Source organism: Sus scrofa, chromosome 13 (assembly GCF_000003025.6).
Source record: "Sus scrofa isolate TJ Tabasco breed Duroc chromosome 13, Sscrofa11.1, whole genome shotgun sequence".
Classification (NCBI taxonomy): Eukaryota; Metazoa; Chordata; class Mammalia; order Artiodactyla; family Suidae; genus Sus; species Sus scrofa.
Window position 1 is genome coordinate 68,546,224 of NC_010455.5, and position 121,267 is coordinate 68,667,490.

At 42.1% G+C, this 121,267-nt stretch overlaps 2 protein-coding genes across 7 annotated transcripts; one reads left to right on the forward strand and one right to left on the reverse strand.

The window, feature by feature from the left end:
• MKRN2 (makorin ring finger protein 2) lies at positions 259-38,118 on the forward strand. Its single transcript, XM_021069355.1, has 8 exons — positions 259-536; positions 18,609-18,737; positions 20,338-20,516; positions 21,661-21,965; positions 22,727-22,941; positions 24,797-24,907; positions 33,266-33,410; positions 33,571-38,118. The coding sequence occupies exons 1-8, from the start codon at positions 292-294 to the stop codon at positions 33,706-33,708; spliced, it is 1,467 nt and encodes a 488-aa protein (XP_020925014.1). The 5' UTR covers positions 259-291; the 3' UTR covers positions 33,709-38,118.
• Positions 34,905-111,688, reverse strand: RAF1 (Raf-1 proto-oncogene, serine/threonine kinase). 6 transcript variants are annotated; one of them, XM_021069349.1, is made up of 19 exons: positions 111,289-111,670; positions 78,530-78,664; positions 65,147-65,379; positions 60,921-61,033; positions 58,223-58,325; positions 57,760-57,917; positions 55,737-55,835; positions 53,404-53,557; positions 52,757-52,816; positions 49,618-49,645; positions 49,380-49,507; positions 48,783-48,900; positions 41,005-41,089; positions 40,090-40,266; positions 38,879-38,925; positions 37,065-37,183; positions 36,548-36,679; positions 36,294-36,428; positions 34,912-35,954 (listed from the first exon to the last, which is right to left on the reverse strand). In XM_021069349.1, exons 3-19 carry the CDS (start codon positions 65,351-65,353, stop codon positions 35,811-35,813), a joined length of 2,007 nt encoding a protein of 668 aa, XP_020925008.1. In that variant the 5' UTR covers positions 65,354-65,379; positions 78,530-78,664; positions 111,289-111,670; the 3' UTR covers positions 34,912-35,810. The 6 variants fall into 6 exon arrangements, with proteins under 6 accessions (XP_020925009.1, XP_020925008.1, XP_020925007.1 ...); XM_021069348.1 differs by having other exon boundaries at positions 78,546-78,664; positions 111,289-111,571; XM_021069351.1 differs by lacking the exon at positions 52,757-52,816 and having other exon boundaries at positions 78,546-78,664; positions 111,289-111,688.

The window sequence follows — 121,267 nt, forward strand, 5'->3', positions numbered from 1 at the left end:
CCGTAAACGGGAGGCGAGGTTTGGCAGGAACAGTAGAGGCTGGTCTGGGAAAGGGGCCCGAGGGACTGCACATGAGGATGGGCAGGGGTATGCGGGATTAAGATGCTCAAAGAGGCGGGAGCTTGGCCTCGGGACTGGGGAGGTGATTCTTGGGAAGCGAGAAGTCGCTAAGGAACGCAGCTGGAGATAGGGTCAGACCCGTAGGAACTAACTGTCGGCACCCGGACAGACCCGCAGGACCAGGATTCTAGTGTGGCCCCGCCCACGAGGCTTGGAAACGCTGTCCTAGGAATGCAGAAGTTGCGGCCCCGCCTCACCTCTGGGGCGGAACCAATTGTGACGGCTGCGAGGTTTCTTGCCGGCGCTACAAAGGTGCGGCCCGAGAGCGGCGGAGTGCGCCGGCGTGACGCGGCCGCGCGGAGTGGGCGGGGCCAAGACGGCGGCGGCTTGCCAGATCGAGAGCTAGAGCGAGAGGCTGTTGTGAGACGACGGCTCCCCAAACCGACCGCCATGAGCACCAAGCAGGTCACCTGCAGGTCAGTGCGCGGCGCCGCAGGGTCCCAGAGCGCCGGGTCGCTTCGGGCCCTTCCAAGGGTGCGCCCCAGTCCTGCGCCAGGGAAGTAGGCTGGAGCCGGTTCGTGGAAAGTGGCTCCCGGTTCATCATCCGACTTCCCACGGAGTCGGTGCGGCCGGAGCCGGGGACCCGGCGGGGCGTGGCCGAGTCTCGTGGCGGAGACTCGGTCGAGGCCGGCGCGGGGGGCTGTCTACGGGTTCCAAGCGTGGTCCCTGCCCTGGAAGGAAGGGGTGCTGGCGGGGCCGTGCAGGGTGCTGGGCCCTGGAGGCGACCCCAGGACTGTGGGTGTAGCTGGAAGAGGTGACTTGGAGGAAAGAGGTTCCAGGAGGTCGTTTGCAAATGGAGATGCCACGCAGGGTTGGGCTGTTAATCGTCGGTTAGGGCCTCAAAGAACTGGAGCCCCGTAAGCGGCCTTCGTTTCCTAAGAGTTTGAAGAACTTCGGTGCAACCTAAACTTTATAGAGAGTTAGCAAGTTAAGAATTGTGTGGAAAGTAGCATTTACTGAAAGTTCGTTCTTTGTCCTGCATATTTCCAGGTCCCTTGCATTCGTTGTCACTAGCCCTCACCGTAACGTTTCTGGGCAGATGTTATTCCTATTTTACAGCGTGGGAATAAATGATGCCCTCATCTTACTGAGGGATCCATTTCCGTGGAGAAATACAACAGCAATGGGTGGATGGTTGTAAAAAATTCAAAATTGTATGACTTCACTGCTCCTGTTAAATAGAAATAGCTTGGTTTTGGTTAACACCTTCCTTCCTTGGTAAGCATGTGGTTTGACGGTATTGGGATCCTAGTCTTAATGAATTTGGGAAATAGTTTTTATTTTAATTGGTTTCAGTTAAATCTGTATGGGAAACATTGATTAGAGGAAAAAAAACAGCTCACAGTTGTAGTTTGGTTATGTAATGAACAGTGTATGTAAGTAGCATCTATGTTGTTACTTCTTTTCATTAGTATGAATAGTTGAGAAGTGACTGTGTAAAAAGTTTCAGCTAAACTGTTTAAACTGTTCAGCCAGTTTATCCAGCCCTCGATAACTTAACTTATATTAAGCAGTTGTCAGAAATTTACACTTAGTGTCTATACAAAAGACTTTTACCAGGTTATCTGTTCTAGAAGGTCTCTTGTGAAGACCTATTCGTGTGTTTATTTTTATTTGTATGACAAAGCAGTATTCTTAGTCATTGTGGACTGTACTTATGGCTGATGCTCCTAAGATATGTCAACAAAACTGCCTGTTTATATGATGCTTTATAACTGAATCTCAGCTCTTCGTGGTACCCAATTTTACAGGTGAGGAAACCTTAATGCTCAGACTTAGAGCTTGTCTCTAATTTACATCTAACTACAGGAACAAAAACTTAAGTCAAGATCATCTTGGGTTTTTTTTTGTTTTTTGTTTTTCCTTCTACACTGACCTGAAAACTTTAATTCTGTGTTTCCCAAACAGGGATGCCCTGCAGAAAGTTAGTGCTTAGAATCTAGAATGGGTTGGCATGTTGGGAAGGGATTAGTTCTGTTGAAGTACTAACTGATGTTCATTGTAGGGCTTGCAATGTGCTAGGTGCTCTTTGAGGTTCTTTACCAGCTGTAATTCGTGGCACAATCCAGCACTATGCACCAATGCATAGATTGATTGTGAAACAAAGCCTCAGCATTGAAGTGACTTGCCAGGGTTATCCAGCTTCCAGGTGGCTGCAGTATGGCTTCAGAGTTCATGCTCCTGTAGATTCTATGGCCCATCCAAATCCATAGGAAAGTCAAAAGAGATCACTTCAGTTCCTGTCGTGGCTCAGTGGTAATGAGTCTGACTAGTATCCACGAGGATATGGGTTTGATCCCTGGCTTCGCTTGGTGGGTTAAGGATCTGGCATTGCTGTGAGCTGTGGTGTAGGCTGGCAGCTATAGCTTCAATTTGACCCCTAGACTGGGAACTTCCATAGGTCGCAAGTGTGGCCCTAAAAAGACGAAAAAAGAAAAAAAAAAAAAAAAAGGTCGCTTATAAAGGGATGTGAAGGAGTCTGACCTCATAAGGACTACCTTGCCAAATAAAAACCAGAACATGTATTTATTTATTTATTTATATTTTTTTCTTTTTAGGGCTGCACCCATGGCATATGGAGGTTCCCAGGCTAGGGGTTGAATCGGAGCTATAGCTGCCAGCCTACACCACAGCCACAGCAACTGGAGATCCAAGCCGTGTCTGAGACCTACACCACAGCTCACGGCAACGCCAGATCCTTAACCCACTGAGCAAGGCAAGGGATCAAACCTGCAATCTCATGGTTTCTAGTCAGGTTCGTTTCTGCTGTGCCACCGTGGGAACTCCAAAAACCAGAACGTGTATTTAAATGGGAAAAACAGCGATATTACCAAGAGTACCAAGTTTACATTAATGTGCTTATGATGGCAAATGCTTTTCTCACTTCATCATCTTATTCACTCAAGTCTTATATCCAGATATTAGTAACTTACAGGAAATGTTCAAGGCATGATTTACTGGGGAGACTACACCTAAACAAGGTAATCGGCTGTTTTTGGTTTGCTTTCCTGACTGTGGGATGTGATATACATGCTTATTCTGAATGGCAGCAAGACAGAGTGTTAGTTTTGCTTCCGTTCTAATATAAATTATTTCTCTCCAAGAGATGAATGTGAAATGCTAGAATTCCCAAACTTAATGACAAAGACACTGCATATGTTTACTGCCTGGAATGTAAGAATGGCCACTCATACAGTTGTAGTGTCCATCTGCTCCCCACGTTCCTTGACATGCTATTCTGTCCAGAATCTCAGCCTGGAGATCACTTTTTGCTGATTCCTTTTACAAACCATCTACCTATGTCTTCCAATCTGTTTTTAAAGCCCTGGTGTTGAAAGTCACAAAATATGGGGGATCTTGTGGCCATTGTGGGGTAGGATGAACTTGAGATCTTAGATTCGGGCAGTTCTGGATTCTGATTATCTGTGTCACCTGTGTCACAGCCTCCTTATCTGTAAAGCGGGGATGGTAATACCTCACCAGCAGGATTGGTTAAGAGCCTAGATAATAATAACAAACCATTCTAACAGCATTTATGATGTGCTAGGCCAAGCATTTACATGCAGTCTCAGTTAAACCTCACAGTAGTGTCTTGCTGCAGTCTCTGAAGTACAATTATAATCATATTGTAAATGGGGAAACAGGCTTGAAGATTTAAATAATTTGCTCAGGATCACATAGGAAGCCAACTTCAGAGTCTTCCTTTAACCACTATACTTTATTCCATCCTCACTTCTAATCAGTTATTTCAAATTTACCACCATGCCTAGCATTAACTGCTTTCCCTCTTGATGGATCTGTTATCACAAGCAGTACAGCCATAAATTTAAGTCTGTGAAAATATGGGGGGGGGGGTAAAGGAAATTGACACAGAATGCAAATTACCCATATACTTGGAAATGATTTGCAAAAGCATTTTGCTAGAGACAGGCACCCTTGAAAGACCTGTAAGAAACCAGATTGATTCTGCTTGGTTCAGCCTCTAGCCACAGCTAGAGCTGCTGGTGGTTCTGTGACTAGTAGTGACCCTGCTCTTCTTTTCAATATATAATAGCCATGCTATCTGAAATGGTCTTAAGGTCACCCACAATAACAGACCTTTCTCTGGAGTGTCCCCTAAAAAATGCCCTACTCTGAGTCTCCAGCTCTGCACTCCCCCCATACTATCAGCGCCCCACGCCCTTCCCCAGTTCATGTCTCTGTCTTCTCTCCAGGAAGGTAAAAGAGATGGTTTGGCCATTGGGAAGGCCAAGCAGTTGGAAATTCATTACCTGGAGTAACATGAGAGAGGCCTGGATTGAGCTTAGTGTAACATAGATGTGAGGAACCACCATCAGCAGATGCCCCAAAGGACAGGCAGGATGCACTCAAAGTAGTTTTATGTTGTCAGTGGAAAGTGAAAATGGTGACGTAATGCTACAAAAATAGGATAGGCTGGCTTAGAACACTTGTTTCACACTCACCTTTCTTGAAGGCAGTGACAGTGGTCTAGAAGTATTTTTGAACTTGTTTAAATTTCAGCTCAGGAGTTCCCATTGTGGTGTAGCAGAAACGAATCCAACTAGGAACCACGAGGTTGTGGGTTCAATCTCTGGCCTTGCTCTGTGGGTTAAGGATCGGTGTTGCAGTGAGCTGTGGTGTAGGTCACAGATGAGGCTCGGACCTGGTGTTGCTGTGGCTGCGGTGTAGGCTGGCAGCTGTAGCTCCAATTTGACCCCTAACCTGGGAACCTCCATATCCTGTGGGTTTGGCCCTAAAAAAAATAAATAAATAAATTTCAGCTCATTCACAGAAGTGAAATGGTTTGCATGAAGTCACCAGCTTTTAAGTGATAAAATCAGATGCTTTAGGTGGTGGTTAATCTTGGTTTTTGGGTGGGAAAGGTAATTTGTGAATGCAGTTTGGAAGGAGTATTTTCTGAACAGGACTTATGGGGGGGAGGTGGTAAAAGACATTTGCAGGACCACTACTGAACATCTTTCCTTTTGTATGCCTGGTTAACAGGTAGTATCTGGTAGAGGACCTCTGGTAGTCTCCTGCGTTGATTCTTGTAGGAAATCTTGTTTAGTTTCTCCAAAAGAAACTATTAATGAAGTATTTGTTAGCTGTCACCTTCATGGAACCATATATAAGCCAGTTGCAATCTCCTTTCTTCCACTCTTTTTGAGTTTACTAATCCTGATTAATCAGGTGTGGCTTTTGGCACTGACTTTTTAGAACAATCTTTATACTTTCAAAGATCAAAGATCACCATATTTGAGAAAGATTGGAATAATGTCACACTCTTGAGTAGTGTCATTGGTTTTCCTTTTAGGGCCTCACCTGTGGCCTATGGCAGTTCCCAGGCTAGGGGTCAAATTGAAGCTGCAACAACGCCTGATCCTTAACCCATTGAGTGAGGCCGGGGATCAAACCCTCAATCTCATGGGTACTAGTTGGGTTCATTACCACTGAGCCACAATAGGAACTCCCTTGAGTGGTTTTCTTGAAGAACAATTATCACACCGTTTAGAAGTATAATATATTTTGTGTCCAGGATCCCTAGCCCAGCCCTACCACCAGCAATTGGCCAGAAGGACCCAGGAGACTCAAGGCCATGATTATCACTGAGGTGTTGTGGGAATCATGGCTGAATCATAAGGGAGAAAGACTCAGGCAGTATCTGGAGAAACCCATACAGGCTTTCCACCTTCACTCCCTCCCATAAAGCATCCCACAGCACAGTCTTCCTCCTGCAGCAGAAAGGCAGCAACATGTGCCCAGGAAAGTCTGTTAGAGGTTCAGTGCCCAGGCTGGTCCCCCTCTGCCCTGTACCCAGACCAGACTCCCAGAAGGAAAGCAGGTGTTCAGCATAAACCACATTGTTTATACACAGTATAGGCACAGTGAGCCCTGTTATGACTTAGGGACAGACAGTTTATATCAGCCTAGGGAACTGTTTTCCAGCCAAGTCCCAGGTGCTGTACACAGGTGGTTCACAATTGCTGTATTAACAATTCTGCACACTTTGCAAATCAGCATTGTGAATAACAAGATCCCTTTTGTATGGGCCCCTTTTTTTTAAGTCCCTTTAAAGTTTCTAACAAGAATAGCCTTACTTTGTCAGGTCCTGGGCCTTATTTCTTTTTAAGTAAACCTGTAGCAGCCTCATATCAAGTTATTGTACAGTCTCTGATCAAATGGAAGACCCCCAGGGGATGTTTTCTGGGAAAAGCCTGGCTGACCACCTAGAAAAGACCCTGTGGATGGCACCTCAGTATAGTCACTTATGTCACAGGTCCAGTCATCTTTGTAGGCTCAGAAATTTGATTTTGTTGTACTTAGAGGTGGCTCATGCTGGCCAAACTCAGTAGACACTGACATACAAAGTACATCCCTTTTAACATTTCCTGGGTGAAAAGAAACTGTCAGGTGGGCCTGGTCAGCACTCTGCTTTTGGGAATGGACAAGTGGAGAAAATGAGAGTATGCCTGGCAGCAAGGAAGGATGGAAGGGCTCCACATCTTGTGGTCTCCACCTGGGGCAGCCTCCAGGCCTCTTGTAGAGCATAGGTGCAGCATGAATTGACACCTGTGTTTTGTGGCACCCTTTCTCTGGAAAGGACAGTCTGGGCCTTCTGACCTTCCTTAGAGACCACTCCCTTCCTTCTATTGTCAAGCCTTTCTCCAGCTCCAGGCAGAGCTAATTGGTTAGGTTTAAGCTGTGTTCAGTCACACTTAGTGATGTTCCAGCTGTACCTTCTTCAAGTTATCCCCAGGCTTTTTAAATAATTATTGAAGTAGGAGTTCCTGTAGTGGCTCAGTGGTTAACGAACCCAACTAGTATCCATGAGGACTCAGGTTTGATTCCTGGCGTTGCTCAGAGATTGAGGATCAGTGCTGCTGTGAGCTGTGGTGTAGGTCGGCAGCTACACCTCCAATTCAACCCCTAGCCTAGGAACCTCCATATGCCTCGGGTATGGCCCTAAAAAGACAAAAAAAAAAAAAAAAAAATTATTGAAGTACAGTTGATATGCCAAATGGTATGTTGCAGGTGTACAGTATAGTGGTTCACAATTTTTTAAGGTTATACTCCATTTATAGATATTACAAAGTATTGGCTCTATTTCCCATTTTGTATAGTGTATCATTGTAGCTGATTTCATACCTAATAGTTTGTACCTCTTAATCCCCTACCCCTCCATTGCCCCTCTCCTCACTGGTAACCACTAATTTGTTCTCTGTGCCTCTGAATGTGTTTTGTTACGCTTACTAATTTTTTTTTTCCTTCATTTTTGGCCTCCCCAAGGCACATGGAGTTCCTGGGCCAGGGATCATATCCAAACTGCAATCATGACCTAAGTCACAGTTGTGGCAACGCTAGATCCCTAACCCTCTGTGCCCGGCAGGGATGGAACCTGCATCCCAGCTCCCAAGAGGCCACCGATCCCATTGTGCCCCAGCAGGAACTCCTGTTTTGTTACATTTACTAATTTTTAATGAGCTAGTGCGGATATTCCGTCAATTTCCATTGTCATTTATGCATTTGTTTGTTATACAGCAAATACTTATTGTGGCCCTTCTTTGTTCAAAGTGTGTATACCGGTGCTTGGCAGAAGTTACGTAAAGCGAATCAATAGGTCCTGAATGATTATATTTTGGGGCAGGGATGATAAAGCAGTCAGATTGATGATAAATTGTGTTTGTGTGTGTACACACTTTATATAGATATACCAACAGAATCTGTCACTTCTTACCTTAGGTAGAAAGTACCATAAAAAGAAAACATAACTTGCTATGTAAATTCAGGGGAGAGATAAGGAAAGGTTATCAGAAGATTCGTGGATCTTATTTTGCTCCATATTAGTCATTGAGTGAGGCCCAAGATGTGGAGCCTGTCACTTAGAATCACATCCCTCTGGCTTTAGCCCAAGAAAGCAGTGAAGATTAGATGCTCATTTTAGGGCTTTGTGAGTTTGGTTCTTTTTTTCTTTTTTAGGGCCACATTTGAAGCATATGGAAATTCCCAGGCTAGGGGTTGAATTGGTGCTCTAGCTACCAGCCTACACCACAGCCACAGCAATGCCAGATCTGAGCCGAATCTGGGATCTACACCACAGTTAATGGCAATGAGGATCCCCGACCAATTGAGCAAGGCCAAGGGTCAAACCCGGGTCCTCATGGATACTAGTTGGGTTTCTTACCATGGAGCTACAACAGGAACTCCAGGCTTTGTGAGTTTAGGGGGCTGCAGGATACTCAGTGGACATGTCAGGGATGCAACCTGAAACTGGGAACTGATCCAGAGTCATGCTGGAGGTGGCATTTGTGTGCTCTCCACCTTGAGGGGATTGTTGCACGAAGTGGTCACAATTGTTGAGATGGAGGAAAAGACAAACGAAGATAAAATTGGATAAGATCAGCATTGGGTGTTTGAGTGAGAAAGTGAGATCACAGAGGACTCGGGAAGAGGCAGGAGGGACCTCAGGAAAGCTTCATAGAGGATTTCATCAAGGAGGAGGGCTGGCCCTCTCTGCTTGCCCAGAGAGGTTAAGAAGAAAGAGTAGGAACTGAGAGTTCCTGTTGTAGCTTAACGGTAATGAACCCAATTAGTATCCATGAGGGTGTGGGTTTGATCCCTGGCCTCCCTCAGTGGGTTAAAGAATCAGGCATTGTGACAGGGATCCTGTGTGGCTGTGGCTGTGGCCGGCACCTGTAGCTCAGTTTGCCTGGGGATTTACATATGCTGCAAGTAAGGCCCTAGAAAGCCAAAAAGACAAGAAAAAGATCAGGCATTGCTGTGAGTTGTGGTGAAGGTTGCAGACTCGGCCTGGATCTCCAGTTGCTGTGGCTATGACATAGACCAGCAGCTGCGGCTCCCTTTCGACCCCTAGTCTGGGAACTTCCATATGCCTGGGTGTGGCCTTAAAAAGGAAAAAAATGAAGAAGAGTGAGAACTGGAGTTCCTGTCATGGCTCAGCAGAAACGAAGCTGACTAGGAGCCATGAGGATGCAGGTTTGATCCCTGGCCTCGTGACTCCAATCTGGTGTTGCTGTGCCTGTGGCGTAGGGCAGTGGCTACAGCTCCGATTCGACCCCTAGCCTGGGAACCTCCATATACCACTGGGTGCGGCCCTAAAAACAAACAAAAAAACAAACAAAAAAGAGAACTAAGGAATATGTTATCAGTGATTTATGAGGATAAATTTCTCATAAATGTATAAGAATCTCTACAAATAATAGTGGGAATTAGTAACACTATAGTAGTATTAATATTTTTTTGCAGTGAAATTCTTTGTAGTGTTGGAGTTTTATGGAGCCTTAGAAACCTGAAGGTTTATAGGTCCCAATTGAGGACATTTTGTGACTTGCAAGGTCTCTTTGGCTCAGGATTCCAAGCCATTTTTCAGTGTGAGTAGTAGTCATACCCAAGTATATATATTTTATATGTATTTTTCTAAATCCTATACAGAAACCAAAAAATTTAGTCACTCTTGACTCTGTTTTTTCTCATAAACTGTGTACCAGAAAATTCTTTTTTTTTTTTTTTTTTTTTTGTCTTTTTAGGGCCACGCTCGCAGCATATGGAGGTTCCCAGGCTAGGAGTCTAATTGGAGCTGTAGCTGCTGGCCTATGCCACAGCCACAGCAACGCCAGATCCTAGCTGCGTCCGCAACCCACATCACAGCTTATAGCAACACTGGATCCTTAACCCACTGAGCGAGGCCAGGAATTGAACCTGCAGCCTCATAGTTCCTAGTCATATTTGTTTCTACTGCGCCATGACGGGAACTCCTTGTACCAGCAAATTCTGTTGAATCTGCCTTCTAATACACGCCAGATCTGACCACTCTTCACTATTGCTACCACTGTAGTCCACACATTCGTATCCGTTTTTTTTTAATTGAAGTATACTTATATACAGTATTATATAAATTATAGGTGTACAGTATAGTGATTCACACTTCTCTGGGTTATACTCCACTTACAGTTTTTATAAAATGTTGGCCATATTTCCTGTATTGTACAATATATCTTGTACCTTATTTTATACAAAATAGTTTATACCTCTTAATCCCCTACCCCTGTGTTACCCCTCTCCCTTCTCTCTCCCTCTGGTAACCACTAGTTTGTTCTCTGTTATCAGTGAGTCTGCTGCCTTTTTGTTACATTCACTAGTTTGTTGTATTTTTTAAATTCCACATATTAGTAATATCATATAGTATTTGTCTTTCTCTGACTTATTTCACTTAGCATAATGCCCTCCATATCCATCCATATTGCTACAAAGACCAAGATTTCATTCTTTTCATGGCCAAGTGGTATTCCTTTGTGTGTATATACATATATATGCTTCTTCCATTCAACTGTTGATAGACACTTAGGTTGCTTCTGTATCTTGGCAATTATAAATAATGGTGCTAGGAACATTAGTGTGAGTGTGTATTTTCGAATTAATGTTTTTGCTTTTGATTCATACCCAGGAGTAGAATTGCTGGGGGCATATGGTAGTTCTAGTTTTAGTTTTTTGAGAAACCTCCATGCTATTTTCCACAGTGGTTGCACCAATTACATTCCCACCAACAGTGAATGAGGGTTCCCTTTTCTCCACATCCTCACTAGCATTTGTTATTTGCGTTCTTTTGGATGAGAGCCATTCTGAAACTTGTGAGGTGGTATCTCATTGTTTCCATTTGTATTTCCCTCATGATAAGGGATGTTAAGCACCTTTTCATGTGCCTCTTGGCCATCTGCATGTGTTTTCTTTGGAAAAATGTCTAAAATCTCGGCCCATTATTTGTTTGCATTGTTTGTTTGATGTTGAGTTGTATGGACTGTTTATATATTTTGTATATTAACCCCTAATTGGTCATATCATTTGCAAATATTTTCTCCCATTCAGTAGGTTGTCTTTTCATTTTATTTATGGTTTCCTTTGCTGTACAAAAGCTTTTAGTTTAATTAGGTCTCATTTGTTTATTTTTGCTTTTATTTCCTTTGCTTCAGGAGAGAGATCCAAAAAAATATTATTATAATTTATGGCAAAGAGTGTGCTGCCTGTGTTTTCTCCTTGGGGTTTTATGGTTTCTGGTCTTACATTTAGGTGTTTAATCCATTTTGAGTTTATTTTGTATATGGTGTTAACCAGATATTGCCAACCACATGTTCAAGAGCACTGGCTCTCTTGGGTCAGGGGTGCGGATGGGGAAGCACCACACCATGGAGCTGCCACCAGTAAGTCTGCAGGGTTGGGGAAAGGAAAGCACGTTGTAGGCTGAAACGGTGGGCAGGTTCCCTGGTCCATTCTGACTCATACAGGTCCATGAAGGAAGTGGGTTAGCACAATTTGTTGTGGGGAAAGATGGGTACAATGTTTTAGGCAAGGGCCATGGTCTGCACACAGGCAGAGGGACAGGGACTCTGCCTGTCAGTTTGCTGGGTGAGGATCAGAGCTATCAGGGAGATCAGAGTCAGGTCCCCTCCCCAGCAGTTAGGTATTTCTTTGTCTGCATCATGGGTATTATGCTAACACTGTGAGTAAGTGTCAGGATTCAGTGCAACAAAGAAGTGAAAGGAGTTACCATCGTGGCTCAGCAGAAAAAAATCTAAGATCCATGAGGATTCAGGTTTGATCCCTGGCCTCACTCAGTGGGTTAAGGATGGGCTGCTGTGAGCTGTGGTGTAGGTTGAAGACACAGCTTGGATCTGGCATTGCTGTGGCTGTGGTGTAGGCCAGTGGCTATAGCTCCGATTGGACCCCTAGCCTGGGAACCTCCATATGCCTTGGTGTAGCCCTTAAAAAAACAAACAACCAGAGAAGTGAAAGTGCTCCATAGAGTGTTGATCGTGCTGCTCATCAGATCTGCTGTATTTTTCCTCATTTCATATATTTCTCATTACGTACTTGTCAGAGAGAGGGAGGGCCCTCCTTGCCCTGAAGTCTTCATTATCCCTCTTTAAAAAAGATACCCTGTCAGAGCCATAGGAGGTGGGGAATTGGGTAAACCAGAGTGGTGGGAGTTGACAAGGTGAAAGCTAGTGTGAACAGTTTGGGAGCTTGTCCTCTACTCTGTCTGCTTTTGTAATGTGCTTGAAATTTTCCATAACATAGTTTTTAAAATAAGTAAATCATGGGTTCACAGAATAGCCTACTGCCAGGCCTCATCTGCACCTCCAGCCTCTCCAGCCCTTAGACAGCTTGGGGCTGGGGTGGGTGTGGGGGCAGGGGAGCCTTCTGGAAGAGGTCTGAAAGGGGTTAGTGTCTCTCCACCTTTCTGCTGCCCCAACATCAGGACCACAGTGCCCTTCTGGGGCCTCCTGGCCCCTCACCTTTCTGTCCCTTCCTGGCCCTTCCACCCTGAAGCCTGCTTGGCATGGCAGCCCAGCCCCCCTCGTGCAGGAGACATGTTGGCTCAGCCCTGCGCATGCATTGTGATGAGGGTCAGGTCACTTGTGACTCCGCTTTATGTCAGCATTCTTTACTAGGCTCTGATCAGAGTGGAATTATGGAGGTGCCTCCTGTGAGATTGGTACTGTACTGAGCATTTTCTGTATTTTTTTTAACCATTTCCTTACCAGTATTTGATAGTTTTTATAATTTTTTAAAAAACTAAAACAACTAGTTATTGTTACAAGAGCAGTATATGTTCATGGTAGAGATGTTAGAAAGTACAGGAACATACCAGTGGAGTTCCCGTTTAGCAGGTTAGGAACCCAACTAGCATCCATCAAGATGTTGGTTCGTTCAGTGGCCTAAGGATCTCGAGTTAGGGGAGTTCCTGTTGTGGCTCAGCGGCAACTAATCTGACTAGGATCCACGAGGACGAAGGTTCATTCCCTGGCCTCGCTCAGTGGATTAAGGATCCGGCTTTGCCCTGAGCTATGGTGTAGGTCACAGATTCGGCTTAGATCTGGCATTACTGTGGCTGTGCCGTAGGCTAGCAGCTACAGCTCCAATTTGACCCCTAGCCTGGGAACCTCCATATGCTCTGGGTGCGGCCCTAAAAAGACGAAAAGAATCTGGTGTTGCTGCAAGTTGTGGTATAGGTCGCAGATGCCACTCAGATCTGGTATTGCTGTGGATGTGGTGTAGGCCTACAGCTACAGCACCAATTCTCAGCCCCCAGCCTGGGAACTTCCATGTGCCTCAGGTACGGCTCTTAAAAAAAAAAAAAAAAAAAAAGACAAAAAAAAGAAATTATTTTTTTAAAAAAACCCTATGCCTTACTCTTAAGGATTGCCACTCTTAACACACTATTGTATTATCTTTCCACATTTCTTAAAATGAAGGTATGTGTATGTATAAATATGCATAATTAGCTTTTACCAAAATGACAGCATGATGTATGTGCTGTTTTAAAATTTTTTAATTATAAAATGTGCATAACATGAATTTACCATCTTAACCATTTTTAAGCGCACAGTTCAGTAGGATTAGTACATTCACACTATTGTGCAGCCATCACTACCATCCATCTCCAAAACGTTTTCATCTTCCAGAACTGAAACTGTCCCCTTTAAACACTAAATCCTCATTTTGCCTCCCCATAGCTCTTGGCAACCACCATTCTATTTCCTCTCTCTGTTAGTTGACTCTTCTAAGTACCTCATATAAGAGGAATCACACATTGCTGGTCTTTTTGTGACTGGCTTATTTCACTTAGCACAATGTCCTGAGGTTTGTCTGTGTCATAGCATGTTTCAAAATTTCCTCCCCTTTTAAGGCTGAGTAATATTTAATTGTATGTGTACCCACATTTTATCTCTTAATCCATTGATGGATGCTTGGATGGCTTCCACCTTTTAGCTACTGTGAATAATGCTTCTCTGAACAGGGGTGTTCAAATACTTGAGTTCTTGCTTTCGGTTTGTTTCTGTATATACCCATGAGTGGAACTGTAGAATCTTATGGTAATTCTACTTTTAATCTTTTGAGGAACTGTGGTACTGTTTTACATAGCAGCTGCACCGTTTTACTATATATTCTGTTTTATAATCTGCTTTTTTCAGTTAATAATATCCAGGAGTTCCCCAATGGCTCAGCTGTTATGGGTCTGGCATTGTCACTGCTGTAGCTGTGGTTTAGGTTTGACCCCTGGTCCGGAAACTTCCACATACCACAGGCGTGGCCACAAATAAAATAATGATCTTCAACTTTCTGTGTCAATAAGTTATCTAATATCTAGTCTATACTCAATTTCCCCATTTGTTCCAGAATGGTTTTTACAGCTAGTTTGTCCAAACTGTAAAATAATCTAGGACTAAATATTGCATGTGGTTATTATGTACCTTATATTTTGTCTACTAACCTAGTATGGTTTCCTCCTTTTTTATTTTCTTTTTTTAATTACTTTAGTAAAGTATAATTGACATACCATATATAGGGACTCTGTCTGTGTAGTCTGTGTAGACTATTTAATGGTCTATATAGGGATTAGTCTGTTCCTATAGATCTGCCCTTTGATATTACATGTAAATGGAGTCATACAACATGTGGCCTTTTGTGTCCAATTTATTTCACTTACTATAATGTGTTTGTAGCTCATTCTTGTTGCATTCCCCCTCCCCTTTTTTTTTAATCTTTTTATGGCTGCATGTGTGGCATATGGAACTTCCCAGGCTAGGCATGGAATTGGAGGAGCTGCCAGCCTGTGCCACAGCCATAGCAATGCCAGATCTGAGCCACGTCTGTGACCTACATCAGCCCGAGGCGACACTGATCCTTAATCTACTGAGCTGGGCCAGGGATCAAACCCATATCCTCATGGATACTAGTTGGGTTTGTTACTGCTGAGCCATAGAGGGAACTACTTTTTTTTTTTTCCTGTGGCATATGGACATTCCTGGGCTAGCAGCCGAATCGGAGCTGCAGCTGTGATCTATGCCACAGTCAAGGCAGTACCAGATCTGAGCTGCATCTGAGGCCTACACCATAGCTTGTGGCAATACCAGATCCTTAACCTACTGAGTAAGGCCAGTGATCAAATCCACACTCTCACAGATACTGTATTGGGTTCTTAATCCGTTAAGCCACAGCAGGAACTCGAGTTCCATTATTCATTCCTTTTTATTGCCAAAAAATATCCATTGTATGGCTATATTCCCTTTTGTTTATCCATTCACCAGTTGATAGAATTGTAGAAGTTTTCACTTTTTTTTTTTTTTTTTTTTTTTTTTGGTCTTTTTGCCATTTCTTGAGCCACTCCTGTGGCATATGGAGGTTCCCAGGCTAGGGGTCTAATCGGAGCTGAGCTGCCAACCTCTGCCAGAGCCACAGCAACTTGGGATCCGAGCTGCATCTGCGACCCACACAACAGCTCACGGCAATGCCGGATCGTTAACCCACTGAGCAAGGGCAGGGATCGAACCCGAAACCTCATGTTCCTAGTCGGATTCGTTAACCACTGCGCCACGACGGGAACTCCAAGTTTTCACTTTTTGACTGTTGTGAATAATGCTGCTATGATCATTGATGTACAGTTATGTACGTGAACATATGTTTTCACTTTTCTTTGGTAAATAGAGTGAAATTGTTGAGTCAAATGGTTAATTTATGTTTTTAAGAAGCCACCAAACTATTTTCCAAACCCAAGCCCCCCCCCCGCCCATTTTTCCATGATAGTTCCTTAGTAAAGAGACCAGGCCCATATACTGCCTCTTCTTTTTATCTGGTTGCTTCCTCATGAGGGCTTTTAACTTGTTCCGAATCCCCCGTATTTCCTATAAACTAGGAGTAGATCTGCAGTTTTGTTGGTAAAGTTAAATTTTTTTGGCTAGGATACATTGCAGACTGTGTTGTATACTTCATTCATATTTGGTAACATCAGCGGACACAATGTTTGAGTTTCATTTTTTTCCCCGTATAGATCCAGGATCATTTGTTCACTTACCTTGACATCTTTAATGAAAAGTCATTTATCATGCATGTGTGGTTCTATTTAGAATCTTAGCCCCCTTGAACTCCATCTCTCTCTTCACCTCAGCAAATAGCAGTGCTCTGTTTGGGGTTCCCCTCCCTGCTCCAAAGTCTAAATACTCCTCTATCCAGAAAGCCAGGCTCACCTTTCTTGTTTCCCTTCTTTCAAGTGCCAGTCTTGTGTTGCATTGTTTCCATGTCTGAAAGCAGTTGTTTCGTGTATTTTGTTCTATTTTCTAGGTTTTTTCTCATTAGGAGGGCAAATTCCATGCTTCTTCAGAGCTAGAAGCAAAAGTCTTTCTTCCTGTCATGCTTCAGTTTGGACAGTTTCTATTGCTTTGCCTTCAGGTTTTCCATTTTCTTATACAGTGTAATTACACTACTGCCATTACAATCTAATTTTCATTTCTGGAAGTTCTTTGTGGCTCCCCCCACATAGCTTACAGTTATTTGATGTGGAATCTCAGTTCTCAGACCAGGGATTGAACCCATGCTGCAGGGGTAAAGTGCCGAGTCCTAGCCACTAGACCACCAGGGAACTCCCTATTTGGTTCTCTTATATCTTCCATTTCTCCCATTATTTTTGTGTTTTCCTTAAATTCTTCAGCATATTGAACTTTTGATTTTATTTATTTATTTATTTATTTATTTATTTATTTATTTATTGTCTGTTTTGCCTTTTCTAGGGCCGCTCCCGCGGCATATGGAGGTTCCCAGGCTAGGGATTGAATCAGAGCTGTAGCCACTGGCCTACACCAGAGCCACAGCAACGTGGGATCCGAGCCGCATCTGTGACCTACACCACAGCTCATGGCAACACCGGATCCTTAACCCACTGAGCAAGGCAAGGGATTGAACCCGCAACCTCATGGTTCCTAGTCGGATTCGTTAACCACTGAGCCATGACGGAAACTCTAATATTGAACTTTTTAAATAGCCACACCTGAGGCATATGGAAATTACCACGCTGGGGGTCACATCAGAGCTGCAGCTGAGGCCTATGCCACAACCATAGCAATACCGGTTCCAGGCCACATCTATGACGTATGCTGCAGGTTGCGGCAATGCCAGATCCTTAACCCACTGAGCGAGTCCAAGGATTGAACCCACATTCTCACGGAGACTACGTTGGGTTCGTAATGAACCTGTTGAGTCACAATGGGAACTCCATGAAAATATTTGTAATAGCTGGGTGTTTTTTTTTTTTTTTTTTTTTTTGTCTTTTTGTCTTTTTGCCATTTCTAGGGCTGCTCCCATGGCATATGGAGGTTCCCAGGATAAGGGTCTAATTGGAGCTGTAGCCACTGGCCTACGCCAGAGCCACAGCAACGAGGGATCCAAGCCGTGTCTGCGACCTACACCACAGCTTATGGCAATGCCGGATCCTTAACCCACTGAGCAAGGCCAGGGATCGAACCTGCAACCTCATGGTTCTAGTCAGATTCGTTTATTACTGTGCTATGACAGGAACTCCTGTAATAGCTGTTTTTAAAGTACTTATTTACTGAGTCCGTCTTCTGTCATTCCTGTTATTGACTAATTTTTTTCTTGGTTTAGGGTCACATTTTTCTGCTCTTTGGTATGTTTAGTAATTTTTGATTAGATGCCAAACATTGTGAGTGGTTTTGAGCATTTGGATTTTAATTGTCTTCCTTCAGAGTGTTAAAAGTTTGTTTCAGCTGACAGTAAGTTGTTAGCTATCAGCTAGATCCTTTTGAAGCTTGTATTTAAAAAACAACGAAAAACTCTATTAGGGCAGACCTGAAGTCTTCTTATTTTGGGACTTACCCTTAATGCCAAAGGATGTCCTTCTGGACTCTCCCTCCAGTTTCCTCTGAATATTCAGCCAGGTCTCTCTGCTCTGGCCACACAAAACTACAATGCCTCCCATCTGTTTCTTCAGGGCCAGAATTGGACAACCTGTGGATCACTCCTATATGTAAATCTTTTGGTGCTACACTATCTTACTTGGTCCTCACCACAGCTCAGTAAAATCGGTAGTATAATTTTCATTTTATAGATGAAAGTAGCAAGTCCCACGGAAGTTTGTTTTGTGACTTGCTTATAGGTGGCAGGGCTGGATCTTGAGCTCAGGTCTCTCTGACTCCATTACAACCATACATTTTAGGCTCCGTGAGAACAGAGCAGTTTCTCAGTGTATTTTCACAATTACAAGGCTCACATTTTATGTACATAACATACCTCAAACCAAGAGCATTTATCTTAAGATAGAAATTTATAGGATAATTTTCCTTCCAAAAAAGTTGTCATTGAAATAGTTGTGGTGCATCTGAAATCACTCTGCCCTAGAGTCAAGAACATAAGTATGTCTCCAAATCCCGAGAGAGCCCTAAGATGTAACATATGTATAGTGTATGTTTGTGTGTTGGGTTCAAGAATGTAGTGAATTTTTTTTTTTTTTTTTTTTTTTTTTTTTTTTGGCTGTGTTTGAGCATCCAGAAGTTCCCGAGCCAGGGACTGAACCGACACCATAGCAGCGATCTGCTGCTCCACAAGATGACTGCCAAGAATATGGTGATTTTATAAAGCAAAGTGTGCTTCTAAAAGTTTTATGCCTCTGCTTGTCTCTGCAGGTATTTTATGCATGGTGTGTGTCGGGAAGGAAACCAGTGCCTGTTCTCTCATGACTTGGCAAACAGCAAGCCATCTACCATCTGCAAATACTACCAGAAAGGCTATTGTGCCTATGGAACTCGTTGCAGGCAAGAACTGATTCTGTCCCAGCTGTAATACTGACTTGACTACTTAGGGATTTAAATCCTTCATTTGGAGCACGGGCCTTGATGAGGGCAAAATTTTGCTTTAGAAGTAATGTGGGTGACAGGAGCTCCCGCCATGGCACAATGGGATCAGCAGTGTCTTGGGAGCCCTGGGACATACGTTCAGTCTCTGGCCTGGGAGCTCTATATGCTGTGGGCAGCCAAAAGAAAGAAAAAAGTAATATGACAATATTACAAAAGTAACTTTGAGGAGTTCCCATTGTGGCCCAGTAGTTAATGAATCTGACTAGCATTCATGAGGATGCAGGTTCAATCCCTGGCCTTGCCTAGTGGGTTAAGGATCCAGCGTTGCCGTGATCTGTGGTGTAGGTCACAGACTTGGCTGGGATCCTGCATTGCTGTGGTTGTGGTGTAGGCCAGCAGCTACAGCTCCGATTCGACCCCTGGCCTGGGAACCTCCATATGCCACAGGTGCGGCCATAAGAAAAAAAAGTAACTTTGAAACCTCAAATTCAGTACCCTAAAAATAATTTTAATTTTTCAAAAATCATTTTTCAGGCCTATTCTTAAGAGCCTGTAGTTGTAAAATTGCACTCATAGTGTACATAAGATTTTTTGTGGTGTGTCTTTTTAAGGCTGTGCCTGTAGCATATGGAGGTTCCCAGGCTAGGGGTCAAATCGGAGCTATAGCCACCTGCCTACACCACAGCCACAGCAACGCAAGATCCAAGCCGCGTCTGCGACCTACACCACAGCTCAGGGCAATGCCGGATCCTTAATCCACTGAGCGAGGCCAGGGATTGAATCTGCGTCCTCATGGACACTAGTCAGATTCATTTCCACTGAGCCACAATGGGAACTCCTACATAAGATTTTGTATGTTGCCTTTTTGTAACATGTCAAAAGCTCTTTCCAGTGCTGCTACTTTATCTTTTAACTGTGATTTTATAATGTTTCATCGTATTAACATACCATCATTTTATTACTATTCCTGTATTAGATACTTAAGTAGCTTTCAGTTTTTTGCCATCAGTACCCCTGCAGTGAACCTTCATAGGCATATACAGTCTTCCTCTTTTCCACTTAACTCTGTAGGCAAGTTTTGTAACTTCTAGACAGAAGAACATTCCAAAACCTGATCCTGTGCTTTTGTAGTGAAGAGTGATCTGCTTTCCTGGGCTGCAAAGCTCCCATCAGTCCTGACTCTGTGCTGCCTGGGACCCTGAAAGTTGGTCTACTCTCCCTTCCCCGCACTGGTGGGCACCCCCGAGGGACAGTCCGGGAGATGCCACTCAACATCTCCAGCGCTGTCGGGCACTGTGTGGTCGGGCAGTACACATTTGTCCCACTCAAGTGCAGCTGGGACACCTGAGCGTGGGTGATAGACAGCTGTGTACCACGCACTCTGAACTTCCAGGCAGCTCTGACTAACCGATAAGACTTTTGTCAGTTAAACTACGGGAAAAGATTGATTCTCCATGTTCACAAATTGAGCAGAAGGATGGCTGTTCTGGGCCTGGGGAGTGTGGGAGGCTGGTGGGTGTGGCATGTCTGTAATGCATCTGCTGTGTCTCTTGTGTAGATACGATCACACGAGGCCCTCTGCTGCATCTGGTGGTGCCGTGGGCACCGGGCCCCACGGTGTGCCATCCCCAGCTTTCCACAGTCCTCATCCTCCTGACCTTACTGCGTCAATCGTGAAAACCAACTTACACGAGCCTGGGAAACGTGAGAAGAGGACATTGGTACTTAGAGACCGAAGTGAGTGGGTAGAACCTTTTGCCTTTTTAAAAAGCAGTCTTGATTTTCTTCCTGCTCCTTTCTGGCCTTCTCTTGTCAAGGGAGCTCCTAACCTCATACCCAGAACCGTCCTGAGAACAGACTTCATCTGGCTGCCAGGTGCTCAGATGATGCTTTTGACTTTGTGCCCATGTTGGGACAGAGCCCCAGGTTTGCCTGGCAAAATATGAAGAGTGACCTTTTCGTCACCACAAACTGCCATCTACACAGGGTAGTTTCCCAGTTTTGAGAAGCACCAAGCTCTTTATTTCAAAGCTACATATTTTGATAAAGAGCCTGTTTCACTGTTGACCTTCTCGGTTATTAGTTCATAGTCTTAGTTCTTATGCTGAGCCAGCCACGTCTTTGGAAATAGAATAGCGTGTTGGGGTTTAGGCAGTAGTCTGTACAGTGGAGTCTGGTTTGTGTGGGTAGGAGGCTGCAAACTGAGAGTTGTTTGTATTGGCTGGTCCTCACCAGGTGAAGGTTTTCCACTTCTGGGACTTGTTCAGCATAAGATAGGTAGATTCCATCCAAAGCAAACAAGAAGTCCATCCCCCTGCAAAGGTTAGAAGTGGGTGATGAGGAGGCAGCAGCTCCTTGTGTGAGAAGCGAGTGGTAGTTTGACTCTGGCCTCAGGACCCAGAGACTTGCTCCAGATTTTCCTTCTCCACTTTAGAATGATTGGTAACTCTACTGGTAAGAAGGAAACCACTGTATAATCTCTTGATGTCATTCTGAACTCCCTTTAACTTATACTTTGTTTTCCTTTTTTTTTTTTTTTCCAATTGTAACTGGTCCAATGTTGACATTTCCATACTTGTCAATATTTAAGAGCAACTGGAGTGTTCTTTTGTATAAGTATACTGTGCATGGTCTGCTTTGCTCTTATGTTGCCAATTATGATTTCTGTATTTTTTTATTGTGATTGTAAGTAATGTCACTCAACATTTTTTCCTTTTTTTTTTTTTCCCCTTTTGGCCTGTTTTTTGTTTGTTTGTTTTTTCTATATATTCCTATGAGTGAAATTCCCAAAGCCAGGGTGAGTTTGTCACTTTTCGACTGATTGCTTACCAGAAAGATTGGACCAACCCTCATTGGTGTGTGTACATGTGTCTGTCTTCAGACCTCTCTGGCCTAGCTGAAGAAAAGACCTGCCCAAGTGTTTTGAGTAACCCAGGAGGCTGCAGTGACCTGCCGAATAGCCCAGAGATGAAGCCACATTCTTACCTGGATGCCATCAGGAGTGGTCTGGACGACTTAGAGGCCAGCAGCTCCTACAGCAGCGAGCAGCAGCTGTGCCCCTATGCGGCCGCTGGGGAGTGCCGCTTTGGGGATGCGTGTGTCTACCTGCATGGGGAAGTATGTGAGATCTGTAGGTTACGAGTCCTGCACCCCTTCAACCCAGAGCAAAGGAAGGCTCACGAGAAGGTACAGTTGCAAGCCTTTAGATGAACTTATTTTAAGAAATGTGAAGGGCACTAAGTGGCAAAATTGTTGGTATTTCTCTAAGCATCTTTCTGCCAGTAATACCTGTATTCTCCACCTGACCAGCCAGGCCGAGTTCCAGAGAATTCTAGGAGCTCAGGGGGTGACATCCTAGTGTTACATGTGGGTGTAGCCTGTGTCTGCCTCGCTGAGCGGGGGCCCAGGTCTGCGTGCGTATCCTTTGCATTGATTCCAGCACCTGATACCATGACACTGTGGGAGGTGCCACCTGCTTCCTAAATGAAGGGATTCATTCAGTAACTTGTTCTCTTGAGCAGAAGTGATGCTGTCACCTCTAACTGAGCTGCCAGTCTGATGTTGCACATTAAGGATTATTCAGCATTTCTGTCATGTGTGGTTCAGGGTGGGGAAATGTGGGGCCCAGAGGGGCCAGGAGAGCAGGGTCTCAGTCCTTGTGATGTCTGTGACCCCACAGTGGCTCCTAACCTTGGGCTTTTGGTCTTGGCTTAAAATTGGAGGTGACCATATCAGTGCTGGCAAGCAAAGAGCCGAGCCAGTGGTGGCTTGAAGTCCTTTTTGTGGTTCGAGAGCTTTGCGTCCCCACGTAGGGGCTGCTGGGCCTGCCGAAAGCAGCACAGTTCCTGTTCCTTCCCGATCCTGGTTGTGCCATGTGGCCGGCAGCTGCCCAGGCTCCCGTGGTGCCCAAACCCAGAAGCTCAGGTCTCCTCCTCCCTCTGCTTCAGACCTGCATGTCGACCTTCGAACACGAGATGGAGAAGGCCTTTGCCTTCCAGGCCAGTCAGGACAAAGTGTGCAGCATCTGCATGGAGGTGATCCTTGAGAAGGCGTCGGCCTCGGAGCGAAGGTTCGGGATCCTCTCCAACTGCAACCACACGTACTGCTTGTCCTGCATCAGGCAGTGGAGGTGTGCCAAGCAGTTTGAGAACCCCATCATCAAGTGAGTGCAGCTGGGGTGCTTAACTCTAGAAATCAGGGTGAGTTTGATTTGGGCCCTTCTTCCACCTGCTCTGAGGCCTTCCCTTGTCCTCCAGAAGTGGGTCCAAGCAAGGGTGAGCAGTGAGTCCTGACCCTTGGCTGAAGGAACCTGAGCAAGTCACAGACACTCCCTAAGCCCAAGAGCCTTTTCCTTTACTGTATGGGCAACAGTTCCTGCCGGGTGCTTAAGGTGCTAGGGGATCTGCAGCAGGGTGAGAAGGCCCATTTGACTCTGCCACTCAGTTACTGGTGGTCTGCCCTTAGGCCGATTGCCTATCTGCCTTTCTAGCTTCATTTTTTTTTCATCTGTAAAATAGGGTTAATTGAAGAAAATGGAATAGTACATGTAACACATTTCACGTAATGTCTGGTACATGGGACATACCCAGTTAGTCAGCACAGGGCTTGTCCCAGCTTTGAGAGTTTCTTGGCACATAACAACAGGATTTTTAAGTTCTGTAGTGGGCAGGAGGAGAGCCAGTGCTATAGGAGCTCGCCACATGCATGTACAGTCAGAACCATTGCACGCGCTAGGTCCTGGTTCTCTCAGAGACCCTGTTATCCGCATTCAGAGTTCACCCATGTTGTAGCATGAATGAGCACTTCATTCCTTTTTAATGACTGGATGATATCCGTTGTAGGCCTAGAGCACGTTTTGTTTATGTATTCATCAGTTGATGGACATTCAGATTGTTTCCATCTTTTGCTTATTATTTTGGCTAGTGCTCCTCTGAACATTTGTGTGTTTGAATCCCTATTTTCAGTACTTTGGGTGTGTATACACCTAGGAGTGAAGTTGCTGCGCACATGGAGACTGTGTAACATTTGAGAAGCCACCCAACTGCTTTCCAAAGTGATTGAACCATCTTACATCCCCTTCAGCAATGTGCGAGGATTCCAGTTTCTCTGTATCTTTGCCATCACTTGTTTTTTTCTTTTATTCCTTTTTTTTTTTTTTTTTGACTGCACTCACAGCATATGTAAGTTCCCAAGCCAGGGATCAAATCCAGGCTGCAGCTGAGACCTACACCAAAGCTGTGGCAATGCTGGATCCTTAACCCACTGCACCACAGTGGGAGCTCAGCTTTCAGTTGATATGGTCTTTATTTCTTTATTTTTTATTTTTATTTTTTTTTATTTTTTTTTTTATTTTTTAATAATTTTTTTTTATTTTCCCACTGTACAACAAGGGGGTCAGGTTATCCTTACATGTATACATTACAATTACATTTTTTCCCCCACCCTTTCTTCTGTTGCAACATGAGTATCACTTATAACTGGAATCTAATATCCAGCACAAATGAACATCTCCTCAGAAAAGAAAATCATGGACTTGGAGAAGAGACTTGTGGCTGCCTGATGGGAGGGGGAGGGAGTGGGAGGGATTGGGAGCTTGGGCTTATCAGACACAACTTAGAATAGATTTACAAGGAGATCCTGCTGAATAGCATTGAGAACTATGTCTAGATACTCATGTTGGTCTTTATTTCTGATATTAGCCATCTTAGTAAGTGAGGAGTGGTCCCTTGTTAGGGTTTTGATTGCATTTCCATGATATATTAATGGTACTAAACATCTTTTTCTGTGCTTATTGCCCATTCTAGAGAAATGCCTACTTAAATCCTTTCCTTATTTTAAAATTGGGTTGTCTTTTTATCGTTGAGAAGGACATGTTTTAATAGTCAGGTTTAGGGTGTGTGATTGTCCCTCTTGGAATTGGGGGATAGGGAACACCTGGACTGGTCCTGCTCTTGAGCACGAAGTTTAGTGGTAGAACATAACTCAACCTTTCCCTTACAACCTGATTTTTATTTCAGGTCTTGTCCAGAATGCCGCGTGATATCAGAATTTGTAATTCCAAGTGTGTATTGGGTAGAAGATCAGAATAAAAAGAATGAGCTGATTGAAGCTTTCAAACAGGGAATGGGGTAAGTGCTCTGCACTCAGGCCTGATCCTGGTGCTGGCCTGGTTCTCATTTCACTCTGCATAGTGCAGGGCCTCCCCCGCAGGGGCCAGAGGCCACTCTCAGTGCCTTTCTTCTCAGCATCATGCTGGGCTTGGGGATGCAGAGATGAACAAGGCCATGGTGAAGTGGACTTGCTTTTTGGTTCATAAGCTGAGCAATAAATATCCCTTGGAAATCCTGCTTCTAATGCAAAGGTTGACTTGTCATCTCATCTCTGATCATTTGCTCAACAAATAATGACCAAAGATCTATATGGTAGGCCTTTTCTAATTGCTGGGGATAGAGCATTAAACAAATCAGAGAAAAATCCCAGCCCTTAACACAGTTCACATTCAACTGAAGGAAAATGAACAAGAATAATAAACAAACAAGATAAATGGGAAAATGTATAATAAATAGATGGTGGGACTAAGGAGTGAAATAAAGCTGGGAACGGGGATGGGAAACGAAGGGGTTTCTAGAGATTGCCTCAGGAAGCCGACATGTGAACGGAGCCTCGGGGGAGGCAGGCAGCGAGCCATGTCATTGTGACTGAGAAGAACGTTCTAGATGGAAGACAGACTCAGGCTGTTCGAGAATGGCAAGGAGGACCTGGTTGAGAGGAGCGAGTGGGGAAGGATACTGGAGACGAGGGCAGGGGAGTGGGCGAATTGCATCGGGCTTTGCGGACCCTCGGGTAGACTTGGCCTCTTATTCTGGATAATATGGCAGCATCACAGGATTATGACCAGAGGAGCTTCATGATCTGATGTGGGTATTTTGAAAGGATCTCTGTGGCTGAACCATTGAGAATATATTGAAAGAGGAGGAAAAAGTGGAAATGAGGAGACCAGTTGGGCTATTAAAATAGTCCAGGTGAGTTGTGGCAGTGACTGGGATCAGTGGGGAGGCGTGGAGCGGATGGCAGGTGGTCGCATTCTGGATCTACTGAGGAGAGTGGGGATGCGTTGAAGGCGGTCGGGGGGTTGAGGACTCCAGTTTCAATCCAGTGTCAGCACTTTTCTCTGCTGCGCTTATGTCTTTCCTTTTTCAGTTATCAAATTTTCTAAGATGCCTTGTGGACTTATCACTGGGAAATGAGGAGGCAGCACAGCTACCCTGAGTAGCAGATACACAATGACCGTCACTGACTGAGGTGTACACTTTACTCACATGGTGGTTTGGACTGAAGAGCTGACTGTGTGCTTTACGCATCACTCAATTGTGTCATGGCCATGGAGATTGGAACTGCACTGTTGAGGGACAAGGGTTATTTAACCAAACCATGATGAAATATTTGTTTTTTAAGACAAAAATTTATTCTCTCACAGTTCTGGAGGCTGGAAATACAGAATCCAGGTGTGGGCAGGGCTGGCTCTCCCCGGAGGCTCTGAGGGAGAATCTGCTCCAGGCCCCTCTCCTGGCTTCTGAGGCAGCATCACTCCAGTCTCTCCCTCCTCTGTGTCTTTCTTTCCCTTCTGACTCTATAAGACCCTCCTGTTAATCCAGGATGATCTCATCTTGAGAGCCTGAACTACATCAGCAACATTCCCAGGTACCAGGGCATCGGATTAGGATCTGTCTTTAGGCGGCCACCATTTAACTCACCATACATGGTATCCCCATCTGTTCTGGCTGCCGTAACAAAATGCCACAGACTGGGTGGCTTATCAACAACACAGTTCTGGGGGCTGGGAGGTCCACAATCAAGGTGCCAGCACCTCTCACTGCTTCCTTGTGGTGGAAGGTGTGGGGGAGCTCTCTGGGGGTCTCTTCCAATTCATGATGGCTCCACCCTCATGACTTAATCACCTGCCTCCTAATTCTGTCTGTCATGTCAGACGTTAGGATTTCAGCATGTGAATTTTAGGGGGTGTGTCCAAACATTCAGTCAGTTAACACATGGTAACTGAAACTTACACATATCAGAACTGTGCAAAGCAAGGGCTGCCTGTTTAACATTTGATCTGCTCCCCCATTGATGGGTTTTTTTAGAATTCCATTCTAATTTAGAGCCTTTTAGCTTACCTCTCTTTTTTAAAAATATTTTCTTCTTGGGATTACAGTTTACTCCTAACTTTTCAGATTTAATACTCCTACTGTATTCTGTAACGTGCAGTTATTTCCTCATTACCATCTTTGTGCTACAGATACAATGCATAATACATTGCTTCTGTACATTAGAACCACACAAAGTAATATTTTTTTTAATTTCAGCTTTATTGAGGTATAATTGACAAGACAAAGTATCTTATAAAGTACTTGTACTTGAAGCGACTTAGAATACACTGTGGTGACTTGCTAGACCTTGTGAAGGGAATCCCCCATCTAGCTAATTAACACATTCGTCACCTCACATATTCTCTTTTTATGAGAATATTTAAGTCCTGCCATCTTAGCAAATTTCAGCTGTACAATACAGTGTTGTCAACCATAGTCACTATGTTTTCTGCTAGATCCTTACACCCTTTTACGAGTCTCCCCCTATTTTCCCTGCACCCTTGCCCCAGCAGCACTTTTCTACTCTGTGTCTATGAGTTTGACTTTCTTTTCTGAGGCTGTGTCCACAGCATACAGAAATTCCCGGGCCAGGGATCAAACCTGAGCCACAGCAGTGCCAACACAAGATCCTTAACTGGTAGGCCACCAGGGAACTCCTGACCTTTTTAAAAAAGATTCCACATATAAGTGATGCCATGTGTGTTTTATCTTTCTCTGACTTATTTCACTTGGTGTAATGCCCTGAAGGTTCATCCGTGTTGTCACAGTGGTAGGATTTTGCTAGGATTTTCTTCCTTCTCCCTGGCTGAATTAATATTCCATTAATCTTTATCTATTCCTCTGTTAAACAGCTTAGCTTGTTTCTTTATCTTGGCTGTTACAAATGCTGCAGTGAACATGCAGGGGTACAGATGTCTTTATTAACAGGTATGAGGTGGTATCTCATTGATTTGCACTTCCTGGATGTTTAGTGATATTGAACATCTTTTCATGTACCTGGTGGCCATTTGTGTGTCTTTGAAAAAAAAAAAAAAGTCTTTTAAATTCCTTTGCCCTTTTTTTAATTGTGGTTTTTTGCTATTGAGTTGCATGAGTTCTTTATGTATTTTGGATATTAACCCCTTGTCAGATATGTGATTTGCATGTATTTTCGCCCATTCAGTAGATTGTCTTTCCTTTTTGTGATGGCTTCTTTTGCTCTACAGATTTTCAGTTTCATGTGGCCCCTCTTGCTTATTTTCGCTTTTGTTGCCTTTGCTATTGGTGTCAAATCCAAAAAATCATATTCAAGACAGATGTCAGGAAGTTTGTTGCCAGTGCTTTCATGTATTGCATTCAAGGCTTTAAACCATTTTGAATGAATTTTGTGTGTGTGTGTGTGTGTGTGTCTTTTTTTAGGGCCGCACCCACAGCATGTGGAAGTTCCCAGGCTAGGGGTCGAAGCAGAGCTGTAGCTGCCAGCCTATGCCACAGCCACAGCAATGTTGGATCTGAGCTGCATCTGTGACTTACACCACAGCTCATGTCAATCCCTTAATCCAGTGAGCTAGGCCAGGGACTGAACTGGCGTCCCCATGGATATTAGTCCAGTTTGTTATTGCTGAGTCATGATGCAAACTCCCCATTTCAAGTCAATTTTTGTGTGTGGAACAGATAGTGATTCAGCTTCATTCTTCTGCATGTGGCTGTCCAGTTTTCCCAACACCATTTTTTAAAGAGATTGTCCTTTCTCCATTGCATGTTCTTGGCTCCTTTGTTGTAAATTGACCATGTATGTACGGGTTTGTTGATGGGCTTTCTGTTGTGTTCCATTGATCTGTATGTCTGTTTTTGTGTCAGTACCATCCTGTTTTGATCATTTTAGCTTTGTAATACAGTTTGAAATCAGGAAGTGTGGCGCTCCAGCTTCATTCGTCCTTCTTGGGATTGCTTTAGCTATTCCAAGTTTTTGTGGGTCTATACAGATTTTAGGATTGTTTTTTCTATTTCTATGAAAAATGCCATTGGAATTTTGATAGAGATTGCAGTGGTCTCTAGATTGCTTTGGGTAAAGAATTAACAATATTAATTCTTCTAACCCTTGAGCATGGAGTATCTTCCCATTTATGTCAACTTCAATTTCTTTCACCACTGTCTTACAGTTTTCAACATACAGATCTTTCACCTTTGTGGTATTCTGGGTACTATATTCTTTTTTATGCAATTTTAAATGAGATTTTCGTAATTCCTCTTTATGGTAATAATCCATTGTTAGTACATGGAAAACCAACTGATTTTTATACATTGATTTTGTATCCTGCACCTTTACTGGAATGTATAGCTGTAATATTTACATACATTAGAACCGTACAAGGTAATGTAATTTTCACCATAACTTGTGTATTTTTTAAAAGGAAAATAAGTTGTTTATATTTACCAACATATTTAATATTACCAGTGCTCTTTCCTCTGTTATGTAATTCCTTCCAGTTGATGTAATTTCTCTTCAGCCTCAAGAATGCCTTTAACATTTTGCTCATTTGCTAATGATGAATTCTTAGTTTTCTTTTTATCAGAAATCACTCCCCTCCCCCATTCTTGAGGGATATTTTTATTGACTAAATCGGTCTTTTGTTTTTGTTTCAATTTCTGGCTCCATTTTCAATGAACAGAATTCTGAAATGATTGGGGGTCTCCCCCCACTTTTCTTTCAGCACTTTGCGAATGTTCCACTGTTATCTGACTTCTCTGGTTTATGGTAAGAAGTCAGTGGTTGTTCAGACGGTAGTGTCATTTTTGAGTCTTTATCTTAGTTTTTAAGAAGTTTGATGTTTTGCCTTGGGAGTGATTTTTCCTATTTAACTGCGTGGTTTTCTTTGAGTTTGTAAGGGAAAATTCTTACCAAATGTAATACCAAAAGTAGGGAAATTCTGGCCATTGTTTCATCAAATATTTTTTCTACCCTGTTTTTTTCTTCTGGGACTCTTAATCACAGGTAATGGACTTTTTTATATTGTTCTGCAAAGTTTGGGGCTCTGTTTTGTGGTGTGTATGTAGTTTGTTTTGTTTTGTTTTCATTCTTTTTCCCCTCTCTTCATCTTCTTGAACACACATATAGTAGCTGCTTTGAAATCCTTGTCATTTGAAGTTGGTCTCTGTTGACTCTTTTTCCCTTTAGAATGGGTAACATTTTACTGATTCTTCATTATGATGAGTCATTTGAGGTTGTGTTCTAGACACTGTAAATGTTACCCAGTAGAAATTCTGGATTTTTTTAGGTACATCTATAAAGGAAGCATTGTTTTATTTTAATAGATAAATTGTTTAGATTCAAACTTGTGGGCAGCAGTTCAAATCTCAGTTTTTTATCCTTTGCAGAGTTGCCATGAGCCTGCTCCACTGATGTGTGTGTGGGTCAGGGGCTGGTTGGGGATTTGGATGAAGTTGATACACAGCATTTCGGTGGGTCCCTCTCAGGCCCTTTTTTTATGGGAGGCGGGGGGTGAGCAGGGGCTGCTTCCTCACTGGTTCATTTCCTCTGTTTCTTTGTTCTTAGAGCCAGAAAAACTTGGCTCTCTCTCCACGGGAGTTTTAGCTACCCTGCGTAGATATTTAACAGGCACCTGCTCTAGGCTAAACGTTTTTGGGTTTGTTTTGTTTTTCTTTTTGCTTTTTAGGGCCACACCCGCAGCATATGGAGGTTCCCAGGCTAGGGGTCTAATCGGAGCCACAGCCGCCGACCTATGCCACAGCCACAGCCACACCAGATCCAAGCCGCGTCTGTGATCTACACCACTGCTCACAGCAATGCCAGCAATGCCAGATCCTTAACCTACTGAGCGGGCCCAGGGATTGAACCCGAAACATCATGGTTCTTAGTCAGATTCATTTACACTGCACCAGGACGGGAACTCTTTTTTTTTTTTTTTTCCCCCTAAAAAAGTTAACCTCTTGCCAATTCCATCCTTCTAAATAATTTAAACCTGCTTCTCTTCATTCTCCAATGCCTGCCTGTCTGTATTTCTAGTTAATCTGTAGGAAGGGTACTAAAAGCATAATTGTATGTCATCTTTTTAAATGGTTTCCTTTAAGTTGCATATTGATTACTAAAGGCTTGATAATTTCTCGTTTCACCATTTTTTTCTCCTGTGGTGTTACTCTGTGTCCACCAGAGGGCAGAAGTGGCGAGGCAGAGGGGTCCAGCCTGGAGAAGGCAGCTCTGCTGTTCTTGTGTAATTGCTGTTTAGGTCTTCCTGGCCTTGGTTTCTGTTGAGGATGGTGTTTTTATGCATTCTGCACACTTTTACAGGGCAATAGGCCAGGCACTTTCAAGCTAAGCACCAGTGGGGAATATAGAGTAAAAATCATTAAGAAATTTCATGGGAAATTGCAAAAAGTAGTTATACAGGTTTTTTGGTGACATATTCCTCATGAGAGACCCATCTAGCGGTGGTAACAAAGAAGGCATTGGGATCCCCCTGGGGGTGTCAGAGAAAGCAGGAGGAGGAGGACCTGAGCCCTGAAACATGATAGCCTGTGTGTCCTGGGGATGGGGGGCCAGGGGAATGACAGATTTTGTTTGTGGAGCAATGGCAGTGGTCCCTGGGGCTGGCAAAGGTGTGTGGAAGGATGTGGGACCTACTGGGACACAGACATGAGTTAAGTCTGATGCGTCCTTGCGCTTCAGCCTAATCGTGGTCTTTAAGAACAGGGTGACATGGAGCTCCTGCTGTGGTGCAGTGGGATCAGCAATGTTTTGGGAGCGCTGGGACGCAGGTTTGATCCCCAGCCCAGCACAGTGGGTGAAGGATCCAGAGTTGCCACGTCTGTGGCTTAGGTCATGCAGGACCTTGGCAGGTGGGCAGCAGAGGATGGTCGATTGGGGAGGTGCTTTGTGACAGAAGTAACAACGGGATATGAAAGCTGAGAACAAAGAGGGAACCCCAGTGAACTGGAGGCTTTTGTCCTTGGTGACCAAATAAGGCTGGGAGGAAAATGATTTGGGGGTGGAGGCTAGAGAATAATGTTTGTATCCTGATGAGTTTGTTAAGTAAAGCCAGTGTCCTGCAGACTGTGGTAAGAACTCACCATTTTGGGTTTTTTTTGTTTTTTGTTTTTTTTTTTTGCCATTTCTTGAGCCGCTCCCATGACATGTGGAGGTTCCCAGGCTAGGGGTGAATTGGAACTGTAGCCGCCGGCCTATGCCGGAGCCACAGCAATGCCAGATCCAAGCTGCATCTGCAACCTGCACCACAGCTCATGGCAACGCCAGATCCTTAACCCACTGAGCCAGGCCAGAGATTGAACCCGCAACCTCATGGTTCCTAGTCGGATTCGTTAACCACTGAGCCATGACGAGAACTCCGAGAACTCACCATTTGAGTGGTCATTTGAAGATCTGCTCAGAACTTTGGGGACCAGGGACCCTGGAAGGTGTCTGGACCACAGACCTGGTGGGAGGGGACAGCTGTTGGGGAGCTTCTCTTTGTGCTGCTGAGGCCTGTCTCAGAGACTCTGCCCACCCTCTTTGCCATCCCCTGCTCTGAGAAAACGGAAAGCACTGGAGTCAAGGAAGCCCCTTCCTTGTCGTCTGCCACTGTGATGTACCCCAGCCCCCCTGGCAGCAGCTGGCCCTGTCTGCTGAGGTTTGGCTTCATTTCTGCACCTTCCCCTCCCAGACACTTTCCACCTTTGAACATCTCTTCCTCTTCGTCTTGGGATCATTTAGGATTGCATCGGTCCTAATTTCATTTTAGCAAGAAGGATGGGAATTCTCAGTTTGGTTCTGAGTTACTTCAGGAGCAGGGGTTCTTCCCATAGGGGTCTGTAGCTAGAATTAAGACAGGGGAAGAAGACCTGTGTGTCTTAAATAAAACACTTCTGAGGGAGGGTTTGTAGCATGTAGTTAAGCAGCTCTGCTCTGGAAGGTGGGGACCAAGGAAAATGAGATGAGGCCTGTGACTTGAAGGCAGCTGCTAAAATTCACTGCTTTCCCCTGAGACTCCTAACTCAAGGCTGTCACCTTGGTGTCACTGCTGAGCAGGAGGAAGGGAAACTTTTCTGGGTGGTGCTCCTTTTGGGACTTTGAGCTGAGGCAAGTAGCTCAGCTTCAGAACCTTGGAGCCCAGACAGCTGGCCCAGAGGAGTGGTCAGACCACTGCCGGTCAAAACACAAGTTAAACTGCCTGTGAGGGAATTAAATTTCCAGCTTGGAAATCAGCATCCAGCTGCTCCGAGCCTCTGTTTCCCTACCGCTAATGTGAGGCTGACCTGGCTCTGGCAGGGATGAGAAAAGCAGTGGTTCACCTAAACCCCAGATTCTCTTACCCATCCTCTTGATCTTTTCTTTCTGCTTTTCAGAAAAAAAGCTTGTAAATACTTTGAGCAAGGCAAAGGGACCTGCCCATTTGGAAGCAAATGCCTTTACCGCCATGCTTACCCTGATGGGCGGCTAGCAGAGCCTGAGAAACCCCGGAAACAGCTCAGTTCTGAAGGCACTGTGAGGGTGAGTTAAGGACCTGGCCATCCGAGTCAGGAACAGCTGCCTGTGGCCATGTCTGGGGACCTCTCCTGGCCCGTTCTCACAGCTTTGGCAGGAAGGTGTGGGGTTGGCAGGTGTGCTGCCTTTGGCAATAACCAGGCCTGTTTGCTTGCTATTTTTGCAGTTCTTTAATTCAGTTCGGCTCTGGGATTTCATCGAGAACCGAGAGAGCCGGCATGTCCCCAGCACTGAAGAGGTTGACATGACAGAGCTCGGGGACCTCTTCATGCACCTGTCTGGAGTGGAGCCGTCAGAACCCTGAAGAGTAGATGGCCGCCCACATCTTGGGCTCCACCGGCCAAGCCTTCCCAAGTCAGGGTTGCAGAGCTTCCTTCACGGTAGCCAGAGGTGGCGTGTCTCTTGGATTTGAATGGGGTTGTACTTAACCTTGGTCTCATTCACAGTTACAGCCATGGGAGGAGTGAAGGATATAAAATAACCTAACAAGTATGTGGAATCACTACTTTGATAGTTGCTAACTTAGTTGCACCTCAAGCTCCTCAGGGGTACCAGCTTAACCAGCCAGGGTTTTACTTGATTGCTTCAAACCAACCTGGCTCCTGTCCTTGAGCTTTAGCTCCCTAGACACAGTCAGCATGCAGCAGATTCAGTTTTCATACCAAAGGATTCTTTAGCCCTTAAAAGGATTCCTGTGTGGTGCATCCCCCTAGAGTATTGAAGTAGTGTGTGGTCAAAAACTTGACTTGTATATTACTTTTCAAGAAACAAAGTGGGTGCTTCACACCTTAGCACAAAACTCTATATTTAGGGCTCTTCAGTGTCCCAGATCAGAGCAGGAGGCTTGTTGCTCTGTTGAGTAAACAAAGTATAAACCTTCTTCCCCATAAGGAGGGCTTTTCCCCATAAGGAGGGCTCTTGAAGTAGCAAGAAGTGCAAGGGGGTCACAATCACAGGAGAACCTTGCACACGTGCCTCCAGGGAAACACGCCCCCCTGGCTCTCAACTGCTGGCTTGTGCCCTGAGGGTGTTCATACCTGAGGGCTCGGTGCCCACATGTGCTCTCCTCTGTAAAACCTAGCTTTGATTTAAAATTTTATAAGAATTCATTAGCACCCAAGAAAAGTTTCTAAGTCTTCACCCAGCAGTGATCCTGCAGAGAACTGTGTACAGATCTTCTGTCACCAGATGTAACTTTAATTGCAGGAGCATAACCTTGTGAGTTAAAACTCAATCCAAGCCTGAATCTATTTTTATAAACAGCTGTAGATAACCAAATATTTTATAAAATGCATTACTTTAAAGTGTGGGTAGAAGAAACTCTACCCACTGAGTTTAGAGTGCTTTTTGCATCATTTTTCTAGTTAACTCTTTAGTGAAGAGTGACAAAGGCTGGATTACATTCATTCCCAGCAGAGGCTCTGGGCCCATTTCCTACTTCTTGAACAAATGGAGTTCAAGCTGTGAACTCAGGATCACTTTAAAAAGAGGAAACAGCCATTAAACCTACATTTAATTTATTTTATTAAAATAACATAATTGAAGAATCATCAGATAACTGTATTTTGCAGGTGCAATAAAAACAAAATTAAAACCCAAATTATCAAGAAAACCTGTGTTCTGGCTTCCTTGCATACACATGATGTGATGTAGAGACAAGGCTGGCCCAGCGGCCCCGCCCCATAGGGGCAGCTCCTGGAAGACTAATTTAGCACAATGGAAGACTGCTCCCTGAGAGGGTGGAGACTGGGAGGGGCAGGCCAAGCGCCTCTTGTGGAAAACCATCCTAAAGCACTGGAGACCTTCAAGAAAGGTAAGTGTCCCCAAAGTCAAGTCCATAGTACCAAAGCAGGCTCCTCCAGGCGGCCACAGTCTCGACAGTCCTGGGCTGTTTGGTGCATTATGTGCAAAACTACCTGTTTGGCGCCACACCACTCATCTCATCTCTGAAGAGAAGTCTTTCTGTAATAAGTGTTGCTCATAGGAGCTGATTCCCGAAATCAACATGTCCCCCATGTCATGGCTGGTTTGCCTGCCAGTCACTTTTTTCCCCTCTGAGTGCTTTTTTTTCTTGCTCTCAAATTACTCATTTAGCCAATCAATAGCTGGGGCCCCAGATCCCATAATGCCATCAGCAGCCACTGGTGCATCTGGAGAAGGCTCAGCACAGGAGCATGGGACCTCGAGGGGGAGCAGGACAAACCAGCATCGCGAATGGCTTCCTTCTCCCAGGGCCAGAATTGGATAGAAAAGGCATCGTGAAGTTAAGGCCCTGTGAGTGGTCTAGAAGGTCCTTAGCAGCAGCTTCTCTGAAGATAAGCTCTGTCCCCACAGAAAGGGAGCAGAAAGGTGGTACCTGCTGACTTCACTTCTCCCACAGCGGCTTGAGCGCAGGTGCAGAGTCAGCTAGAAGACGGGCAATCTCGGGGATGTGGTCAGAGTGCAGGCATTGATGTCCTCCGTGTGGGCCGCCCGGTGCAGGGATGGCTCAGAAGCACTCCGGTTGATTTTCGGTAGAGAGTGTTGGAGCAGCTCGATGGAAGACAGGATCTGAAACAAGGCCACAAAATGGTCTCATCAGGTGGGGGTGGGGTTTCCACAGCAGTAGCCTTCCATCCAACCCAAAGACACAGGCTGTGCTCCCCACCCCACCTGCAACATCTTGTGGAGAACCATAAGTCCCTCCCTGTGGAAAGAAAAACTTCCTTGTTTATATCATTAAGAACACCTGCTTGGAGTTCCCTGGTGGCCTAGCAGTTAAGGAGCTGGTGTTGTCATTGCTGTGGCTCAGGCTCAATCCCTGGCCTGGGAACTTTCACATGCCACAGGCATAGCCAAAAATAAAAGAAAATTGCTTGAATCAGTTCTAGTGCCTGAGCTAAGACTTACCTGAGGAAAAAGAGGCCTTTCTTCCTTAACTTTCTTCACACAGTCGGCCACAAGCCTCTTCATTGCTTTTGGGCAGTTCTTGTAGAGCTTACTAAGATCTGGGGAGGCATAGCCTCGGCCCACCATGAAGATGATCTAACGGAAAGAAGCAGTTGAGAGAATGGTTGGATGAAGAGCCTACACAAGCAGCACCTTCTATTCCTCCTGCTTGGAGGGCAGTGGCCCAGGGGCTCGCTTGGGACCAGCACACGCACCTGATCACGGTTGTTGATGTGGGAGTAAGGGAGCTCCCCCGTCATGAGCTCGTACAGCACAATGCCGTAGGAGTAGACGTCGGACTGGAAGCTGAATGGGTTGTTATCCTGCATCCGGATCACCTCTGGGGCCTACAAGGGCAAAGTGCATTTGTCACTACCTGGGCCCCACAGACATCCAGGAGTCAGCCTAAGCCTAGCTGTCCCTTCCATTGAGGATGAAAGTTGTCCTCAGCCGCAGTAGAGCTCTACCCTGAAGGATTCTGGCTCAGGAATCCTAGTCTCTGGGACCCAGCACTTCTATCACCCAACTACTCCAAGCTATGCTTGTGCACGGTCCTCACCCTAGCTCCCTCCAGGAAATCCAGATTGGCCCCAGGCTGATGACACTAAAGGGGTCACTGAGGTGGTCTGACTTTGGGGAAATGTGGAGAAATGCTTTTATGTTTGCACACAGACCTCCAGGCACCCCTTCTTGCTCTATACCCTGCTAAGGGAGCCTCGCTGCCTCACTCACCATCCACAGGATGGAGCCAGTAGGTTGTTCAACCTGCTGAGAACCACTCCAGCGCGACTTGACTGTTGCCAAACCAAAATCTCCAATTTTCACCGTTAGGCCTTCATGGAGAAATATATCTCAATGCTTGTTAAGGACTCTGGTTTTAAAAGAATGGCCAAGTTAATTGTGAAAAACTTCCCAAAGTACTTATTAGCAACACATCTCTCTTCCTCGCATATGCCCCAGCCTTCTCTACACTGGACTTGCTAGGGTTTCTGAAGTCTTAAAAAGTGCTTTAAAATGCTCCTCCTCCCAGGAGGTGTACTCAGGCTGCCAGATTATTTGGCTCCAGCCACAAACAAGCCAGTTTTCTCTCTGCTGCTTCTTTATACATCTAAGGACCAGGTCTCTGGCTTTGTGACCTTCTCACATAATGTAGGTGCAGCTCAGCGTGGCCTGCTAACTGATCACATCTTTTCTGCCTTCACTCTGCCCCCAAATGACTAATAAGAACACCCTGAGTCCTGAATGCTATCCTAAGACATTTCTCATGAGAACAGGTACCACTTGATGACTTTAAAATCAGAACCAGGAGCTACCATTGTGGTGCAGCAGAAACGAATCTGACTAGTATCCATGAGGATGAGGGTTTGATCTCTAGCCTCGATCAGTGGGTCAGGGACCCGGCATTGCTGTAAGCTGTGGCTGAGGTGTAGGTTGCACAGACTCCACCTGCACTGCTGTGGCTGTGGCGTAGAATGGCAGCTACAGTTCCAATTTGACTCCTAGCCTGGGAATTTCCATATCCCACAGGTGCAGCCATAAAAAAAACCCAGAAAATATGGAGTTCCCGTCATGGTGCAGCAGTTAATGAAGCCAACTAGCGTCCATGAAGACTTGGGTTCAATCCCTGGCCTCACTCAATGGGTTAAGGATCTGGCATTGTCATGAGCTGTGGCGCAGGTCACAGACACAGCACGGATCCCGTGTTGCTGTGGTGTAGGCTGATTCAACTCCTAGCCTGGGAACCTCTATATGCCAAGGGTGCAGCCCTTAAAAAAAAAAAAAAAAAGCAAAAAGACAAACATCAATACATAAAGTCAGAACCAAACTCAGACCTCTTTTCCTAGCAAAGAAGTCAGGCAGTTTAAGGCCAACTAGTGTGATCTGCTGATGGCCAGTAATTCAAACCTTAAAATCTGCGGTGTCTGCTTTTATGGCATATGTGTTGGTCCCCAAAGCTCACCACTAAAAGATGTTCAAATGCCTCAGACATGTGCCCAAAACAGGCCATGTCCCATAATCCAACTCAACATAACTGTTGTGCCTCTCACTGAAGCAAAGTTCAGCTATAATGCCACACTCCTTTCAAAGAGGAGGGATGCAGATGTAAAGCTGGTCCATTTCATGCCCTGCAGCACAAAAAATACCTTTATTCATTCCCCTTCTGTAAAAGCATATTAAGTCTCAGAAGGGGTTGATTCCAACAGTAATCTCTGAAGAAACCACTTCTGTACATTCAAGAAAGACAGTCTTAAGTAGTAATTTTTAAAATCTTGCAACTTTTTTTGGCTTGCACCTACTTTCTGACCAAATTCACAGTCCACGAACTAGAAATAAAAGACAAAAAAAAGACCCATTCTCCCAAGTTAAATTTAGTAATAAACAGCATTTAAAAAAAAAAAAAAAAAAAAAACAGGCCTGTTTCAAACATAAATCCAAACAACTTATCTCCATTTTTTGTGGAATTCTTTCCAAAGTCACTTTGGTGGAGGTAAACTTAGAAAGTCTAAATTTAGAGTTTTAGTCAGATGAAACAACCCAAAGGATACTGTTGGATTTCATGTCTCTGTGGATGATGTTCTTTGCATGCAAGTAGCTGCGAAAGGAAAACAAATCTATTAAAACCAGTTTGAGAGACATTAGTGGAAAGCAGCTTCAAATTACATCTAGGAAACAAACCACTTGAAGGTCTGACTCCCAGTGAGGAGTTACTTTCAGGGATTTGCCCTGCACTGGTTCAGCCTGGTCCACATCATGCCTTATAACTGAAGGTGAGGCCACAGCACAAATAGGGTAGGTTTCCTTAAGCATCAGTTCTAAAAACTAATTCTGACAATCCAAATGTCCATCAACTGATGAACAAATAAACACAGTGTATCTATCCAATGGGATATTACCCAGCCATAGAAAGGAATGGAGTACTGATTGATCCATACAAGCTGCAACCAGGAGGAACCTTTCAAAAAAACATGCTAAGTGAAAGAAACCAAATACAGACTTCATCTGCTATCTTAAAAATGTTCTAAAATTAGAAATGGCTGTTCAATTCTGTGAATAAACTAAGAAACATTGTACACTTTTAAGAGGTGCATTTTATCTCTAAAAAGTAATTGACTATTTAATATGTATAGAATGCAAATCCCATATTAATTTTAAAGGTACAACATGAGATTTTATAAACCACTTGCAAGCACAGCTTTAGGTTAAGTTCCTAGACATCGGGGGGGTGTGAAGAGTTCCCCCTCCTCCACTTTAGGGGAACTTGCAAAGTCTGAGAAACACTACCTCAGGGCTAACCAAGAATGAGACACATGCACACCTTTCTTTCACAGAGAAAGGTGTCAAGCACAAAGACCCAAAAGAATAGAATTTCATGGAGAAGCCATGGATGACCTTTAAGCATTCCCTCAAAGGAAAACAAAAATTTCCAAAAAAGTGACATGTGATCAAACCCTTACCTGGAATAAGCACACCTGCTGATGGGCTATAGACATCCAATGCCCTCCAGAAGGTACCAACCCACACTGTGTTCTTGGGTGTCTGGCTGAATTTTGACAGCAGCAGTTAGAACCTGAATCTGAACCCTGAAGAGGCAGCCTCAGCTTGGGTGAGAAACCTGAATTTCTTGTTCTGTCAGCCCACCCCACAGGTTCATTACCAGCTGTGCAAAAATGCCACAGAAATCACTTAACAGACTTGGCTTTTCCTAATCTTGGCTCTGACTTAGGGACAAGTTGATGCTAGGGCCCCATCCACTCACTCCATTCCCTGAGCCGTCTGCCGGGCAATGTCAATCAACTGGAACATCTGGAACTTGGTCTCCTGGACATGCAGGTGTTTGTAGAGGCTGCTGCCCTCACACCACTGGGTCACAATCGCCAGGTTGTCCTTGGTCATGTACCCCATGAACAGCAGGATGTTCACATGCCGAGTTTTGCTGGAGAGGGGAGGTGAGAAGAGGCTCTGAACCATGCACTCCTGCAGAACAAGGAGATCTGCTCTTCCTCCCTGCTGTCTCCACCCCACCCCTGTGTGTTCTTGTCAATGTCCGTGCTTACAACCCAGGGGCTGGCAAAGCAGACACAGGAGGCTCTGAGCTGACAAAGGGGCCACCATTATTGCCCTCAACCCTAGAGAGGATATTCTCTTTCATCAGCATTTTACTCCCGAATTAATCTCTCACAGGGGTCACAAGGACCCCTCATCTGTGGAATCCATCATTGTTCAATTTATTCCTTGTGTGTCTAATGAGTGACTCAAAGATTTGAAAGCTGACAGTTTTGAAGTCCAGGATAAGGCAACTTGGCTTAAAGAGTTCTTGGCAATAAATATGAAAGTAGAACCTATTTCTCCCTATGTCAAACCAAAACCCAGAGACACACCCTGGCTGATGAGTGTAGTGAGCCCAGAGACTGAGGCAGTGGAAGGGAACGAGCTCATCAAAGGGGCTCTTCTAACAGCTTAACCACCACATAAGCTGAAAGAAACCTTCCACTCCCTTTCACTTCTAAGGGAGTTGTTTCAACCACAGGACTACACAGTGACACACTCACCACCAGTCCCAGCCATAGGCCCTGAGAGACAGGTCGCGCGCTTCCTCTGTAGTTCTTGTACCACCACCCACGCCCTGCTCCTGCCACACCAAGGGATTTGAATGGGCCAGCCTTCTACTCACCGAAGGACAGCCACTTCATTCCTAAAGGCCTGCAACTGCTCTGGTGTGGGGTCAACAACCTTTAGGATCTTTACTGCAACATCTCCTGCAAATTAGTTTATCATCAGTGCAGTCAAGTGATCTTACCACGTTATTTCTCAAATACACTAGTTTTGAGGAACATAATGAATCACTTGTTCAAGTATCATGTAACTAAGGTGGAACAAATTCTATGCAAATTTCTAAATTATTAAAATGGCTAAAAAAAATAGATTATATTACTATCCTTAAAATAACACCTCACAGGCCTTGAACTGGCTTAAACTATTCCTATCAAGCCTGGCATCCCCTGGGCCTGTAAGGATGACATAAGCAGGTACATATTAATTGCCCAGCAGATACTGAATGTTTGGAGCCAGAAGGCTGGTGCTCCAAAGCTGGCTAGTTAGCAAGGATCAGATGCTAATAAACTTAGCATCACATTTCAACGAGACATTTCAATACATATTGAAATCAGGTTCTTTTGCTTTCAATATCTTTAGAAAGTAATCCCAAAGATTAATACTGACTTCTTACTATACCCTGGGTACCATCTGTTCTTCCACAGGTATTATTACCTCCTTTAATCCTCATAGCTGCCCTATGACGTTAACACTATTATCCTCATTCTACAGGCAACAAACAAGTTTAGGCACTTGCCCAAGGTCACACAGCCAAAAAAAAAAAGAAGAAAAAAGTGCTGGAGCCAAGATTAGAACCCTAGTCTGACTCCAACAGCTATACTTGTAATTAAAAGACTGATAACTAATGTTCAGTCAAACCAGCCTCTTCATATAACTTTCGAAACATCCAAAGATCAATTCTACTTTATAGGTGTTACTGATTTAGAAGCCACTTTCAGAAGTGTTATGTCATAACAGCAATTGAATTACTTGAAGCCCTTATTAAAATCTCAGATTTTCAGAGTTCCCGCCGTGGCGCAGTGGTTAATGAATCCGACTAGGAACCATGAGGTTGCGGGTTTGATCCCTGCCCTTGCTCAGTGGGTTAACGATCCGGCGTTGCCGTGAGCTGTGGTGTAGGTCGCAGATGTGGCTCGGATCCCGCGTAGGCCGGCGGCTACAGCTCCAATTAGACCCCTAGCCTGGGAACATCCATATGCTGCAGGAGCGGCCCAAGAAATGGCAAAAAAAAAAAAAGACCAAAAAAAAAAAAAAATCTCAGATTTTCATGACAAACGAATTTACTAAAACCTAGCCTCTCAGTAGAAGTTAGGTTCAATGGCACCTTAAAGATGACTTGGTTCTTCCACACACTGAGCACATCCCCTTGGCAGCATCCCTCTGCAGCCTCTGTTGGAGCACTCGTTTTACTTTTGGACAGTACCAACTGGTAGAGATGGTTCTTATGACAGGTCCCTAATTGCTGCCCTGTGATCTCTGCTTATATCACCTAAAGCTAAAATTCCCAAGAAACAGCACCCACCAAAATGGTTCTCACCCAGTTCACTGGCACATGAATTTACTGAGAGTGCAGGGCTGCCTGAAAGGTGCTGCTGACTTTGGATGGCAGAGTTGCTTTATTCTAAAAAGATGGAGCTGGCAAACTATGCAGCCCCAACCTCAAGTTCCTCATGACTGAGAAGAGGGACAAGAGTCTTTTGCATAATTACCCATTCTGGAGCATTTTGAGCCAAGACAGGAGCAGGTAGAGATTGGGGAATGACAGAGGAGGGGAGTAAATATCTTTGCAGAAAGGATGTAGAAAAAGTTTTCTGAAGGAAATTGGAAGTAAGCCAAGGGAAGAGGCTATTCTAGACCAGGAACACCAGGAACAAAGGTGAGGCAAGGGGGATGAGATAAACCCAAGTTGTGTATGAGAAACTCTAGCATGTGATTTGACATCTGTAAGACAGGAGGGAGGCAAGGGAGGAGGCTGCTGCAAGACCCCAGGTGCAGTGCAGGCACAGTGGTGACAGGAGAGGTAGAAAGGAGGGGATGGAGGCAAGAAACCCTATGAAGACGAACTGACCCAATATTTCAGTCAACTTGAAGGGCAGAGCCACGAGACAGCCAGGCAGTGGACAGGCGTCCAAAGGAACAGGGTGGGGATAGACAGGGATGCAGGAAGAAGGGAAATGTTAGAGGGCTTGCTTCCTAGTTCATAAGTCGAACTTGGCAATCCCTTCCCTGTCTCACAGCTCTTCTCTGGACATGCTCCAGTCATCACCCTCGGTGTCACCTACCTGATCAGTAATGCAACCTCAGAGCTCAGAGAATCCATCAGCAGCCAAAGCCTGTTCTCAGTGACTTACTCTGACCTGGACTTGGCTGAACAGCCTCCAACTCTAGCCTCTACTTTCTGGAACAGTGAACAGGACTTATCCCTGTTAAAAGTTCATCTTTTCTTTGTTCCATCATCATAGCCCCTTCAATCTTCTTTCTAAATTCTATTCTCCAAATCTGCATTACACCACTGTGTAAATCATCCGCAATACCTGAATTATGCAGGTCTCTAATGGGAAGACTGAACAGAATCAAACCAAAACCAGAGCCCAACAGCACCACAGGGACCAAAAGGCCAGCCGGCTCACAGTTAGCACTTTCTTATTAATCCCAGAGACAAGACTCTACATTACAGCATCCCCTAATTTATATGTATTACCTCCAAGAACTGCCACAATAGGGATCCAGTCTGATAGGAACAATGGGAAAATATTATAGAAAAACTGATTTCAACTCATACACATAATGGTTTTCTACTGGCAGGAAGTGCCCAGGGCTAGAATGTGTTTTCAGGTAACTCGTTAGCTCCCCATTACTCTGGCTTTCAGGCCAAGGCTGGCCAAACCTCCTGAAGATACCATACAATCTGAGATCATTTCACCCTAAAGATATCCAGAGTCTTTGTGGGACCCTATAACGCAACCTCCAGACCTCACTCCTATCAGCTTCAATGCAGCCTCTCCCTCCCTCCCCCTAATGAAGCCATTCAGAGCTCCCTGAGTTCCTCGGGCAGGCCAAGTGAGTGGCCCACCCACACCTGCTGTTGCTGCTTCCCAAATGCCATTTCCTCAGCAGACTCCTCATCCATCCTACTAAAAACTGTGAACAAGATCTGCCACTCTATACCTGCTTTTCCTTCGTTTTTCTCATTAGCACTTAGAACACATTGCATATTTTGTTTTTCCTGGTTATTATCCCCACCAGAATATCAACTACATTAAGAGAAAGAATTTTTTTTTTTTTTGTCTTTTTTTAGGGCTGCACCCGCAGCATATGGAGGTTTCCCGGCTAGGGGTCCAATCAGAGCTGTAGCCGCTGTCTATGCCAGAGCCACAGCAACATGCGATCTGAGCCACGTCTGCGACCTACACCACAGCTCATGGCAACGCCGGATCCTTAACCCACTAAGCAAGACCAGGGATCGAACCTGCACCCTCACAGTTCCTAGTCGGATTCGCTAACCACTGAGCCACCACGGGAACTCCAGAGAAAGAATTTTTAATCTATTTTGTTCACAGCCTCATTCCTAGCCCCTAGAAGAATGCCTGGCATTAGAAGAATGCTCAGGAAACACTGGCTGAAGAAATGAGTGACGTCTAAGATGCATCCATCAGCAGGCATGAACTGAAAAGCTGTCTGAGGCTCCCGAGTGGGAAGTGGGCACAGCCTCTGGCAGGGAATAGCAGTGACTTAGTTGCTCACAGCACAGGTCAACAATTAAGTTTCTGACAGGGGAAGTCATGAGTTAAGGGTCCAGCCTGAGGCTCCCAGGCCTTGGTAGGCCCAACCTCTGTATAATTAGGTCTAAACCCAAAACAAAGGCTGCTCTCCAAACTGCCCTCAGCAGTCCTTGGGGCTGAGTGCGTCATGACCAAATCCACGCCCCCAGCACTCCATGCAACTGGCATTCAGTAATACAGCTTAATAACTAATCAGTTATTATTCATCAAACATAATTTCTTACTTTTCCTTCATAGTAAAGTCACAGGCAAATGTAGTACAAGCAAATTAAGACATACTGCTATTGCCTATCATATTCTTAATGAGAAATTAAGCTGGTATCATTCATCCACCATTGAAGAAGAAAGAGCTATCATCAGTTGGTGAACCTGGAATGTTTTGCATTTTTGATCAGCAATTAATTCCCCTGCTTTAACTGTTTGGGATTATCTAAAACTTATATGCACCCCTGTTTTCTAGAACGGAACAGAATGAACACTATTCCTCCTCCTATTGACTCAGTCAAAATGATAACCTTCAGCATTAGCCTGGGATGAGGACCCCCAGTCATGGTTATACCAGGCTGCTGACTTCACACCATGGCCCAAGAGTGCTCTCAGGTTTGAAGCTCTGCTCCTGAGTGGTTTCTGAGCCTTCTCATGCTGTCCATGACTGACCCTGCTGCTATTAGTCTGACAGCATCTCTTTTAATGTGCTGTTTGTAATTAGTAGAGACTGGCAAATCAGACCCCAAAATCATGCTCAACAGGAGACTCTGTACTTGGGCCCAAGGGTCTCTTCTGTACACAGAGTAAGTGAGCTTAGTTCACAGACCCGAAGCCTCCATCTTGGCTGCTTTGAGACCTTTCTGTTCATAGACACTGGGCACAATCAAAAATCTAAAAGTCACCAAAACAACTGTAATTTTTAAGAAATTGAGTAAAACATTATATATAGGAATCAGAAAAGCAAGGAAGTATAGTACAAAACAATCTACAAATTATGGGTTCCCTGACCCTCTTATTTCTCCTCTTTATTCACAGACCATAGCTTGCTTTCTGAGGGGCTGACATAAAAGCCCACTGTTGCTCACTCTGACTTTTTAGACTCTTAGCTTAGAAAAAGGAGTCTTAAAAGCATCAGATGTGGTGCTTCCGCTGTGGCACAACGGGATTGGTGGCATCTCCTGAGCACTGGGACACAGGTTCAAACCATAGCCTGGTACACTGGGTTAAGGATCCAGTCTTTGCCACAACGGCGACTCAGATCTGATCCCTGGCCCAGGAGTTCCATATGCCACTGGACAGCCAAAAAAGAAAAGGTGGAAAAAAAAGGGGGTACAATGGAAATGAATTCAACTAGGAACCATGAGGTAGTGGGTTCAATCCCTGGCCTGCCTCAGTGGGTTAACGATCTGGCATTGCCATGAGCTTTGGTGTAGGTTGCAGACGTGACTCCAATCTGGTGCTACTGTGGCTGTGGCGTAGGCCGGGGGCTAAGGCTCCGATTAGACCCCTAGCCTGGGAACCTCCATATGCCGAAGGTGTGGCCCTAAAAAGGAAAGAAGGAAGAAAAAAAGCATTAGATGTTATCTACACGCTAACAGTTGTCTTAATGGAAGTAACCCTGCAGCAAATAAATCTCACCATAGTCTAAAAGCTCAGGATTGAGAGAAAACATAAGCTCAAAGGCAGTACTGCCACAAATGTAACTAACGCTTTGAAAAATTATGAAACCCCCATATAAAAGTGCTCAATCAGAGGGAGCTTTAAATTGTGGCACAACTTCATCTACTGGCTTTTAGCTAAGGCTTTAAAATGTATAAAAATGATAAAATGCTCCTAATGGAAGCATTAAAAGCAGTATTTACTGTTCTACTTCCTGAAATTACTTCCAGCCTTGTTGTCTCAGATACAAGCACTCTATCTCTCAAAACTGTATTTTTCTTTCTAAGGGATCACCAAGACATTTATGACATCTATTTGGAAAATACTCTACCATAGTGTAATTTCTCAGTGACCCAGGAGGCAGGCCAGAAGTATATTTGATTCAATTTTGAAAAGAAAAGGAATCAACATCCTACATGTAACTTACAAATGTTCACTCCTCTGCCAGTTCCCTCAAAGAATCAGAAATTTGTCAGATGATTAGTTACAAGGGGAAAACCCATATGTTAATGAACTACTAAGCTACTCAGAATACTGGAGGGGTTTCTCAGTTTTTAACACCTTGAATTTTAATGTTCCATGCACTTTATGCTCCTAAATTCTCTCAAGCTTTGCCCATTAATGTATAAAGAAAAATGTGGCATCCAAAGCAGAAATACAGGCACTGAGACACTCCACGTTTTGTGTGTGATTTTTCTGGTTTATTAAAATCTAAATTTAGAAGAGATGTCTTTCGGGGAACATGCAGCATTTTAAAGAAAATATTCTGCTGATATCCTAAAGCCAAAGGCATTAAAAACTTGACAGATAAATGTTATTTATATTGCCTAAGTATACAAACTGGCTACAGACATTAAAATAGTAAATATCTCCCAAGTGACAAAGTGTTTCTATTAAAATAAGAACACTAACACTCCACACAGATTTAACAATTAAGTCTTTGGAGTTCCCACTGTGGCTCAGTGGTTAACGAACCTGACTAGTATCCATGAGGATGAGGGATTGATCCCTGGCCTTGCTCAGTGGGTTGAGGATCTGGCATTGCCATGAGCTGTGGTATAGGATGCAGATGCGGCTCAGATCCCACGTTGCAGTGGCTCTGGTGTAGGCCAGCGGCTACAGCTCCGATTCAACATTCAACCCCTAGCCTGGGAACCTCCATATGCCTTGGGTGTGGCCCTAAATAGACAAAAGACCAAAAAAAGATAATAATAATAAAGTCTTTGCTTTCCCTGTTGGATAGGGAGTCCCACAACCAATCCCAAGGCAGAGCAAAGAAAACCTGTTTTAGGAGGCTCCTGGCTTGCCTGAGCCCAACTGTATGGCCATGGGCACGTTAGTTCCCTTTCTATGGACCTTAGTTTTCTTGCATGTAAAATCTCTAAGCTCCTCTCCAACATTAAGTTTCCAGAATCCATGCCCGCCTCTAATAGCAGCAGAATCTTACTCATTTGGGGAACTTAAAAAGCATGTCCCTCCCACATGCACACTATTTAATTATTTTATAAGAGACTGAGGGGTCCCTTGTGGCCCACAGGCTCATGATCTGGCACTGCTGCAGCTGTGGTACAGGTCACAACTACGGCACAGGTTAGATCTCTGGCCTAGGAACTTCCACATGCTGCAAGGGTGGTCAAAAAAAAAAAAAAAAAAAAAAAAAAAGTGCAGAAGAGTCTGTGACATTTGACTGAACACTTGCTCACCACTTTCTAATTATCCTGAAAACTTTTCATACCAATTACAGCACTGTCTTAAAAAGTACAGTATGAGAATTCTGCTGTGGTACAATGAGATTGGCAGTGTCTTGAGAGTGCTGGGACACAGATTCAATCCCCAGCCTGGCACAGTGGGTTAAGCATCTGGCATTGCCATGAGCTGTGGCTTAGGTCGAAACTGTGGCTCGGATCTGATCCTTGGCCCAGGAACTCCATATGCTGTGGAACAGTGGAAAAAGAAAAAATAAAATAGTATGAAATTTCACTGAGATGCTATTAAGTTTAATCTCTCTCTCTCTCTCTTTTTTCTTTTTTTTTTGGTCTTTTTGCCTTTTCTAGGGCCACTCCCATGGCATATGGAAGTTCCCAGGCTAGGGATCGAATCGGAGCTGTAGCTGCCAGCCGGTGCCACAGTCACAACACACCAGATCCGAGCCACGTCTACGGCCTACATCACAGCTCAGGGCAACGCCGGATCCTTAACCCACTGAGCAAGGCCAGGGGTTGAACCCGCAACCTCGTCATTCCTAGTCGGATTCATTAACCACTGAGCCACGATGGGAACTCCAGTTAAGTTTAATCTTCAGATGCAATCCAATACCCCTGGAGAGTGCAACTGTGAGCCTGCCTGGCCCTCTCTGGACTGAGACTTGACTTCACCCTAGCAGTAAAAGGGAGGGCCCCAAACTTACCATGCCACTTGCCCTTATAAACAGTTCCAAAGGAGCCTGACCCAATCCGAGTGGAAAGCATCACTTCACTGGCTTCTATTTCCCAGTAATAGCTTGAATCTCTCTGTCCACGAGGCCTCTGAAACAAGCAGAGATCATAAATACATTTCATGGACTGGTAAAAGCCTATCTAATGAGGGTGTCAAAGAAAAGATCAACCCAATTCCATCCAATTCCCATATCTTGGGGGGGGGGAAAGGGGCTGCCTGCCACATGTGGAAGTTCCTGGGCCAGGGAACAAACCTGTGCCACAGCAGCAACCCAAGCTACTACAGTGATGTTGGATCCTTAACCCACTGTGCACAAGAGAATTCCCCCATTTCTTTTAAAGATAAACTATAATTCCAATTTATGTCCTGAGAGAAAGTATCATTTTAGTTGTGCCCTGTCTTGCAACAAATCATCAAGTTTTCCAATGCAAGCATGCCAAAAATGGCACTGACATTTTTAATATATTAATTTAGTCACCTCACCCCTAAAATTAAAGGCATGCTCATTTCTGACTCAGCTTTTCTTACTGCATCCTAACCCACAGGAGGTACTGTTAGCCATACTCACAATTTTGTTTTTCTCCTGGGTCCCGGATCCTGGCGCCCGCTCTCTCTGTGCTGGCACAGGGGTTTTCGGTTGTGACCAGCCCGTTGGGCTCAGATTGTTGGGGCTGCTGGACAAGGCTGAAGGTGAGGCTTAATAGACAAGACAAACAGAATCCACACATGGATAAGCCAACAGAAGATACACAGCATAAAGAGAAAAAGCCCATTATTATTTGCTAAATGATTTAATCAACAAGTACCTGATTCACTGTGACTTCGAATTGCATCCTGAAATAGAAAAGGAAGCTGGTCAGTTTCTGCTCTAGAAAAGATGTTCTCTGGGGGAGGGAAAGGGAGGAGGAGGATTTGCAGGAGCAAACTAGATTATAAAACCTCTAGAATATAAAAGGTATAATTATATATTCTAAATTTTCTTTAATTAAATTCATCAAATGTCTGTGGCCAATATCTCCAAGATCATCAAATATTAGGAGGACTGGTGTGAATTTCTCACATACGATGGAAATGGCAAGGCAACAGCAAATTGATACCCTTTAAAGGAAGGCTAGCAAAGTTACTATCCAGATGAGATCTTTCCAATGGTTGCTCCAGTGAACCTCAAAATAATCATTTTAAAAATTTTAATGGGGGGGAGTTCCCGTCGTGGCGCAGTGGTTAACGAATCCAACTAGGAACCATGAGGTTGCGGGTTCAATCCCTGGCCTTGCTCAGTGGGTTAACGATCCGGCGTTGCCATGAGCTGTGGTGTAGGTCGCAGACGCAGCTCGGATGCCACGTTGCTGTGGCTCTGGTGTAGGCTGGTGGCTACAGCTCCGATTCGACCCCTAGCTTGGGAACCTCCATATGCCATGGGAGTGGCCCAAGAAATGACAAAAAGACGACCAAAAAAAAAAAAAAATTTTTAATGAGGGATTCAGAGTTCCCGTCATGGCACAGCGGAAATGAATCCAACTAGGAACCACGAGGTTTCAGGTTTGATCCCTGGCCTCACTCAGTGGGTTAATGATCCTGCGTTGCTGTGAGCTGTGGTGTAGGTCACAGACATAGCTCGGATCTGGCGTTGCTGTGGCTGTGGCGTAGGCTGGTAGCCGTAGCTCCGATTAGACCCCTAGGCCTGGGAACCTCCAAATGCCGCAGGAGCAGCCCTAAAGACACACACACACACCAAAAAAAAAATCCCCTAGTCCAAAACCTACATTTACATATAAGAAAACACAAGTAAACGAGTAGAGACATGGCCAGGGTCACACAACCAATATGTGACAGAAACAGAACCAAAAATCACCACCCCATGGATCTGAGTCATTCTTCTCAGGTGAGAGGTCAAGGCTACCATTAGTATTTATTAGAAACTGGGTGGAACGTGTAAAAATTACAGGGCCCCTCCATGAGACCTAAATCCTCATTTTAGAAATTCTCACTTGGAGTATACAAATAATAATAATATAAAACCACTTGATCCCCATATCCTCCAAAAAGTATTTTTCTCAGAAGTCCCACTCTGTTTTCTCTGTGTAACCACAGTAAAGACATAATACTTTTTTCATCCAACTATTACCAGAATGCTTGAATTCTATGACATTTTTACAAGAGATAAGAAGGATCAGAGACCAAGCTGCCCCTCCTTCACTTTGGCAGCCCCACCCAAGCATCTTGAGATTTTAACAACAAGGTGTGGTTCTAGGGTTCCCAAACCTGGCTAATCTTCAGAATCACCTGGAGAAGTGTTTAAGAACAGATTCCCAAGCGTCCCCACCCCACTAGGACTAATTTACTATGCCTGGGAGGGAGGTGAGAAGTCAAAGAATCTTTTTTTTTTTTAAGAATCTCCATGTTTTTAAGTGCAACAGGATGACTGCTAGGTGGACAAAACTTTGTACAAAAATAACTTGAATTTCAATAGAATATCCAGCAGCTATAGCTTTATTATCCAACTAATCTATTCTTTGTTGTCAGTAAAAGTATGGCATGAGGTATTTTTATTGACCAGAATTACATTCCCATACACTAGGATTTTTTTGTAATGTCATAGTAATTTTCTTCCCTACATGCACTATATAACTTATATTTTATTCTGTGCTAATTTCTATAGTTGGACTCATTTATCCTGAGAGAAACTTTTCATCATCTTGAAATCTAAATATTAAAGAGAACTAAAATGGTTTAAATAAAGCAAGGATGTTTTACTTTTTAAATGATGAATCATACGTGAATTAAAAAAAAAAAAACAGGAATCAGAAATGCTCTGCTTCTAAAGTACAGAGAGGATTAAGCACAACAGATGTGCCAGTTACTCTATAATAAAAATTCAAAATTTTTCACTTTCAGTGTTCCCTCTAAGTATTAGAGTATATATATACACAGGAATAAATAATACACTAGAAGAAAAGTAAGTGGTATATATATCATTGTATATTATGAGGGCTTCTCACAATAAAATAGAAATAAAGTTCATAGCCTGCATACATATGACCTTCTCACAATAATCTTGTGATAACAAAAGTGCCCCCAAACGACCAGGTTAGGCCCCACATTCAAAAGCCAACTCTTATGTTCAGACCTTAGCCACCTCTCATGGCTAAGAAAAGTATACTGAAAATGATCTGAAGTCTGAGTGAGGTAAGCTGTGCCTGAGGTGGCAGGTGGCCCTGAAGTTTTTCATGAAACAATCCATGATGTAGAGAGAGCAAAGGTGTCTCTAATAAAAGTTTATCCAAGAATTTTCAGGGCATAGCAACCAAACTGACACATTTGGTTTCTAAACAAAATATAAATAGTGATGCTGTTGAGTACCAACTAAATAAATCTAGCATCAGTCTTTGATGGAAAATGATTTTTTTTTTTTTTAATTTTTTAATACCCCTGGCCTTGGGAGCTCCCATCATGGCACAGAAGAAACAAATCCAACTAGTATCAATGAGGATGTGGGTTCCATCCCTGGCCTTGCTCAGTGGGTCAATGATTCGGCACTGCCGTGAGCTGTGATATAGGTTGTAGACATGGCTCAGATCCCGCATTGCTGTTGCTGTGGTGTAGGCCAGCAGCTGTAGCTCCAATTGGACTCCTAGCCTGGATACTTTTATATGCTGTGGCCATGGCCCTAAAAAAGCAATACATACATACATACATACATACATACATACATACATACCCTTGGCCTCAAAATCTCAGAGAAAACTGACTTCACCTATCAGCAATATCACATACAATATTTGTTTACTCCTAAATTATGCTATTGCCAAGAAAGAAAACATGAAAACAAGTCTGACAAGAAACAGTAAGTTTAGTAATTGTTTCATTTTTGATAGTCTACTGTCTGACAGTCTTAGCAATCCTGTTAATTTAAAAGAAAGCAAAGGCATGAAGAAAAATACCTACTCTTCCCCTCAAACAAAATCGTCTGGACCACGCCCTGGGAGAAGCATTCAGGCTGTTATTCTAGTCCAAAGCAATGAGAAATAAAGAAGAATAAAGAACAAAGGAAGTATTTTATGTATTCAGTTGTTATTAAAGATGAACTAGAAAGCAAACCAAACAAATAGAACATACAAAAAAAGCCAAGAAAAGAAAAAGCAGTTTGAAAACACCAGGCTTTAGGCACCTTTATATTTCCCTAAATACCTAAAATCCTATAACTCTACCCTTTCATTTCTAAATAAAATCACTTAAAAGTCTTTCAGAGAGTTTGTACCTCTCTACCACTATTATTTTCTTTTCCAAACCAGAAAGAAACTACTCCTTATAGACCTTATTCACTAGTTCACTGAAATCCTACTCTAATCTGATATGGAAAGAATGAATTCAATTTGAAATTTTAGTTCTCCCCTCGACTGATACACTAACCAGATTATTAAACCAATTTCAAGATGTAATGAATAAGAAAAGAAATTTTAAAAGTCCAGGAATTTGAGAAAGTGCTACAACATTCCTTATCAGGTTTAAAACCCAGAACTCTCTGACACAACAGTAAACCCCAATCAAATAGCTGACTGATAATCTTTACCACCCGCAAGGGGCCCCATTACCTCAATCATCCTGCTGTCCACAGGCAGGGTGGTGCTGACCATGTGGACATTGGGTGTGGACGTCGACCTCTGCCGCTGGGAGAGGGAACCTTCAGAGGAAGGGCTGGAGGTGTTGAATGTGAAAGCATGGGGTGTGGAGTATCTGTGCTGGGAACTAGTAGAGAGAAGGAGAAAGAAAATTCCGTGACTGATACTGAGCTTTCTGTACAGGCAGTCTTTCGAGTATCTACTTCATTAAGATACTTGGGACAAACCCTACTTGAACTACAACCTTTGACAAAAAAATGTTCCTTTTTTTCAATATGCACCATTTATTTTAGAAAAGGAAATATACATGCTTGGAATTCATGTGAAAAGAAATGATACATTATTAGTTTTCTTCTATTTAATAAACCACCTCTACAGAATACTCTAAATTTTAGACAACCTCTGAGAGAGATTAACAGTTACCAACCATACTACCCTCTACTAAGCTAGCTGGGACTTATTCAGGTTAATTATGAGACCAAATTAGAAAACTTTAAAGAAGTTTTTTTTAAACAGATGGTCAGACCTACTAAGCATGTCTACAAACAGGCCAGAATTTTATCCACTGTGAATCCTCTCCCCCATAAACAGCTCACAAAGTCAATTAACGTGAGCTGAGTTTTTAGGTTTCAATACCTAACTGTGAAATGTATCACTGGCCTCTTTTACCCAAAACCACTCTCCCACCAACCAAACTGGGAACATGCATTAGGTATAAGATTTTCATTATTTGCTCAAAAGATTACTCTGAGTTCTATTCAGATTCAAGCAGCACCATGCATGAATTCAAGGGACAAAAAGATGGTTTTTCTAAAAGAAACTGCTTTACTTCCTTGAAAGACTGCCTTTCCAGGCAATTCAACACTAATGCTCTCAGAACCCCAGTTTCTTCCATCTAAATGTATCTAAATCTTCAAAAGCAAGCAGTTCCTTTCTTTTTTGGCCACACTATGCAGCGGCATGATAAGGAATCTCAGTTCCCAGACCAGGCAGCGAACCTGGGCCACAGTGGTGAAACCACCAGGTCCTGACCACTAACAAGACCACCAGGGAACTGACAATTACAGTTTTTCAGTCAGACTTGCTTTTCAAATTATCAAGAAAAATAGAAGTCATATACAAACACATCTAGATTATCAATTCAGATTCTTTGTTCTAAAATATGCTACCTTTAACAAATTTCATGATAGGTTTACAAAGGCCATTAAATGTTTTATGAATATGGAGTTCCTGTCATGGCTCAGCAGTTAGTTAACATGACTAGCATCCATGAGGATGTGGGTTCGAACCCTTGCCTCGCTCAGTGGGTTAAGGATCTGGTGTTGCCATAAGCTGTGGTATAGGTCTCAGACTCAGCTCAGATCCCATGTTGCTGTGGCGTAGGCTGGTGGCTTCAGCTCCAATTCAACCCCTAGCCTGGGAACTTCCATATGCCACGGGTGCAGCCCTAAAAAGACCCCCCCCCAAAAAAAAATTATGAATATATATAAAGTCAGATACTTTGAATAAAGACGTAGATTTGTTTTTGGTTCCAAATTCATGTGTAACACTGAGACATGTTAACTCAAAGCTTAAAACAGCTTTTAGGAGTTCCCTTTGTGGCTCAGTGGTTAATGAACCCAACTGGGATCCATGAGCATGAGGGTTTGATCCCTGGCCTCAATCAGTGAGTTAAGGATCTGGCATTGCCATGAGTTATGGTGTAGGTTGAAGGCGCGGCTTGGATATGGTGTTGCTGTGGCTGTGGTGTAGGCCAGTGGCTGCAGCTCCCATTGGACTCCTAACCTGGGAACCGCCATATGCCGCAGGTTAGCCCTAAAAAGACACATAAATAAATAAAAATAAAATAGATATTATACTAACATCTAATTAGATGCTTTTAAAGAGAGCAGTTTATTAGGTACCATGGTTTTAGCAATGTAAGCCTACAATAAGTAATTCAAAGTTGAGAGTTTTACTTTTATTGAATCACTATTTACTGTTTTGGGACCCTTTCCCTGAGGCTCACTGCACATGCATAATGAGGAAGGCAAAAATCTCAAGTTCTTTAAAACGTAATGAGAACAAAGGGACATGCTAGGATAACAGAATAAACTATAGTCACAGTCACTTTCCAGAATTCAAGAACTACAGGACCACAAAGAACTACGTTTTGCTCTAACACCAACACTGGGGTCCACAGAAGCAGCAAAGGGTTTACACAGGGCGGAAGGAACGCAAGGAAACTCCTGTCTTTTGCATCCATGCTTTCAATCCCACCCACACCAATAAAACCTTCCAAAAGAAAAGCAGTAGATAAAAAATACCTAACAGGCATCCGGGAAACAGATTCTCGCATCCGACGCATTGTCAAAGAAGGCAGTGCTGGGACCCCACTATCACCAACAGTGGAATTTGGGAACAATCTAAATGAAATCAGAGAAAGACTGGTTTATAGACTTGTGGTAATAATTTTACAGTCAGCCTGCCTGGCCTTGCAAACTCATAACTACTCAGGCCGAACTATTCCTAGTCACATTTTCTTGGACCATTTGGGCTACCAGAGTAAAGGGACTACCAAACCAAGTGACTGAGTATGAATGACTACGGAATGTGAAAAATCCTGACTTGCCAGTGAACACAGAGTCTCTAATGTGCATTTCTAGGAAATGCTGCTTCAATGTCCAGCTGTATCAAAATAATTTTTTCAAAAGCTATACACAGTAGGGCACTTTATAACTAACCTAAATCATGCAGAGCTTTTCTGGAAACATTATGTCTTGATCAAAAGACTGAGGGAGTTCCCGTTGTGGCACAGCAGAAACGAATCAACTAGTATCCATGGGGATGTGGGTTTGAATCCTGGCCTCGCTCAGTAGGTCAGGAATCTTGTGTTGCCATGAGCTGTGGTTGTAGGTCAGACGCGGCTCGGATCCTGCGTTGCTGTGGCTGTGACTTAGGCCAGCAGCTGAAGCTCCAACTGGACCCCTAGCCTGGGAACTTCCATATGCAGTGGGTGCAGCCCTAAAAAAGCAAAAAAAAAAAAAAAAAAAAAAGACAAATATGAATAATAAATCATCTTTATCACCAACAGTCATAAATAAGGAAAGAGATATTAATACTAATCAGGACATCCTCCCTTCATGAGATAAGCACTTAATGCCCAGCAAGTTCACATTACCTCACTTAATCCTCATAAAAACTTTGCAATGATAGTAACATTCCCTTTTTTCAGATGAGTGAACTGAGGCTCAGAGGTGACAACACTGAGGAGTTTGTTTGTTTGTTTTGGCTGCAGTGTGCAGCAGCTTGATGTAGAATCTCAGTTCCCAGACCAAGGATACCAGGGATTCAACCTAGATCACAGTAGTAAAAATGCCAAGTTCCACCAAGGAACTCCCAAAAACGTCTGCTGGACTCCAAAGTCTGTGCTATTTATGCTACCCAAACTCTCTTTGCAAAAACAACATGTGACTACCAGGAAAGCAAAAAAGATGTTCCCATCATGATTTAATAACACTTCCTTAATTTTTCTAGTACCCTCAAAAAGGAAAAAAAAGCTCAACTGTGACTTTTCATATCCCCGTTAACAGTTTTAAAAAGTACTTTTAATTTAAACCGTACTTAAAAAAAAATTAGTTTGTCTCTATGGAATGAATTATTTTAGTAACTGGTTTGTCTTCCGAGGGATACGTGTGTTTTTTAAGGTCTACTGTAAAACCTTTTTTTTTAAGCCACACTTTCAGCATATAGAAGTTCCTGGGCCAGGGATCAAATCTGAGCCAGAGCTGCCACCTCCGGCACAGCTGCCACAACGCCAGATCCTTAACCCACTTTGCTGGGCCAGGGATCAAACTGGCGCCTCCACAGAGACAGGCCAGATCATTAACCCACTGCGCCACAGAGGGAACTCCTGTAAAATCATTTTAGGTGTAATGTTTTCCCTGAGGTGAAAAAAACAGAATCAACCATACTGTGTGTTCCTTCTCAATGTCAAAGGTCTGTTCTGTGTATTTAAAAAAATATGGAATAGAGTTGACTGGCAACCTAGTAAAAAAAACTGGGGGGAGGGAGTTCATATCCCTTTGCTCTTTGCCTTACTGAATCACAGTATATCAATCTCTATTTGACAGGTAATAGTCCTACCAGCTCGTTTCAGAGAATTATACACATTAAAACTTGATAGTTTCAAAACTGTCATGTCTCTGAAGTAGAACATTTCCAGATCGTGATAATTCATTAAATAAGTCTAAAACCCAGGTATGTCAGTCAAATATACTGTAAGAACCCTCAAAAGAGTTCATACCTTCCTACCCTCTTACATTCTTTGAAAAAAGAGTGATGCCTTACAAGAGTTGTCTGATATTACTCCAGTCCACACACATAGTAGGTACTTTGGTGCTACAGTGTTCATGAAACTTGTAGCCACAAGTCTGACATCGAAATCCATTTAGCAGAAACTTCTGACAGATGTCACAAAAAGCAAGCTTCAGGAAGGTCTTCCGAGCCTGGAACAAGAACACAGGTATGAATTATGCTTAATAAATGATAACAAAAGATAAAATAATTTCCTTTTTGGCCCCAAGAGGTTTTATTAGAATCAAGAATGATACTTCCAACACTTGTGAAACTCATACACAGAAATTAAAGGACATCTGTGATCTAACGAAACCTAAACTGCCTTATTGTAAACAATGGCATAGATAGTTTTAAACAATCCAACATCATATATGCTTATTATCTCTGAGAAATTCCTATTATGCCAGCCAAAGCACCCAACATACTACAAAGACAGAAGAGATCTGTAACTCACAAAGTTGTGTGTTGTTAGGGGAACGTGATCCAGGAAATCTACTTGAAGTTCCTCTCCAATCAATGAGGCAGCATCAGTATTCCAATCTAAACGTGCCTTTTTACTAAAAATAATTTTAAAAAACAGAACACAAAAGAAAAATATTTAAACTAAGTAAGAGTTCGATAACAGCTACCATTTAGCTCATGCTACATAAGATTTAACTTATATCGCATACAACATTAACTTATTTATTCCCCCCCCCCAACTTTTCTTTGTCTTTTTAGGGCCACACCTGCGGCATATGGAGTTTCCCAGGCTAGGGGGTCAAATCGGAGCTAAAGCCACTGGACTATGCCACAGCCACAGCAACTTGGGATCCGAGCCAAGTCTGTGACCTACACCACAGCTCATGGCAATGCCAAATCCTTAACCCACTGAGCAAGGCCAGGGATCGACCCTCGTCCTCATGGATACTAGGCAGGTTTGTTAACCGCTGAGCCATGGAGAGAACTCCCATCCCCATTATTAAAATGAGAGAATTGGAGCTCTAAGAAGGTAACTTGCTCAAGGCCACACAGAGAGTGTAAAGGACTATTTGGAATCTAGGTCAGTCAGACTCCAAGGTTTATACTCTTAAAGTTTTCAGAGTTCCCGTCATGGCTCAGTGGTTAAGGAACCCGACTAGGAACCATGAGGTTGCAGGTTCGATCCCTGCACTTGCTCAGTGGGTTAACGATCTGGCGTTGCTATGAGCTGTGGTGTAGGCCAGCAACTACAGCTCCAATTAGACCCCTAGCCTGGTAACCTACATGTGCAAAAGGCAAAAGGACAAAAAAAAGAGAAAGTTTTCTTTAAACAATGAAATAAAACAAACTCACAATAAAGGAAATATGCAGTAAATTGGACTTCATGACAGTAAAATCCTATAAAAATCCTAAAATCCTACCAAATGGGTTATAAATACTGTTACAGTAGCAAAATTTAGGCTTCACTTGCCTACATCAATCTAGAATATACATAAATAGAAAGGAATCACAAGTGAAATCTACTTTTCTATTAATAACAGGCTCAAATCTATAGAATTGTTTGCAGGGTCTGTAAATACAAATTGATGAAAGACTTAACTGTCTTTAAATTTACTTTGAGACCATTCTTTCTCTGCCTAGAGTAAACAAGACTGAAAAAGATACATTTAAGTAAAAATAATGCCCAGTTCCCTTCCCTTCTCTGGAAGGAAGAATGTTCTCAGACAGGGAGAGAACACTACATCTATAGACCATTCAAACTTCTCCCTTTACCTACCAGAAGTGTATTAGAGGCATTTTCTGATTATCTAACAGTAAATAACCTATCCCTTAATATAATTCCCTATAAAAAGCCTGGGAAATCCCACATTACTCCAAAGTCCTGTTTTGCCCTAACAAAGACGGAGAGGGTCAGTCTTCAGGTGGTGTCCATCCCAGAGAGAATGCAGGGTAGCTCCAACAAATGCAGCCTTGGTTGAGAATGGTTCAAGCCTGTCACTGTCTCAGAGCCTCTCTAGACTTTAAGAGGCACTATACACTGCCTTGGGAACCAGCCTGGGACTGTACCCAGATAAAGCTGACATGTGCTCAAAGATTTGCACTTCAGCAAAATGCCTCCTAAGCTGAGAGGAATAATACCAATGAATTTATGCTCACTCTTTTGAGCAGACTCACTCCCTAGGCTAGTCTCTCAAACTGGGGAGCCCCCTGAAATATTAAAAAACGTAAGCTAAAGATCAATAACAGAACTAGCACTTTCCAAGAACAAAGTTAATATTATAACCCCAGATTGTTTTTTTTTTAAGGGGGGAGCATGACAATACCATAGTTGTAGATAGCTCTGCTGCTATGAGGTGTTACTCCTAGACTTTGTGGGGATGCTGCTATCTTGCCACCACCATTAGAAATAGGATAAGCTATGGATCTTCCTTGAAGCAGAATTCTCCTGCATCTTTTAGCCCAGTATCTGTCAAACTGCTGTGATTCAGTAAATACTGACTGAATAAAAATGAATGAGTGAATCATAAAAAATCAATCCCTAAAGACAGCCTTCTTTAACTATAAATAATAATGCAAATACATTCTGAGTAACCACTCTGTATAATGAATTACAGCAAAGACAAGAATCATTGTTCTCAAGATACCATCACATTACTATTTCCTTCTATGGAAACACTATCTAACACCTAACATGTATTTTATTTTTCAATGTAATATCCAAGCAAAAAATTCACATTCTTATTAGTGTTTTATTCTTCTGAATTGTCTCTTTGTAGACAAGGATATTCAAATACTCACTATTCTACAGGAAGCTAGTACAAATTCTTTTTTATTTTTTATTTACTTTTTTTTTTTTGTCTTTTTGTCTTTTCTAGGGCTGCTCCCACGGCATATGGAGGTTCCCAGGCTAGGGGTCTAATTGGAGCTGTAGCCGCCAGCCTATGCCACAGCAACACCAGGTCTGAGCCGCATCTGTGACTTACACCACAGCTCACAGCAACGCCAGCTCCTTAATCCACCAAGCAAGTCCAGGGATCGAACCCGCAACCCCATGGTTCCTAGTCAGATTTGTTAACCACTGAGCCAGGAGGGGAACTCCCAAATTCTTTTTTAAATGAAGTAGTTATTATTTGAAGCTAGGAGATCCTTACTAATATGAAGGTAGAACTGGCTGACTTTTGAGAACTTACCCCTTATGTTCATGGAGAAGTCTGAACACTGCACAGCACTCTGGTTGCAGGCCCCTCACCTTGAGAGCTTTCATAAGGCAATCATGCAAGCTCATTCCATTCCGCACATTGACCTACAAACAAAGGACAACCCTTTAGAACCAACACAGGGTGAACATACGCACCCCTTGGAAAGGTGAGCAAAGAAATAAATACACCAGTTTGCAAAGGTGTCATACAGAAGTTTATGATAGCATTGCTTGTATAGGTGAACCCTGAATAACATGGGTTTAAACTGCACAGGTGCACTTATACATGGATTTTTTTTAAAAAAACAGAAATACATGATTTGTGGTTGGTTGAATCTGAAGATATGGAACAGCAGATACAGAGCAACCACATATACTGAGGGCTGACTGTAAGTTATACTCAAGATTTTCAACTGAACACAAGCTTGGTGTCTATAACCCTTGAGTTGTTCAAGGGTCAACTATAATGTAAACACACACAGAGGGGAAACAACTGGAATGTCCAGCAACAGGTGAGTGCTGTTGAATAAAGTATGGAATGTCTGTAAGTATCACACTGTGCTCTACTATGTTACTTACAATGACCTGGCAGAAAAGTGTCCATCATATGTTAATGGGGGAAAATAGTCTTCAGAATAAAAGAGTAAAGTTATTTAAAGGGTTTATATATGTTGTATGAGTGAGAAAAGAAATATACTCAGATGTTAGCAAAATGGTTGGGAAAGAGAAAATGGTCAAACTTTCCCTCCGTACATCTCTCATTTGTCTGATGCAAGGGAATGTTCATGCAGCATAAATATCCACCAACAAGGAAAATAAGCCAATCCAATCTGTAAACAATTATGGGTCTTCCTGGTCAAAAATTTGTATTTCAACCTATTTTCAACAAAATGGTTGATCTTCCTAACAAAAATTGCATCTCACATGCACTTCACATGAGTGAGGGCAAGCAGGAAGCGGAGGAAACAGAGCCTCTGCCCTGCTGTAAGGACAAATATCACTGATAGTTTAAATAAACACACACACCCATTCCAGGCAGCCTTAGCAGTATACACCCCTGCCCCTCCACATGCACCTGTACTCAATCCTCAAAAGCTAGGAAGACACTCAGAAGGCCCAAGAGAAAGCATGGGAGCCCAGGGTGCTAATAATGGCAGCTATATAAAAATTTCAACTAAGTGGAGTTCCCTCTGTGGCACAAGTTTGGCAGGATCTCTACAGCACCAGGACACAGGTTCAATCCCTGGCCCAGTACAGTGGGATCCCAAGTTGCCACAGCCATGGTGTGGGTCACTGAGCCACAGCGTTAAGGATCTGGCACTGCCTTGAGCTCTGGTATAGGTGGCAGACATATGGCTGTGGCCTTTACCGTATGGTGTAGCCACAGTGTATGGTGGCTGTAGCTGTGGTATAGGCCCACAGCTCAGCTCCGATTCAACCTCTAGCCTAGGAACTTCCATATGCTGCATGTGCAGCCCTAAAAAGCAAAAAAAAAAAAAAAAAAAAAAAATTAAAAACCAAGCAAAATTAAAATCATTTAAAAAATTAAAAAAAAAACCAAGCAACTACTAATTATACTTCTAAAATTATTTAAACAGACATATTCTGTCACTCTCTTCTATACGACTCCCCATGGATACATGCTGTAATCAGTTAAATCTACTGGTTTCTGGGATCCCACTAAGTGATTATGATAGTCATTCTGGGCTCCAGCACAGACACAACTGGGGATGATTAGAAACAGCTAACTGATGCTGCTGGCCAGCAAGGGACTCCTTCCTCCTCCAACGCTCTCCTGAAGCTGAATGCCTGGTGAAAGAAGGTGGTTCTTTCAGAGACATACAGTCCATCTTCAGTCAAAGAAAAAGGAGAAACTAACTTTCTCTGATAAAATCTTCTCAAAAGCTGGCCAAGCTTCCAAACCACTCACTGGTCCCTAACCACTAGGAGTGCTCAAATGAAGGCTGTCGAGGATACAAAGATGTAGAAAACACTCAGAAATAATCACAATTACCATTTTACTTATGAACTAACCACCATAGTCAGCAAAAGCCTCCTTTCATGAAGGTCAGAAAATAGCTCAATGTATTACATAACTCATCTAGATGATACACCTTATAAAGGGCAATATGAGGATTAAATTTGGACCTGGTTGTCTTAAAGTTCCGTACACTTAATTATTATGCCACCCTAAGTTTCCCAGTCTCCCAGGCAAACCACAATAACACTCTGCAGCAGCACCACCAAATGGTCTTCAGCTTCCCATCACATGCACACTTTCCACCTGGGCTCCCACTTAAAGTTTGAAAGAAAATTAATAAGAAAATATATAAGTAAAAATCACTTTGCAAATGAAAGACTACTGTTGAAATACAAGGGGATTATTATTATCTATTCTGTCAGCCATTAAACTTTCATTTTTAGGAAAGGAACAAAAACAAATTTACTCAAGTTTTGCCTTCAGTTCAAAATGTACCTAAATGTACAACACTATGACTAGGAGGCTCTTCAGGTTCACAAAAGTAGTATAAAGGAAGTTTTGTTTTAAGAAAGTTTTAATAAACTGAGGAGAGTGCAATAGTTAGAAAACTGAGAAAACCCTGGACTGTACTTCCCAACCTTGGAATCTTGCCTTGCCTAGGTACACAGAATAAACACAATACACTGATTTTATACAAAGAATGGAGGGTGGGAAAGGAGGAGGTATAGATGTTTTGAACTAAGGTTTTCTCAAATCTCCCACCAAGCAAAATTAGCACAACTTCACTTTTCCGTTTCAACCTGGTGGTTTTTGTTTTTTGTTTTCCCTCCCAGGATAGTAGGAAACTTTCTGAGCAGCAATTTCTTAGAAAAGTTGGGGTTTAGGGCCAGAAATTATGCAGGAATAACTGGCTAGTGAGTGCCCCACAAAAGAGCTGTGATTTCTAAGCTACCGCCAGCTCTGCCCCAGGGCCTAGAAAATTTACCAAAATAATTTTTTCTAGATAATTTTATCTTCCTCTATATATACTACTGTAATATCATGAAAAATTTTAAACAGTGTGCTTTAATATTCAGAACAAAAAAGTTTTTAATTAGCTGGAAATGTCCAAGGGAGCTTTTCAACACATCTTTTGAATGTACTATTTGTTTAGATGATATGGCAGAAAAGAAGACATTCCAGGCAAGACTAATAACAGAAGGAAAGCCAAGAGGTGGGAAAAAGCAAGGAATGTGAAAGAAATATAAAGCAATAAAGTCTGCAACTGGAAAGCCAATTAATTAAGACCCTAATTGGAACCTCTTACACTGTTTGTGGGAATGTAAATTGGTGCATATACTATAGAAAACAGTATGGAGGTTCCTTAAAAAACTAAAACTAGAGTTATGATATGATCCAGTCATCCCACTTCTGGCCATATTTCCAGAAAAGATGAAAACTCTAATTCAAAAATATATGCACCCCAATGTTCACAGCAGCACTATTTATAATAGCCAGGACATGGAAACAACCCCAGTGCCCATCAACAGACAACTGGCTTAAGAAGATGTGGGGTGTGTGTGTGTATATATATCCCAGAGAATATCATTCTAAGTGAAGTTAAGCAAAGAAAGACAAATATTATATAATAGTATGAAAATGAGTCTATATACAAAACAAACACAGACTCACAGACATAAAGCACAAACTTATGGGTACCAAAGGGGAAAGGCAGGAGGATAGGAGTATGGGATTAATAGACACAAACTACTCTTCTTAAAATAGATAAGCAACAAGGATTTACTGTATAACACAGAGAATTATATTCAATGTCTTGCAACAACCTATCATGGAACATAATCTGAAATATATATATCTGAATCACTCTGCTGTATACCTAAAACTAAACCAATATTGTAAATCAACTATAACTATATTAAAAAACAAACAAAAAAGGAGTTCCTGCTGTGGTACAGTGGGTTAAGAACCCAACTACAGCCACTTGGGTCACTGCAGAGGTAGAGGTTTGATCCCTGGCCTGGCACAGGGAGTTAAGGGATCTGGCCTTGCTGCAGTTGTGGCATAGGTCAGAGCTGTGGCTAGGATTCAATCCCTGGCCTAGGACTTTCCACATGTCTCAGGCACAGCCATTTAAAAGAAATTCACAGATTGTGCCTGTCTATAAGATGATCAGCATGATCCATAATGTCTTCTATAGGCTAATGAATAGCTACATTTTGAGAGGAATGTTCACGTACCACTGTTCTTTGCTTGTTTGGCAAAAAAACACGGATAGTGTTGCTTGTCTTAGAAGAGTCCGTAAGTTTGCCATCATCTGATGCCCGACGCTGATAGCCAAACTGCTGAACTATTGTAGGGGAGATGCAGCTGGGGCCATCAAACACTGCGTCTTTGAATCCAAAACCATTGCTGATCGTCTTCCAGGCCCCCTGTATGTGCTCCATTGATGCAGCTTACAAAATACCTAAACCTGGTTTAAAAAAAAAAAAAAAAAAAAAAAAGACAATTATAATTTTTGAAAAGTAGTTAACAATGCAATAGAGTAATTTTGAAAACAGTTGTATGTGGGCTTTCTTATAGATAATATCTTCTGCTTAAATATATTATTCAGAAAATTTCTACTTTAGTATACTTTTTTATATTTAACTTTTTTTTTTTTTTGTCTTTTTAGGGCAACACTCACAGCATATGGAAGTTCCCAAGCTAGGGGTTTAATTGGAGCTGTAGCCGCCAGCCTACACCAAAGCCACAGCGATACCAGATCCGAGCTATGTCTGCGACCTACACCACAGCTCACAGCAATGCCAGATCCTTAACCCACTGATCGAGGCCAGGGATCAAACCCACAACCTCATGGTTCCTAGTTGGATTTGTTTCTGATTTGCCATGACAGGAACTCCTATATTTAACTTTTTTATTAAAGTACAGCTGATTTACAGTGTTGTGCCATTTCTGCTGTACAGCAAAGTGACTCAGTATACATATACATACACATTCTTTTTACTTTACTATAAAATATTTCATAGACAACTCAGAAATATGCAAAATGGGGACTAGAGATCAAAAGACTCACCAAAGCATATATATCAAGTTAAAAGACAACCTGGAACATAAGCCCAGGTCTCTTAATTTCTAGTCTAATACTTTTTCAATTCCATTTCCCTTCTTCTTTGATTACTGTGTATTAAGTATGAGCAACTACCCTTGAGTATTAGTAACACCTTATGAGAAGTACAAAAAAAAAAAGCGTAAGCCGTAATGTTCTGCCTTTGAGGAAGGAAAAGGAACTAATATTTCTAGGATGCATATTAAGACACTTTATACATAAATGATCTCATCTGGGGGTCCCTTGTGGCACAGCAGAGTAAGGATCCAGCATTGTCACTGAAGCAGCTTGGTTTGCTGCTACAGCACAGGTTTGATTCCTGGCCCAGGACCTTCCATGTGCCAGGGGTGCAGACAAAAAAAAAAAAAAAAATTATCTTATTTGTGTAACAACCCAAAAAGATCTTAAATCCTTTCTCCAACCACCCTTTATTTTACTTCTGTGCCTAAATAAGGCACAGAAAAACCATGCTATTTGCCAAAAAAAACATCCAGGTGATAGGTAAAAGAGCCAAATTCTGTTTATATTTAAAGTACATGAATCTTCCAACATAACATTCACAGTTTGGTTTTAGTGCAGAAACAAAGCTTATAAATAGAAGCAAGCAGAGATAGTCACCTAACAAGAAATAATCATGTTTTAATCAAGCTACAAGAAAACTGCAGTCAAAGTCCATAGATAGCCACACAATGACAGTAAGTCAGATACTCTGCAGTAAGGATGTGCAATGCCCTGACATTGACTGGGAATCAGGAACCATGCACAAGTGAGAGGTGTTTCCTCCTTTAGAAAACAGTGAAGTTGAAAGGGAATCCCATTCTTTTCAAACCTTCCTCCTTTAGGAACTTGTTTTATCTTATTGTTAACATTATCAGCAATAGTTACCATTTACTAGGTACCTACTATTATGAGGTAGTGTAAACTGCATATATCCTAGTCATATTATCTAACCTGACCCTTAGAGGATACTCTAGGCAGGAATTACATCCCCGTTTTACAGATGAGCTTTTACTGGCAGAGGTGGGATTTAGAATCTGGCAGCTGTGTCTGACTCCAGAGCCCTTACCTTCTTATATATAACTCTGACCCTTAAAATAAGCCATTTAGAGCCAAAATGGTATAAAGATCATTTAATTCAAATGTCTTATTAATCTTAACCAGAAGTTTCTGCCTGAATAGCTGCTATGTGCTAAGCTCTTTCTCATATCACATGCCTGAATCAAAAGTGGATGAAAGATACTATTCTTAGCTAACAGCTGAGGAAACCTGAGAAGTTAGAGACTTAAGATCACGACCTGGCATTACTCTCAGTCTTGGCACAAGGTTTTTGGAGGAGAATATGGTTTAAAAAAAAAAAAAAAAAAAAAAAAAAAAAAACCTGTTAAAAATTTGAACTCTTCTCTTTTGTTGGGGGGGGGGTTGGTTTAGGGCCGCAGGTGTGGCGTATGGAAGTTCCCAGGCCAGGGGTGAATCAGAGCTACAGCTGCCAGCCACAGCCACAGCCACATAGGATCCAAGCCACGGCTGTGACCTAGACCACAGCTCACAGCAATACTGAATCCCTAACCCACTGAGCAGGGCCAGGGATCAAAACCACATCCTCATGGATACTAGCAGGGTTCGTTTTCAGCTGAGCCACACAGAAACTCCCAAAAATTTGACCTCTTAAAGAATGATCTAATAATTCAATATCAGTAAGAATTTATCCTTCAGAAGTATAAGGAAAGTATATAAAGATATATGTACAAGCATCTTCACTATAGCATTGTTCATAACCTTGAAAAACTGGAGAAAAGACCAAAGACTTAATAGCAAAGTAAACAAACATGTTAATACTCATGTAAGAAATGAAGTAACTTGGAGTTCCTATTGTGGCTCAGGGGTTAACGAATCCAACTAGCATCCATGAGGACGCAGGTTTGATCCCTGGCTTTGCTCAGTGGGTTAAGGATCCGGCATTGCTGTGAGCTCTGGCGTAGGTTGCAGACGTGTCTTGGATCCCACGTTGCTGTGGCTGTGGTGTAGGCCAGCAGCTGCAGCTCTGATTCCATTCCTAGCCTAGGAACCTCCATATGCCATGAGTGTAGCCCTAAAAAGACAAAACAAAAGAAAGAAAAATGAAGTAGATCTGTATGTGCAGGCATGGAAAAGGCTGCCCAAGACAAAATGAAAAATGAAAAATGTAGTTTGAATCTTCTTTATAGTAATCTAGAAAGAGGGAGGAAATCTGGAGTGATAAATGAGTAAGGAAAAATCTAGAATAAACAAAATACTAACAGTGATTATTTCAGCAAGGTGGTGAGGAAATTTTTCCTTTTTATTTATCACCTATTTCTACTTTTTGCTTTGTACTTTACTATTACACTATAAACTTCTATAAGCCTATTTTATTTCTGGAAGGGGTAAGAGCAGGACAAATCCCAGAGCCTTCAGGACCATGATACACTGCCTCCCACTTTTAGCACCTATACCCAGACCCCAACATACTCCTAATTCTATTTCTTATTTACCATGAGGTCACTTATTAGGAGCATCTATAGCTTTTCTCTTCCCTAGATCTTTTTTCCCAGCTAAAAAGGAAGACTCACCTGAGCATCTCTCTAATCTGAAATGATGTAACTCATACAGTGTATAGACATAGCACAGCCAGGGCAATCTTAAAAATGCAACTCATCATTTCTCTGCTCTGTTTTAAGACTCAAAATAAGACTCAAAATAAAAGCTAAACACCTTTCTAAACAGTCAAACTTCACACCTCAGCACTTCTGAACTTCGAGTTGTTCCTTTCACCTGGAAGGCTAAAACCTCCAGAAACAAGCAAGTTGGCCTTTTCAAATCATTATAGTCTTCACCTAAAACACCTCTTTGGAGACATTTTCTCTCTCCACCCTCACCACAAGACCTCACTCCCCTACCCTCATCAAATGACTCTGTCTTATTTTCTTTCTTTTTTTTTTTTTGTCTTTTAGGGCTGCACCCGTGGCATATAAAGGTTTCCAGGCTAGGGGTCCAATAGGAGCTATATATGCAGGCATGGAAAAGGCTGCCCAAGACTTTTTGGGGGGGTAGGGTGGGGCAGTCTTCATTGATAAATAGGTTACAGTGAAATAAATACCATAATAGTTTTTAGGGGAATAAAAAAGTAGAATCTCAGTCTCTCGCCACCCCACCTCCAGTTCTTGGCCTCAGCCTTCTTACTGGCCACCTTGGAAGAGGAGGCTGTGGTGGGAATGCCAGGCTTTCTCGGGCCCTTGGGGGCCTATGCCTTCCTGGCCAGTGGTTCAGGCTCCATTTTGGACCTACACCCTTGACAGGGGAGGGGCCTTGGCGTTGGGGGCCTCCTAAGTCCCCTGGGTGACAGCCTCATAGGGACCTCGTTCCCCATCTTCATTTTGGCTGCACCATACTCCCAGCCTACACCAGAGCCACAGCAACACAGGATCTGAGCCGTGTCTGCGACCTATACCACAGCTCACAGCAACCCGATCCTTAACCCATTGACTGAGGTGAAGGATCAAACCTGCGTCCTCATGGATTCTAGTCAGATTTGTTAACCCGCTGAGTCATGACTGGAACTCCTGTCTTATTTTCTTCATGCCACTTACCACCATGTTAACTGTTTACAGATTTTGGTCAGTACCTCCCACACTCTTTCTGCCCCTGCCAATCTAGCCAGTATCTCTTGCCAATCTTACTCACTGTATTCTTTTTTTTTTTTTTTCCTCTTTTTAGCGCCATACCTGTGGTACATGGAGGTTCCCAGGCTAGGAGTCTAATTGGAGCTACAGCTGCCGGACTACACCACAGCCACAGCAACATCAGATCCGAGCCGCGTCTGCAACCTACACCACAGCTCACGGCAATGCCGGATCCTTAACGCACTGAGCAAGGCCAGGGATCGAACCCACAACCTCATGGTTCCTAGTCGGATTCACTTCTGCTGTGCCACGATAGGAACTCCCTCACTACTACATTCTTAGTCCTTAACGTAGTAACTAGAACATAAAGGAACTCAAATATTGATTAAATGAGTTAAGTTAGGTACCAGAATAATGCGGCAAAAAAAATCATTTTTAATATAAAAAAAAAAAACCTGTCAAGAACTAGTAAAATATGAATTAAATCTGTTTGGCAGTATACCTTTAAAAAATATCTACTATTCAGCAAAAAACAAACTGCAATAAATTGCATTCTGTAGTTAGTTGTGGGGGAAGACTGTATTATATTTTATTGGCTAAAGAGGCCACTTATAAGACTTAACTGTAGCCTAAGTCCAAGAACATAGTTATTCTATGATGAATTCTAAGTCTTGCAGGCACTTAGAAAATAACAGTGCTGGTGCTTAGTAGAGAACACACTACAGTAACTGTTAATAAAAGCTGACAAGAATGGGAGAAACCTTTGCAAACGAAGTGAGTGACAAGGCATTAATCTCCAAAACATACAAACATCTCATAAAACTTTAAATAAAGAAAAAAAACCCAATCAAAAAATGGCAGAAGATCTAAATAGACACTTCTGCAAAGAAGACACACAGACGGCCAAAAGACACTTGACAATACGCTCAACATCACTAATTATTAGAGCAATGCAAATCAAAACTACAATGAGATTTCACCTCCTATCAGTCAGAATGGCCATCATCAAAAAGTCAATAAATGCTGGAGAGGGTGTAGAGAAAAGGGACCCCTCCTACACTGCTGGTGAGAATGTAGGTTGGTGCAACCACTATGGAGAACAGTGTGGAGGTACTATAAAAAAAACTAAAAACGGAGCTGTGGTAAAACAGGATTGGCAGAGTCTTGGGAGCCCTGGAATGTGGGTTCAATCCCCAGCTCAGCACAGTGGATTAAGGATCTGGTGTTGCCACAGTTTCAGCCTAGGTCAAGATTGCGGCTTAGGGAGTTCCCATCGTGGTACTGTGGAAATGAATCCAACTAGGAACCATGAGGTTTCAGGTTTGATCCCTGTCCTTGCTCAGTGGGTTAAGGATCCCATGTTGCTGTGAGCTGTGGTGTAAGTCACAGATGTGACTTGGATCCTGCATTGCTGTCGCTGTGGTGCAGGCTGGCATCTGTAGCTCTGATTAGATACCTAGCCTGGGAACCTCAATATGCCATGGGTGCGGCTCTAAAAAGACAAAAGACCAAAAAAAAAAAAAAAAAAAAAAAATACTGTGGCTTGGATCTGAGCCATGGCCTGGGAACTCCATAGGCCAAGGCCAAAAATGAAAAGAAAAAAATATATATAGGAATTCCAGTTGTGGCTCAGCAGGTTAGGAACCCAACGTAGTGTCCATGAGCATTCGGGTTCAATCCCTGGCCTTACTCCGTGGGTTAAGCATCTGACTTACCACAAGCTGTAGGTCACGAATGTGGCTTGGACCTGGTATTGCCGTGGCTGTGGCATAGGTCGGCAGCTGCAGTTTTGATTCAACCACTGGCCTAGGGAACTTCCATGTGCCACAGGTGTGGCCTTAAAAAGAAAAAAAAAAAAAAAAAAAAAAAAAAATCCCAGAAATCCCACTCCTAGGCATATATCCGGAGCAAACTATAATTCGAAAAGATACATGACCCCAATGCTCACCAGGGCATTGTTTACAATATCCAAGAAATGGAAGCAACCTAAAGAGGACTGCATAAAGAAGATGTGCGGATACATACACACACACACACACACACACACACACTCTCCAAGTGAAGTCAGAGAAAGACAAATATGGTAAGAGATCATTAATATGTGGAATCTAATAAAAAATGATACAAAAGAACTTATTCACAAAACAGAGACAGACACAAAGATTTTAAAACTGAACTTATGGTTACCAAAGGGGAAACTGTGGGGAGAGACACACACCGGGCGGTTGGGATTGGCATGTACACACTATTATATATAAAACTGATCAGTAACAAGGACCTACTGTACAGCTTGGGGAAATCTAGTCAATACTCTGTGATAGCCTATATGGGGAGAGAATCTGAAAAAGAATGGATATATATGTATATGTGTGGCTGATTCACTTTGCTGTACACCTGAAAGTAGCACAACACTGTTTAAGTCACCTACATGCCAGTAAATTTTATAAAATAAATAAATAATAAACGCTGGCAAAATAAAAGCAAACCCACTTTAACTTTCAAGTTTTTCATTATTTATCATTCAAATTTTTATTTTCCCAGGTCTATATCAAGACCACTTATAGGCTGAGAAGCATGCTAAGATAGTGCCTCCCAATATTTTTCCATGTCACTCACAGAAAAATCCTATTTTAATTTAAAACATATCTACATGAACAAACTCAGTCCAAGGGCCCTATCAGATGCCCCAAGGCTGATGCCTATACCCCTAACCTGATCATGGGAAGCTCTATGCCAAGGTACTACATAATCAATTTGTGAGGAAGTGTACAAATCTAAAAACAAGACGAAAGCAACTTCTAAAATCCATACAGCAGAGTTCTCTGCTGCCCTAGTGGTCAAGGATCTGGCACTGTAACTGCTGTGGCATGATTTCAATCCCTGGCCTGGGAACTTCCACATGCTGCAGGCATAGCAAAAAAATAAAAATAAGGAGTTCTTGTCGTGGTGCAGTGGAAACGAATCCGATTAGGAACCATAAGATTGCAGGTTCGATCCCTGGCCTTGCTGAGTGGGTTAAGGATCTGGCGTTGCCGTGAGCTATGGTGTAGGTCGCAGATTCAGCTCAGATCCTGCACTGCTGTAGCTGTGGCAGAGGCCGGCAGCTGTAGCTCCAATTGGACCCCCAGCGTGGGAACCTCCATATGCTGCAGGTGCGGCCTTAAAAAGCAAAATAACAATAATAACAAATAAATAAAAATGAAATAAAAACCATACAGCAGCAATATACTTCAATCTTAAATGGAGAAATTCAGAAACCTCATTGATACTACTCTCACATGTAAATGTATACATAACAAAAATGTAAATCTAGCTTCTAATATTGTGATCTCTCCCTCTGATCTGTTGACCAAATGTGCTAATACACACACACACACACACAGGCACAATAAAATTAAACAATCCAAAGTAGAAATCTGCTTCTGACAGTAAAAGGTCTTTCACAGTACTCAAGAGAAATTTCAAAATACATGCATTATCAGTGGAGAAATTCATTATGTTAGAAGAAATCAATCATTTAAAACAAGACATATCTACTTCCCTATAATAGGACAGGGAAATAATAATAATGGGATTACTATTCTTAACATAAAAAGAACTCCTAAAAATTAATAAGAAAACTTTTAAGCTTTAAATAGGTAGTATTTCACACTTTAATATTTAAGCAGAAAAACTACTGGACTTTACTGCTAAAATTGTAAATTATTCCTCATAATGCAAGATGAGACCAATGCCACCATCATCATCTGTCACAAGAGATTTTAAAAATACTTTAAATGACGTGCTGTACAATACCAAAAGTAAACCAAACATTTAAAAAAAATGCATTAAGTATCTCTTGATATTTACCCAAACTTTTCAGTCCTTACATAAAAGTGTATTATTTAAAAGAGGATTGTTCAGAATGCCCTCTGAAGAAAACTTTGTGACAAAATGGTTATAGGAAATCTAAATTTAAAAGCTCATTTCTGCCCAATGATTTAAAAAAATATTTTTTAGATAACCCTCTTCACATATACAAAATAGGAGCTTTATTTTTATTTATTTATTTATTTTTATTTTTATTTTTTTTTTGTCTTTTTGCCTTTTCCAGGGCCGCTTCCAAGGCATATGGAGGTTCCCAGGATAGGGGTCGAGTTGGATTCGCTAACCACTGCACCACAACGGGAACTCCAACAGTAGCTTTATTATGACCAAAGTTCCCTGACCTTAAACATCTATCTAGTGAGACAGCCTGAGAATTTGTATTCAACAGACTAAACATTTACTTTTTTTTTTTTAACCAAAAAGGACATAGCATATTCAGAATTTCACTTACTGTGACAGCTAGATTCTATAAATTTAGGAAACCTACATTTATCTAATACAAATTCTAGCCTATGCTAGAATATTTTAGGTGCAGCTGCTCCAAGCTGCTTCCTTCTGCATTCTCCCCCACCCCTACTCATCCTCATTACAGAGCACCTAAGAACTCAAAAAGCCTAGATCCTCTCACTACTCTTCAGTTAAATATTTGCCACAATGGGCTCAATCCTAGATTCGGTCTCTGAAAGACATCAGCAGATGGATGTGGACAGAAAAAGGGGCAACTCATTAGCTGCTAGAAAGCTTAGCTTTCTATAGTCACCCACTTTATGTGTCAATCTTTTTTTTTTTTTTTTTTTTTTGTCTTCTTAGGTTCCCAGGCTAGGGGTCCAATTGGAGCTATAGCTGCTGGCCTACACCACAGCCACAGCAATGTGGGATCCTTATTAACACACTGAGGAAGACCAGGGATGGAGTCCGCATCCTCATGGATACAAGTCAGGTTCCTTAACCACTGAGCGAAGATGGGAACTACATGTATCAATCTCGAGTTGATCAAAATTTCTCTTTATTATTTCCAGCATAATATCTGAGCATGGCAGTTTCCATAGTTTCAGCAAGAAGTCTGCCTTTTATTGATTTTATGCTTCATTCTGTCATAGCAGAGTTTGAAGATACGTTCTCTTCAGTCATGTAATTCATGATTTTTTTTATGGCTGCACCCAAGGCATATGGAAGTTCCTGGGCCAGGGATGGAACTGCACCTCCACAGCCTAAGCCACTGCAGTCAGATTCTTTTTTTTTTTTTTTTTCTTTTTTTGGTCTTTTCTAGGGCCACACCCACAGCATACGGAGGTTCCCAGGCTAGGGGTTGACTGTTGAATCGGAGCTGTAGCCGCTGGCCTACGCCAGAGCCACAGCAACGCCAGATCTGAGCCGAGTCTGCAACCTACACCACAGCTCGTGACAACGCCAATCCTTAACCCACTAAGCAAGGCCAGGGATCGAACCTGCAACCTCATGGTTCCTAGTCAGATTCATTAACCACTGAGCCACAACAGGAACTCCTGCAGTCAGATTCTTAACCCACTGTGCCACAGCAGGAACTCCATGTAATTCATGATTTTATAGTCTAAACTCTTTTTAAAGCTCTACCTTTCTATATTAAAAAGTTCATTTTTACTATCATAGTTCACCTGTCATAATCACTCAAACTCATTTACTCTCTACATGAATATTTCTTTTTAGAAATTTAGAGAATGATACATTTTCTTTTCATGGTTTTGGAGTCCCCTAGTGGCTCAGGAGGTTAAGGACATGGCATTATCAATGCTGTGGCACAGGTTTAATCCCTGGGCCTGGAACTTCCACATGCCATGAGTGCAGCCAAAAAAAGGGGGGGGGGGTTTATAGATTCTACATAGTACTGACTTTGAGAGCAAACAAAATAACCACAGTAGAAAGATACATAGCTCTGAATTATGCAGCAAGGGGACTCAAGGTAAAGTCAAAGGGCAAACCCCTTAAAAATCTGATAGGCTCTATTTTGAGATCCACTTCAGTTGCCTTCTTTGGCCCTTTGATTGGTACAGTAAGTAGTCTTCCCCCTTAGAAAGTTTCACTTTCTACAGTTTTAGTCACCCATGGAGAGCCATGGTCCAAAAATATTAAATGGAAAATTCCAGAATTAACAATTCTTAAGTTTTAAATTGCACACCTTGGAGTTCCCATTGTGGCTCAGTAAGTTAAGAACCTGACTAGTTATCCATGAATATACAGGTTCAATCCCTGGCCTCGCTCAGTGGGTTAAGGACCTGGCTGTTGCTGCAAGCTGTGTTGTAGTCAAAGATGCAGCTCAGATCTTGCATTGCTATGGCTGTGTCATAGGCTGGCAGCTGCAATTCTGATGTCAGCCCTAGCCTGGAAACCTCCATTTGCTGCAGGAGTGGCCCTAAAAAAATAAAAAATAAAAATAAAAATAAATAAAGTGTACACCTTTCTAAGCTTTTTGATTTCTGAGCAGTGTGATGAAATCTCACACCAACTTGCTTCCTCCAGCCAGGGATGTGAATCATCCCTTTGTTCAGTACATCCACACTGTATTCTCTACCTGCCCCTTAGTCATTTAGCAGCCTTCTGGGTTATCAGGTCAGCTGTCTCAGTAAAACAGTACATGTGTTTGAGTAACCCTTATTTTACTTAATAACAATGGCCCCAAAGTGCAAGAATAGTGATGCTGGCAATCTGGATATTCTCTTACTGTGCCTAATTTATAAATAAACTTTTTTATACGTATGTATGTATAAGAAGTAGGGTTCAATACCATCTGCAGTTTCAGATATTCACTAGAGATCTTGGAAAGTATCCCCCACAGACAAGGGGAGACTACTGTATAACTAAAATAGCACCCAATATGGTTTTAAACAAGGACAGAACAGGTACCTTCTTCTTTTAATTATAGTTGAATTATAATGTTGTGCAAATTTCTGCTATACAACAAAATGATTCAGTGATACATGCATATACATTCTTTTTTTTTTTTAATATTCTTTTCCATCATGGTCTATCCCAGGAGACTGGATATAGTTCCCTGTGCTAAATACAGTAGGACCTTATTGTTTATGCAATCTAAATGTAATAGCTTAAATCTACTAACCCCAAACACCCAGTCCATCCCACCCACAACCCATTTTGGCAACCACAAGTCTGTTTTCTATGTCTATGAGTCTGTTTCTGTGTTGTAGCTAAGTTCATTTGCGCCATTTTTAATTCCACATACAAGTGACAGCATATGGTATTTGCCTTTCTCTTTCTGACTGACTTCACTTAGCACAAGCATCTCTAGCTGCATCCATGTTGCTGCAAAGGGCATTATTTCATTCTTTTTCAAGGCTGAGTAGGACTCCATTGTATATATGTCATCTGTCAATAGACATTTAGGCTGTTTCCATGTCTTGGCTATTGTAAACAGTGCTGCAATGAACACAGGGGTGTATGTATCGTTTTGAATTATAGTTTTGTTCAGATATATGTCCAGGAGTGGAACTGCTGGATCACATGGTAGCTCTACAGTTTTCTGAGGAAGCTCCATACTGTTTTCCATAGTGGCTGTACCACCAACAATGTAGGAGAGTTCCCTTTTCTTCACACCCTCTCCAGCATTTGTTATTTGTAGAGTTACTAATGATAACCATTCTGACCGGTGGTGTGAAGTTACCTTCTTTAACAGTCAAATTCTTTTAAGACTCAAAAACTCAAGTCTCTTTCTTTCCTAGACTGTAACTTTTTCAAACTGTGGAGTATGACCCATTAGTGTTCAGAAAACCATTTTGGTGACTCAAGATCAGTTTTCTTTAAAAAATTAGAATAGATATTCTAAAAGCAGAATATATCCACACAGCACAGGTAATAATTATTTTGAGAAATCTTTGATTCAGGTACACATACATTATAAAACATATTTCTTAGTGTGGATCACTACTAAGTTTGAAAGCTACTGGTGTAATTTAAAGCCCAGAATCCTTACCAGAGCTTCCAATGATTTCCCAAATGTATTTTTCCATACAAAATACATCTTCTTGCACTGAATGATCAACTTAAGGATCCATTTAGTCTTAAACTGTCTTTCTTAGTTCTACCAATGAACTTTCTCCATGGGTGCTAATTCCATCTTCCATTACATTTCAAAATAGTCATTTCTGCTACTTCATGTAATTCTTCCAGTTTTTACGTATTTCATTGCCAAGTAGACTCAAAAGAACTCAGTATACTAAGTTTTCATTCTTTTCTCAGGCACCATTAGTTATTTTGTGACCTTACTGATCATTCAAATTTACTGTGAAAATACCTACATTAAGGGATTCACTGATAGTAATCTGAGACTATTCTCCATGGCTGATTAGGTTACATGGCTCACTAACTTCTAAATAATATGACATTTTTAAGGCACAGAACTTATACGCCCATGGGTCTTACACTATGCAGTCTCATTTCCTCTATTATTTTACCCTATGTTGAAATTCTAATATTTCATTCTCTTTCAAAAAAGCCCTTCCTCTATACCTCCTCATTTATCACTTCTTATAATGATCTTTGTTGCTATGAGGTCTTCTGTTTCCTGTTCTTTTCTGCTTTTAAAGAAAATACCAAATAAGAGTGAGGTGTTAATTCTATTTCACTGAACTTAATGTAGATTCCACTTCCAATTTAAATCCTTCTCCAAAGCACACACAACAAACTATACTCATTCAGTCTGGTAACTTTAAAAAAAAAAAAATCTTCTCTTCTGGATAGTTTCAGAGATCTAACCTCTGAATAGCATAAAACCTTAAAATGTACAAAGAAGGTTTCTGAATGTCTTTCTTTGAGGGCAGCCCCTGCATAGAATTCTATATGTCTCTATGAGGCTTTGGTCCTCTGTGATGTTCTTCAGGTAAAATTCTTCCCATAAGGCCTCCCTTTTTTGCTCCCTATTCATAAAGAATTTACCGCTCCCTCCTGTTTTTCATATTTATATTATTCACATGTATATTAACAGCCCTTCCCACCCTGTATGGTAATTATTTACTTACATGTCTGCCTCCCTACCTGACCATAAGTTCCTGGAGGATAGAGTACACACATGCCGCTTGTTTTCCCAGAACTGATCACGCCATCTGACTCATAGGAGTTATTCAACCAAGACTTCAAAATCACTGTGATGATTGCTGCAGAATCCACAATATATTAAATATTTAAATTTATGTAAATTATTAAGGTAAACAGCTAATTTTAATACATAATATAAAATTATAACCACAAGCAAGTGTCCATGAAAAATACAAATACCTAACAAACTCTGGCTATCTGAACAATAACAACACTGGCTTGTCCTCTATTTTGACACTGCCAAAACTCACTGGGAAACAAAATATATTCACCAAAAAATGAATTTCTTAAAATTCTATACCAATTAAACAGCAATAATATTAGCTAACAACTACTGAGTTCTTTCTTTTCAGTGTGTACAATACTACTGAGTACATACTACAGTATAGTAATAATGAGTTTTTCACATTTTGTTATGTAAGTATCAGTTCTTTAAATGTAATAAAATATATAAGCCTCCTAGGAATTCTTTGAGAGATATTATCCTGATTTTGGAGATGAAGAAACTGAGGACCAAAAACGTTAACTAAAATTGTCCAAGATTACCAGATGCCGAGTTGCTGTGGCTCTGGTGTAGGCCAGCGGCTACAGCTCCGATTAGACCCCTAGCCTGGGAACCTCGGGAGCGACCCTAGAAAAGGCAAAAAGACAAAAAAAAAAAAAAAAAAAAAAAAAAAAAAAAATTGTCCAAGGTTACATAAGTAAGATAGACAGCCAAGATTACTGACAGAATATCTAAGGTCAAAAGAACCCATAACTTTTACCAGAGTTTTATCACATCATCAGTCTTTACTCTTAAGGTAGATAAGATCAGAGCATTTGTGGGACAGGCTGCTGCTAAGATGAGGTGCCAGATTTCAACCTTGTGGCTGCCTGCTCTAGCTTCCTGATACTGGCTCTTTCCTTCTACTCTGGTAGTTTGTTTTTACTATGTTTTTATTTTTAAATGATATAATTAAATTTATAAATGGGAGACAAATAAAGGAGAAAAGTTACACATAATCTTATTCATCCTAATAAAACATTTTTGGGATATTTTTGCTAACTTCCTCCACACCAACTTTCTCACTCTGTCTCTCATGCAATAAACATTACTGAGCAACTACTACTGTTCTACTAGATGCCTGGGTTAACTCAGTGAATTAGAGACAAAGACCCCCAATCTCAAGAGACGCCAACTTTCCAGTGGAGGGATACAGAATAAAGTAAATTCTGTAATATAATTGTGGATGATAAGTGCTGGGGGAAAGGAGAAAAACTGCAATGTATATAATGAGGTCAGAGTAGGCCTCAATGAGAGGTAACAGTTGAGCCAAGAAGTTAGGGAGTTTGACTTCAAGGCAGGAAGACCAGCCAGTGAAAACCCTAAATCAGGAGTGTCCTGTGTTCAAGGAATAGCAAAGAGATCACAGAATTCAGTGAAATGAGAGTACAAGTGGAAGAGGGGAATGCAATTAACATCGTGTTTTGTACCATATAAGGACTCTCCCTTTTACTGAGTGAAATGGGAAGCCAAAATAGGTTTTGAGCAGAGGAGACACAAAATCTGTAGTAAAAGGACTAGTCCAACTGTTGTACTGCAAATAAACTACACAGGTAGTAAATACACAATTACAGAGTTCATAAGATGTCTGGGCCCAAGAATTAACTGTAAAAAAGAATAATAACTCAATGGGTTGTCATGAAAACTGTTCAACAATGTTTGTAAAGCATTTAGCACTGTGCCTGACGCTGAGTGATACTGTTATAGCTTTTGCCTTAGACAAGGATACTCAGCATAGGAAATGAGAGAAGGTAGAAATTGAGCCTATGCCTCAGTAAGTCTGGTTATATAGACAGCATCAGCCTGAAAGAAGGGGATTCTCCCAAATCACATGAAGAGTACAGTTCTGCTAGCTGAGCTGTGGACCTTTTGCTATTTAGCAATGTTGCTCTTGGAGCTAACTGTGGCCTTAATACTTGTCCATATGCTGTACATATGCAAAATTGCATTCTCAGTCCAAATCCTACGTTATTCTCCTTCCAACTTTAAATAGTTGATAGTTAAATCAAACCCTCAACATGTTCGATATGTCGTCCTTAATCTATTTTTAAGTCACATATTTTTTTCAGATTGGAAAATCTCTGAAATCAGAAGATAGCTTAAAACAATGATGTGCCTTATTTGTCCTAACAGAGAACCTGAAATGAACACCATCAAATATACAGGTATTTTGCTTAACAGCTAAGGTGTGAGACCCCTGGGTCAAAAGTTAAGAATTATGTATGAATGCTGCTACTGTCATGTTTTTAATATTTAAAATTGGTCTTGGGTGAATTTTTATTTTTAAGATAAGCTTGTGGAGTTCCCGTAGTGGCTCAGTGGTTAACAATCCGACTAGGAACCATGAGGTGGCAGGTTCAATCCCTGGCCTTGTTTAATGGGTTAAGGATCCAGCGCTGCCGTGAGCTGCGGTGTAGGTTGCAGACGCGGCTCAGATCCTGCATTGCTATGGTTCTGGCGTAGGCCAGCGGCTACAGCTCTGATTAGACCCCTAGCCTGGGAACCTCCATATGCCGCAGGTGCAGCCCTAGAAAAGGCAAAAAGACAAAAAAAAAAAAAAAAAAAAAAAAAAGATAAGCTTGTTTTCTGAAGCAACTGGTTGCTATCTACTTTCTCTGATCTTTTTGGGTAGAAGAGGGGGAGAGTAGGCTTAACCCGGAAAAGGAGGGGTATGCTATTTCATTTTCTTAGAAGTGACAAAGACTTCTAAAAGTTTAGAGAGGGTAAAGATACAGACTGATAAAGGCAACACCAGTGAGTGTAACTTTCTTAAGAATTTAACATTAGGCAGCTTTCCATCATCAGGTTAAGTATTCAGTGAGATTACTGTGTGTTTTTTATAAACTCCTTCAAAGAAAAGTAGAACAGCCTAGTTTCCAAAGAGCTCTCTGAAACCCTTCTAATAAGGTGGCCCAGGTCTTTATTCCTGGAAAAGGTAAAATGGAGGGTCTCTAGACTGGAGGATTTCAAGTACAACTGAGAGCATGGATGCTGTTCTGAAAACTACGCTAACTAAATGCCTGAATGCAGAGACCAACGGCTTCTTCCATACCTGGGCTCTGATTCAACCCCTAGCCTGGGAACCTCCATATGCCACGGGAGTGGCCCTAGAAAAGGCAAACAAAACAAAACAAAAAAACATGAAAAAAGAAAAAGACCAAAATACACAGGAAAACACACACACAACCTGAATGACTTCAACTATCAGATTAACTGGAATTATCAGAACAGAACCAATCAAATGCCTATCACACTAAATTTTACAATAATGGGATAACAGAAGTGTCTATAAATGTCCAGAGGAAAAAAAACGAAACAAAGGATCAGGAACCACAATGGCTTCAAATTTCTCAACACTGGGAGCAAAAAGACATAATGGAGCAAAGTCTTCTAAATTCTGAAAGAAAATTATTCCCAACTTAGAATAATCAGCAAAACTAATGTAGAGGAGAGATATTTTCTGACATTCATTATCAAAAATATTTTACCCTTTATGATCCCTGTCTCAAGGGATTTGTTACGTGAATAAGGATAAATCAAGAAAGAGACAAAAAATCAACCATACTTTAATTTAAAAAGAGAGAGATGAGATACAAGAAAAAGGGCATCCAACACAGGAAAGAAACAAACAAAATCCCCAAGAGGCCAGAGGAGGGAAACCTCTGGATGACAACTGTGCATCAGGGACAAGAATCCTTAATTATGTGACCCTTTCTAGCAACCTCAAACTAGCACCAACACAATGGCTTTTTCTTTTCTTCAGAGATGGGAGGGAGGGGGCAGGGAAGGGGGGGGAGGGATGGAAGGAAACAGCTCAGTTTTAAAGTTTTACATGATCTTATAGCTCTTTAGGTATACTCTTCCTAACAGAAGAGTTAGTGAGACCTGTACTGAGTCTTAAAACATTCTAGGTGATCGATCAACATGAATAAAACAGTCTAGCAGCACTTTCCCAAAGCATGAGGCATATATTATTCAAGATTTACAAAATGATTTTAGAGAATTTGTGGGCATGACATAAAATAATACTGAATCAATCATACAAAGATTATGATATGGAAGAATTATAAGTTTAGCATTTTTAATGCCTCTAACACTTCTCAATCTCCCTTTTAAAAAAAAATTTTTTTTCAAACTCAAAGCCACTGACCATAATATCTAAAAATTAATACTGTTGTTTTTGTTTTATTAAAATAGCAGCAAAAGAATCTACTATATGTGATTCCTAGTCTCCTGGCAGCTTCTTCTGGGTTCATTTTGACTGGGTATTTTGGAAGTGCTTATAACATAGTTCCCTCCATTTTTTTTGTTTGTTGGTTTGGCTATGTCAGAGGCATGTTGAAAGTTCCCAGGTCAGGGACTGAACCCAGGCCACAGAAGTGACGACAACAGATCCTTAACCCACTGTGCCATAAGGAAACTCCTAGCTCCCTCCATTTTTTTTGCAAAAGAAAGCAACACAAGATAGTGAGTCACAGCCATCCACCTTTGATACATCACCACATTTCCAGTAAAGAAGTCTGCACCTGCAATTTAGGATGATGCTATCATTCAACTCTTATCTCTATAATTCAAAGTTTTCAAACTTCTTCACTTCTTTTAAAGTTCTATATTTACAGAGTTCCTGTCATGGTTCAGTGGTTAACACACCCGACTAGCATCCATGAGGATGTGGGTTTGATCCCTGGCCTTGCTCAGTGGGTTAAGGATTCAGCGCTGCCATGAGCTGTGGGGTAGGTCACAGATGCGGCTCAGATTCTGCATTGCTGTGGCTGTGGCATAGGAGGCCAGTGGCTACAGCTCCAATTGGACCCCTAGCCTGGGAACCTCCATATGCCATGGGAGTGGCCCCAAAAAGACCAAAAAAAAAAAATGTTCTATATGTACTAGGTATATATTTATTAAGAAATTAAAGTGTCTTGCAGTTCCCATCGTGGCACAGAGGTTAACGAATCCGACTGGGAACCATAAGGTTGCGGGTTCGATCCCTGGCCTTGCTCAGTGGGTTAAGGATCAGGCGTTGCCACGAGCTGTGGTGTAGGTCACAGACTCAGCTCGGATCCCAAGTTGCTGTGGCTCTGGCATAGGCTGGCGGCCTGGGAACCTCCATATGCCATGAGAGCGGCCCAAGAAATGGCAAAAAGACCAAAAAAAAAAAAGTGTCTTTTGGGGAGTTCCCTTGTTAAGAATCTGGCGCTGCCATTGCAGCAGCTTGGGTTGCTGCTACGGCTCAGGTTCAACCCTGGCCTGGGATTTCCACATTCCTCAGGCAGGGCCAAAAAATAAATAAATAAAAAGAATTTAGGAGTTGCTGTTGTGGCTCAGTGGATTAAAAACCCGACGAGTATCCATGAGGATGTGGGTTTGATCCCTGGACTCACTCAGTGGGTTAAGGTTCTGGTGTTGCCACAAGCTGCAGCATAGGTTGCATATGTAGCTCAGATCCAGTGTTGCTACGGCTGTGGCATATGCCTATAGCTGCAGCTCAGATTCAAAACCTAGCCCAGTAACTTCCATATGCCACAGGTGTGGCCATAAAAAGAAGAAAAAAAAAGGCTTCTTTGAAGAAATTGGCAAGCTGACCCTAAAATTCATAAAGCAATTCAAAGAACCCAGAATAGCCAAAACAATTTGAAAAAGAACAAAGTTAGAGAACTCATACTTCCCAACTTCAAAACTTATTACACAAAGCTACAATAATCAAGACAGTGTGGTACTGGCATAGAGAAAGACATATACAGATCAACAGAACAGAACTGAGAAGGGCCAAACAATTCAGTGGTCCCAGCACAGATGGTGCTGGGACAACTGGATATCCATATGCAAAAGAATGAAGTTGGACCTCTACTTCAGAATATGTAACAGAAATTAATCCAATGGATGAAGACCTAAATAATGTAAGAGCTAAAACTATAAAACACTTAAAAGAAAACAAAGGAGTAAATCTTGATGATCCTGGATTTGGCGGTGGTACTTATGATATATAACACTAAAAGCAAAAGCAACAAAGGAAAAAACAGACAAACTGGACTTCATCAAAATTAAAAACCTTTGTGCTTCAAAAGACACCAAAAAGAAAGTGAAAAGACAACCCAAAGGAGTTCCCGCTGTGGCACAATGGGATAAGCGTCTCTGGAGCACTGGGATATAGGTCGATCCCCAGCACATTGGGTTAAGGATCCAGCACTGCTGCACCTGCGGCATAGGTCAAAATCACGGTTCAGATCTAGTCCCTGGCCCAGGAACTCCATATTCCATGGGGTGGCCATAAAAAGGAAAAAAGAAGACAACTCGAAAGATGGAAAATATGCAAATCATGAATTTGATGAGTGACTTGCATCTAGAATAAATAATATCCTATATAATACAGAATAAAGAATTCTTACAACTCAGTAATAAAAAAGGCAAACCAATTTAAAAATAGGCAAAGGACCTGAAAAGACATTTTTCGGAAAAAGATACAGAAGGAGGGAGTTCCGTCGTGGCGCGGTTCATTCATTAACAATGAATCCGACTAAGAACCATGAGATTGCAGGTTCGATCCCTGGCCTTGCCCAGTGGGTTAAGGATCTGGCGTTGCCGTGAGCTGTGGTGTAGGTCGCAGACGCGGCTCAGATCCCGCATTGCTATGGCTCTGGCATAGACGGCGGCTACAGCTCCGATTAGACTCATAGCCTAGGAACTTCCATATGCCGCGGGAAGTGGCCCTAGAAAAGGTAAAAAGACAAAAAAAAAAAAAGGGTACAGAAAACAGCCAGGAAGAACATGAAAAGGGGCTCAACATCACTAATCATCAGAGAAATTAAAATCAAAACTGCTATCAAATGAGACAGCACTTTACATGGCTATTATCAAAAAGAAAAAAAGAAAGCAAATGAGAGAAAGAAAAGGAAAGAACAAGTAAATGTTGGTAAGGACATAGAGAGCCAGCAACTCTTGCACACTGGTGGTGGGAATGCAAAATGGTGTAGCCACTACAGGAAACAGTATGGCAGTTCCTCAAAAAAATTAAAATTAGAACCACTATATGATCCAGTAAGTTCATATCTGGATATAGACACAAAAGAATTGAAAGCAGGAACTCAAGACAGTTGCACACTCATATTCATAGCATTATTCACAACAGCCAAAAGGTGGAAGCAACCCAAGTGTCCACTGACCAATGAACTGATAACCAAACATGCTAAATATACATTCAAGAGAATCTCATTCAGCCTTAAAAAGCAAAGAGATTCTTTTTTTTTTTTTTTTTTGTCTTTTTGCTATTTCTTGGGCCGCTCCCGCGGCATATGGAGGTTCCCAGGCTAGGGGTTGAATCGGAGCTGTAGCCACCAGCCTACACCAGGGCCATAGCAACGTGGGATCCAAGCCGCGTCTGCAACCTACACCACAGCTCCCGGCAACGCCGGATCGTTAACCCATGAGCAAGGGCAGGGACCGAACCCGCAACCTCATGGTTCCTAGTCAGATTCGTTAACCACTGCGCCACGACGGGAACTTCCAGCAAAGAGATTCTGATACATGCTACAAAATGATGAACCTTGAGGATGTTACGCCAAGTGAATTAAGCCAATCATAAAGGGACAAAAACTGTATGATTCCACTTACATGACTAACCTAGAGTAGTCAAATCATAAAGAATGTAAATGGGAGTTGGCAGGGGCAGGAGTGGGCAGTGAGGTGGGGGGTTTAAAGGTATAGAGTTTCAATCCAGGATGATGAAAAAGTTTTGGAGATGGATGATGGTGATGGTGGTGGTGGTAGCTGCAACAGTGTCAATGTGCTTAATGCCATGGAACTATGTGGTAATTTACGCTATGTATATGGTACCACAAAAAATTTGTAAAAAGGATGTTTATAGTTGCCTAAACTTACCATTTAAAAAAAAAAAAATAGCATGTTCAACACCATAAGCCAAAACACCATTAAAGTCATTGATGGTAAATTTGGAGGCACGGGGAAAGCCCATGCACCTCCCTGGATTTCAGTGGCTTCACCTTAAAAATGAGTGCAAAGGACTAAATCAGACTTACTCCTATACTGGAGTCCTGAGGGACACCTGTGAACTACAAATATAATAATAATAATATCTTATGGTTACTTTTAATATTTCCAAAGAACAAATCATTCTTCTATCTTTCAAAAGCCTGACCAGAGCAACAAAAATCGCCAGACTTCTCTCTTTCCACCAGACTGGAATTACAGGACTTGACGGTAGACGTGCAAGTTATTAGAACCTTAGAATGTTCAGAGCAGCATTACTCTAATACTCAAAAGGAAGAAAGAGTCTGAATGGCCATCAACTTATGAGTGAATAAATAAAATATGGTATAATCGTCCCTAGATATCTGTAAGACTGGTTCCAGGACCCTCTGAGGATAACAGAGTCCAACGACACTCAAGTACTTCATATAAAATGGTCTTGTATTTGCATATAACTTACACATACCCTTCCATATACTTCAAATCATCTATTACTTACAACACCTAATACAATGTAAATGCTATGTAAATAGTTATGCCATGTGGCAAACTCAAGTTCTGCTTTTTGGAACTTTCTTGTATTGCTTTCAGGTAAACAGTATTTCTCAGGGAAGCTCTTCAGAGTAGGGAACCCAAACATGACCTCACATCTCATTGGCCTCCAGTGTGTCACTATGAACAATCATTATGCCCAAATGGTTGGACTTGACTGAGTTAAAGCTAATCAGGCTCTCCACCAGAGCTAATGATGTCTCAATTAAAACTGAACGGCAGAGTTCCCGTCGTGGCTCAGTGGTTAACAAATCCGACTAGGAACCATGAGATTGCGGGTTCCATCCCTGGCCTCGCTCAGTGGGTTAAGGATCCGGCGTTGCTGTGAGCTGTGGTATAGGTCGCAGATGCAGCTCAGATCCCGCGTTGCTGTGGCCCTGGCGTAGGCTGGTGGCTACAGCTCCGATTAGACCCCTAGCCTGGGAACCTCCACATGCCGCAAGAGTAGCCCTAGAAAAGGCAAAAAGACAAAAACAAACAAACAAACAAAAAAAAACCAAAAAACTGAATGGCTATGTTATAGGGAATAAGGGCTGACAGTTCCTCAGAGAGAAATATGGGATACAGTTAAAATAAAAGGGGGAAGCAGAAACAAACAAGAGGTATCCACTTCACTGATTTACAGGTGACAGACAATCACTAAGATCAAGGGATTGAAGGAGAGAGCTTAGAGAAATATCCTTAAACTGCCGTACTGTGCATACTCTTAAAGGTATAATCAAAACTCAAGTGACAGATTTAACTTCAAGTTTCTCAGACACTGCCACTGTTTATAAACCATACACACATGACAAATCAGGCAAGCAACATGGGTCTTCCTAAACCCTTGCATCTCTGTTCTTCAGCAATCTCAGAGCAAGATCCTTGAGCAGGCAAGGGACATGACACCAGAAGTTTTCTTCTTCAACTGCTGTTCTGGAACACATCCATCACTAGGACCACGAAAATATAATTTCCAGAAAGTGAAATATGAGAAAATAATATTAAAGGAATAGATCTGAGAGACAAGAGAAAAACAAAAACCAGCAGCATCTTTTAGGCATCTACTATGAGCTAGGTCCTGAGCATATAGGTGTTTATATGTTATTTTATTTAATCCACATAACTCTGAGGTAAATATTCTCAATCTCATTTAAGGAGAAGATTCAAAAAGTTACATAATTTGCCTCACCTGAGTTTAAATCCAGGTTCTGCAACCAACTATAAAAGTGAGCAAAAATAAGGCACACTTTTTGGACCTCAAGTCACCTGCCTCTTCTACAAAACATGGAGTTGAAGAGATGACCTATAATGATCCTTCTAGCTCTAACATCTTGTGATGATTCTAGTGCCATAAAAACCCAGCACATACTAAAATTTTCCGATAGAGAATATCCTTCCCTAGCTTTCCAAATAGATGACACTGGAACTTTCTCTTAATGATTTATAAGTCACTATAATGAGTAATCTCTGGTTATTGACAGAATATATATAGATTTTCCTAAAACAACAATTTTACTCAGACTTGAGTGAGGGAGGTTAATAAGTTAACTAATATTTTAAAATATTTTTAGGAGTTCCCATTGTGGCTCAGCAGAAACTTATCTGACTAGTATCCATGAGGACAGAGGTTCAATCCCTGGCCTCAGTGGGCTAAGGATCCGGTGTTGCCATGAGCTATGGTGTAGGTCACAGACACAGCTCTGGATCTGGCTTTGCTGTGGCTGTGGTGTAGGTGGGCAGCTCCAATTTGACCCTCGCCTGGGAACCTCCACATGCTGCAGGTTCAGCCCCAAAAAGACAAAAAATATACGTATATATATTTTTTATAATATACCTATTATGAAGTAAAACTCAAAAACCAAAGATTTAAGAAAAAAAAACAGAAAGACTTTGGAGTTCCCGTCGTGGCACAGTGGTTAACAAATCTGACTTGGAACCATGAGGTTGCAGGTTCGATCCCTGGCCTTGCTCAGTGGGTTAAGGATCTGGCATTGCTGTGAGCTGTGGTGTAGGTCACAGACACAGCTCGGATCCCACGTTGCTGTGGCTCTGGTGTAGGCTGGCGGCTGCAGCTCCGACTGGACCCCTAGCCTGGGAACCTCCATATACCTCTGGAGCAGCCCTAGAAAAGGCAAAAAGACAAAAAAGACAAAAAAAAAAAAAAAAAAAAAAAAAACAGAAAGACTTCAAAGAACTTTCAAGCTTAAAGAGTAGGTATTTAATCTAAAATTGCGGTGGTAGTTTGATGGAAAAGTTTCAAAAACAATAGTGATAATGAATGTAATAGACAAGAGAGTTCTGTGTCTTTTCTATTCTTTAGATACTTCTTGCACTCTGGTTGCCAGTGCCACTTCTGACTTGATATTGAGTCAGTCTATACCTCTACTAACTCCTCAGCATTTGCTGTTAATAATCTGACTTAAGAAAGAGAGATAATCAAGCCTGCGTAGTAAGGAGCACAACAGGAAGAGAAAGAACCAGAACCTAGTGACTGAGTAATGAAAAGGCTTCAGTACAGACTTATTTGCAAGGCCAAAGCTTCATTCCAGAAGATTAAGGCTACCAAAAATCCAACATTCTGATAAGCAAGGCCCTCCTACACACTTGGACAACAAAACTGTATAGACTATTATGGTTAAAAAAAAAAATTAACACAATTTTAAAATTCTCAAAAATCCATGAGAACAGTGACTCAGCTTTGATAACCTCTACCTACTTAACTCCTAGACAAGTACATGTTGAATGACTAAGCTGCACATGCACTTTGAAGTCTGAGACTTTTGATGAATAAACTTCTTGGCTGTGTGGACCTGGGCAAAACACATCTAAGCCTTAATTTCTACATCTGCAAAATAAGCACAACTATATTTTAAGAGGTAGTTGTGAGAAATAAATGAAAAACTACAAAGAATGCAAAATTCAATGTCTGATTCATAGTGGGCACCTAATCTATGATGGCTATTACGACCTGACAGTTATACTACTGTTATTGGTAATAACTATTTATTCACACTAGAAAGTAACCTAGATATTATCTTTGATTCCTCTATTTTCCTCACTCACCACATTTAATCATCCATTATGCCCTGTCAGACCCTCCAAAATCCAACTACTGTAACCTGACCCAACCAATCTAAGCTAAAGCACCATAATCTCCTGCCTAGATTACTCCAGATTCACCATGTCCACTCCCAATCCCTCTAAATCTATTCTCTACCAGTGACTTTAAAACACGAATCTGGTCACATTATTTCTCTGCTAAAATCCTCTACTGGTTCCCTATCACACTCAAAATAAAACCCAAATTCTTTCATACGACCTACAAGCCCTACCTGATGACCTGGACTCTGTCTCCCTTCTCCACCTTATCTTCTACCCTTCTTTCTCTTGTTCACTCTATTTCTGTCACACTGGCCTTCTTGCTGCTAGCTATTTGTCAATCATGTTACCATTCAAATGTCACTCCTCAAAGGGGACCTCCTTGGCCATCCTGATTAAATGTATTCTGCCCCTCCCCATCATTCTTCTCTTTACTCAGCTTAATTGTTTTCATAATACTTTACACAACCTAATATAATACTCTGAATTATATTAGACATATGCCTGCCCAATGATTATTGTCTGCCTACCCAACTAGATAGTACACTCCAGGAAGCTAAGTTCAGTTCACCTTAAAACCCCGTCACCTGGAGTTCCCGTCGTGGCGCAGTGGTTAACGAATCTGACTAGGAACCATGAGGTTGCAGGTTCGATCCCTGGCCTCGCTCAGTGGGTTAACAATCCGGCGTTGCCGTGAGCTGTGGTGTAGGTTGCAGACGCAGCTCGGATCCCGCGTTGCTGTGGCTCTGGCGTAGGCCGGTGGCTACAGCTCCGATTCAACCCCTAGCCTGGGAACCTCCATATACCGCGGGAGCGGCCCAAGAAATAGCAAAAAAAAAAAAAAAAAAAACCATCACCTTTAACAATGTCTAGCATACAGTAGGCCCTTCAGATAGTTCCTGAATGAATAACAAATGCGGGCATCTGAGTTCTAACAGAAATCAGCAGTGCAGCCATTTGTGAACCACACTATGCTGAAAGGCTATACCCTAGGACTAGAACACTGACACATGGAACTGGAATTCTGCAACTGTAGAACTGGCACAGTACAAGTGCAGTCAGCTAGTAACTGACTTAATAACAGCTCCATCAGACAGAGCCCAAACAGACAAAAACCAAACAGATAAAAACCAACTGAAGCCATCATGGAATTTTACTATGCTTCCACAGTTTGATTTACTAGTATTATCTGGCATTTTCTTTCATAGTTGTTTTACCTTAAAAATAAAACCGAGCACCATTCCTGTTCACCAGCTTGGTCTCAGTGAACTGTAACCATGTTCCACCTAAATACACACATCAACTTGTTCTAAACATACATTCCTGAAAATAAAAAGTGGTTTTACATCACAGTGCCCCTATTAAAGAAAGGTAGAAATGTGTTTTTTAAGCATGCCTAAGACCATGTAGAATGCAAAAGAATGTGCAGAAAGAGGATTTCAGATGGGAGGAGGGAGTTGTTCACCTCAAAGGAAATACAATAATTAATAAATCTTGGGGATACATGCCCCAAATTAAGAATGCTTTCTTGGAGTTCCAGTCGTGGTGCAGCATTTAACGAACCCACTAGTATCCATGAGGACGCAGGTTCGATTCCTGGCCTCACTCAGCGGATTAAGGATCTGGCACTGCCATGAGCTGTGGTGTAGGTCGCAGATGAGGCTCAGACCCCGAGTTGCTGTGGCTGAGGTGTAGGCCGGCAACTACAGCTCTGATTAGACCCCTAGCCTGAGAACTTCCATATGCCGGAGGGGTGTTGCCCTAAAAAGACAGAAAAAAGAGAATGCTTTCTTATGCATAATCAAATAACATTAGTTATAGTTTAGATTCTTGGATGTTAATTTAAAATACTCCTCATATACATAAGTTGTCAACCATGAATCCAATCAGCAAAATTAGAAGGAAAAACAACAAAATTTTGTTACTATTTCCAACAACTTCAGAACATGGAAAAGCTAAAATGTAGGAAAAGTGCTACATTTTCACATCAGGTTTCCAAATAATTCTAGAATCAGACAGCAGTCACTACTTCCTCTGTATCTGCTATAGGTCAAATGGCATAGACCACAATGCTATAGCCCTAAAAATCAGTCTCCATTTTAGTAAAAGGATGAACAATTTCTCAATGAATAAAAACAGGGGACTGCTGAATCTCAACATGTTTTTCAGGCCATAGCTAGTTAGATAATTAAAATGATAAATTTCTCAAATTCTTTTTTTTTTTTTTTTTAGTAATTCAAATACAGGAATGTCAGCAAAAAATCAACTTTTACAGCAAATTCATAGTTTTTTAAAACCTATTTTATTTATTTATTTATTTATTTATTGTCTTTTTGCCATTTCTTGGGCCGCTCCGGCGGCATATGGGAGGTTCCCAGGCTAGGGGTCGAATCAGAGCTGTAACCACCAGTCTATGCCAGGGCCACAGCAACGCGGGATCCGAGCCACGTCTGTGACCTACACCACGGCTCATGGCAACACCGGATCGTTAACCCACTGAGCAAGGCCAGGGATCAAACCCGCAACCTCATGGTTCCTAGTCGGATTCGTTAACCACTGCGCCACGACAGGAAGTCCCGAGTTTTCTTTTATATGCCAAGCAGAAAGCTCTGAAGAAAGAGAACAGAAGCAGAAAGCCAGTGATTTCAATCCTAAACTTTCAAGAAATAAGATTATCATTTTAAAAATCTAAGCGTTGGGAGGAGTTCCCACTGTGGGGCAATGGGTTAAGAATCCTACTGCAGGAGTTCCCATAGTGGCGCAGCAGAAACGAATCTGATTAGGAACCGTGAGGTTGCAGGTTCGATCCCTGGCCTCACTCAGTGGGTTAAGGATCCAATGTTGCCATGAGCTGTGGTGTGGTTCACAGACGCAGCTCAGATCCCGAGTTGCTGAGGCTCTGGTGTAGGCCGGCAGCTACAGCTCTGATTAGACCCCTAGCCTGGGAACCTCCATGTACCTCGTACCTAAAAAGACAAAAGACAAAAAAAGAAAAAAAGAATCCGACTGCAGCAGCTCCAGTCGATGAATAAGTGTGAGTTTGATTCCCTGCCCCAACACAGTGAGTTAAAGGATCCAATGTTGCCAAAGCTGTAGTGTAGAGGTTGCAGCTGCACCATGGATTCAATCCCTGGCCTGAGAACTTCCATGTGCCAAGGGTGGGGCCATTAAAAAATTTTAAAAAGTCGAAACAATGGTAAAGCAAGGTACAAATCCTCCCCATAATATTGCACTTCTGCCCTCAGGCAACAAATTGAATGCCCAGAAGGAGCACAAACAATACCTACCACTCAACTCCCAGGCATTCACAGAGAATTCACATTCTGTTGGCTAAGGCAAAAAGCTGTACTGTATTTCCAGAATCTGCAGAAGCCTGAGCACTCTTTCCACAATCCTCTTGCCCCAATCTACACAAAGCACCATGTGACTGGGAAACTGTTACAACAGGTAGGAACACTCTTGGATATGCAAACAAAGAGATTAGTAAACACAGGCCATACCATGTTTGTGAAAAGTGACTTGTTTAAAAATTTTAGGGAGCTCCCACTGTGGCACAGTGGAATCAATCCAACTAGTATCCATGAGGATGATGGTTCTATCCCTGGCCTTGATCAGTGGGTCAGGGATCCAGTGTTGCCTTGAGCTGGGATGTAGGTTATAGAGGTGGCTCAGATCCTGCATTGCTCTGGCGTAGTCTGGCAGCTACAGCTCCAATTCGACCCCTAGACTGGGAACTTGCACATGCTCCAAGTGAGGCCCTAAAAAGCAAATATATATATATATATTTAGAGAAATCAAGTTATTTCCTAGTACAATTCCTAACAAGCTGTTGGGAACTGATCTTACAAAGGATACTTGTATAATTTACTCTGAAGTACTCACAATCCAGAATACCAGGTTGTAATAAAGCCATTTTAACTCAATACGTTCATTCCAGCCTTCTCACCCTGTGACCCAGCTTGAGCAATAATTTCAGTGAATTGCTGCATTCACAGGAATTTCTAAAAATGAATAAGAGCATCAGAATAAAAAATAGTAATTAATAAGAAATTAATTACCCTGGGCGGGCTCGTTGTTTTTGCTTTTTAACTTTACCAGATGCTATAAAAAATGTTTTCAAAGCACAATATTGTTAGGGTGCAGCACACCAAGTACTATTAAAGAGCCCCAGGGCAACTCAAATCTGATAAGACTATAGTTATGAAAATGTAACTACCAGTATACTTAGAATACAATTTTAAGTGATTTGAGTCCTATGCTTAAGGTCCATCTTTCACCTTACAGCTTTATCTGAGGCATAATGTTTTATTGCACTTTAAAACAGTAAAGTGGGAGGCAAAAATACCTAAGGTATCCAGCACTTTGGTATAAAACGAGGTTTTAAAGAAATTCTTAAACAGTCTACCTAAAATATAGTTTCTGAGTATGTAGCAATACATTCTGTGGTTGAAACTGATTGCAGAAAGTTTACTTCAGTTAAGAGAATGTACAATTTTACAGAATTTTAGTTTATTCCTCTCCACTATTTCATAGGACTATTAGAATTAAACACGCTAAAGCAGGTATTATTCCTACCTCTTTTATAGATAGAATGTGAAGTTCAAAGGTTTAGTGACAATAAGAGAAGCAAAAAAAAAAAAAAAAATTTTTTCAGGAGTTCCTGTCGTGGCTCAGTGGTTAATGAATCTGACTAGAAACCATGAGGTTTCAGGGTTCGATCCCTGGCCTTGCTCAGTGGGTTAAGGATCCGGCGTTGCTGTGAGCTGTGGGGTAGGTCACAGACGCAGCTCGGATCCCGAGTTGCTGTGGCTCTGGTGTAGGCTGGTGGCTACAGCTCTGATTAGAACCCTAGCCTGGGAACCTCCATATGCCGCAGGAGCAGCCCTAGAAAAGGCAAAAAAAAAACAAAAAACAAAAAAAATTTCAGGTCCTCAGACTCTAAATTATAGCCCTATTTTAAAACACTGATTTAAAAAAAAGTAATTATTTAACATTGTTATTATTACACTTGGAAATAAATATTGCTTATAAGTAATGCATCAGATTTATATGTGGAGGAAAGAAAAATATGTTTTATTTATCATAAGCAGTTTATATTTTGTTATTTAAACGATTTTTACTTCATTTCTAAAAAAATGATTTAGTTCAAATTCATTATCTACTACTTTTTCTCACATGGCCTTTCTTCTTCACCATTAAATGATATAGAATAGAGAATGTATCAAAAATATATTCTTTTGGAGTTCCCACTGTGGTGCGGCAGAAAGGAATGTGACTAGTAACCATGAGGTTGCAGGTTCAATTCCTGGCCAAGCTCAGTAGGTAAAGGATCTGGTGTTGCCGTGAGCTGTGGTGTAGTTCGCAGATGCCGCTCAGTTCCAGAGTTGCTGTGGCTGTGGTATAGGTTGACAGCTGTAGCTCCGATTAGACCCCTAGCCTGGGAACCTCCATATGCCTCGGCTATGGCCCTAAAAAGCAAAAAAAAAAAAAATTTATTCAGAAAGCTAACTTATAATCTGCAGCAATGGATAAGGACTTAAGATAAATCTCTATATAATTAGAAGACTGCTCAACTACAAACCATGACTCACTGATTATGACCATAACTCAAAACAAAGGAATTCCTATACATCAAAATAACATGGGCACTGCCCTATCTACTGTATTATCCAACTGCTGTGAACTTCTCCTTGGTTTGAAAGCAGAAAAAGGAGGAGGAAATTATAGCAAGAGCTTTAAGTCTATGACGGACATAAATGACCTGAATACATAAAGTGTGTATATGTATAGTTTTAAACAGCTGTTTACTTGGTGACATCCAAATTTATGACTTATCTGAATTTCACTCTCCTCTACTTGGCATGTTTTATAAAGTGTGAGGGTTAAATAATGTATGTGAACCACACAGTATTGGGCTCAGATAGTGAATGTTATCTATTATCATGATATACAACCATTGTGAACTTTTCTAGATTGCCCTTAAACCTCTAGCCTGGGTTTTTCTGAGTTTAAAGCCTAAAGCTCTTAACCACTACCATTACTGTGTCCCAAAATTAAGTCCCAGTTTTCAAAGTACAGATCAACTGCTTAGCTCTCACATTACTTGGTGAATAACTCTAGCTATATGCTGTCTCATTCATTTGCTCTTTGCAAACCATCTCCATACTCCCAGGGATCCTCTGCCTAACCTGCATGGAGTAGTAACTCTCAATGTTTTTACTCATTAGTCTATAATTTGGAAACTGTATTATCAGCACACTTCTAAATTATCTATAATTAACCCATGCAATTTTTTGGAAAACACCTTTCTCTCTACTTGGACTTATCATTTCCTCAAAAAACTTATTTTTATTTCTCTAGGATAGAGGAGAGATTAAACAAGATTTAATATCAAAGATAAGAGAAATAAACCAAATATACAACTTACAGAGACAATGCTTCAGAAAAATATAAAATATACTGTTTCACTGTTCTTTAAGTAAAATACAGTTAAAAGAAGCTCTATTAACTATTTATGGTACACAAGTTTATCAAAAGATGTCAGTTTATATTTTAATCAGTTTAATTAAAATATTCTAACACTGGAAAAAAAAATTCTAACACTGGAACCTTCCTGATAAATTTGAAAACACGTTGAGAGTATAGAGTAGGAGGAATGGTAGCAATGAAATAAACCAACCTATCCCATAATTTTAATTACTCCAATAGCCATTCTGATGAGAATACTAACACTATTTCAAAGACTTGGGTCTATTCAGTTTTGATTACGTAATTGTATAATGAACCTTTAAAATTACAAAAGCTGGAGTTCCCATTGTGGCGCAGCAGAAATGAATCTGACTACGAACCATGAGGTTTTGGGTTCGATCCATGGCCTCACTCCATGGGTTAAGGATCCAACATTGCCATGAGCTGTGTACCATGAGCTGTGGTGTAAGTCGCAGACGTGCTTTGGATCGGCATTGCTGTGGCTGTGGTGTAGGCCAGCAGCTGTAGCTCCAATTCGATGCCTAGCCTGGGAACCTCTATGTTCCGTGAGTGCAGCCCTAAAAATCAAAAAAATTAAAAAAAAATAAAATTACAAAAGACAAGGAGTTCCCTTCGTGGTTCAGTGGACTAATATCCACACGGACATGGGTTTGATCCCTGGCCTCACTCAGTGGGTTAAGGATCCAGTATTGCCGTGAGCTGTGGTGTAGGTGGAAGATGTGGCTGGAGTTCCCTTCATGGCTCAGTGGTTCACAAACCTGACTAGGATCCATGAGGATTCGGGTTCAATCCCTGGCCTCGCTCAGTGGGTTAAGGATCCAGGGCTAACATGAGCTGTGTTGTTGCAAAGGAGGCGTGGATCCCTCATTGCTGAGGCTGTGGTGTAAGCTGGCAGCTACAGCTCCAATTAGACCCCTAGCCTGGGAATCTCCATATGCCATGGGTGTGGCCCTAAAAGGCAAAAAAAAAAAAAAAGACGCAGCTCAGATCCCGCCCTGCTGTGTCTGTGGTAAGGCCAGCTGCTACAGCTCAGATGTGACCCCTTGCCTGGGAACTTCCATATGGCACACATGCGGCCCTAAAAAGACAAAAATCAATAATAAAATTACAAAAGCCAATGAATCATTTAAAAAATCTTTCCACTAATCTCCCTTTTCCCAGTATTACCTATCATATAAAATTCTAAGCATCCTTTTTTTCTTTTATTTTCTTTTTACAGCCATACCTGCGGCATATGGAAGTTTCCAAGCAAGGGGTCAAACTGGGGCTGCAACTAAGGCCTATGCCACAGCCGCAGCAACACAGGATCCAATCTACATTTGCAACCTATGCCAAAGTTCGCTGTGGCACACGTTCAACCCCTGGCCTGGAAAATTCCACAGGCCATAAGTAAATAAAAGTAAACTATTATCTTTGGGGGCTTTTTTTAAAATCTATCTTTAGACAAAAGAATCACAATTGTGAGATGGTCAAACTATAAGGCTTGGGAGAATTGAGAATGACAAAAGAACAGATTCACCTTCTTCAACTACAATAAAAATCTCACAAGAACATATACTGAGTAGTGTGAAGAATAGTAACTAACATTACCTGCTCTGTTAAAAAAATACCTTTTGTGGAGGAGCAAAAACATAGTTGATCCTCATTTTAATGTACTTATAAGGTACCATCACTGTTTCTCCTTTAAGCTCATTCCTTTGCTCAATCCAGCCTTGGTGCATCGGAGAGACTGGGTGATCAATTTCTCAGTATTACTCCAAACTTCCTTTAAGGAGTAAGTGCTTTGTCTCCCCACCCCCACCCCTTTTATTTTTAATTCAATCGGTCACATGATACTGGAGAAAAAAAAGCACCCTCACACATAAAAAGTTTCTGCAGAACACTCACTTAAAAATAAAATGTCATCTCATCCAAGCTAGGAAACAATAATATGTTCAGTTTGGAAATGGCTTGGCTACAGTTTCCTAAACAGTCCAAAAGGGCACTCTGATGCACTGCAAGGTGGTGTGTGTGTCAATAATTTCAGTTTCCTCACTCCTCTTTCCCAATTTCTGACCACAAACTGGTAACTTCATTAGATGACTGGCCAGCATAAACACACATGAAGAAATGTGATACTCTACTCTTCTAAGAGTTAGGAAGCAGAGCCGCCTAAATTTAATAAAGATTCTAACTTTTTTTAAAAAAAAGATTAATTTTAAAATACAAGTTAAAAATCAGCTAGTTCAAACAATTATGTTAAAGCAATCAATCCACAATGAAAGACATTTGGAACCAATTTTATTTTTAACTGTTTTTTCCTTATTTTCACTTTAAGCCATTTTGAACCAATTTTATTTTTAACTGTTTTTTCCTTATTTTCACTTTAAGCCATTTTGAACTCCTTTTTAACCTAAGTTTTACTTTTCATCTCCACATCAATCATGATTTCTTCATTTAGGCAGCAAATGCTCATCTTAAAATAAACAGACATTTATAAAGTAAGTATACCATTAACACAAATATGAAAATATACAATGCATAAATAAAATATGATTTAAGTATGATCATTCTGATGGCCAGGTAATAATGGAATAAAAAATGGTTACATGGTGGAAGGGAAAGGAAGGGAAATAAAAACCACCCAGACATCTCACCCAGCTAAATTAACACCTGGAACCACTGGCTTAACCTTGTACCACTAATTTCTGTTCCACATAAAAGGCATCAATTTTAACGGCAAGTCCTGCATAATCAACAAGTGATTTAAAAATAGCATTAGCTTTCTTCAAAAATAAAGATAGAAAAATTAAGTGAATTTTATTTATTTCCTCAAAAATAAAGATACGAAAAATAAGTGTACTATTCTGCACACTGGCACCTCCCACTTGGACAGACACTGGGATTTATTTTCAAGATAGAAAGTACTTCTCCGTGTTTATGACTTGCCAAAACTATCTGAAGAAATAACCATCCGAATCACCCATTTCTCCTATAACTCCTTCTGGAGTCAACAGCTTTCATACAGAAAGATTCCCTCGTCTTTAAAGATACCCCCAAAGGTAAGCACCTTATTTGCTTTAAGAACTTATTGTAAGAATTACAATAAGGTACCTGAGAGTCAACTAATAGGTACCTGTAAAACCAATAGTATCATTTGTTTTCCAAAAAATATTTTAAATCAACTTTTCAAGAATAATTTTCTGAAAACAATTAAGTTTTCTCTATAAATCAAACCATTAATCATTCAAGCTCTAAATTATACCCAGCTACTTTGCCACAGGATTAAATAAACAAAATATTAAAATGTAATCTATGTAATTATATACCAAAGTACAAATGCCTTAAAGAAAAGAACTACTTGTATTTCCTACATCTTGTTATACTCTATTATCCAGTATAGTAAACTGCACATTAAATGCTCAGGTATCTAAATAAAATATTAAAGGAGAAAGGATATAATACAATATTTATCCTAACTTTTTTTTATAGATAACTGAATTACTATCTACCACATAAAAGCACTGATATATATAATCCAAAGGACTAGAATGCTTCTTTATACTGCGATCTGGCACATAAATGAGTGGAAAAGAATGAGGAGCACTATCATTTAATAATTTCTAAGAATCTATTTCAATTGCTAGCTGCTTTGAAGAATATAAAGTTCAGAAAAACAGCTCCTGTCTTTCAAGACTTTTAAAAGTAGAAGAAAAAAAAATTCATCATTTATCAAAGACTATGTGCTAAGAGGTTTCAGAATGACAAGCCCAGCCTACAACAAGCTTTTTTTTTTTTTGGTGTGGTGACTGTGGGGGAAGGGAAGTAACTTCTTAAGAAAACTAAAAATTCATCGCATAGAAAGGTCACTTGTAGTTTGAGTAGAGGAAGAGGTGGGCAATAAAGGATAATTTCACTATAGTATCTGAAGTTGAAGGGGTAACATTTTGGTAGACCAACACATATAAATGTTTTTCTTTCTTTCTTTCTTTTTTTTTTGGTCTTTTCTAGGGTCGCACCCATGGCATATGGAGGTTTCCAGGCTAGGGGTCAAAATGGAACTGCAGCCGCCAGCCTATGCCACAGCCACAGCAACTTGGGATCAGAGCGCATCTGCGACCTACACCACAGCTCACGGCCAATGCTGGAACCTTAACCCACTGATCAAGGCCAGGGGTCGAACCTGCATCCTCATGGATGCTAGTCAGGTTCATTAACCACTGAGCCACGACAGGAACTCCTATAAATGTTTTTCTTTATTAAAACTGGGTATTACTTGTACCTATTTTAGTAACCTACTTTTTTCACTTAATGTATCTTACCATCCAAGGTTAAATGAAATCATCATTTACAGATTGATGAATACATTTTAGATTAAAAGAGTATGAAGGAAAAAAGAAGTTAACTACAACAACTACATGTACCAGCTTATCAAAAATCTATTTTGGGGGGAGTTCCTATTGTGGCTCAGCAGGTTAAGAACCCAACATAGTCTCTGTGAGGATGCAGGTTCAATCCCTGTCCTCACTCAGTGGGTTAAGGATCTGACATTGCTGGGGCTGTGGTATAGGCCTCAGCTGCAGTTCTAATTCAGCCTCTAGCCTGGGAGTTTTCATATGCCACAGGTGCAGCCATAAATAGAAAAAAACAAAAAACTTTTTTTTTCAAAAAAGGAGTCATTAAATGTGTAATTAATTTATCTCTTTGAAGAACATTATATACAAATACATTTATAAGGGAGGGAAAAAGTCCCATCAGATGCAAATACAACCAACTTCCTAAGCTTCTAATTTGCCCATTCCATCTAATTAGCAATAAGAAAAGAGCCTAGAGCCATTTCACATCCTTAAGAATAATTATTATCAAGAAAAACATAAAATAGTAAGTGTTGGCAAGGATGTGGAGAAACTGGACTCATCTTACATTGTTGGTGGGAATATAAAATGGTGCAGTGGCTGTGGAAAATAATTTGGCAGTTTCTCAAAAAGTTAAGCAAAACTACCATATGATCCAGCAATTCCACTCCTGGGTATACACACTGAAAAGAAATGAAAGCAGGAACTCAAACAGACACTTACAAACCAATATTCATAGCATCATTATTCACAAAAGCCAGAATGTGGAACCCGAGTCTATTACACATATGCACACACACACACAAAATGGAATATAATTCATCCATAGAAAGTAACAAAAATTAGTGATATACTGTATAATATGAATGAACCATGAAAACACAGTAAGTGAAATAAGCTGGATAAAAGTTATAAATATTGTATGAGTCTCCTTACATGAGATACTTGGAATAGGCAAATTCACAGAAAGAAAGTAGAATAGAGTTGACCACAGGCTGGAGGTAGAGAGGAATGGGCAGTTATTATATAATTGGTACAGGGTTCTGTTATGGGATGATGAAAAAGTTCTGGAAACAGATCGGTGATCATGGTTACACAACACTATGAATGTACTTAATGCCACTGAATAGTACATTTAAATATGTTAAAATGGTAAAATTTATGTTATGTATATTTTACCACTGCCACCCCCCAAAAAGCTCAGGAGGCCCATTATGCATTATGAAATGGCTAAAATTATCAGCTAGATAAATACTAGTCAGGAAGGACATGATCTCTATTCTCACATGCACACTTCTCTACTCCCAGTCCAGACTAAGATGAAAGAAGATACAAGAATACCATTTATCCCCTCATTCTCTCTGGCTGTAACTTTCCTCCATGAATGCAGAAGAAAATAGCCAGTATGGCAAAAGCAGCTTGATCCAATTCTTCTGGCAGTAAGAAGCCAGAGCACTCTACAGATAATGACCAACAGAGAGGGAGGCTAAGCAAGGTAATCCCCTCAGTGTAACAGATGTCCTAAATTACAATGTTCTGAGTATGAGTTTATTAAGTAGTATATCCTCTTAATTATAAGCATTGTTTGTATATGGACAGTAGGAAGGAACTAAATCCACAGGTGATTAACCTGTGACTCTCATTCAATTAATGTTTATTATGTATTCAAGACAAAGTTTTAAGAACTTGAGATTTATAAATAAGACATGCCTCACCGGAGTTCCCATTGTGGCTCAGTGGGTAACGACCCCAACTAGGTATCCATGAGGATGCAGATTTGATCCCTGGCCTCGATCAGTGGGTTATAGATCCAGCGTTGCCATGAGCTATGGTGCAAGTCGCAGATGGCAGCTCAGATCCTGCATTGCTGTGGCTGTGGCAAAGTCCAGCAGCTGCAGCTGTGACTTGACCCTTAGCTGCCTGGGAACTTCCATATGCCCCATATGTGGCCCTAAAAAGCAACAACAAACAAGACATGCCTCACCTCTAAGGAGCTTTGGTCTAGCCGGAGATATAAAACACCTACACAAAAATTCAATTCAATAAACATCATTCCCAGCCATTCAACAAACTGAACTTCCATCACTGGGGGCCAGTCACTGTGCTAAACTCTGGGTATTCAAAGATGATTAATATACAGCTCTCTGAGAAAAGATGAGAGAAGTAAACAAATACTGTAATAAAAACATATGAAGTCTACAGTGCATAGTACCAAAAAAGTATGTACACAAACTATTTAAATTTAAATAAAAGGTCCCACTGTGCCACAATGGGATTGGTGGCTTCTCTGCAGCACCAGGACAGTTTCCATCCCCGGCCCAGTACAATGGGTTAAAGGATCCAGCTTTGCTACAGTTGTGGCTTAGGCTGCAACTGAGGATCGAACCTAATCCTTGGCTCAGGAACTCCACATACCAAGGGGCAGCCGAAAAAGGGACATTTTGTAAAAAGGTCTTATTATAAAACCTAGTACTGCTCTTCCTCTTGCTCTTTCTCTCTTTTTTTCTCTCCCTTCTCCCCCCCCCCCACTGCCTGCTCCTGTATTTTCTCCACACCTATCTTCTCTCTCTTCTCTAATTGCCTCACAAAACAAAACAAATAAAAACATTAGTATTTAATGTTGTAATTTAGATGCAATGCTTTCTCCAAAGCGCACAGGCCTGGTCCCTCAGCCTCTCAAATTTTTTCGCAAATATTGGAGTTCCCATCATGGCTCAGTGGTTAAAGAACCTGACTAGTAACCATGAGATTTCAGGTTGGATCCCTGGCCTCACTTAGTGGGTTAAGGATCTGGCATTGCCGTGAGCTGTGGTGTAGGTCACAGACATGGCTTGGATCCCTCATGGCTGTGGCTGTGGCATAAGCTGGCAGCTACAGCTCCATTCAACCCCTAGCCTGGGAACCTCCATTTTTTCACAAATATCAATAAATAAGGAATTGTACCAGTAGAAGGCATTAATTTGAGTTTATGATCTGATGGAATAAGCTTACAAATGACTATACGATAACAGCCATAAGAAAAACAAATGCAAAGGGTTTAAGACAGGGTTAACAATAATGAGCAAGAAGAGAAAATGATCAGGAAATGATATTTAGAAGATGGTGTTCAAAATAGCTCTTAAAAGAGGAACAGATAAAACACGTCCATCTCTCTTCATTAGATAAGGTCACCAAGGGAAGCAACTTGCCCTATTCACCCTTCACCACGCCAGCCTGCTTCTACTTAGGTGCTAAAAAGAATGGCTTCTGAATTCCAATGAAGATAATTAAGAGGAATCCACATGAGCAAGACAAGGAAATTGTGTATTCAGTCTGAAAAGCAATGGAGACTCTTGGACTACTTGCCAAAGGAAGCAAGGCCAACACATCTACACTTGAATATTTTTGTATCATCACAAAATAGGATACATAAGAACCCCATAATATATTTCCCTCTATGAAAGCTGGGTATCTGGGAAACAGGAAAAAGTAGAATTACTCTGCACAGTCTAACTTTCTATATACTTTGAATTTTGAGGCATATCACTGTTACAAATACAAAAATTAATAAAACTTAATTTTTAAGATTCTACACATTAAGGAGCTCCCGCTGTGGTGCAATGGGATCAGCAGCACCTTGGGAGCATTGGGCCACGTTGGGATGCTAGTTCAGATCCCCTGCCCAGCACAGTGGGTTAAGGAGCCGGCGTTGCTGCAGCTGCAGCTTAGTTCGCAGCTGTGGCTCGGATGTGATCCCTGGCCCAGGGGCCATACACCATGGGGCTACCAAAAAAAAGATTCTACACATTAAAAAAGTGAAATCTGGGAGTTCTCACTGTGGCTCAGTGGCTTGGGAACCCTACACTGTTTCCGTGAGGATGCAGGTTCAATCCCTGGTCTTGCCCAGTGAGTTAAGGATCCTGCATTGCCACAGGCTACAGTGTAGGTCACAGGTAGGGTTCAGATCCTGTGTTCCTGGGGCTGGGGTTGGGGCTGGCAGCTGTAGCTCTGATTGGACCCCTAGCCTGGAAACTTCCATATGCCACAACAGGTTTGGTCCAAAAAAAAAGTGAAATTTGGCAGTAATGTGGAAAATGCACTGGCATGGGAAGAGATAAGAAAAAGGAGTTCATTTCAGAGATTCTAACAGTCAAGGCAAATATAGTAATAAAAGCCTGAACTAATTTGGAGGAAATAGAAAACAGCTGAAAGAAGCTTAAAGCGCGAGTTCTCACCATAGGTCAGTGGGTTAAGAATCCAAGTGCAGCAGGCACGGAGGTTCACGTTCAATCACCAGCCTGGAGCAGTGGGTTAAAGGAACTGACAATGCTACAGCTGCACTGTATGGCACAGTTGTGGCTCAGATTCAATCCCTGGCCCAAGAACTTCCATATGGCTTGGATGAGGCCATAAAATTTTTTTTATGTCTTGCCTTGGAAAACCCAAACAGAAAAGAATTCACGCAGAATTTATTTTGTGTTTCAGAACTGCTAAGCATCAAAATAATTCATGAAATGTATCAGTGAATCGTTTTACCTTTGTTAAAGGTAAATCAGACTGTGAAGATTTTTTATACTTGATGCTATGGAAAGAGTATTCTTGTTTCCTTATATTATGGAGGCAAGTTTCCTATTCAAAAGTGTCTCAAATTTTGTAGAAGCCATAGTGTTCTATGATATAATTGTGTATTTTTAAAAGACCATCCAGAACTCATCTTGGTAAATACCAAATCCTAGGTATAATTCATGTTGCAGTCAGAGTTTATGGCTGTACATGGAAGGGGTTGCTGGGGCAACTTTTATAAAAGTGAGAGATTTATAAACCTTTTCTTCATTGTCTTTTTTCCTATAGTACGAACTAAAAAATTATGTACCAATCTATGCATAATGTTTTATATTGCATAGAATAAAATTTAAGTGCTTCCTAATATAAAAAAATTAATTAAAAAAAAGCTCAAAGATACAGTTGTCAATGTAATCTGAGAGTAAATGAATGTTTGGAGGGACATAAGGGCCCATACCATGAATGATATTTTAACTTTATTATATGTATTTTTCTATTATAAAAGCAATATATTCAGAGAATATGGAAAGCATAAAGAGGAACATTACCCTCATTTGTGTTTAATAAACACTGCTAACATCTACATGTGTTTTCCTCCTATGTGTAGATTTTGAGGTTTTTTTTTTTTTTTTTTTAAACAGCTTGGGATATAACTCACATACCATAAAACCCATTGAAAGTGTATAATTCAACGGCTTTCACTATATTCAGAGTTGTACATTCGAATACCTCCACAATCAATTTTAGAACATTTTCCTCACCCCAAAAAGAAAGCCCTATCACAGTCACTGCCCATTCCCCACTCCCTTAAGCCACTGGCAACCACTAATCTACTTTCTGTCTCTGCAGATTTGCCTATTCTGGACACTTTATATAAGTGGAATCACACAACATGGGGTCTTTTCTGATTGGCTTCTTTCATTTAACATAATGTTTGCAAGGTTTATACATGGTGGAGAATGTATAAGTACATCATTTCTTTTTATTATGGAATAATATTCCATTGTATTAAGTTTTGTGTTTTTTAACACAACATTTGCCATTCAGATATAGCATTTACCATGTCATAAATGCTTCATACATGCCATAGTTAATGAAAGGCACAGCACCCTTTGAGTGGCTACCTCAGTTTACTTAACCACTTTAAGTAAGGTGGATATTTTAACTATTTCCAGTGTTTTCTACTGTAAATAAACTTTTGAAAATGCAAATAAGAGCTCCTTTCTGAATGATCTATTTGGATCCAAGGAAATGCCTCTCCCAGACTCTCTGAGCTTCATAATTAAATTTGCCACAGAGAATAAGAGTCATGTTCAAAATTTCTTCTACCCCAAAACTAGGTAAAAGATAGGTGTTAAAAGCTATCTGAGGGAATTCCCTTTGTGGTTCAGCATTTAATGGTCCCGACTAGGATCCATGAGGATGTGGGTTCAATCCCTGGCCTCACTCAGTGGGTTAAGGATCCCACGTTGCTGTGGCTGTGGCTGGCAGCTGCAGCTCTGATTCAACCCCTAGCCTGAGAACTTCCATATGTTGCAGGTTCTGCCCTAAAAAGACAAAAAGAAACAGAAAAGTCAAAATGTAAAGACATATTAACCTAGTTAAATGCTAACTAGCCTGACGCTTCCATCAGAAATGTACATGGATGGAGAAAGGTAAATACTTTGTCCAGAGGTGATGCCTAGTACTAAGTAGCTTCAAATAAATCAGACCAGTTTTGCCTTCCCTAGCAGGTTGGAAGAAAATAAATAAATATGAAAGAATATCTTGACTAAAATAGTCAAGATGTACTTATTCTTTGCTACTGGATGATAGTAAATGAAACCAAACAAGTAGAAAGAAAGATGTCACCGGTACAGTTCACAAGGGTCCTCAGAAGCAATTAGACATATTCAGTTCCCCCAAAACATTGATTGTGATTGTCTGCAGCTTCCCATTCATTAAGCAAAAATGTAAACAATCTCTACATCACAAAGGCTTTGATTCCAAACTAGTTTTAAGACTGTCAATCCCCACCCAGTAAAATCCCTTAGAATCTGGTCTAAAAATAAAACTATGTGTCAAGTGTTCCTCAAGAAAAGCTATGTATACTGATTGGAATGTGAAGCAATTAACACACTTCTTGAGTGATTTGCCAAAGAGATTTGAGATAGCCTGGGCCAAAACCAATAACAAAGAAACAACACCCACTTGACATTTTCCTTGGTTAAACTGAGATTCTAGGAGTAATTTTAGAAGGAAGGCTAACAGATCTGAAGTTAACTACCAAAATCATTGAGAGCTATACATGTATTCTTGGAGAGAAGGAGGAACAGAATGACTAAACCACTGTAAAATTAAAGATGAAAACTTTGATATGTAATTAAGGAATTTTTACTCACAACTTTACGGCAAGCATAAAATATGCAGCCATTACTGTCTTGAGGATTAGAAGCAAAGTAGTTAAGCCTCATACCAGAAATACTAACTGAATTGTAACACGAATATCTAGTATCACATTTTCAACCTAGTCAGTTTAGCAAATAAGAATTCTTATACATCCACGCACATCCATTAACACACACAAGACAACCTAAATGCTAAACAACCTCATCCTAAATGATCCCAAGTGTTCCTTGATTTCCCAATTACTTTAGTCAAGGTGAGCAATTTTCCAACTACAGGCATTTGTTTTGGAGAACTAATTTCCACAACATGGACAATTTAAAAAACAAAAGATCTTTTAAGCTCAATTTTGTGGTTCCATAAACCCCCAACTGTCACATTAGTCCACTGTCTTTCAAAGGCATTACTTAAAATTCTCTTCTGCAAGTCAACATTAAGGCATGCTATTCAGCTAACAAGCTCTTCCCAAGACCAGGATTATAATATGTGCTCTATTATGTTAACGTGCAAATAAAGGCACTCCCCCATATAACATTTTTCTATTTTAAGGCAGTAGGTTATTAACAGTTTTATCCATAATTAAAATGTGATAGAATCATATACCTACTACTAATAGGCATTTGAAATAGTAATTTGAAGTTATTAATTATATTTTCCATTTAATAAGTAATCCATTGCTTCTGGAAAAGTCAAATTTTATTTCCAAGAAGTTGTTGTTTAATCTTCGGAGCCAGCCACCTACCTACTTTGGATTTCACAAACAGCATGTTTTAAACTAAAAGCAACTAGTCTCAAAGCAGTTGTAATACAATACCTTATGTTTAACCATTCTCCATTTCATTTTTTAGATACTTTTCATCATAAACAGCCAGCTTAATCTGCTTCTCACTGTTCTCTTTGGCAACACTGAATCCCATAAAATAAATTCTAACATATTTTAATGAAGACTTCTACTTTGTTTTTGTTTGGTGGGGGGCGGGGCGGGAGGTTGGCCCAACCCGTGGCATGTGGAAATTCCCCCAACCAGGGATGGAACCTATGCCAAAGGAGCAACCCACACCACTAGAGCAACAACACTGGATCCTTAACCCACTGTACCACAAGAGAACCCTTCAAGATTTCTACTTTAATGGCATACACATTTTTTAAATTACTGACAAGAGTTTAACAAGACTAAGTTAATTCCACTACAATTTATAATCACAAACTCCACATATCTAAAAGATAAGCTTTTACAACAGAAACAGTATCAGGTTAATTTTCTCCAAGTATCCAGTGTTCAGCTGAGTCAAAGGTTTCTGTTGCATTTTACACAGCTTAGCCCTTGAAGTGATAACTGAAAGCAACACAAAAGAATTGTAATATTCTTAAGGGGTACACAATCCTTACAACCCAGGAAAGATTTAGGAACTGCTAGCTGAAGTCTGCTAATATCATAATAATCACTTTAACACAGGCATCAATCACAACAACACAGCTCTTTGGGGGAAAATTGTGTTCACAGAGCTAAAGACTTTAAAACAGAATTAGAATCCACAAAATCAATCCAAAGAAACAGTTTACCACAGAAAAATTTACTAAAAATACTTGCATTCTACAATTTTTCAGGTATTTCAAATAAACTGCTAATTTCTATATGACTGTGGAGCATGATTTACACTGTCAACAACCATTTAAAATGTTGTATTAGTAGAGGGTAGTACATTTATAAAGTCAACATTTTTGTGAGCAAGTATAACTTTAGAAGAATCTTTCGCAAGAATCCCTAGGAATACGACTTTAGTTCTTTGACCACAGTGTAAATGCAAAACATGTGACATAAAGCACTCATCAAAATGTTCTTAACTGGGTATAACAAAGTCAATCTTTGTGGGGGGGGGTTGGGGGTTTTGCAATTACTATCAGCTTTAACATCATCAAGAGAAGGGGGAAAGTAGCAGGAAGCAAAAAGAATCAGCAATACTCATTCAAAATAATCCCAACTAAATCAACTAGTTCACTACCTTCAACAAAGAAAGATCCTTCACAATCTAGCCAACTTTTGATTTAGACTCTCATCTCTCACCACCTTCTTCCTGCACCCCAGACTGCTTGCTCTCCCCAAATTCATCCCAACTCTAATGTATCTCTCTGCCTTTATACTAGCTGTTCCCTTGGCCTCGCATGCTCTCCCCCTCCTCCTCACCTGAGAAGCACTTACTCATCAGTCCAAAACTCAGCACAAAAATCCCCTCCAGTGTACAAGCTTCCTCAACTCCCCCAGGCAAAACTAGATCCAAATTCCCACGGCACTTGGTAAGTCCATCCTAATCACAGCGCATTGTTTTCACGCCTTGCGAGCAAACAGAGGGCGGACTCCCTCCACTCAGCCCAAAGAGAACAAGGCATGCAGAAATACTCAATGAACGTGCGCTGAATCCACTCCCTCCCGAGACTGGCTGATCCTCTAGAAACCGGTCACATCTCAAGGAGACACAGGAGATCCTATCTTTCTTCGCACCAGAGAAAAAATACCAGAGGGCACACCCAGAGCCCTTGGAAGAGAACAATGAATGAACACCGCTGCCTCACCTCTCCTGAGGTCCAAACGCCTCTCGGCATCGACTAGCTCTGCAGAGCCTCTGCAGCTGCAGAACTGAAGCGTCCAGGCGCTTCTAACTTCATACAAAAGACAGCCCTAGATCTTCATTCCAAAGCCTCCCGGGGCCAACCGTCAGTCTAAGCATCCCAAACCTCTCATTAGTAACCCGCAGAGTCCTGAAACCCAACCGGAGGCCCCTAGGTCTTTGTGGTGGGGCGCTGACCTATTTCCTCCTCTCCTCCCCGACTGCTCCCATTTTCCCCGAAAAGGGTTGTCACTTGAGTGACGGACGCTGAGAGAAGATGCAAGCCTGGGTCCCCCACTCCGCGGCAAGAAATGAAATGAGCCCAACTGAGTGACACACAGACCCGAGGCAGCTCTGGGCAGATTTTCCCGTGGTCAAAATACAAGGAATGTGCACCGGGTACAGGGGTGGCACTGGCATGTTTCCCCGAAACACAAGGAAACCTGAGTGGGGCTGTGGGAACTCGGCTCGCCGGCCATGACACCGGGCCCCGGGGCCCCCGCCCGCCCAGAACCAGCCGGGGTGACAGGGGCCTGGCCCGGGCCCTCCACCCCGCAGCCGCGGGGCCGCCCCGTCAGCGCCGCGCAGGCCGGGCCGCCGGGGAACTCGGCCCCCTCAAACAGGCCGCCCGGCATCCCCGGCATTCAGGACCCGGCCCTACCGCCTACCTGAGGGAGCCGGGCCGCCTCCTTGTCCAGCCGTCCGGCGGCAGCGGTGGCGGCTGGTCCGCTCCTCCTCCCCGCGGTGGGTGAGGGAGCGGGAGGCGGTCACATTCGGCGCGTCCCCAGCCCAGGGGACGGGACCCCAGGCAGCCCCCGCATCGTTGCACAAGCGCTCCGCGCCTCAGGGCACACGCCCCAAAGCCCGGCCAGCTGGCCCTCTTTGGGGCCCAAGAAGAGCGGCAGAAAGCCTTCGCGTCTCACGCTCGTTCTCGTCCTACTCCCGCCATCTAAGATGGCGGCCCCAGCGCCCGCGATGAAGAGACTCTCGGGCGGCCCCGGCTAGCGAGCCCTCCACTCGGTGCTCCTCCCCTCGACCTGCGGCGCCAGCAGTTCTCTGCTTCTGCGCGAGCTCGCTCGGCAGGCGACTTCAATTTGGCTCTGGCATCCACCGCTCTGGCCTGAACTTGGGCCCCGCCTTTCAGGGGGCGTGGCCGCTTAACCGCGCTCGTCGCCATTTCCTCGCCGTCAGAGCTGTAGGTCGGGTGTCGTCTGGTCCCCGGAGAGGCAATTGGGAGGGGCTGGAGTTTAGCTGCCCCGAAGAAGTTTAAGGCCTAGAGGAGGCCAGCCTGCCGGCATCACAGAGTCCAGAGATAACCAGACGTGCTTGAGAACTCGAAGCATAGAGGACGGTGTCTAGCTTTGGCGCGTCCTCCCTGGAGCCCTACACATCTGTTGTCAAATCGCGACTCCGCCGCCTACCCGTCATGTGGGAAAGTCCCTAAACTTTTCTGCGTCTCAATTTCCTCATCTGTAAATTGGGGGTCCTTTTTCCTCCATCAGACTGGCAAAAAGTTAAAAAGAGTGATGATATCTAGCCTGGTCCAAGATGCGTGAAAACGTGCTATGTACCTTCATTCTGCCCTGGAGGGAATGGATATCCGGAGCGCAATTTGGGTTATCTCTGGATATCTTAATGCGTATACACAGCAAGTGCACTTATAGCACTAATTCTAGAAAAATACGCGTAGCACAAAAAGGCATGTGCTAAGATGTTTTTGCCATGTTGTTCTGAGTTAAAGATAACAGTAGGGAAAATGAAATAGGAAACAGGTTAAAGTCTGCTCCCTCCACGGTACAGGCTATCCCTCTGATAAAGATGTCTATATCCATGTACTAATTTTTTTTTTAATCCAAGACTTTAAATTTTACAAAGAACATGTACAGAATGATTTTATTTATTCAAATACAGGCATACAAAACTACCCAGTACCATGTACAATGCTTCTTTCATTTAAATCTTTATTGAGTGCCTATTGTGTACCACACATTGTCCTGGGTATTGGGAAGTCAGCAATAATCAAAAGCTCTGTCTTCTAGTGATGATGAGAAACCAAAAGAAAATGTAAATAATAAATTCGGGTGATCATATGTACAGTATAAAGGAAAATGAAGATGAAGTAAGAAGAGATAATGGCAGGTGTATGTGGGCCAACATAAATATATATAAATACCAGTAAATACATATATGTATATGTAAATACACAAATATATATATATAAGTAAATGCACAGAAAAGACTGGAAGGTACTGAATACAGAAGGACCATGAGGGATTTTTTTTTTTTAAACTAGGAATAATAACGGTGATATCTACCTGACAGGATTAAATGAGATAAAACATGGAAAGTACTTCCCACAGCGCCTGGGGGTTGAGGCTGAAAGCCAAGGTTCAAATTTGGACTCTTCCACTTCCTCATCTGTGATTTGGACAAGTCACTTAAACCTCAGTTTCTCAGTTTCCTCATCTAATGAAAAATTGCTATTACCCACTTCTTAGAATTGTAAGGATTTAGTGAGTTCAAGATGTAAAGCACTTGGAACAGTGCCCGGCTCATATTAAACACTATGGAAGTGTTAGCTGTAATTATTATAGTTCTCTCTTATATCATTACTACTCAGGTCAGAGCAGCAAAGCCATGCTTGCTGACCCCTAGGCCAATCCTTCCTCCAGCTGGTATTTGCCCAGCACATCACAGAAAGTTTAAGGACCCTGTTCCTCATTCAAACCTCCTTGGCCAACCAGTAAAAGTGGCTTCTTCATTTTTTCAAAAATAATTTACTGAGGTGAAGTACACATAACATGAAATTAGCCATTTTAAAGGGAACAGTTCAGTGGCATTTAGTACATTCACAACGTTATGCAACCACCACCTCTAGTTTCAAAACATTTCCATCACTACAAAGTTAGGAGTTTCTACCCCTCCCATCGCCACCCAGCCCCTGGCAACTACCAATATGTGTTCTATCACTATGGATTTATCTGTTCTGGATATTTCAGGCAAATGGAATCATATTCTATGTGATCTTTTGTTCTGGCTTCTTTCACTTAGCATATTGTCTTCAAGGTTCATCCACATACTGCACGGGGCAGTACGGCATTCCAGCTGAATATGTAAGTATAGACCACAATTTGTTTATCCATTTTCCATCGATGGACGTTTGGGCTGTTTCCATTTTTTTAGCTATTGTACACACTGCTGCTATGAGGATGCATGTACATGTACTTGTCTGAGTACCTGTTTTCAGTTTTTTCAGGCATGTACCTAGGAGTGGTACTGCTGGACCATCTTGCACTCCACTGCGTTGCATGTCTCTTACTTTGGGGACCTCTGATTTGATGGAAGGAGAGGTCAGGAGAACTAGAGTTGTTAGGAAAGATCTCAGAAGAGGAACAGAAATGGAGAAAGAAGTGAGTTAGAAGTGGCTTAAAGGAAGTATGGATATGCCATGATCTCAGGTCAAAGAGAAGAGGGAAAGAATGGGAGGTGTCCATTGGTGGGGGAAGGGGATGAGGGGAGACTAAGATGGAAACTTTCCTTTCCTGGGTGTTGGACTGTTCTACTTCTTAATTTGGGAGGTGGTTACATGGGTGGGTGGGTGTGTGTAGAAATCAGTGTACATAGTTTTCTGTACATTTGTTATACCTCAGTAAAAAATTATTTTGAAAGATGGGCAATAAGGTCCTTAAGCCTGGCAAAAAGGGGTACATTTTTGGATGAAGGAATGAAAAAGTTCACAAATAATAGCTACCATTTATGGGGCCTCTTTATGCGATCAGGCATTTCACAGAGTCTTCAATCCACATCACAACTTGAAAGGCCTAATCTTCAAATGAGGAAGCCTTCAGAGAGGATAATTAATCCAAGGACAAAGCTGGGAAGTGGTGGAGCAGGGAACCTGTTCATCTGCTTATTCCTGATCCAGTTGCTGAAGAGTCTATTGAGCCTAATATATGCCAGGCCCTGTGTTAGCCCTGGGCCCATAGCAGAAAATTAGCCACAAGGACTTTAGTATCTAGTTGGGTTGGGGGTGGGGGGAGACAAGCAGCAAACAAGTAAACCAATATATCCACTTGAGACTCAGGATTGAGGTACATCCATGAAGGGACTGACTAGAGAAGGAATGGGAGGGGATGTGCTTTTAGACTCGGGAGCCGAGGAAGGCCTCTCTTAGGAGGTGATAGCTGGAGTTCTGTGATGCAGCAGGTTAAGGATCCAGTGTTGTCACTGCAGCAACCCAAGCTGCAGTGTGTGTTCCATCCCTGGCCTGGGAACTTCACATACCATAGGAGGTGGCCAAAAAGAAAAAAAGGAGGAGATCATAATTAAGCTGGGCACTGAAGGTGAGAAAAAGCCCAGGGAAGAGCATTCTAAGCAGCTGGAACAGCACATAAAGGGCCATGAAGTAGGAAAGGGTACCGGTGTGGTCAGAGCACAGAGAAGGAGCGGGGAGCTGGGGCTGGCATGATGGGCAGAGGACAGAGCTTGGAGTCGACAAGTCAGACTCCCACGCCTGCCCTTTCCATGCCATCCTGCCTCTCCAGGAGTCTAATTTTAGACACAGATGAGTTTGAAGTGTGGGCCCAGCCTGGGCTGAGTGCTGAAGAGACAGAGCCATGTAAACAAACAGTTAACCCACGGGCTGATCCAAATGTGCCCTAATGGGAGCTGCCTGAGTCCCATGCGAGGGCGCCCAGGGGAGGGAGGGAATGACCGGTTCTGCCACGGAGGGTCAGGGAAGTCTCTGCAGAGGCAACCTTTAAGCTAAGTCTTAAAGGAGGAGTCAGAATTTTCCAGACTGAAAAGAGAGGGAAGGCAGAGCAGAAGGTGGGAACAATATGGCGCCTAGAGCTTTGACTTAGCATGATATGCCTGGGAAACTAAAGCAGGGGCAGAGAGCCTGGAGAAAATGGTGGAAGGGAGGCCTGGAGGACAAAGGCTGTCTGGCCAGGGTCAGCCTCCCTCAAGCCATTAGGGGGCAGTCCCAATGGGGGCGGTGAGGGGCTGGCTCCTGGGGTGTTGACCACATTCCATGCTATGGTGTCACATGCAGGAAAGCCTAGTGCAGTCATCTTGGAAACCAGTTGCAAATGAAGACCTGGGCCCTCTTGTCAATTACTTGGGGCTTATAAACTGGAACAGTCACTATGGAAGTCAGTCTGGCAATGTCAAAATTATAAAGGCATAAACCTTTTGCCCCAGAAGTTCTCCTTACAGTGGATTCATAAACATGTAAAATCATGTGTATGGAAATATGTGCAAAGAAATACTCCTTACAGTGGATTCGTAAACATGTAAACATGTAAAATCATATGTGTATGGAAATATGTGCAAAGAAATACTGCTTAATGAAGGAGGAAAAAAAGAACCCAAGGACAAAACTGTGTGAACTGTATGCCACTTTTTGTGAAAGAGAAGGAAAGCATTTGCTGGTAAAGGCTTAAATTAGCGCTGAAGGACGTACAAAATGCCACCAACGATGATCAGGCTAGCGGGAGGGTGGGACCCAGGTAGGTGAAGTACCAGAGTGGAAAAATTAGCTAACTTTTCATAATGTTTATTTCCTTCTGTTTCTTTTTGTTTGTTTGTTTTTTCTTAATTTAATTTACTTATTTTTTGGCCGCATGCAGCAGCCTAATGTGGGATCTCAGTTACCAGGGATTGAACCCAGGCCACCGTGGTCAAAGCACCAAGTCCCTACCACTGCACCACCAGGGAACTCCCTTAATTTTATTTTTTGTTTATTTTTTATATCTGCTTTTTATTCATTTCATTTTCTTTCTTTTTCTTGAACGTTTTATAATTTTAAATTGTTGAACCATGTGATGTTACCCACTCAAAAATTTAACTTAAAAAAACAAAAACAAAAACCACCCTGGAGGTCAAATGGAATGGTCCACACTGGAAATAGACATTGGGAACAGGGGAATAAGAGATGGAGCAGGATCAACAGCCCTACCACCTTCTGCACTGTTTACAGTCTCCCCACCCACACATTCGACGTGCCTGTCACCAGGACACCAACCCCCCAGGACTCTGAGGTTGCGCCCTCAGAGATGCCTGGGCCCCCAGATGCTTGATCGGCTTCTCCACACTTCCCAGGACCACAGCCTTCCTACTCCAGCTCTGCAGCTACAGAGCCTGGAGATAAAATGCTGACCCACCTACAGTGAATGAAAGGGGGTCCACCTGCCTATCTTTCAGGAGAGGGCCTATGCCCATAGCATATGGAAGTTCCCCAGTCAGGGGATGGAACAGCACACAGCAGCAACCAGAGCTGTTGCAGTGACAGGGCAAGGGAAATTCCCCACTGGCCTTTTGACCGAGGCCAAAGCACAGCCTCAGAGAGCCTCTCCCACCACCTCCCTCCTTGCCTGCCTTCCACCTGCTTCTTCCCAGCCCCAGACCACACCTCTGGGCAGAAGACCTGAAGCCCCTGTTCACTGCCTCCTTTCTACCATTTTCCTACTTCAGCAGCCAATAAGGAGAACACCTATTTTCTCCTTGGTAAACCCAACCCCACCTCTCCTTGCAGAGGAGTAGGGATGGGCTCTGAAGTCTGGCAAATATAAGAGCAAATCCCAGTCCTGCAGTGGATGCTTGGCCTTTCCCTTGGGTGATGTAAGAGTAGAAACACTTGCCTACAAGGGTTATTGAGAGGAAACAAAATAGGGAGGTAGAGGTCCTGGCACACAGTAGGTGCCCTGGCACGCAGTAGGTGCTCAGGGAGCACTGCTCTTCATCCCCTCTCCAACACCTCTTCCTGATTTGTTGCTTTCTGCCCTGAACAGACAAGTCTTCCAGGTCTTGAAAAACACCCGCACTTTCAAATATCCCTTTCCCTCTTCCAGTTACCACCCTAATTCTTTCTTTCCAAAACCTTGAGGATCAAATTTATCCAAAAATGGCATAAGCTCAGGCTCAGTTTTCTCATCTATCCTTCCACTAAGCACAGCGCCCATTTTCCTCCCAGGCCTGGGGAACCTAGCACACCTGTCAAAGCAGCTCATGCAATTCCCTGTGCTGAATGCTCTTCCCTACTCTTGATCCCAGCTCCAGGGCCATGTCTCCACAGAGCCTCCCTAGCATTGGCAGCCTTCAGTGTTCTGTCGTTTCTTCAAATTTTCATGCATTTTCTATTTCAGTCCACACCTCACTGGGCTGCCTTTTTTCAGGCTCTCACTGCTTCAACTGGCAGAAAAGGCACAAAGTTTGGAACTAGATGTTGAATTCCCATCTCCTTCTCCTATTAACTGTGGGACACTGGGCCAGGCAAATAGGCCAATGCACCTGTCTGAGAGGTTTTTTTTTTTTTTTTTCCTTTTTCTTTTTTTGTCTTTTTAGGGCCACACCATGGTATATGGAAGGTCCCAGGCTAGGGGTCAAATCAGAGCTGCAGCTGCCAGCCACAGCCTCAGCCACAGCCCCAGCCACAGCAATGCAGGATCTGAGCCATGTCTGCAATCTGCACCACAGCTTGTAGTCAAGCCTTTACCCACTGACCAAGGCCAGGGATCAAACCCATGTCCTCATGGACACTGTGTCAGGTACTTAACCCATTGAGCCACAATAGGAACTCCATGAGAGGTTTTCTGATCTGTGCATGAGGATAATAACGTCCACCTCACAGGGCTTGGGCAAGCTGAGATCCTTATTAAAGCATCTTGAGGAGTTCCCGTCGTGGCTCAGCGGCTAACGAATCCGACTAGGAACCATGAGGTTTCAGGTTTGACCCCTGGCCTTGCTCAGTGGGTTAAGGATCCCGCGTTGCCCTGAGCAGTGGTGTAGGTTGCAGACGCAGCTCAGATTCCCGAGTTGCTGTGGCTCTGGCATAGGCTGGCAGCTGCAGCTTTGATTAGACCCCTAGTCTGGAAACCTCCATATGCCATGGGTGCGGCCCTAGAAAAGATAAATATATAAATATATAAATATATATATATATATATAATAAAATAAAATAAAATAAAGCATCTTATGTTCCTGAGAGGCAAGGTGGGCTGTGTGAGCAAGACATCGAAGTAGTCTCACAGGGCCCCCTGTGCTCAGTTTTAGCACTTGAAGTTTAATGCTATGTGGTCTCAAATTTTTGATAGTTTCTTTTTTTTTTCTAAATTACTCATTTATTTTTCTAATATTTTTATTTATTTATTTTTCTTTTTAGGGCTGCACCCAAGGCATATGGAAGTTCTCAGGCCAGGGGTGGAATCAGAGCTAGAGCTGCCAGCCTACGCCTATGACACAGCCACAGCAATGCCATACCTGTACTGTGTCTGTGACTTACACTGCAGCTTGTGGCAATGCCAGATCCTTAGCCCACTGAGCAGGGCCAGGGATTGAACCCATATCCTCATAGCGTTATGAGGATAACCTATATCCTCATAATATAGTTATGATTCGTTACCATTGAGCCACAATGGAAACTCCTTATATTTTCCTAATATATTGACTAGTTTAAAATTCAGGTAGCATTTTTTTACTTTTGATATATATAAGGAAGTTCCCTGGTGGCCTGGTGGTAAAGCACTCAATGCTGCTGCTATGGCTCAGGTTACTGCTGTGGCTCAGGTTTGATCCCTGGCCCAGGAATTTCCACATGCCATTTATTTATTTTTTCCACAAAAAATAAATAAATGAAATTTTAAACAATTTTTAAGGTGTACCCATTATGGCTTAGCAATTACGAACCCAACTAGTATCCATGAGGATGTAGGTTTGGTCCCTGGCCTCCTTCAGTGGGTTAAGGATCCAGCATTGCCGTGAGCTGTAGCATAGGTCACAGATGTGGCTCAAATCCCAGGGTGCTACGGCTATGGCGTAGGCCACCAGCTACAGCTCTAATTCAACACCCAGGCTGGGAGCTTCCATATGCCATGGGTGTGGCCCTAAAAAGACAACAAAAAAATAAATAAAATAGCTACAGGAATGGATAATAAATCACCTTTGATAATGCCATCTTCAATTTTGCATTTTGTAAATGAACTCTGGTAGGACAATGGAGCTGCACTTAGGGGCCTGGAGCCTCTGCTCACCCACCACTGTGCCTTCTGCTCCTGCCTCTCAGGGGTTCTCAGCTGGCTGCTTCCCTTCCTTTCTAGCACTTTCCTCATTCCCAGCCTGCACTATGTCCTGCCCAGACACTCATCCCCTCCTCCAGGCAGCAACCTCTGCTGTCCTTCTCCTCCAGCCCTGGGGGGAACTCCTGCAGCCAGGAGACACCCAAGCCCCTGTTGGGGTCTGCACTCACGCTCTGAGTGTCCCTGCACCACAGAGAGGCCAACATTAAATAACAAATACACAGCGCCAAGACAGGTCTAGAGAAAAGGAAAAAAGTCCAACATTTTAGTACTTTTAATGGCAACTTTCGCTGCTTCATGAACAAGAGGCCCCACATTTTCACTTTACACTGGGCCCTAGAAATTACAAAGATGACCCTGGAGAGGAGCCAGCAGGGTTATATGGCCCTAGAGCCATCTTAAAAATTACCACTTCTCCCCAAACCAGGTTACAGAGATACAGTGATGAGAATAAAGAGAAACTACTCATCATAAGATTTTAACCTGGAGCCTCATCCCCAGACCCACCATCTGTGGCAGACTATTATTCCAATTGACTACTGTTGTGTAATAAGCCACACTGTGAACTTAGGGGTGTAAAACACAAGCTCTTTTATTATGCCTAACAGATTCTGTGGGTTAGGAATGCAGACAGGGCCTAGCAGAAGCAGCTTGCCCCACAATGTCTGGGACCTTAGGAGGAAGGACTCCAGTGGCTGGAGGTGAAATGAATGGCTGGGGGCTGGACCAGCTGGGGCTGAAAGGTCCACTTCCAAGATGGTTTCTTTAGTCCATGTCTGGCATGATCATGGGGATGGTTGGAAGGTGTGTGTGTATTGGCCAGGACTCTCTGACCAAGCACTTCCACCTGGCCTTTCCAGGATGGTGGCCTGAGGGTAGCTGAAATTCCTACGGGGCTCAGAGTGCCAGCAAACAATGCAGAAGCTGCACCATCTCTAACAACCTAATCACCAAGGGTCACATATGGTGTACTCCACTGGTTGAAGCAGTCACAAGCCCTCCCAGGTTCAAGGGCAAGGGACACAGATTCCTTCTCTTGAAAGGGGCCTGACAAGGTTACAGAAACTCAGTTGGGATGGGATATATTGTTGCAGCCATCTTTGAAAAGTACAATCAGCTACAAGTATAAATTAAGTTTTAAAATAAATTCTGTAATTATCTGTAAAGAGCATCATTAACTTGCATTATGTTTGTAATGGGGGATTATGATTGAAAAGCATTATATTAATTGTATTCAACAAAACTATTTGTTGAATAGAAACATTTAAAATATATCATCACCAATTTTTTTTGGCTGTGCCTGTGGCATGTGGAAGTTCCTGGGCCAGGGATCGAACCCTCACCAGAGCAGTGACCCAAGCCACTGCAGTGACAACATCAGACCTTAACCCACCTGCATCACAAGAGAACTCCATAATCACTATTTTTTAATAGCTTCTTTGGCATTATTTTTTTAAAATATAGCATTGACAGAACACTGTAAATCAAGTATAATGGAAAAAAAATTTTAAATAAAAAACATATCAGGAGCTTCAAAAAATGGAAGTGTCAGAGTTCCCATCGTGGCGCAGTG

What these genes read in the sequence shown, in the direction of transcription:
- MKRN2 (XM_021069355.1), top strand. Translation starts at nt 292, where the DNA reads ATGCAGAAGTTGCGGCCCCGCCTCACCTCTGGGGCGGAACCAATTGTG. An exon ending in ACCAAGCAGGTCACCTGCAG is followed by an intron (nt 537 to 18,608) that starts GTCAGTGCGCGG and finishes TTGTCTCTGCAG; the next exon opens with GTATTTTATGCATGGTGTGT. An exon ending in GCCTATGGAACTCGTTGCAG is followed by an intron (nt 18,738 to 20,337) that starts GCAAGAACTGAT and finishes TCTCTTGTGTAG; the next exon opens with ATACGATCACACGAGGCCCT.
- RAF1 (XM_021069347.1), bottom strand. Translation starts at nt 65,353, where the DNA reads ATGGAGCACATACAGGGGGCCTGGAAGACGATCAGCAATGGTTTTGGA. An exon ending in TCGAAGTCACAGTGAATCAG is followed by an intron (nt 49,508 to 49,617) that starts GTACTTGTTGAT and finishes TTGTCTATTAAG; the next exon opens with CCTCACCTTCAGCCTTGTCC. An exon ending in TTATAAGGGCAAGTGGCATG is followed by an intron (nt 41,090 to 48,782) that starts GTAAGTTTGGGG and finishes ACTAATTTGCAG; the next exon opens with GAGATGTTGCAGTAAAGATC.